This window comes from Cupressus sempervirens, chromosome 9 (genome assembly GCF_028749045.1).
Source record: "Cupressus sempervirens isolate cs-2001-9-10 chromosome 9, ASM2874904v1, whole genome shotgun sequence".
NCBI lineage: Eukaryota > Viridiplantae > Streptophyta > Pinopsida > Cupressales > Cupressaceae > Cupressus > Cupressus sempervirens.
Window position 1 is genome coordinate 557,337,015 of NC_143126.1, and position 144,179 is coordinate 557,481,193.

Sequence of the window (144,179 nt, forward strand, 5' to 3'; positions counted from 1 at the left end):
CACAATCCTAAGTCTCCAAGCATCTAATAAGAATAAGTTAAAAATAAATTGTATCAAAAGTTAGAATTAGATAACATAGTTCCGCTCATCATCTGGAAACAGAGAAATCCAAATTACTCTGTTCTTCACCGATATCTTATGAACAGAAAAGAAAAATTTCTCCGCTTTAAATCATGGAGGACGAAAAATGCCTGTAGGATCAAATGAATCAGTCTAATTTTCACAGATCTTTATCAGACGAGAAAAGAAAAGAAAATATCCTCTGCTGTACATCATGGAGGATGGCAGATACAGGCAGAATCGAAGAAATCGATCAATTTTTCACAGATCTTTCCGTTCAAATTGTTGCTCATGTATGATTTGAAAGAATCTCATTCACACTGCGTATATCCATGCTCTTCCTGTCCACAACTGTTCACTTTCAGCCAAACTCTCATCATCACTCTTCCAAATCAACGGCGTCCTCTCAGCCAGATTCTTTGCCATTGCGTCTGCCTTGTACTGCAAACCCTCACGGGACGCGTGATTTCTTGACAAGGAAATCAGATTTTCTTCCCCAAATTTTTGTTTTTCAGGCCAGTAAATTTTCCACTGTTTTCTTGAGACATCACGCGTCCGGCCCAAGCCTCGCATATAATAGCCTAATGGCTAATAACATTTCATTGAGTGGAAAACTTCATGTTCTATAATTACCATAGAAAGAGAGGTCTTTAATAGGTTTCATCTTTGCACTAAACTAAGTAGCTAAATAGCAATATAAGGATATATTTTGGTGCAAGTCTAAAATTAGGTTTTGTGTGGAATCCACTTATAAATATTATATTTTTATTCAGAATTTTTTAAAGAAAATTATATAATTTTAAAAACATCAATTCATTAAAAATTTATATACAAAAACTATTGTTCCAAGAAGGAAGATTGTCCAAAAAAAGGGTTTATTTGAGTTGGTTATATTTCAGATTCACTAGTTTTGAATTTATTAGAATTTTTTCATAGTCACCACCTAGTATCTCACTATAGATATTTTTAATCTCTCACTCAATTTAACATTAATTTTTCTAATGTGTGTGTTTGATGTAGCATGGCATTACAATATTGAGCTTCATCCTTAGAATCAATCATTTATTGCATTTTAGAGAGTGGTGGAAAAATATTTTACATTGCAACTCATTAGTTTTAATAAGTAGAGGCAAGAAAGTAGTTTGCAAGAGCTTCAAATAGTCATTGAGCTAAGATTATAGGTTTCAGGTAAGATATGATGTCCATAGGTAGGACTGATGTACAAGATCTTCAAAAATTAAGTTTTTTTTTTTTTTTTTAACTTTTGAACATATCATTATGTTCAAGCAATGAAAGCATAATCACTGAAGGTTTTCATTTTTTGTGACAAAAATGTGATTTCTCTTTGCTGAAGTGACTAATTTCATGTAATCATGGCCTTACACTAATATGTAATAGGTTAAAATTTTGACAAGAAAACATCCAATTTTTTGTTATTATTATTAGGAATAAGTTGTAGCATACTAGTTTCAAGAAAGAAAACTAATCTAGATGCCATGATTATGTTTGCACAATTTAAAAAATAATAATTACATGGCAAGAGTAAACTTTGCATGATTGTAATAGAGAAAAGTAAATTTTTTTATGATTCTCTTAACTACATAAAATTTATATCAATACAAAATCATAAATGGAAAGAGAACTTACTGTGCACTTAAGAGAAAAGCAAAGAAAGTTGTCAAGAGCGACTGGACAAAGTGAAGAAGGTTGTCAAAAGTTATTGTGCTTTAACTTTGAATGGGGGAAATGTATCATTGGGGTGTTGAACCACCTGACCATAGATCAACCTAGCGACATTCTAAATTTCAAAAACAAAGTACTTCATTTTATGCAATCATTTCAATGATGGATAGTTTATTTATAATCTCCTCAAGGTCAAATTCTAGATTTTTGAGTGCTAGTTTTCTAGTTGAGAGAAGTTGTAATAAGATTTTACAATTTTATTTGCCTATATTCATTGATTGTCATGCAAGTTACAAAACCATAAAGTTTACTTGGGAATCTCTAGTTGGTTCTTGGAGAGTTGAGCAACTTTTTTGGATATCAATAAAAGTCCTAAAGTGTTACTAAATGCTCCTTATAAGTCATGTTCAACCATTCAATCTATATGTACATTTAGCTAGGAATTTTAACCCACAAAGGGTTTATGCAAGATATCCCAATCATATTCTCAGGTTTTTGAGTTCACTTCTTGTCTTGTATCCTACATTCCATTTGTAAACATTCAATGATTTTTCTCACTTCAAGGCTAACACTATATTTTTAAGAAACTAATTAGAAAATATCATTATAGTTTATGGATCAAGTGGCATCGCGACAACTTGAATCTCTTGGAGGCATGTTGTGAATGTTTTGATGGCTTGTGCCTACAACCAAATTGAGTAAAGAGAAGATACATTTACTAAGAGAAATAGAATCACCCAAGTCTTCAAGCAAAATTCTACAAAATGGAGGATTCCATTGAACCTATATCTCAACCATTGGAGACCATGAAAGGCCGTATGGAAGTTTTCAAAGGTTGACAAAATTCTTCCAAACTAACCTTTACTTAAGTGATGTGCCAATGTTAATATGGTTTACTTTGAAAGGGAGTACAAAATGTTTAAGAATCGAATCACCCAACTTGAGGTGTATTGCAGTAATGCATATTACCTTCAAATCAAAGGATCTTCTTTATGAGTGGAAGGTTGACAACACATGCTACATCTTGATTTGCAAATTTCATATACTTTGTTATGAAAAATACATCTATAAGTTCTTGGGAGCTTTTTAAATAAATAATGAGGAAGAATCTATTATCAGATATATCAATAAGAAGAAGTCTACAAAATGACAATTTTTAAAATAAAAATACAAACATATACTAGTTAATTTGGTATAAGAATAAATATATATCAAAAATAATAATTAATATATAAAAATAAAAATACAAACATATACTAGTTAATTTGGTATAAGAATAAATATATATCAAAAATAATAATTAATATATAAATTTTTGTAATCATCTTTATGAATGTATGTTGTTTTCCAAACTAGTTAGCATAGATAAATTACAATCATATACTCCTTATCCTGAAATAGTTGTTCTTGCTTTTCCACATAAAATGAAGAGAAAAATAATCCGAAAAGAAAAATAATAAAAACTCCAAGAACAAATTTGAAAATTGTGGTCACAAAGAAAACTGACGAGTGTTGCAAGAAGGGTGGGAAGAACCATTTTACCTCCTATCAATAAGACAATGTAGTCAATAGAAGGGTAGTGAAATTGACGACTAATCTAAGGTTTCTTGCACTACTTATAAGATTGGTAATTTGGAAATAGAAGCATTGCTCAATATCTAAAACATATAGGCAGTGTTAAGATTTTCAAGTGGAGTTTCTGTTGATCAAACATTGTTTGATGTTGCTCATCTAGATGTGTGTGATGTCACCATGGGCAATCCATGCTGACAATGGCTGCCGGACAACTTATTATATACACCCCATCCAATGTTAAATAGTCTAAGTTAGTTATATTTTTCATTGTAAAGTGGTGCATTCTGGTGGCACCGTAGACGGCGCCATCCATGCTTGGTGCGAGAGCAAAGTAGACTTCTATAAGAAGTTTAATAAATACGATGTCATCGAAAAAATTTAAAAACCTTCATGTTGTATGCTTATGGAGACAGAGAGCAGCTTAAGGATGTACTAAATCTTCATGGGAGAATGTGTCTTTTGGAGAGAACTAATGTTGATTAAGTTTCACGTAATATAATTTTTCATCGCATGTATAGTTGGAGAAGAAGCTGAACCGAATTTTGGCTTGCCTTAGTATTATGCTACAAAACAAGGTGTCATATGTGTTATCAAGTGAGGAGTAATTGTTTCCTGATCGGTTATGTCTATGTTTTTGCGGTCCAAAGATCTCAAATTGTAGTGTGATTTAGTAAGGATCTTATTATCGCGCGCATTGGTGCTTTCGGGACAATGAACTTATTTCTTGTATGCTGAAGAATGTTTGAGGTGTTGCGAAACATCCATTTACAAGATTTGATGTGCAGGAATAGCTTCGAAAGTTGAGATTGCTCCTAGTTTTGACAAAATTGTCAATTTGTACACATACTAAATGACTGTCAAAACATGTTTATTTTGATCACAATGAACACGCAATCATATCTATGTTGAAGGCAGTAAGTTCATTTCATTAAAATCTTCCATTCTTTCATTGAATCTTCCCAAACCATTTTAAGCATCAGATCTATACTCGCATTGAGCCAGACTTTTTACCCACAAGAAATCTCTCCATTCTATCATAGCATCATTCTTATGATATTGAATTCTCTTATTGTCCTTCACTTAAATCTTTCAATCATTCTCCTCATCCTAACACTCAAAAATCTGTTTTCAAGCAATATCTCTATAGTTTACAAATCATTGAGTTATTGCCATTCCTAGTTGGTCTTCCCCAACACTAATATTTTAGGATACAATTGTTGTCTACAGAACTTTCAATTACAATGTTTGCTTCATTCCCAACAAACAATTTAACACGTCGCATTTAAAATGGTCAATTCTAGTATGAATTCAAATAGAACAAAAAAAATTCAACGAGGCTGATTTCAAAGAATAACTTTATTTTTTAATATTTTAAGTAATATTTTTTCTTAAATACATTCTCTTTGTTTTAATATTGCAAAATTGATTCAACAGAAGCCCAGTTACAAGCCTGACTGCTGAATCAAGAATTCCTGATATGCTCGTCGCTCATATTAGACTACAATTCTTCTTCTTTTTTCAAATCATGACCTATACTTTGTGGGATGGATTATCCAAACAAATAAATGTTAACCTTTTGTGTTAGTAACTACTTAGAGTTTTGATGGTTTAGTAGCGTACATTTGTGAAGTTCATATTTAATTTGATATGTAATTCGGTTCTTGTGATGTCTACCAGAATGGCTTATCATCAAACAAGAAATTCTTCGATCTGTTTTGAACTTTCCATATTTTATGCATTTCATTTTTTATGGGCTTTTGCCAAATAGTTGTATTAAATATCATGCATTTTGCCTTGTTGAGACATTTTTAAGACGCATAGTGTAATATTTCCAAATCTTCTGCACTTCAACTGTAGAAATGACAATCAGGTAATGCTAAATAGTTTGGAAGCATTTTTTAGTAAATTATCAACTGATGGAGTTGTCCATTAATGACAAAGTTGGTTACATATAGAACTGCCAGAGATATACAAATTTCCTGACAAAATGCTTCAAATGGATGGGACAAATGCAAGTCGGGTGATTTTGGCAGAATACTCTTCCCCCTTGTCCTGGCAGTTTTCCTGAACATTGAGTTTGGCTGGAAAATGATGTCAGAATCAACCTTCGAGGGCTGATACCCTTGCAAAAGAAAACTTACGTATTGAAAGATACATAAATGCAAAGAAATGTGATTGAATCAGAAGAAAATACAACAAAAAATAGAAATAAAAAATGACATATCTAGAATACATGTTGCAGCATAGTAGATTGTGGCTGCCATCAACTGATATTTTTCAAGACATACAAAATGACGGAAATACACAAGATCTTGAGCTCTTAAAAATGTACTATTGAATCACTTTATAAAACAAACCACCTCCATTCGTTACATTTGAGTGCAATAACCTACTCGATCAAAAATATTTTCAAATCACCTCCTTGCCTTTTAACTCCATATCATCCACTTTGTTCTTTTTGTGCGTGGTACATCTTACTCTGTTTTACTATCACAGACAATTACAGTTTGCTCCTAGTGAAAAAGCGTCCTTTGAGCATGAGGAACAACTGGGCATGCCTTGGCAATATCTTTGCTGAAATAAATTTGATCATGCTTCCATTACATCAAGAGAATGTGTATCAATATTTTACGACACGGAGGTAAGCCTTTGTCCCACCTAACACTTGCCTGTTAATCTCTCCTACAGCCATCACTATCTTAGAATTCTTATTTCTCTGTACAGTCTGAAGCCACCAGCAACTGTACTAATTTTGCACCAAAATTGTGATCGCACTAAGCAAGTGCACAAGCAGAATGGAGAATCTAAATAGCAACAGTTGCATCCCAGGAGACCACCTTATTGTCTGCCAGAATGACAGCATGAAAAGTAGTGGTTTCTTTCAGTTCGCAGGGAACAAGTAGCAAGCAAATGATTCACACGCACCACAGTTTTACTTGATATTCCCCACACCTAGGATGCTCTCAAGATATTTTAACACGTACCAACTTCGATACAAACTAATATGGCTCATGTTTCTGGAAAGGACGATCTTCTGAAAACAAGCCTTGCTCTTCAGCACACTGATTAAAATCTCCATTTCCATGGCTGAAATGTGCCGAAAGAGAGGGCGACAAAGGTGTATACATGTCTGCAAAGTAAATTGCAATGTCGAACAATGTCACTCGTTAGCATACTGACTGCTTCCAATCATATGACACATCTAGCGAATCAAATTACTAAGAATGCTGTTGTATTTTTTAAGAGAGAAGCCAGTTTGGGCATACTTATTGAGGGGCTCTTGTCATAGTCTTTTGTTATGTGCAACAGAACTGTTCCAGACAGGACAATAATAAAACCACAGATCTCTGATGCAATCTTACTTCCACTCTGACCATCCCAGTCCTGCAAATAAAGAGAGTCTCAAATTGGTATGAGCCAAAGAAAATACATTGTCAGATACAGCCACTTTAATATCGAACATTGACCTGAAATTATGTTTCAAGTTTGAATGTGCAAACTAGATGCATACCTTGAACATTATGATGCTTGCAAGGATGGTTAGTGTTGTGAACATGACATAGTAAATTGGAGAAACCACTGCAGTGTTGAAAGTGTCAAGAGCCTGAATTGAAGAAAGGAAGCCTCCGTTAAAGCACAGCATATGTTCATAAAGATGCACTGGTGTTTCAAAACATGGAAGTGGAAACAATGGATTATATTGTACATAAGAATACACTTTTAAGTACCATGCATATAAAAAGTACCAAAATGTACGATTACATTCCCATAGTTTATCAAGATTCAAGATAGTACATTATGATTAACTATCCATTTAATATAGCCAACAGTGAAATATTGTGATGGTTTAAGTAGTGTTGTTGTTCTCAAGGTTCAAATCAAATGCCATTGGGGATGAGGTTCCTCATTTGTGACGTTACCGGTTCATAGCTCCTGGTCAAAACATTTACCCCTCTTTATTATAAATAAAATTGAACAAGACGGAAAACAAAAAAAACTATCCATTTAATATAACTATAAAATGCTTGATAGTGAGTCAAGAATAAATGTAAAAGAGCCAAAATCAAATTATTATATATTCTAAATAAAAAAAGAAGAAATTGTTGAGGCCATAGCCATCCTAAGAAGCTATATTTACCTACTTAGGCAAAACGAAAATATAGGACCCATAGAAATTGAATAGTCTAAGGTAAATTTGCTGAGGGTGATCAACGATTGCAAAAATCAAAAGTGGTAGTGATATATTAACATATAGTTAAATGAAATGGCAAGTTTGTAAACCTTGATGAAGAACGCACACATATTTCTTTGTGCTGTGTAATGTCCCTTATCAGGACATTAACTTAATAATCCAATTTCTCCTGAGACTATTGTAAATTCATTTAATATATATTTCTTCTATATCTGATCAATGATTTTACAATGTTAGTATCCTATATATATATATATATATATATATATAGTTTTTCACTCTTAGAATCATGTCCTTCATAATAACAATTATATTATATTAAGCATGTATTATATTAATAATAATAGAAATTATATTTCTTATTAATATTAATTAAAAAAATTACACTATTACATAAGATACTTTATATATTATTAATAATATGTTTAATTATCATATTTTAAAAGTAACATACTATGCAATATTTAGAATGATTATAATAAATAATATTTATATTATTATTTATTTAATTATATGGATCTTATTGGATGGGGATATTACAATCCTCCCCTCTCATATTTTGCTTGTCCTCAAGCAAAAACCATTTATATGTGACTTTTTTGAAGAACCATCATATGAAACATATAATTGGATGCAATAAGATTTAGTATACATCATAATGCATGAAGACACAAAGCATACATAAAGTAGACATATGGATGCATGAAAACACAAAGCAAACACATGAATGCATGAAAACATGAAGCAAACATGATGTAGACACATAATACATGCATTCTTCATTAATGCCTTTATTTCTTTGATAGAATCATGCAACCACAAGTGATCATAGTGCACGTGTATATAATTTTAAAAAAATACGAGTAATCATAAATTACTCCAAGTCAATTCTCTAAGAGTCTGTTTGGTTCATAGAATTAAAAAAACCCAGATTTCTACAAACCTTGGTTTAGCCAAATCAAGGTTTTACAAACCTTCTTTCCAATTTTTGGGATTTTACTTGAACCGTTTGTTTCACTCGGAAGATGCATGTGAAGACACATTTTTATGCGTAAGCTTGGAGTTGAAGGAAAATTTCAAAAAGTAGTCCAATCTATTGTTTTTACACTCCTTAAAAAGCATAACCAGGTTTTGATTTTCAATTCCTACTTGCTAGCAGGAAGTTGGAAAACCCGGTTTTGAGGCAAAATTGGAAGTCCGGTATGCTAATTCCATTTTGCCAATTTTGAAACAAACGCAAAAATTTTCAAATCCGGATTTTAAAAAAGCAAATTCCTATCATCTTCCAAGAACCAAACGAACCCTAATAGAATGAATTTGTTCATCATTTAACACTCATATAAACCTCGAAAGATAAAAGTAGTTGATGTTATCCAAGTTGCGTAGATGCCAAAAGTGGAAATGGATTCCCTTGAAGTTTATAGCTCCAAGTCCGCATCGCAAAAGATTACAAATCGCTGACCCCTACCCTATCTTGGGACAAAGATCCAATTGCTTGGACTTAGACAAGCCCCTCCTTGGTAACATCACCGCCTTCTCTTATTAGCCATATGAGAATAGGATAAATGTATATTCAATCATTTTATTATTTTGACTCAATGAAGGATAGAGTAGATGTTATTATCTGAATTTAGGATCGGAAGGTATAGATGTTATCCAAGTTGCCTAGATGCCAAGTGTGCAAATGGATTCCCTCAAATTTTACAGGTCCAAGCCTAAGTCACAAAGGATTACGGGTTGCTAACCCCTACCCTATCTTGGGACAAAAATCCAATTGCTTGGACTTATACAAGCCCCTCCTTGGTAACATTACTACCTTATCTCACTGACCATATATGGAGTAACATTCATTCTTATATATCTAGTCATATTATTATTTTAAATCAGTGAAGGATGGAGTACATGTTATTATCTGAATTTAGGATCCGAAGGTATAGATGTTATCCAAGTTGCCTACATTCCAAATGTGCAAATGGGTTCCCTCAAAGTTTACAGATCCAAGCCCATGTCCCGAAGGATTATGGATTGCTAACCCCTACCCTATACTAGGACAAAAGATCCAATTGCTTGGACATAGACAAGCCCCTCCTTGGTAACATCATACTCTTCCTCTCATAGATCAAATATTAATAAAATTTAAAAAATAATTCTATTTTCAATGATAATTTGGCATGATACTATTAGATCATTGAAATAAATATCCAATTTAAATGTATACTTAGAATATATACATATATTCTACCTATTATGTATAGATATTTTAATCTATATTTTCAACCATATTATCTCTTTATCATTACCAAATACATTTAATAAATTATTAAATCATATATACATAATGGAATAGGCATATAATGCTTATAGCTTCTCTATGCATGTGGTCCACGAGAAGGTTTTGTGATTATTATATCTTTATATATATATATATATATATATATATATATATATATATATATATATATATATATATATATATATATATATATATATATATATATATATACTTATTAACGCTTTCCATTATTACCTTGCATTATATAAACTCAAACTCCATTTTTATATTAAATTCACTCTATTTAAATCCCCCTTGGTGGTGGGTCCCTAAGTACTTGCATGGCGGATGAAATCACTAACAAGACTCTTTGGTCTTCTTCCTTTGACCATCACTCATTTTATGCTTCATATAATTGGGTAGACTCATCATTGCATTCACCAATACTATCCTTATTTCAAAATTTTCTAAGTATAATATTAATTAATACATTATATTTTATGTTATTAGTAACCGCACATAGGGTTATAGACATTGACTCTCTTTATTCGTATCTTGAAATCTGAAGATGACATCACGACTTGATGTTTATGCATACAAATTTTAATTGATAGTTGTGGCCTACAGACGGCTTATGGATCCCATGCATGATTTATCCATTTCTAATATCCTCACCCTTCGTGATGTGACTATTATTTGGGGTGGACTAGTATGATTATGTCTCTTTTCATAACATGTTTCCAACTGCCATTCCATCTTATTAGGTTGCACCAATAGCGTGTCACCTTGTCAAATATAACTTTAATTACATGATATAACCACCATATTATGACCTTACCAATGTCAAAAAGATGACACCATAAACTAAATCCTCCCCATTTGGCACTTAACATTAAATTGGAAGTACTTCCATAATTTATGATTCTTCATTTACGATTTTGTTTTCGGAGGGATGTTATAAAACTATTGTACATAATAAATATAATATATAAATGTGTACCCCCCAATTCTAAAGCCTACTGTTCAGCTAAGCAAATACCTAAAAATTGTATATAATATACAGTATTTACTATTTCCTTTGTAACGTTGATTATAGCTCTCAATAAAGATGGCATATGGTGATGCCTGAAGAGCTATGCCACATGTCGACATGAGTAATCTTGTATATAATTGTATGCCTAAAACTATAGTTGATAGTGTAGTATTTCATTCCAACCTAATATATTATGCTCCATAATGGTTTCAGTAGCAATTATTTTGATTATGCCAAACTATATGAGTTGTGAACTAAAAGTCTGCTCCCCAATTAAGAATGTCCACCCAAAATTTTCTAATCATTCGATTCAGATTATAAACTTAGTTGAATCATTTACATCCATGACACTTAAGAAAAAAATATTGCCAACCATGAGTACTTGCCTACAATGTTTACTTATTATTGTTCAAGATAAATAAACCTCTCTTGATCTCGTTCTTCGATCTATTTGACCGTGTAATGTTCTGTTCCAAATACACACGAGAGAGGCAACAACTTCACATAGGAACTGTGAAGCTTGCCTGTGGTGTACAGAATAAGGGTTACCACATACACAAAGACCATACAGTGAGGAACGATAATACCTTAAGTCCGTACGATAGTGCAGGAAGGTGTCTATAGAGCGTTGTCAAAATCCGTATGGTAATGCCCTAAGTCCATATGGTGTTGGTGGTAAAACTTCGTACAGTATTGCAGAGTCCATACAGTGATGCAGAATTGAGACCGTACGGTGGATGTTGGATGCCCCACGGTGGATGTTGAATATTGGACGTCATATGGTGTTTGCCTAGGATGTTGTATGCTCGATGTTGGAGGTCGTACAGTGGTAGGGTGTCTGTATGGTGGTACGTAAGTAGCAAAGGGGTGTGTAAACCGAATATGTGGTCCATACGATGGAAATAAGAGAGTCGGAGTGGTGGGAGTGGGTTGGATGGTGGCCCCCTGGCGATGGAGATCAGATGGACGAGACCGGAAGGAAGTCCATAATATACTTACCAATCCCAAATCATAGAATTATGCAATTAACACAGAATGAAGAATTACTACTCGCATATACTAGATAGCTGCAGTTCCAATCACAAAATATAATTGCATACAAAGATGGTGCTCTGGATGTGCCAGATTCGAAGCAAAGGAATACACAGACATAATAGGGTGAGGGTTGAATCCCAACAAAATTGGAGAAAGCCGAGTAGGAAAGATCTTTCACTTCCGAAATGGCAAAAAATGCTTAACTCCAACAAGAATTCGCAAAACAAAGAAATAATCTAAATCGCATATTAACTACTACCTACATGTTGTGCTTAAATACCCTTCTAAGGAACTTTCTCGATGGTTTACAAAGATCGCCGACAACCACACCTACGAAAACAATTAAATAAAAAATGGGTCCGAAATATACTAAATCATTCGGCCCATAAACAAAGGCTTGATTAATTATTTATTTTATGATGGGAACATTATAGTCCTCTTGTCCAAAAATTTGCTTGTCCTCAAGCAAATGCAATGTTGGATGCTACAGAATGTGTTCACTTTCCCAAGTCGCGTTGTCCAATGGCAAGTGTTTCCAGCATACGAAGTATTCCTCAAGGCATGGTTTCGCAGAGTCTACTCCCATACATCAATGATCTTGGCAGGTTCTAATACGAGCTTCCCTTCATTGAGCAGTGGAAGATCTGTGGTTACTGCGATGTTCTGTCCCATGACTTTCTTCAGGCAAGAAACATGAAAGACGTTATGGATGTGACTTCAATCTGGAAGTTCCAATTCATAAGAAACTTCACTGATGCGGCGAGCTACACAATAAGGACCATATACATGGCCTTAGTATTTCTTTCCCTTTTGCCTTCAATGAGGACAACCTGTATGGCTGGAGTCTGAGATAGACCAAGTCTCCCACTTCAAAAATTCTCTATCTGATGTCTGTCAGCGTAGATCTTTTGTTGATTCTGCGCCCTTTGTAAGTTCTCCTTCAAGAATCTTTGGATGTCTTGCCCTTCTTGAAGCCAGTCCCTCGCCCTTGGTGCGTAGTTGTCACCTATTACCATGTCAATAAATGAAAAGGGTTCATCTTCGTAAAGTGCTTTGAATGGTGCCTTCCCAACGGACATGTGATAAGTGGTATTGTAACAGTATTCCCCCAAATGCATCCATTTGACCCATGCCTCCAGTTGTGCCAAAATGTAGTTCCGGAGGTAGCATTCTAGCCACTTGTCACAATCTCTATCTGTCCATCTGTCTGAGGGTGGTAGCTAGTACTTGGCGACAATTCTGTTCCTACCAACCGAAGCAATTTTGTCTAGAAAATACTAAGAAACCGACCATCCTTGTCACTAACAATGTTTCGGGGTAGCCCGTGCAGACGAAAAACTTCTCTGAAAAATAAGTCAACTACCTGTGCGGCCTAGAAATCTGAGGAGATGGCGAAGAAGTGTGCATACTTCGTTAGTCTACCAACCACCAAAAAGATACAATCCTTCTCATTTAACTTAGGAAATCCGGTGGTGAAGTCCATAGAGATACTTTTCCACTTTTGTTCTGGTATAGACAAAGGTTGCAATAATCCAATAGGTAAAGTGTGTTCGGATTTGTTTTACTGACAGACTGCACATTTCCGTATGTATTGCAATACATCTCCTTTAAGTCCCTTCCATGAAAACCTCTCTCGGAGCTATCTATAGGTTTTGAGAAAATTCGGGTGCCTGGCCAAGGTTGAGGCATGTACTTCCCTCGGGATTCTCTACTTCAGTTTGGATTCAGGCACTAAGTATATCCAATCCTTGTAGCAAATGACGTCATCCACCACTTTGTATTGGTCATCCTGAGTTTCGCCATCCATTAGTTTACATGCAAATGTGTTTTTGGAATATTCCACCAATGAGTGTAATTTCAAGTTAGATGAAATATGAGGCAGTAAGCAGATGACGTGTTTTCTTGAAAAGGCATCACCGACCACATTCTTCTTTCCCTTCACATATTCAATGTTGAAATCAAAAGCCTGAATCTTACTTACCCATTTTTGTTTCCTCTCGTTCAGATCCCGTTGCTTTAGAAAAATATCTCAAACTATTATGATCGATACAAACGACAAACTTGGCCCCTACCAAATACCGTCGAAACTTGGTCAATGCATGCACAATGGCCAACATTTCTTTGTCATAAATGGAATATAAACACTCTGCTTGTGTAAGCTTTCGAGTTTCATAGGCTATAGGGTGGCTATCTTGCATTAATACCGTGCCAATGCCCTCTCCGAATGCATCACACTCTATAATGAATGTTTGAGTGAAACCAGGTAAGGCGTGAACCAAGCAAGTGCTCATTGCTTCCTTTAACTTATCAAAAGTGTGTTGCACTCTTTCATTCCATTGGAACGAAACTTTCTTGGTCAGATTCGTTAGTGGTGCGCCGAGCTAAGAGAAACCGTTTACAAACCTCCAATAAGAAGTTATAATTGCACAATCCCAAGAACCCTTGCAACTCAGAGAGCAATTTTGGTGGGCGCCAATCCAAGATAGCTTGAATCTTCTCCTGGTGGACCTACACTCCATATTTACTAACAACATGCCCTATGTACAATATTTCTGTCATCCCGAATTCACACTTGGATTGCTTGGTGTACAAGGACTGAACCTTCATGATCCCTAGGACTGCATCCAAATGTCTTAAAGTGTTCTCCACAAGTTTTGCTATAAATAAGGATATCATCAAAAAATACCAATAACTACTTACGCAACTGTTTGTTGAAGACGCGATTCATGCAAGATTGAAAAGTAGTTGGTGCATTCGTTAATCCAAACAACATGACCAAGAACTCATAATGCCCTTAGTGACAACGAAAAGCCGTCTTCTCCACGTCTTCTTCCTACATGCAGATCTAATGGTATCCGGAATGGAGATCTATTTTAGAAAAATAAACCATAGCATGCAATTCAACTAATAATACATCGATCCTAGGAAATTTAGTGCACCGTAGTCCACACACATGCGCATTGTCCCATCCTTCTTTTATACTAATACTACTAATGATGCAAAAGGGCTAAAGCTGGGATGGATCCATCCTTTCTCGAGCAGCTCTTGGATCGTCTTCTTGATCTCATCTTTGAATTTTTTGGGGTGACGATATGGCGTGGTGATAACCGGCTTGACGCCCGCTTCCAACTCGATGGTATGTTCGAACCCTCAATTGCAGGGGGGGGGAATGCCAGGATGAGTGTCTATAAAAATTTTATCATAGGTACTCAAAATATTCTAAAGGAAATCATCCCAGTGGGGTATCTGTTGTCCTTTTATTGGTTCTGTTGAAATGAAACAATGTGTAGCCCATGCAATGTCATCATATCAACAAATGGCCTCCATCCATTGTGCCGAAATTTCCTTCAGTCCCTCACTAGCCATCCCACAGAGAACAACCTTCTTCCCATGGGCAACAAAAGTGAAGCCCATCCACTTGAAACTGTATATTCATCAAGTGTCTCCATCCATTGTATGACCAGAATAACCTCCATATCATCTAGGTCCACTATAATGAAATCCTCAGTCACCGTGTAGTTAGCCATGGTGATACTCAGTTGGGGAACAAGGTGCATACAAGGCAAAAGTGTTCCTCCAATGACCTTGACCTGGAATCCTTTGTGCATCTCAATAGGTAGACCTCTTCTTTTCACTAAAGATGAGTTTATGAAGATTAGAGTGGCTCCACTATCAAGCATCACAATAACTTCTATCCTTGAAGGGTTCTTCGTACACGAAATGCCGCACATATTGGGCTCCCAGCTAGGGCGATGGTTCCCCCACGTCGTACCAATGCGACAATCCTTTTTGTACAGTTCAAATTAACCATTTTGGAGTCCTCATGGGGATGATCTTCTTTGGGTAGATCCTCCTAATCGTCCTCATCATCGAATACAACTTCGATGTAGTGTATTTTCCCTTTATCGAGGCATCTGTGCCCAGGTTCATATGGTCCCTTGCAATTGAAACATAGTTCTTCCTTCCGAGCTCCTATCTAGTAGCTTCATCCAATGAAGGTTACTTCAACAAATATTTGTTATCTTTGTCCCTTGGAAATACTAGCAGTTTGGAGTGAGACTAACCTTGAGAGGATGATGCCGATGATGATGCTATGCTTCACGCCTTTTTTATAGCCTCTGAATCGGTGGTAAGATTGAAACCTTTTACCCAACCCCTCAGTGGTTTTGTCAGTCCATCCATGAAGAGCACTATCCATCTCCTTTCAGAAATGTCTAACCAAAACAGAGTTTCTAAAATTTTGTGATGTACTGGTCGACCGATGCAATTTTCCTCAAATGTGTCAACTCTTTGAAATTAAGTTCCAGATCTTTACCATCAAACCGATCTATCAATCTTTCAGTGAATTCTAAATAAGTATTTACTTGGTCATGCCCCAAAGTGATAATGTCATGATGCCACCATTCATGCGTCATTCCCTCCAAGTGGAGTGCTACAAATTTAATTGCTTCTTCTGGCATTGGATTAAGCTGGAAGTATAAACCTTCATTACCCATGCTTGAGCATATATGGATCTAAATCCGCCAAATGGTGACAGATTTACTTTACTCAACTTTCTTCTGAGATCGTCGTTAAAATATCCTCAGTTTCCACCTCTAGAATATTGCATTCTCAATTATACGTAGTCTTTGTAGGATATATCCTCTTCCAAGTTTGCATTCTTCCAGTCTTCCTTCAACTATTCTTCAATTTCCTCAAAGGTTGGTTGCCTTCCTTTGTGTGGTACCTCCGTCCATGTAGGAAAAGTCAGCATGAAAGGTCGAGAGCGTGTCGGATGAGGATTCGCCTTTCCCTGAATCGAGTCGGAACTGTGACTATTTTGCTCCCCAAATATCTTATTGTCTACCAGTTCTAGGAGAGTTTCTTCCATAAGTCTCTGAGTGTCATTGATCTACGCCTAATTCCTCGAAAGATCCCTCAAAAGCGCCATGACTTCCATAGGAGTGGGTTCTTGATCTGTCATTCTATCAACCGAGTGGGACCTTCTTCTCTTCTGGCTATAAACTTTCATTCACTGTCCATAGGCTAGCAGGATCTTTGGCTTTGATACCACTGCAATGTTTCGTTCCAAATACACGCAAGAGAGAGACAACAACTTCATGCAAGAATTGTGAAGCTCACCTACAATGTACAGACTAAGGGTTACCAAATACACAAAGGCCGTACTATGAGGAACGATAATACCTGAAGTCCGTACAATAGTGCAGGAAGGTGTTTGTACGGCATCGCCAAGATCCGTACGATGATGCCCAAAGTTCGTATGGTGTTGGTGGTAGAACTTCATACATTATTGCCAGAGTCTATACGGTGATGTAGAATTGAGACCATATGGTGGATGTTGGATGCCCCACAATGAATGTTGAATATTGGACAGAGTGGTGTTTGCCTAGGGTATTGTACGCTCGATGTTGGAGGTCGTACGGTAGTTGAGGGTGTTTGTAAGATGGTACGCAAGTAGCGGATGAGTGTGTGAACCGAAATGGTGTGTGGTCCATACGATGGAAATGAGAGCCGGAGTGGTGGGAGTGGGTTAGATGGTGACCCCCTAGCGATGGAGATTGAATGGATAAGAATGGAGATGTGACGGTTAAGCCGAAAGGAAGTCAATAATATACTTGCCAGTCTCAAATCATAGAGTTATGCAATTAACACATAATGAAGAATTAGTACTCACATATACCAAATAGTTGTAGTTCCAATCACGAAATATAATTGCATACCAAGATGGTGCTCCAGATGTGCTAGATCTGAAGCAAAGCAATACACAGACAGAATAGGGTGAGGATTGAATCCCACCAAAACCGGAAAAGGCCAAGTAGGGAACATCTTTCATTTCCGAAATGGCTAACAATACTTAACTCCAACAAGAATTCGCAATACAAAGAAATAATTCAAATCGCATACTAACTACTACCTACATGTCATGCTTAAATACCCTTTGGAGGAACTTTTCCAAGGGTTTACAAAGATAGCTGACAGCCACACCTATGAAAACAATTAAATAAAAAATGGGTTCGAGATATACTAAATCAATCGGCCCATAAACAAAGGTTTGATTAAAAACAATTCATGATGGGAACATTACAAACTGTTTGCTATGCCAATGTGGTGGGGTGAGTTCCATGCAAGATGCAAGTTTGGTACTGGCTTCTTTTCTAATAATTCTTTGTTTCCTTTAACATATGATTTTTACTATTTATTTTTTTGTCGTTGCTCTGCTTGTTTGTCCTTTCCCATTGATACACATTCAAACTAATATAAAAGTTGGTTGATTTAAAGGGTGTCACCCTTATAAATTTTATCTGCCTATTCGCTCCTTCACAAATTGTAGGACTGCTTGATTGTGTAATAATCAATTGTATATTTTAGCAGTCCAAGTATGTTGACCAAACCTGACTCAAAGAGCTTCGATTAGATTTGTAGTATTTTATTTGCATTGCAAGCTTATAGTTCTGGATACACGCTGATTTCACTCATTATACACAGTTGCATAGTAGTTAAACTTGGAGGTGTACATCTATGTCGCTTCAGATGTTGCAATACTCTCTACGTCATCGCACTTATATCGCATGCTTCTTGTTTCCCACATACTTTGTTAAATTGTTGCCTCCTTATATTGGCTGGAAATGTCGATGTCACATTAAATCACAGCTGCCAATGACGGATATTGATTTTTTTCTTTTGTTAAATGATATTCATTTTATTTAGTACACCACCTTCGACCGTATATAATTTCACCTTAGTAGTTTGAGGGCTTGTTGCTTAGTAGTTAATAGCTCCATCTTATCAAACGTGGATGGTAAAAGGCTGATAATATCGCTTCTTGTAAGCACTTATCATATATCATTCATCGTATATCGCACAGAGATAAACAAATATAATGTAGATCAATTTGTGAAACCTTTGTATCGTTTTTCACTTTCGCAATAGATCATACTAGAGCTTTCCATCATCACTGTAAGGAATGATGATATAGCATTAGTTGCATCACAGCTAATGAATGGGAACCATCTTGGATATGAGAAACGAATGTGTCATTTTTTATAATGGTATTGAATCTACAAACAAGAGAGTGGCAATATTGAATATTAGTTCTCTTATATCCTCAAATCTACTTTCCATTTGTATTCTCATAGTTTCTGATTGTGAATGAATCAAAAAATAACTAATCAACTCTAACAATTGACTGTAGAATTTTATTTTATTGTGACTAATTTATGTTCTAGAGATTTCATATGCTTCCAATCTATTCCCCTCTTTGTGTTTGATTGGCTTTCTCTTCTTCTTGGATGACAGGTGACTGTCCACTTTATCATTGACCAAGATATTTTTGATATTGCCAAATAAGCATAGCATAGGTATCTTGTCAAACTCTAATCCAGCTCTTCATTCAACATTAACAACTACTCTAGGTTCCACTAGTACTCACAATTTCTTGGCACGCACTTATCGGACTAATTCATAAGATCTAAGTTGGGGTTCGATAACTATTTGATCTCCATTTTCTTTCAGATAGACTATATGATTCTGCACTATTATAATCTTTATAAAAAATGGATGCTGCATAAATCAAACTTCCTCCAGTTGACTTCAGGATGTTTCCAATGTCTTTGTAGCTCTTTATAGTTTCTACAAATTTGAAGGTGGCCCAATGAAATTAAAACAACACATCCAAAATTTTCAAATATCACCAAGCGCCTTGATTACAATATAATAATATTTTCTTATTTATTTTGAATCCACCCATCCTTGACTTAATTTTTGAAACTTCCAAGTCAAAATTCTAACTTGAAAGCCAAAGTGTTCCGGTAAGAAACATTTCTTAAATCCGTCTCTGGTAAATCTTGCAGGGAAACAAACTCTGATGAAACATGTAACAAACATTTTTGAACAAACTTTACAGCTGGCAAGATTGATGCTCTGATACCAATTGTAATGTCCCTTATCAGGACATTAATTTAATAATTCCAATTTCTCCTGAGACTATTGTAAATTCATTTAATATATATTTATATTAATTAATATCATAACATGTATTATATTAATAATAATAGAAATAATATTTCTTATTAATATAAATTAAAAAATTAATACTATTAAATTAGATACTTCATATATTATTAACAATATATTTAATTCTCATATTTTAAAAGTAATATATTATGCAATATTTAGAATGATTATAATAAATCATATTTATATTATTTATTTAATTATATGGATCTTATTGATGGTGTTATCACATGCTGACCTGTTTACATTTCTATATATTTCGTTAACATTATACACCATTTACAGCATGGTACATTGATGAGTATTCTAAATCTAATAATTTGCTTGTGAACATTACACAGATGTTTGCATAAGTGTGGCCCAGACTACTGTTCAACATATGTCCAATGTAGTGGGCTTGAAGACTCTGAACAAGGTTGTAGATGTTTGTGTTGAATTTCTTGTTAAAATAAATCTAAGCGGTATAGTACAAACAGTGTGGACTTGTATGACAAATTGTTGGGCCTATAATATTTTGGCAACTTTAATTCTTGTACCCTAAGAATATAGTATCCGTGAAGACCCTGAGAAGCATAATATTTGTGTTGAAAATTGGTGTTAAATAAGGCAAATGATTATCTTCTCTTACCGACCTGATTGCAGATAAATCAATCAGAAGACAACAGAATTTCAGTAAGTCTGATCATGAGGATTGCTGAAAGGCATAGTTGCAACTAGCAATTAATAGGAAAATTCAAAGTTAAGTGATGTGTTAGATAGCATGAGTTAGATCAGGGATACTTTATTTTGTGGGATGGAGTGGCATGGATGTACTGGTGTGTGTTGTTGTAGCATGCATTAAAAATAAAGCATCTCTTAACAAGGCTGTAGATGTTTGTGTTGAACACTCATATTAAAATAATTCTGATTAATACAGGCAAACAGGGTTGGCTTGTCCCATGAACTGTTAAACATGCTATGACATAGCAGCTTTGGTTCTCATACCCCAACATCACAGAATTGACACTTGCAAATTAATGTAAAATCAGTCAAAACAAGTTCTTTCATAATGAGCATGTTTGCAAATCAATGAATTGAAAAATGATAAATTTTTAGCATATTTTGATTTTGAAGATTGCAGAGAGGCACGTGGCATAAAAATTTCTGGGGAGAATCTGTATCTAGAAAATAAATTCAACCGCAAGAATTTGATCACGGATTCCTGTAATTCACGAGAACAAATTCCATGGATACACTAGAGTGTATGGTATTGATGCATGCCCTCGTGTATGTGCAATGAAGCATCTCTAAACAATGTTGTCAATTTTGTGTCGAACATCCAGTTGAACTGATCAAAGCAATTTAGTGCCAACAACTTTGGCTTGATTAGTATATTGTTGAGCATGCCATTACATGACAGCTTTGATTCTCATATCCTAGCATAGAATTGGACCCCTGAAAATATAGTGCTTGTATTTACGCTTAAGAATAGGTGATAAATCAGTTAAACAAGTCTCTTCTTACAGTGAGAATGATCGAATCTAAAAATTTAGTATGTTTAGTTGCGAAGCTTGCAGAAAGGCACAATATTGTATAGCATTCAATGTGGAAATTTATTACTAGAGAAATTCGTAAAAATATTTGATGTATTAACAAATGATCAAAACAATCAAATCATAAAAAAATTTATAAAAGTACAAAATAGAAATTTTCTAATAAGAAACTGAAGAAGATCGTAGAAAAAATCTTATCTACGTACTTTACATAATATACAAAAGATGTGTAAGTATTATAAGGTCCAAGATTACTGAGAGGAGGGGTGAATCAGTAATCTACCAGATTCAAACTTTTATTAACTATGCAACCCAAATCAAATCTAATCATAACCATTCAACCACATGCATTAACATATAACTTGTGAAGCAATAAACAAAGACGCGAATGAAACCATCCACACAAGTAACACAAGAACACCAAGAATTTTTACCTAAAAACCCTTGTTCAGAAGGTAAAACCACAGTGGGAATTAATAATTACAAAGATTTGCACTCTTCTGAAGTATGCTCAGTTAAAGGCCTGTCTTCTTAGGAGCTTACAATAATGTCTGGTTAAGAGCAGACCCTATCAAGAGCCACTCAATTAAGGGATTTGCCTCTAGCCTTGTTAAGAGTATTACCCTGTTAGGAGTAACCTTGCGAAAGGATTTAAAACACAAATTAATGAGCCACCCGGTTAAGGGTTTACTTCAGACTTATTAGGATCCTGCTCACCCTGTTAAGAGTGACTTGATTAAGGGATTTTGCTTGGTGAACCTGTTAGGATTTAACAATTGAAATGGTTTGAATAGCACTTATGTTTTGCTTGTACAGATCTAGTTAAGTCCAAATTTTGCTTCTTCTTGCAAACAACCCACACATTGCTCCATCGCACCACAAATGCACGATCTACAACTTAGCAAATACATCAAACTAAACATTAATACATACTTCACTTGCTAGGAAGGTCACCACCTTTAACAAAATGAATCGCATTTGAATTTCAACTCTGGCCTACCAAAATATATTACAAACCCTAATCCATCATGTGTCAAACCCTGTCAACCTCCAAACGCAAACGCACGTTGATCTAACCAACAAGATTACAACCTTGTCACATTTTCCAGCACGCTTCTATGACTCCAAGAAATCCAATCACCACAGTCGATGCAAGGCCATCTCACCATTACACACCATTCTGCCACATCACCAAGACACTTAGGTCATGAAAAGATTCATCAGTACCAACCAAATCATCACCAGTTAAGATCTAATATCAATTGTTCTAAGTATTTTGTCAACACTTCACAGATCAATCTTCAATCCATTGATACTATGTCTTCTGGTATACCAATCATCATGTGATAGCAACAACAATCATAAGCTTAATCTAGACAATGTAGGGTGAACCACAACACCAGAGTCTGCATACACTTGATAAACCAAATAAATCATTCATCATCTGTCACTAACTATTCTCTCGGTTGCATTGGCATCCTTCACTTGATCATAACTCTCTCCAAACTTGTTTCAAGCTTATGCAATCAAACACACAGCACCAAGGGACATCTTTGGGTCTCTCATGTGAGACGAAAACTCCAATTCAATCTCCAACAATGTCACAACAAATGGATTCATATGTTCCTACACTTTATCAGTTCACTCTATAAACTATTAACCAACAGAAACCATGTTGACATCAATGACTACACCATAACTGATCTCTTGGGCACCAAACCTGCACTGCAACACTCCTTACTACAATCTGCATTAGTTATACCAAAAATCTCCCACTTTGGCATTGATTGCAACACCATGAACTAGATGGACTATCTGATAACAAGTGATACCCCTTAGTTGATACTTCAATAACCCTTTGACACCTTGAAGCTCCTCCTAATAATCTGCAGGTCATCTCCATGGTAGTCTTCTCAGTTATTATCATCTCCCCAGTAGTCTTCTCAGGTATTATAATCTCCTTGGTACTCTTCTAAGGTCTTCTCTCCCTTTGACAACAATGCCAAAGATGCCATACAACATGAGTCAGCTTCTACTACAACCAACTTCTTCACCTCCAAATGCTCCCCTTGAGGAGTAGTCACCTTAACGTCAATCCAATGAGAAAGATATGCATAAGTCCACTAGATTGATGTTGCAACAACATCTCAATTCTGTTCTGATAGGGTATAACTCATAACTTATCTCTCAGATACTAAAATGTATCCTTAGGTTGTGGCTCGGTGGAGATATCTGCTACTTGTTCCTTGGTTGGCATGTATTCCATCTTCACTTTTTTTTACCTACACTTTTTCTCTCACAAGGTGATACTTGATAGCAATGTTTGGTCTTGGAATGCATCACCGGGTTCTTGGAAATGTGGATTGCACTAATATTGTCACAGAAGATAGTCACCAATCTAGTAACCTTTCTTGGATTCCTTCTAATACTTGCTTCGTCTATATAGCTTGTAAACAATTATTAGAAGCTACCACATACTCAGACTCTGGACTAGATTAGGAAATGCAACTCTATTTCTTGCTTATCCATGATACAAGCCTTCCACCTAGGAAGAATGCACCACCATTTGTAATTTTCCTATTGTCAATGTTTCCTACCCAACATGCATCAGTGAACACACTTACAGAAGAAATCACCTCCAAGTGGATACTACAGACCATATTTTGTAGTTTCTTTCAAGTACCTAATATCTTTTTCACTACCACCAATGTGGGATTCCTTAGTATTTGACTGAAATCTTGCCACTATCCCAACTGCTTGAGCAAAATTTGGTCTGCTATAAACAACATAATGCAACTTACCAATCATAGACTTGTACAAAATTTCATTCACTACATTTGACTCATCATCCTTTGATGATTTGCATCTAGTCACCATGGGGGTTCCAATCAGTTTGGAGTCTTCCATTCCAGATGTTTCCAGCACTTCTTTCACATACTTAGACTGGCTAATGTAGATGTCATTCTTTAACAGCATAACTTGCAATCTAATGAAGAACTTAATCTCACATATCATTGACATTTCAAATTCTTTCTTCATCTCCTCTGCAAATCTCAGGCTCATTTCATCAACACCAAAGATTATGTCACAGTGAGTTTCAGTGTATCTCAGATTGGGACAGTTTGGTGTTTGGACACACTATCTTTAGTGTCTATCTATTTTTAGCCCTTGGGCTAGCCTAGATTTCCCTAGCAGTGAAATATGTCATTCTAGGATGTTGGGTGAAGTTTAATTGTGTTATAAGAAATATATTTTCATTTTTAGTTAAGCCCGTTATATTGTCACTTTACGACTTAAGTAAATCATGCCCCTTGTTGCACCCCTTGGCCTGCACAACATTGTTTTAAAAGGAGGACCTTTTTATGTCCTTATGTAAGACTCGTCTACAAAGAAATGTTTTAGCCTACATAGATTGGTGAAGAGAGTCTTCAGAACATTATAAAAGCAAACTTGTGGAGTTCATTTGGCATGGTTTTTTTGCTGGAGAATTCAAGACATTATGAGCTCTTTAAAGAGTTCATACAAGGGCTTTTAGATGAAAACCCTCATAGCTAACAATCTTTAAGCTGTTGCAAGATAAGTCCAGCAACTTAGTTTGGTGCCTCCATGATCGGCAAGATCTTTGTGCACATTATAAGCATATACTACAGTCGATTTTATTATCAGCATATGACTGTAAGTTTGAAGCAATGATTTGAGGAATAAGAGCTAGTAATTGAGACATATTCCTAACCGACCGTACTAATACCTTGCTGGGATGCATCACTTTGTTGGGCTGCATCACTGGTTTGGGGCCTTGTCACTTGTTGGGAGGCCATACTTTCTACTGAGCATTCTTTGTGAGCTGGTGTCATTTGTTGTAGCACCGTCCTCTACACTCAGACTAAGATTGAAACTGCAGGGTAATATCATGGTTATTGGAAAAAGTGTTTATCTTCATAACTGTTATTTGCTCATGTTGCCTTGCACTCAATTTGCAGTAGCAGAGTTATACACATCATTTTTTCAGTACCAAAGCTGGGTTTTGTGGATCGTGGATCGCGGATAGTGACACGTCTCAGATATCATGGCAGACCTGTAGCATTCTCGATATGAGCATTCAATAGCGATTTGACCCTTTCAAACACATAACAGCTAAGTCACAAGATTTGAGTTCGGCAACAATAAAACTTAGATGAAATTTCAGAAAAAAATCAAGATTTAATTTGCCCTTGTAGATTTGATTTTTTGAAATAGAAATAATAAATCCACAAAAAACTAAATTAAATTAAATTAAATCTAAATACATTATAATAATTTCAAAAAAATTTATAATATGATACATTAAGAAGTTTAATCAATTATATTTGGAAATTTTATTTATTTATTATTAACATATTAATAATGAATATATTATAATTAAAAGTCTAATTTTAATCTTTTATATTATTTAATCTTAACATACTAAATTTGAATTGCCAAATCTTAGCATAGTAAAAAACAAAATCAACAACTCGAAATGGTTTATAGTATATACTTCATAATATAAAAATAGAAGCAAAATTTCACTTCAAAAAAAAATAAGTAAAATGAAAACAAAATGTAAAAAATTAACATCAAATTATTAAAACACCATAACCGTGTTACCCGTTCACTACCCATTACTGCCAATCCATTCATCTGATTTCATCATGGGAAATCATGTAGGGTTGTTTTGAAAAAAATTGCAGGGCTGCATTACCGTTCTCTGACCTGAAAGAAACCAAGATAAAACATTGTTTATAAAGTGTGGTTTCTGACAAAGACACGCCCTTAACCCGTAAGAATTTTAGGTGAATATAGGCGATTCAAAAAAAAATTAAAAATTGAAACTTAACGAATTTGTGGCCAAAATTCAGCGAATGGTGTAACTAAGCAAAGCAGCAAGCAGATGCACAATTCTTAAACTAAGTTTCTCACTCGTCCAGTTAACGACCAATTGTGGGTACGGTACATACTAGAATCAAGTACCTCTTAATATCGCTACGGAATCTTAACAAATAATTATTAATGTTTTTATTTATTTTTCAGTTCAAATTGGTATAAATTTTAATAGTACTATTATATAATATTAATACATAATTGCTTATATTTGCATTTATTATTTCTTGTTATAATATTAATTTATTAAATTGTATATGAAATAATTAATATTACAAGTATACTATTTTCTTAATTCTGTTTTTAGGCCACGAATATATATATTTATGATTACTTTTTATATTTTTGTACGAACGTACCCAGCCCCTTTAAGTTATTATGTTGTATTCATGTACTTGTACCTGTATCCATACCCAATTCGCCAACTGAGATCTTAAGGTACTCATATTTAGTCTATTTTGCCTAGTGCAATCTTGATCATAATATTCAAGCTGAATGTCAATACCATCCTGATTGTGAACAGCAGTATGTAATGGTTCATGTATTTTATGCAATGTTAAAGACAACATTTGTAACTTTATATTTTCTAGATAATAGAAACAAGTGGATGATTATTTCTCATCTAGATATAGCCCACATTGCATAAACCACATTAATTATTTGTGCTATTGTGTTTTTTATTTTGCCTCTCATATTGTGCAATATATTTAATATTTTGTATTTCTCTCATCTACCTTGAAACCCTAATAGGGTAACACATATATGTAATGTGGAAGGAGAGAGAACCCAAAAGGGAGAGAAAGAGGGAGGGGACTAAGGGAGACGTATGCATATGGGCTTGCTTGAGGAGAGAAAAAGAGAAATCTAAAGGAAAGGGAATAGAGAGGTAGGTAAGGTAGGAGGGGTAAAGTAAAATATTTGTAGAGAGGCGAGAGGAGATATAAATCCAAGTAGAAGAGGAAAGGGGGAGAGAGATAGAGAAAAAATGAGATTGAGAGTAGGATAGTTTGTGTGTGTGTGTGTCTAAGAGAGAGAGAGAGAGAGGTAAAGACATGTAAGGTGGGTGCATATATATGTAATATTCATATACTTATATATGTGTGTGCATTTACATATATTAATATATATGTATCTATGTATTCATATACCTATGTGCGTGCACATGTGCATGTACACACACACAGTCTAATTAAAGCTGAAATTAGGAGCTCGGAGCAGAAATATGTCTGGATGGAGCATGATAATCATGATAGTAATCAGCTGATTGATAATCTCTTATTTGATGTAGATGCTGCTATGACTTTTGATAATCCACTCCTCGAGTTGGATGAAGTTTTTCCTGATTTTAGTGATGAGAGAGGAGTTGATTACAAGATTCGCAATACAAGTGCAATTTCTAGCAGTGAGTTCATTCAAAATTGGAGTTGTGGGCAAAATTTCAATGTTGGTTCCACTACTTTTTGATCAGCACCCACATCACTATGGTTTTTGGCATGCAAATGAGTTTGTAAGTGTTGTGTAAATAATTAATTATTATTACACTTTACTTAAGTTTACTTAGCTTAAATGCATTTTCATATAGACACCTACGAGTATGCGTAGTTATATGAGTTGTCTTGATGACAACATAGGAGTTTGCATATTCATCTGAGTTGTCATGTAGACAACACAGTTGTTTGCACTCTAATTAAGCACATGGTGTCTACAACATCTCTAGACGAGATACACCTTGTCATACTTATCCTCTCATCATCGCACTAACTTCTGTGCTCAATGGAGGATAATCCACCTCTGGTGGACATGTGCTTAGTTGTGAGGCTTATCACTTTGCTAACTTCTAGTCATTCTAGATGCCTTTATATACAGGCACTTCTAGTGTATTGTACAGAGAACATTCTCATTATTATTATTTTGATCATCCATTACTAGTCCATATTGTGCTAGTGTTTGAGCCTCTTGATCTTGGTGTTATTTTGCCCTAAGGCAAATTCTTATATGGTATCAGAGCTGAGGGGGATTCTCTTCACATAGCCAATGGAGACCTTTGTTGCTTCACCTCTCAAAGGACCCTGATTCAAATTTGGAGTATTTGCAGCCATTGGGAGCGTCTAGAGCCAAAGCGGACCTCACCATTGCGTCCAGAGTATCGATTCGGAGAATTTTGACTATAATTTTGCCTACCTTAGGCCATAGTCAAAATTGAGGCAAAAAAATTTTGCAAACCGGCACTCGAAGGCCCGATTTGCAGAATTTGATATGATCATTTCAGATCTATTCATTTGATTTTCGGATCAGTATTTTCTGTGCAATATTTTTCAAATTTTCAGATTTGCATATTTTGTATTTTCGGATCTGCAATTTTTGGATTATTTTTTCGAAAAAAATTTCCTGTAGAGGAATTTTTTTGCAAGAATCAAGTGCTCAAATCCTAGCCCCCGCAAAATATTCTACAGAATATTCCATTTACAAGCGACACTTCACAAATTCCGACAACTCCATATACCGTCCGGCATAGTCAACACAGTGGATCAGCAATATCCACAAACCAGCCTCACATAACTGGCGACAATACACGACAATCGAAACCGGCACAACATCCAACAACTTCCTGTTTCAAAACCAAGCCCTTAAGCCGATTCCAAGCCTGCAGCACTTTACATTTAAACGTAGCAGGCAGCTTGTTTCGGGTGCACATGGGATTAAACCCACACCCACACGCCGACTTCTGCATTTCTGGCCACCGTCGGTGACTGCGGTCGTTCACCAACTCCTGACACCGAACATATACTCCAGCACCGGCAATCAAACACCCACCGCCAGTTGTTAACCAGCTCCCGCCGGCCCCTTCTTCCGACCACTACTGAGAACCTTCGATGACACCTCCACCGACTCCCGGCAGCCATGCAGCTACCAAGTCAGTGGCTGACAGAGCCACCACGTTCGCTCCGACCCTCCGTGTGGCATCTGCTCCAGCAGGCCACACGGCAACACTCAAACAGTCAGTTGCAGACACATGGCACCGCCACTCAAACCCCCTCTATGTCAACAGGCCACGCGGCCCCACACATTAGCTGCCACCTCAGTGGAGCCATACAAGCCACATCAACAGTCATACGCCCAATCAACATCCAGTCATTGTCCGTAACGCCACGTCATCCGAACAGTTTTTCACTAACGTCATCTTTTCCTAAGATTAAATTTGATGGTTGTTTGACAGCCATCCGCAAGTCCAAATACACTGTTGCGACGGCCGTTTGGATGTCAATTTTAACACTGTTTTCCTGCTCAGACCCCTCTCCATATGCAATTTTGATTTGATAGTCCAACTTCAGGAGATCATATCTCAATCATCCGGACTCCAAATCAGGTGCAATTTTGTTTTTTTTTTGGCTAAATTTTCCTAAACTTTTCAGTGGTGCTATTATTTTCTGATTTTGGTGCACGGATTTGTCATAAATTTCAATTTTTGGCGACTGTACCTGTCCAATCTTGCATTTTGCAACTTCAATTGCTCTGTACGAGCTCATCTAGACACATTTTTAGGTTCAATTTTTTTTTAAAGTGCATAATTTTTCGTCTACTTTCCAGATCTACAATTAGATTATAGGCTTGTGTGGACAAAAATAACACTTTCAAAAATAGACTCTTTTTTGCATTGTATTGCTTATATATCTGAGCTACATTGATAAGTACCAGATTTGAACTCCAAGAGGAGGTTGTAAACAACAAAATTAAAAGCCCACTTTTGTCCATTTTGACAAGTGACCTATTGTAAACGCACTACATATAAAGTGCCAAAAGCATTCATTTGGGGGGTTCTTTGATTGAGTGAAAAGGGGGGGTATGTCTTGTGTTCTAGTGTCTCTTTGATATTGCGCTCTTTCTTTTGCATTGTGGGTTCTTTTTCTAAGTTAACACCACATAATTATGCTACTTGGAAAGAAATGATAAAAGAACCATTGGTTTAAAGAGGCTTAATGCGTTATGTAACTGGTGCAGCAAAGAAACGTGATGATGATGCTGATGAGTCTCGTAAAGAAGACTGGGCATCAACACGAGAAATGGCCCTAGGAACCTTGCTAAAGAATATCTCAGATCCTATCAAATATTACATCAAGAACCTTGACAATCCAATAGAATTCTAGGGTAAACTTGAAGCATTGTATGGAACAGTAGGTAAAGATTTGGCCTACACCATTGAGGACAATCTTCTCAAATTGGATCTTAGGAATTTCGACACCATCAAAAATTATCTTACCCAAGTAGACATGTATAGGGCAGAACTTAAGGATTGTGGTGAACCCATCAAGGATGGAAAGTTGATGAAACATGTGATGATTCATCTTCCTCCTGAATATGCAGCTTTTATTTCAAGTTATAATACTCACAAGTTAACAATGGGTAGTGCCTTCACCAAGCCTTCATTTGAGTCATTTTCAGGAATGTTGGTCTTAGAACATGAAAAGTTAGTATGGGAATTCTCCAGTCTTCCAAGACCAAAGCCTTGGTAGCTAATGAAGCGAATCCAAGTGGTAAAAATTCCAACAAGAAGCAAAAGTAGTGGAAGGCTAAGCCACAAGATGGCACACAACAATCTTCCTCGCATCAATCTTCTTCCACATAACAATCTTCCTCACAACAAGGCAAGTCTTTTTCCAAAAATAATCAAAAGGGGAACAACTCCAACAAAAGGGAGAAGAAAACTTGTGCCTATTGTAATAAGAATGGTCATGATGAACATGAGTGTAAGGATAAACAGATTGTTGAGTTGCTAAACATAACGAGGAAACATAAAATTGATGTACCAAAAGCCTATAAGGATAAAGGATCGTCAACCACTTCAAAAGGTAAGGGACAAGCTTTGGTAGCAAGTACAAACAATGTTGAGGAATGGGTTCTTGATTCAGGAGCTACACATCATAGGGGAGCTTCAAGGGAGCATTTTTCCTCTTTGAAACCATCATTACATCTATGTGGGAAATGACACTCAAGTGGAAGTTGAAGGAAAAGGCAATGTTGAGTTGGGTAATGGAGTCTTCAAGGATGCAGTTCATGTTCCCAACCTTAGCACCAACCTTCTTTCCATCTACCAGACAACTCACTATGGATGTGGCAACAAAGTGGAGTTCCTTCCTAATTCAGTTGTGGTGAAAAGTCTCAAAGATGATTCTATAGTGGCAATTGGAAAGGATAATCATGAGACAAGACTTTATTCTTTTTCTCATTTTGTGCCCAAGTCCACTTCCCTTGCCTTGTTGACCCACTCAAATTCACAAAGTAAACTATGGCATGAGAGATTTGGACATCTCAATTACCGCTACCTTCAACAACTTAGCAACAAGGATATGGTCATTGGTCTACCTCAAGTCAAGTATTCAGAGGGTGTATGTTCAGGTTGTGAAGCAGGCAAGCATCCCGAAGAGAAGTTTGACAAGGGGAAGTCTTGGAGAGCTGCTATTGTTCTTGAATTGGTTCATAGTGATGTAGCTGGCCCATTTCCAATACCATCATTTGGAAAGGCTCTCTATGTTCTCACCTTCATTGATGACTTTTCAGTTTTCACGCTACACGTGGGTCTACTTTCTTGCTCATAAGAGTGAAGTGTTTGGTAAGTTTATCACCTTCAAAGCTCAGGTTGAGAAGCTATCAGGGAAAGCCATCAAGATTCTACGAACAAATAATGGAAAGGAATATGTGAACTCAAGGCTTATAGACTTTTGCACTTATGAGGGTATTGATCTTCAACATTCAGTTGCATACACGCCACAACAAAGTGGTGTTGCTGAATGGAAGAATAGAACCCCTAAGGAGATGACCACTTGTATGCTTCAACATAAGTCTCTGGATCAAGTTTTTCGGGCAGAAGCCATGTGTTGTGCCAATTACATCCAAAACAGAAGTCCCCATAAGGCCTTAGATGGAATTACACCTTTTGAGGCTTGGTGTGGCAGAAAACCAAGTGTAAAGCACTTTAAAGTTTTTGGTTGTCCGACATGGGCAAGGATATCTCCACAAAAACGAAAGGCATTGGAACCTCAAAGCAAACCTTGTGTATTTGTTGGATATCCTAACCATCTTAAGGCATACAAACTCATGGATCCAGAGACACATGAAATATTCTTTGAGAGGAGTGTTCACTTTGAAGAAACTTGTCCAAGTTTGGCTCCTTCAACTCCTCCTTCTTCCTCCTTCATGGAAAGTGATGATAGTGATGATAGTGACTTGGAAGATGCTATTCCTTCAACTTTGACTCGCAAGACACCACCTTCGCAAGGTCCACAAACAATTGAAGATATTATTTCTTCTTCTCCCACTAGACCTCGTTGAGCACAACAAACACTTGATTCAACAGGTTCATTGGTGGGGAATCCTTCAAATACTAGGAGGACAAGGTCACAACACAAATCATTTCCACATGCATATATTGCTATTGCTTCTGATTCACAGTCATTTAAGGAAGCATCAAAGATTCAGGCCATGGAGGAAGAATATAACTCTTTAATGAAAAACAATACTTGGGACTTAGTTCCTCTTCCTAAGGGAAGAAAGTTGGTTCGGTGTAAGTGGATCTATCGGACCAAGTTTGCAATGGATGGAAGTGTGGATAAACATAAGGCTAGACTTGTGCCAAAGGTTTCTCACAAGTTCCCTGGTATTGACTATATTGAGACCTTTGCACCGGTAGCCAAGATGGACTCCATTCGTTTGACACTAGTTATTGCTGCAACTCATGGTTGGGTTGTACATCAGATGGATGTGAAGAGTGCATTTTGAATGGTGATCTTCATGAGAAGATTTATATGGAGCAACCACAGGGGTTTGTACAGGATTCTACTTTGGTTTGCAGATTGAAGAAGTCTATCTATGGTCTTAAGCAGGCTCCTTGAGCTTGGTATGTCAAGATGGATTCCTTCCTACTCTCAGCAGGATTCACCAAGTGTCATTCTAATTCGAATGTCTACATTCTTCAGAGGGATGACTCACACTTGATATTCGTGCTTTATGTAGATGACTTGATCATTACAAGAGGTACTTCATCCATCATTGCCAGTGTCAAGACTTCTTTGCAGGATAGATTTATTATGATAGACTTGGGTTTACTTCATTACTTCCTTGGTATTGAGATCACACAGTCTTCAACAAGGATCGCACTTTCTCAACCCAAGTGTGCTCTTGATTTGCTTTCTTGATTTCACACGAGTGACTGCAAGCCTGCACCTACTCCCTTTCTTTCGGGTGTCAAGTTAGAGGCCAAGTGTTCTACTTCACTTGTTGATGATACATTATACAAACGGTTGGGAGTCTCATATACTTGAGACATACACAACCTGACAGCTTCTGCAGTTGGCATGGTTGATGATTGATGGTAGAGGAGATTCGCTCATTGGAAATGGCTTTTTAGCTACTCACATTCTCATGACTCTTATGTATTTAGTGATATTTAGGAATGCTCAACATTGTCTTACTTTCATCACACTATTTATAGCAAGCTCGGTCTTGGGATAGTACAGTTTTGAACACTTGCAATCATCAATACAACCCATTATGGGAGGTTTATTAAGATAATATCTTATACTTTCTATAATAGTCAACTACTTGTCTGTAGTCCGTCTTTCAGTCTAGATAGGAATGTTTCCTATCCCGTCTCTTTTGTCTTCAGTCCAGATAGGAATGTTTCCTATCCTGTCTCTAGTTTTGTTTCTAATTCCGTCTTCAATCTACATTGTTTCTTTTAGAAACAACGTCCTTGTAATTCTTTATAAGGAACACATTTGTTCCTCTGTTAATCAATGAATCATCCGGAAATCCGTTAATCTGCCAACTCTTCTTGAATCTTGTAACATGGTATCAGAGCTATTACTTAAATTTTTTCGAAAAAATTTATAATTTCTTCGTGAAATTATTTGTTTAAATTTTTTCAAAATTATTTATGTCGAATTTCTCTAAAACTCACTTAGGGTTTTCGGCCTAGAGAAATTCCCGAACTTGGGTCTGCCTGTGTTTGTTCAGCACACTCTAGCCCCATTCGTCCATGCACATCGATCCTTGAAGAAAAATCTGCCATTTTTTATCAAGAAATCTGAAGTTTTTTCAAGCTTTTTTCAGCTAGGGCCTTTTTTTCGAAACCCTAATTTTTGGGGTCGAAAAAATATTTTGTTTACATATTCTTGGTGGGTTTTTCGAGAACTCAACTGGGTTGTTATCCATTTTTTCTGGGTGCCTCGATTTTTGTGCCTCGATTTTCAAGCCAGCGGATCCAAAAAACAACAGCAAATTCCTTTTGGGTTTTTCGAGCTCTCTTCTGGGTCATTCTCTGATTCTTCTAGGTCTTTCGTATTTTTGCCTCGAAGAATGTGCCTTCACAGATTTTCACAATTTTTCATTGAAAAACGTGCCATGGCCTCTCTGACAAATATTTTGCTCGAGCATAATTCCAAATTCAATGGTCGCAATTATGGAACCTAGAAGCAGCGCATCATCGCAATCTTCGAATATCGAAACACCGATCAACTTGTTTTGGGTGTTACGCAGCGTTCGACTTCTCCGGGTCCTGATCAAGATACATGGGATCTGAATAATCGAGAGGTAGTAATGCTTCTCAAACTATCCGTAGCTGATGACCAGCTTTCTCAGATTCCATCCAGCAAGACAGCTGCCGAAATCTGGACACATCTAAAAGGTCTTCATGAGAGTTCCGACAAGAGCAGAGCCTTCTGAATTTGTTTCTGTTTTTACGGGTTTGTTGATTTTCTCCTCAAAAATCATTTCATGTTGTTTGTAATACGCAAGGTTGCGTGAGATTCTGGGTTTTACCGTTTTTTCCACAAAAACGAAGTTTTGTAATCTATTTTGAGTCATAGCACTCTTTTGGCAAAGCTTCTTGGTTTCAGCATTTTGTAGATCCAAGGAGGGTCTCAATTATCACAGAATGTTCCAACATTCGTATGTTGACCATTAAGGGAGGGTATTAAGATAATATCTTATACTTTCTATAATAGTCAACTACTTGTTTGTAGTCCGTCTTTCGGTCTAGATAGGAATGTTTCCTATCCCGTCTCTTTTGTCTTCAGTCCAGATAGGAATGTTTCCTATCCTGTCTCTAGTTTTGTTTCTAATTCCGTCTTCAATCTACATTGTTTCTTTTAGAAACAACGTCCTTGTAATTCTTTATAAGGAACACATTTGTTCCTCTGTTAATCAATGAATCATCTGAAAATCCGTTAATCTGCCAACTCTTCTTGAATCTTGTAACAAGGTTCTCCAGGCATAGTTCAGTTATTCACCACTATCAAGCATATTAAGCATCAGGTTTTCATTTGAGTCTTGAGTGTTAAGTAGAGTCTAGAGCCTTGTCATTCTGTGTATGCTTTCTACGTAAGCGCTTCGAGTAATCTTCCCTGCAAATCAAAAATAGAGTAATATAGGTTGTGAGTCTTTTAGCATTGTAAGATTTATTTGATAATAGTAAGAAGCTACAACCATTCGGCCAACAGTCTCTACCGCCGGTTTCTACCCGATATAAGACGTTGGTTTCCACCCGGTATAAGACATTGGTTTCTACACAATATAAGAGGATGGGTTCTGCCTGGTATAAGTGGTATCGAAGCCTACAGATCTAGGTTGTTCCTGAGTATGCAAATCTATCCATCTCTAGTAACAAGATTAATATATGTGCTAAGCGTGAAGAGAATTTCTCTGTAGGGTTACACTTTGGTGTTGGGATTGAGATTCATATTTCTTATGTTATTGTCTTGTCTTTAACCACCAGTTGATTGTTTTCTATAAGTCTCTCCTGTAAAACCCCTGTAAGTATCTTAGCATATCTCGTCTCTCACTTGTAAAAGAAGATGGATGGGTTCCAACGATTTGCAATCCAAGAGGGAATTGAAAGAATTAATGAAGCTAGTATGGAAGGAATGTATGAAGTACCTCCTATCCAGCCTACTACAGAGGATCTAGTTGTGAATGAAGATATACCCAATATCCAGACAAATGAAAGGACTCTAGATCACCAAGTAAGTACTTATGTACCTCCTCGATTGAAGCCTAAAGGTGTATATAAGAAGGATGCATAAAGCCTAATTCATTGAAGAATTTCTTGTCAAAATCTACTTTTAAGCATTTTGTAATCCCTAGGATGAAGGTAGTAGAGCTTACACTAGAATATGCCGCTAGTCAAACATTTTAAACCAAGACGTTGCCTATCTTTCCTCCTGAGGAAATAGAATACATTAGAAGATGGAAGGATGTACATTTTGTTCATTTTGGTGTCATTCAAGTCACTATTGGGTCATTAATTACAGAAAATATCAAACATGTGTGCTATTTAGCCCTTTGTGACATAAGACAGGTAGACTGCAACCATGCTTGTCAATTATCCAGTCTTTCAAGAATGCCAAAAAACTCTGTGTGTTTTACATACTATCTGAACCCTCCTATTACTGCTAGGGATAAATCCAGTGCTAAAGTTAAGTATGGGTTTTTGAATTGTTGGGGTGTCTTCAGTTCTCTTTTGTATGAAAATGTTTGGACCTTTTAAATATGCCTCAATTCAAAATCAGGTCTTGTATAGCATGACAAATACCAACAATCCTGCCATACTTGATAATTTTCCTTATGCTAGAACATTGAATGGAGAAGTACAGTTACAGAGAGGTCATGTCAATACTGTTGATATACTGCACAATGGAGACTCAATTGGATGCAACATGTAGCTCCTGAACTCTTCAAGACCACTAAGTCAATTCACCATGTGTCTCATAATCGTATTGACATTTTGCTTTGATCTCTTTCTTCCAGAACTCATAATCCCTTTACAGAACAATACCAAGATGCTTGCTCTTCTTTCAGCTCTTTTGGTAGTACTGGAAGCTGAAGAAAGGCTCATCTTGTCATCGAAATGAAAGAAGAATCTCCTATTAATACAAGCCCTGGTATACCAGAACCAGTCCAAGCCAAATCCACAAGAAAGGGAAAAGTGAAGTGTACTGACCATCCTTTCTTCCATATGGTTAATCCACTCCCTCAAGCAGAAACATTGGCCTAGTATAAGGAATAAGAGCATACGTACTATCAGCATGGTAGATGGCCACCATTAAAAGCAGAATTTAAAACAGAACATGGTAATGTGTCTATGTTTCAGTATGCATTTCAGCCTAAGATGACTGAAGAAAGAGAACCCTCTAATGACTTTAAGCAAAGAAACTAAAAATATAGATGACTTTTGTAAAGATAGTCTTTCTCTTAAGCAAATTTCTACATCCATTCATAGAAAATGTACAGGAATTAGGAAATATAGTTATAGAAAATCATGACGGAATTATTGAGACTAGGGACTCTCTCAATAAACTTAAGTTACAATCTGAGCTAATACTAAACAATCTGCATAAAAATGGAGATGATATACATAAAGTCATAAGTCATGTACAACATACAAATTAGAATCATAATGCTCTGACTCAGAGATTTGACTCTGTAGATCACTCCTTACACTAGTTATCCACCTCTTTAGACTGGCTTACAAATCAAGAAAAACAGTTAGAGCAGACAACCTTGGTTATTCCCACATCGCTCCAGGCACCTAAGAAGAAAGCAAAAAGAAATGACGGACTCTTAATGATGCAAACTAGTTGTAACATCCAGCCTTGGTACTTAGACATTGATCATGATGATGATCCTAAGCATAAAATCGAAGGATGAATAAATGCTTTTCTTATCATAGGAGCTTTCTCTGGAACCTCTGATGAAAAGACACATAAATTTGTTGTGAATTATTTATGGGGAATACCAAGAGCCTGGTGGAATGGGAAAAGAGAATCAGAAAAGGAAGCCAAGGTTTACCAAAATTTCCAGACTCGGACTATGGTAGACCCAATCATTGGTCAAACTGTACAACAACAAGTCCAGTTGGTTCCAATCAAATGTCTAATGAATAAGCTAGTTAATGAGTTTTGTCCTGAACTCGTAAATAGGCAAGAACGAACAATCAAGAATATACTTCAGATGAAATGCTGATTTAAAAGATTTTTCTGCATATTCTCAGGACTTTAGAAAACTTTTATATCAGCTTACTGAGCAGAAACAGATTGACATGGGAAAAACTAAGTATCTTGAAAGATTGCCATATAATATTGCTGATAAGGTTATGCCATACTTAGATCTAAGGAATTTGGCACTTGAAGAGTGTCCCATTCTGATCTCATCCAGTTTGCCAAGGATCAAATTTTTAAGTTCATTGATGATTGCAAGTACCAGCAGAAATTTACCAAACATGAAGCACAACGCATAGCTCCTTTCCTTGATACTTATGGCTGTAATCCATTCATCAAATCTCAATGTAAAATGCAAAGATGCCATAAGAAGCATAAAAAATTACATTTCCAACCAAGAACTTTTCCTCACTGCCACTCTTATGCACCAAAAAATTGCTATCTTTGCAAGCGCACTCATCCTCGCCCACAATCGCAATAAATCATCTGTTATATCTGTAACAAACCTAGCTATAAAGCTCCTAATTGTTCTTGCCACAACAAAGCTGTCAAAGTTTTATATGTTGATCCTACTACAACAACGTGGTGGGGTGTAGTAGATGAAGAAGAAGATTTATATATGCAAGATAATATTTTTGAACCTATTATTGAAGAAGTCTCTGAAGAAGATGATACTTTTTTAGATGATCTTGCAGCCACTCAACAAGAGACTGAAAGACAACTTGACCAAGAAGATCATGAGCAGTTACCCACGTTGATGATGAATTACACATGCAGAGGAGGAGGAAAAAACCATTGGCAAAATCATAGAGGAAAAGGCACACTCTTTTGGAAGAACATTTGATCATCCACAATCATCAAGGCCACCTACAATGTCCTATCAAGCACCTACAATGTCCTATCAGCCACCATTCCAAAAGGAACCAGAATTTGAAGAGTTCACACAAGATTTTCAAGATTTTAATATGTACCAAACTAGAGTGCCTTTCAAACAGGAGTGCCAAAGACCAATCTCTTTCACACCTCTCACTATTGGGCATAAGGGTAGAAAATCCTTTAAGAAATCCCAGCCTTGATCCTATAGTTCAAGCTTTGTCTAATTACCATATTTCCCCTGAAACTTCTCGAATTGTGAGATCTCAACTTTCTGCGATAATCCAAGAAGCCACTGAACCCTCTACCTCCTAGTCAGGCCTTAGTCATAGTCGGTTTGCAATCAAAATCCAAAAAGAATATAGTGATGATGAAGCAGTCATTTCCCATAGTGTACCAAACCCCAATAATGTCAGAATGATTATGTCTGTCCTACCAGACCCTACTCCCAAGATAGAATCACAATATCTAGTTCATCTACTCACTGGCAAGTTTTCTCAATACACCAGTGTCATCATTAATGGCAAACAATATGATGCCCAGATAGATACTGGAGCATCCCTCTCTTTCCGTAAGAATCAAGTTTTGGACAACTGGGAACAGTTGACTCAGAGAACCATTTATATACTGCTTGTGATGTACAACATAATGAGTTTCATTGTGATAAATATAATCACCAACAGATAGTCCAGTTAGAATTGAGAAACTTCAATGTTTTCCTGTAGTGAGAAACTGCTTGGTGAAAATTTTATAGACAGATACACTCCATATGGGTGTACAAAAAAGAGTATCATGTTCACACTTCAAGGAGAAAGATAAGTACTCTTAGATTAGTATATACTTCTGAGAAATTCTCAGCTATCAGTAGAATACAAACAGTTGAGCCACTTGCAGAGTTAAAAGCTACCATTATCCAAGATATATGTTTAGAAAATCCACAGAAGTTTTGGCAAAAGGAGATGCCAGAGATGGAAATAAAATTGCAACTAGGTGCAAAAATGAAAAGTGGCAAGAAGATTCCAATACCAGCACATGACTATGATGATATGCATGAAGCCATTGAAGAGCTAAAGAAGGTAAGTATATTGTCCATTCTCAGTCTGATTTTAATTGTTATGCATTTATGGCTAACAAAGAATCTAAAAAGAAAAAGAAAAAGAAAAAAGAAAAGAATGGTTATTAATTATAGACCATTAAATGCAATAACAATACCTTTTCCATATCCCATTCCAGATAAATCTCATTGATTAGAAAAGGTAGGCAATGCTAAAATATTCTCACAGTTTGACTGCAAATCAGGATTTTGCCAGATTCAAGGAAAGAAGGAAGATCCACATCAGACTGCATTCAGTTGCCCTTTTGGCCACTATGAATGGACAGTAATGCCTTTTGGATTGATGAATGCTCCATATTACTTCCAAGAACATATGGACAAGATATTTTGTGGTTGTGAAAAATTCTTATGTGTCTATGTAGATGATATTCTTGTTTTTAGTAAAAACATTGATGAGCGTAGATCTCATCTAGAGACATTTTATATGTTATGTTTGAATTCTAGGATTGTTTTGTCCCTATCTAAAATTCAATGGTGTTCAGACTCATGTAAATTTCTAGGTATGATTGCTAATTCTGGTAAACTTGAGGTCCAACCTCACATAGAAACAAAAATCCTTGACTTCCAACCTCCTCTTAATACTAAGTCGCTGCAAGGATTCCTAGGTCTTTTGAACTATGTAAATAATTTCTATCCAGGAGCAGGTTTTGACAAGGAACCATTACAACAATTACTGATAAAGAAAAAGCCACAATGGACCTTTGTACATGATGAAGCTGTGAAGAAGATCCAACAAAAGGTCCAAGACCTCCCTATACTTCATGTTTCCACAACACAAGATTTATCTTGCATACAAATACTTCTAATACTGTTTGGGGTGGACAACGGTGCTTTATCAAAGATGGTAAAGAAGTTTAAAGAAATTTGCTCTAAAATTGATGCACTTGCCAAAGTTTGTCATTCGCACAGATTGCACAAGGTTTTTGACATTCAAACACAAGGATCACGGAAGAAAAGATGGAAGAGCAAAATATGTTCAATGGCAAGATTATTTAAACCACTGCAATTCTGCGGCTCAATATATTCCAGGGAAACATAATGTTGCTGCTGATCATCTGAGTAGACATAACCCTGGTGTTTTCATGCAGAACCCTCATAATCCTCCACCTTATCCAGGATTCCACTTATCCAAAGAATTTGACGTTTACTTCAGAACTCTCCATGAAATTGCACAGAGAAGTTGTCTAATGAGTGGAATCAACACTAAATTCCTACATTATGCAAACTATTCTGCAAACACACTTACGAATCTGGGATGTATAACAGAACTAGTGATTAAAATTTAAAAATGATGCATGTGGAGAATTCACTATCCTTTGGGTCAAAACAGATCATCATTATCTCTTAATGCTTGATCTTACCAAGAAACCTTTTTTCATATGACTAATTACATGCATTGCCCCACGCACTGAGCAATTATTGGATTTCTTTAAATATGCCGGTCATGATAAAATTAATCCTGATCATAGACTTGACCTTGAAGTTTGTGTACAAGTCATCATAAGCATGAAGCTTAAGTGAGAATCTTACTTTTCACCACACTTGACATATGATGACAACCGACAAGATTGGAATATTCAACATCACTTTAATCTTCTAGCTCACTGGAGACCACTCACATGAGAAGATGTTTTTGATCATGGAGAACTGACACCTATTGTCCCATCACTAGCATCTAGCTCATCGTCGGCAAGCACAAGGAGTCATTATTATTATAGTCCTTAAGGGGAATCCTTGTACAAGGCCATCACTGTTACTATTTATTTAGTAGACATATTGCCTTAACTGGTTGACTCGATATCCTCGGTTCCAAGTCACTTTTTTTTACCTGCTAAGTTGTGGAAGATTTTGGGGCATTAGAGTCTTTTCAGGGTGTTCATTGGCAATCTTTCGTATGATGATTGATTTATCACAATGAGATGGATTAGTTAGTGTATTCGAGGTCCTTCCTGTGACACTTGAAGATTAACTGTCAATGGTATGTTGCTGAATACAGTTGAGTCATTCACTGGTTGACAAATCACAAAGCTGTAACAGTGATTGATCTTCATTTGTGTGATGTCATCCGGAGTGATGCTTGGGTTTACATTATATGGTTGAGCACGGTGCTCATTCTTTTTCCCAGGGTCAGAGTTTGTTATGTGGCAATTTTTAAGTTCCCTTTTCTTAGGGTTTTCAGATTTGGTTTTGATTATCTTTTCATTATGGAGTTTCAGGAGAGGAGAACGCAGTTTGAGTATGTTCATTTATTAATGGTTAGCAGCTCAGCAATTGATAGGAATGTGACAGCCTGTGTTAACATCCCAAAATTCACTCCTATGGTTTTTCAATTTGGTCCCTTCGAAGAGCAGTTTCCTAACAAGATGGCTGAGTTTATGCAGTGCTTGATTGCTCTTCTTACTGGAGATTGGCAGGATATCTCTCGTTTCGACACCTTGAAAGATAGTGTCTACAGTAGATGGCACTGCAATTTTCTTAGGTTACCTTGGGACCCTAGGATCATCAGTCAGTTGATTGTGGATTGCATTAACATTGCTTGAGTACCAACAATCTTTGGGAAGGATCAGGCTGCAATGCAATCTCTCAATAGTGCAATTGGTGTTGGCTTTTGGGGGTACAACAATGCACCACTAAGTTCATATGGATTAATGTAGATGAATGACACTTTTTGGAGTGGTTCTGGAAAACTAGTCCAAGACTTTCTATTTTTAGCAGTGATCATTTTTAGCACTTATTATTTGTAGTAAGTTTCAATGTATCTCAAATTGGGCTAGTTTGGTGTTTGATACACTCACTATTTTTAGCAATTATTATTTTTATTGGACCAGCTTCTATACCCTCAGCAAAGAAATAGGTCATTCTTTGAAATCCTGAAAAGTTTATTTGTGTTAAAAGAAATATATTTTGATTTTTAGTTACTTAAGTCCAGTATGTTGTCACTTTACGAGTTAAGTGAATTTTACCCCTTGGCTCAGTTGCACGACGTTGTTATTAATATATTCACATAAGCAAGACTCAGTGAAAGTAAGGACAACAAGTCATGAACGGATGAATCGCAAATAGGATAATCACACAAAAGTAATAGATGACTACATCCAGGAGCTTGGAAGAATAAAATAACAAATTAATGCTCATCCATTAGTAATTTAAAAAAACAATACCAGCCATAATTATAAAAGACTCGATGAATAACTTAAGGCTCAAAGAGGCTAGTCTAAGTGACAGCACTCATACCACGACAAAAGAAAAAGAAAAGATATGTCTCCAAGGAAGAGATTTCACCTGCACTTATGAGGAGGTAACGATTATCATAGAACTGACAACATCATTACATTTACGGTAAGGAGAACTGACGACATCCAACTGTTATGATACACACAAAGTCACTCCATCCCACCAAATATCCAAAGTCTGCTCTGCAACAATCTTGAGTATTCAAAATCATCTAATGGGGTTTCAGCACAATCCACATTGACCACGCTTCAGAGCAGCTTCAGCCCTACTACTCCTGGATTCTCACCCACCAAAAAATGGGCTTTGATTGCAAGATAGAAGCAACTGAATGGACACAAATCCTTTTCAAAACTGGAATATTAATTTGTTTTGCTTTCACCTAGCATCTGTACGGACTGAAGAACTAAAAGGAGTTCTTTAGTGTTGTTATCTGACCTGGCTCTGATACCATGTTGAGTAACATGGATCTTTTCTGCAAATGTAATAATATGGCCAATTTTATTGATATGTTCCAAATGCATATTTGGATCTCATATAAATAAGAGATGAGAAGACATGTCTCTATGGTGTAATCATAATTTAATAATATTATATTAACATAATTAATAATAATAATATATATATAATATAATATATACTATTATATACTATAATATTATTTAACATGGATAAGTGTATATATAGGAAAATGATGATTTACCAATAACAATAATGTATCTCAGATCCAAACAATCCGAATGAAGCTACAACCTTAACAGCTTCTATATCCCCAGCAAAGAAATAGCTCATTCTTCGAAGTTGGGAAAAGTTTATTTGTGTTAAAAGAAATATATTTAGATTTTTAGTTACTTAAGTCCAGTATGTTGTCACTTTACGAGTTAAGTGAATGTATCCCTTGGCCAGTTGCACGACGATGTTATCCAAGTAGTCAAGATTGATCTAAGGATCTGTCTCGGGGGCCTTTCTATGTCCTTATGTGAGACTTATTTATGAAGAAATCTTTAATCCTACATGGATTGGTGAAGAGAGTGCAACCCCTCAAGAATGTTATAAAAGCAAACTTGTAGAGTTCATTTGGTATGTCTTTTTTGTTGGAGAATTTGGTGACATTGTGAAGTCTTTGTAGAGTTTGTTTCAAGGACTTTTGAGAATGAAAATCTCGTAGCTAACAATCTTTACACTTGCAAGATACAGTTTGGAGATTTAGTTTGGTACCTGCATGATCAATATGATCTTTGTGCACATTATAATTATATATACATTCTAGTTTATTATCGACATGTGATTGCAAGTCTGAATGGAAGATTTGAGGAATAAAAGGAGCCAGTGACTCAGATATACTCCTAGATACTAATACCTTGCTAGGAAGAATCACTCTGTTGGGCTGCACCACTCGTTTGGGGCCGTGTCACTTGTTAGCAGGCCATACTTGCTGCTGGCCATTCTTTGTGAGCAGGTGTCATTAGCTGTAGTACTGTCCTCTACACTCATGCCGAGATTGGAACTGCAGGGTAATATCATGGATATTGGACGAAGTGTTTACCTTCATAAATTTTATTTACCCTTGTGTCTCCCTGCATTCAGTTTTCTGTAGCATGCTTATACACTTCATTTTCCAAGTATTGAAGCTGGGTTTTGTGGATCGTGGATGGTGACTTGTCTGAGATATCATGGCAGAACTGTAGGATTCTTTGTATAAGCATTCGTTAATGATCTGAACACCTCTCAGTCCCATAGCAGGAAGCAGACAGACAATTCTTAAGGTACTCATGTTTGGTCTACTTTGCTATGTGCATTCTTGATCATAATATTCAAGTTGAATATCAAAACCATCCTGATTTGTGAACAGCGGTATGTAATGTTTCATGTATTTCAGTATAGAAGATGAATTTGCAGTTTTCCCTTGACATGTAATTGCTATGAGCGAATGAAATAAATCTGATCAGATTATTGCTTGTTCTCAATTGGTATTGCTAAAGCATTGTCAGTCAAAAAGTCTTCTACAGAAAATCAACAAAAAGAAATTTAGGGTGGCCATTACAAGGAAGCATCTAGCTCTATTATATAATTTGTAATGCAAAGGGTATTGTTCTTTTAGGTTCATTGGTAGATTGTTTGGTGGTTGACATCCACCATAGCAATTTGAGGATCAATCGGATATTGAGTTCTTGCACCACATCCCATTTGGAAATTTCTTTCTTCAAGAGATTAGCTTGGTTTTCCTGGTTTATTGCAAATATTTGCTTGTAACAATCAGCCAAGCATATAATAGCATGCAATTAAAAGAGCCTAAAGGAGTTGCAACTAAGACATGTAAGTCAGAATTAGAAATGTGTGAACATACAAGACCTAATACCAATATCAACTTATCAGCTGGTAACAGGATTCAATAGCAATTTTCCTATGTCCCAGACTAAACAGATAAATGGGTAATTAAATAGGAAATGTCTTGGACTTACAGAAATGTGTCAAGAAACCATGAAAGTATCATTGCATGGTAAATCAAACCAGGAGCCAATGAACTTTTCTGAAAGGACTCAAGAACATTTCAATCCCAGGAAAAGTACCTAATATGAGCTTGTGTATCATGAACCCAATGACTGAGAAGGGCCGTGAGAAACAATTTCAACAATTGATTGAGAAAGCAAAAGGAAGTAAGTTATACAACCCACATACAAAGTGCCCACAAAGGGAAAAACATGTCACATCAAATTAAATGGAGTACAAAATATTAGTAAGAATGACTCCAATCTATTATTTCTGATTACTAGTCTCTAGAATAATAATTTTACATACCATTGATATGAGAAACCAAACCCAATAACCGTGCCTAGAATTTAAATCATCCTCAAAGCATTCCAAGAATAACATCCTTTGAGCTTTGTGATCTTTGGAACTCCAAAATATCAACTAGTTTTGCAATGACAAAGGACATCTATTATAGAATGTGTCATCTATTGACAAATTCATCTCACTAAACTAAAAAGATAGGCTTTAATTAAGGAGAAATCTTAACTTGCTAATATTCAGAATACTACTAACAAGATAACAACTACAGAGATACAACTAAAAAGATAGACTTTGATTATGGAGAAATCTTAACGTGCTAACATTCAGAATACTACTAACAAGATAAAATAACAAACCACAACACCCCAAAGGAAAGCCCTTGCAGCATCTTACATTAGTGTGAATGAGGCTATAACCTAGCTAGCTATTTGTGGGAACCTAAGTTTACTTGGACCATAGCTTGCATCTTAAGTTAGGTTCATTATTATAAATTAGTTATCCTTGTATCCTAGGTGACATTCTAGAAGTTTTCTTATAATGGGGCCATGTCTCATCATTTACTTTTAATTATCTAGATTCTAGGCATTTAATATTTTGCGCCATGCATTTAATATTTGTATCAAGGGTAGTTGTCATCCTACCTCATCACCTTGCCTATATAAGCAAGGCCTTTGTAAACTGCATTTTAAATTCAATTCAGTTGATCACTTATTGGTGAAATAACATCTACAAATTGTTTCTCTCTGCATTGTGAAGATCGTTTTGTTTGCAGATTGCATTCTTGGGGTACACCAACAACTTGCAGGTACCAGATAGTTGTAGGAATTAATCTTGCTATGCTGAAACCATTTATGAAAATTAACATCATTCCCACAATAGCAATAATGAAATCGTCATTTGGAAAGAAACACAATCTTTTCAAGTTTCAAACTTATAATGATTAGCAACCTCACAGAAGTAACATTTCTAAAAACTAAATCTCCTAACGCAATTATTAACCTATACCAAACAGCTTCCAAATTATTTGTACAACAGAGATGAGAAACTATTATAACCTTATTCAAGTAGTTCATTTGCATGATAACACAGGAAATCACCACCATCGTGAAAAACCATGTCTCTGGATACATCAACTGATTATTTCCCTCAAAAGTGAGCTTCAAAGCAATGCCTAGTGCTTTCACACTCATGACCTGCATACAAAATACCATATTCTTAACTAATGATAGAAAAAGAATTAAATTCAGGGATGATAACTGACTTTTTATGCACCATCTTTTCTTAGGACAAAGCAAGAGAAAACTGCATTATCAAAGGAAAATAATGTTTCACAAATTTACCGATAAAGAGCCCATTAAAGAGCAAATGCCTGTGAAAACCAATACATTTGTATTTCCACATCGTGGGGCAAAATGGAATATCAATACCATAACTATCACCACAACAGACGCCACGTACAGCAAAAATGCTTTACAATGAACAGTAACTGTTAGATAACTATTTCAAGAATTACCAACTTCTTAACCTTCATCAAATGCAGATGGTTCAGGACAATATAAATCTTGACAATACTCTTGAGAATAAAAGATCGTACAAATACCAGTTTGAGTTGCCAAATGCCAAACTTCTTGAACGGAGCTAATAGAACTTTCAAGAGGTGCATGAATCACAATAACCACCGATCCAATTATGCACATAACGCAGCCCAATATCCCCAATTTATGCAGTTTCTCCTTCAGTATAAAGTTTGCTAGTACAGCACTGTTAAAAAATATCACAATAAATTGAAAATCAAATTATTCTTTAGCTCTTAACATTATCTGGGATTGAAGAAAGAACACAATGAAAAAAAACTATTGAAACTAATATGTTGTACCTGATAATTATGCTCAGTGCACCTAAAGGAGTCACCAAAACTGCAGGAGCAAATGCATAAGCAACAAAATTTGCAACCTCTCCAACAATCACTGTAAGCCAAATACCAAATGTTAGATATCATATGACTTTGACCAACATTCATGCAATTACTATGTTATATTAATTTAGATGGAATGTAGTAGCATACAGCAGAAGCCCAAAAAGTAGAAACTGTTGCTACGTACTCAAATATCTTCTAAAATATTCAAATTAAATCAACTTTTCTTGGCAAACAATACTAAACTTAAAGGTTTATAACCATGCAACAATATTCCCCTAGAAATTAGCAGGTATTATCATTAGGAACAAAGACACTAAACTTCAACGATAAAAGGCAAATGCGGAAAAAGTGAAAAAAACATATAATGATGCCCGAAGGCAATAATATTTCATAAAAATTGAAACTTGATAATGAGACAATGGGTTTAAATGTTTATATAAAAACATCAATACACAATTCCAAAGGAAGTTGACCTATATATGGCATTTAATCTTAATATTTCATAAAAACTGAAACTTGATAATGAGACAATGGGTTTAAATGTTTATATAAAAACATCAATACACAATTCCAAAGGAAGTTGACCTATATATGGCATTTAACCTAAAATTCATTAGAAGGAACTCTGACAAAAATAAGAAACACCAACAATCACAATTAATTTAGCCTAAAATTCATTCAAAGGCTTAGACAAAACTAAAAACAACATCAATCACCCTTAAGCTTGACAAGGGAGCTCAATCACTAAAACTATTGACGATTGTACCCCTTGAAGTAAAAACTTGGTGTATGCAGAAATCAATTACCAAAGTTGAAGAAACCTTATAAAGGACATGCATCTTTGCATAAAGTGCACAATTTAGTAAATAAATTTGAAATTCTTTGTTAAAGAACTCACGCATTTGATCCAAATGAAGACAGTTTGTCAATCATGCTTTGCATTTTTGGAACTGGATAAAATTGTTATCCTTGTGATTGTAAAAAAGATCCATAAAACCCTGAAAAGTCATAAAAAAAAATTGATGTACTATTTAGACCCATCTAAAAGTAGTTTCTTCATGCGTCCACAAATGTCTATGGATGAGCTTTAAAGCTCGTGACATAATGAAAAACTTTTTTCCAAAACTCCTGTCAATAATGTTTCCCAAGCATACAACCTACAGATACATCCCTGACAAATTGTACAGGGGGGAACTGCATAAACTGTTATTTTATATACATTGTGACATGGTTGATGTAACAAACAGTGATGCCAAAGAGAGATAATATAGTCTACCTCATCAACCAAAGAATTAAATCAAGAAGAAGAATAAGCATAAAGAGTAAGATGAGAATTAAAATAAACTGTGGTATGAGAGGAACTAATTCTCCCTATTTCCCAAGAGTGCTTTTTGAAATTGCAATTCTGAGAATCACCAGCTTGTGCTTAGACCAAGTCTTCCACAATAATAACATTTTTCCTTAAAAACAAAAAAGGAGACATAACTTGTTGCTGCTTCTCTTGTGGATTGATATAGTTTGCTTGATGTTTGTGCTTTTTCATTTATGTTTCTTCTTGTAGGCAACCTAGTCCTTGAGCTTCAAAGCTCCTACACATGTAGAATTTTGCAAGAATGCAAACTTAGAAATGAAGAGACTAAGCTTACCAAGAACAATATCAAAAAAAAAAGAGATGAAAACATGTGATGCTACCCATAGGCTATAACAAGTTACAGAACTTAATTAATGTAATGTCTACTTTTTGGGCATTAGGAAATTTATGGACATATTCATGTAATATTAAAACTGAATTAAGAGAGCATAATGTAAATTTATAAAATGGGCAATTTAATATTATAAAATGGGTTAAACAGTGGCAAAGGAAGAATAAGACAAGGACAGGAGAAGGGAGTTGAAGGGTCACAGCTTTGGGCATTATAAGGAAGGAAGCTTCATTCATTTGGGCAGGCTTGGATATTGATTTTGAATGAATGAATGAAAGATTTTAATAACACCCACAATGCTAAAGCAGCCTATGGGACCCCCTATAAAAGCACAATCCTCAAGAAAAGGGGCAAAACATTAGGCCTTTTGAAACTGCTTCTTCAAGTTTGCTCTTCGACAGTGAATGTTGACCACTAAGTTTGCTGACCTGTCCAACTGTGTTTCCTCAACAAGAGTACCTAAGTTATTGATTTCTAGAATATCCGCATAGCTGGAGCGGATGTAATTGTATATTGGGCATCCATGATGAAATGTCACTTCATCTCCACCACTCCTGTGTTAGAAAATAAAAATATTCTCTCTTCCCACTCTTCTTTAGGTATCATCCATCTACCTATTTCACACCTTAGCTAATGTGAACTCGTCTATGATGTGTTATAATCATCTTGGCTTACCATCTGGTATTTGCTCCTATGCATGCTTTCTCCTCATGGTCCCTCATTGGATTAAATTCTTTGATAGAATAGTCTCTTTTGCATCCATTTTGTTTTGACCATATGAGCCTCTTGAATTTTTCTTTAACTTTATATTCCATCAATGTTATCCGAGAATTCATGCATACTAACACTCCAATTTTCCATCTGTTGACATTTTGTTTCATTCACTTGTTCTTTAATCTGTCAAGTCTTTCCTCTATGATCAATTTGGGCCAACAATCTCCATTTCTGATCTGACATGCTGCTGCCACAAATCTCACATCCATAAAGGGTCACCAGGGTGACCAACAAACTGGTTTTCCAGCTGCATTCCTCCATCTATTTTGTAAAGAATATAATGCTTCCCAGTCTCATGAATTCTTTTTGCTCGACATGTTTCCCAGCTGAGCTTGTTATGAAAGTCAATTTTAAGATACTTGTACTCATCAACAATCTCTAAAGGACTACCACCAAAAAAAAAGGTGTTTTGTTGCTTCATGTTTCTTTTCAAAGAAAAAATCATCACTTTTGTTTTGGTAGTGTTCACTCGCATCCTAGCCATATGACAAAAGGCATCAAGTGCCTCCAAGTGGTCTCTCGGGCCATCGGTGGTTTTAGCTATCAAAATGAGACTGTTCGCAAATAGGAGTAGCTTTATCACATAGTTGGCTAGTTGAACCCAATCACCATTATTCTTGCCTAGGAATTCTTCTAACTTATTGATATATAGCCCAAACAAAGTAAGTGAGAGAGGGCATCCCTATTTCACTCCTATATCGCTGCCAAAGCTCTCGAACAACCCCTCCATAGTTCTGATTTTGGCCACAACCTGCTCATAAAGTCTTCTTTGCAGCTCTAAGCTCAATATGAATTTTTAGCTCTTCCATTCTAAGCCAAAGTTTGTCTAGTGGCACTGTGTCAAAGGCTTTTTTTAAGTCAACAAAGCAGCAAAAAGCCTTTGCACCATGTGTGTTCCATATATTTTCAACCAAGAATCTGAGTGTAGTACCATGATCAACCGTGGAGTGTTTTGGTCTAAGCCCCGCCTGCCCCTTAGCTCTTTTACCTTCTAATTCTACCCATTTTCTAATTTTGTGTTCAGCCATGCTGCCAAAGAGCTTCTCCAAGAGGGGGTTAAACATGATGGTCCAATAGTTTGATGAGTTATTTATGTCTCAGCTTTTATGAAGAGGGATCACCATGTTAGTTGTCCAATTTTTAGGAAAACCCTCTTTGTTGACATCATTGAATATGCAACATATATGAGGTGCCAAGATCTCACAACCCCATTTTAAATTTTCCACTTCCAGCCCATCTATATCTTGTGCCTTTCCCCCTGCCAATCTCTTTATGCCTTGGAAGATGTCTTCAATTGTAAATAGTTCTTTCCTGGTCTTAATTACTAGAGGTCTATGGATATCCTTCTAGCGCTCATATAACATCCTTGCACACTCAAGCCATTGAAACCCTGTAATGTTGTTTTTTGTCTGCGTTCTCTTTTGCTAGAACTCTTTCTAGAACTTCTTGGGATTTTGTTTACCTAAGTTAATCAGCTCCATCCTTATCTTTCTCGCATGAGACTTCTTTTTCCCTCTTAGCATTCTCATACTCTTTTTTGTTTTCTTTACTCATTCTCCTTCTCAAATTTCTCTTTGCTAACTTCTTGTCTTCATCAAACAAAGGGTTTGTCGGAAAGGTATTTTTTGTCTCTTTCTTGGGTTTGGTTCTTTTCCACTTCTCTAAAGCCTTGTGGATTAGAGGAACTAAGGTGTCTTTGCTTATAATTTTTTGTTCTGGGGGATCAAAATGTCTTTATGTTCAAAACCTAACGACAGAAACCTTCAAGGTCTACTTGCTGGATCGAACGCCAACCCCATTCAGCATTGGTGGTGAATTCACATCAGAGTTCACATTTGGAGATACAGGTCCTTTCCTATGTATTTCCAATCTGACTATTGTTATTGTTTCTAAGATTGGATTTCTACGCATGTTATTGTATTGCTGGTTTAAAATGCACTAACAAATTTTGAGATATTCTATATGAGTGTTTTACTGGTTATTTGTTGGTTTTAAATTGCATAAAATTATCTGTTCTACTCTGAAATTGTTTGAGAGAAATTTGGGTGAAAATATTCATTCAGGATATTAGAGTGGTATCAAAGCACCGATCTTGCCATCCTGTAAATTTGCTCATAATCAGATTTACACAAGGCTTCATCAAAAATTATTATCAGAGTCAAATCTTTGCAGAAAAACTACTCTGATTTATTATTATCTACAACAAGAAAATATTTTGTAGTCTATATTTCTATATATATTGTAGTGCTCTTTAGGATACAGTTTTATATCTCTGCCGAAGAAACCATTTATGTCAGGCTGACTGTGCTAGAAACTCTAATGCTTGGAAGCCAATATCAATTCACAAATAATATTACTTTCTACTCGATGAACACGGCAAATTGATTTATGTGAAATAAAACTATCAAATCTAATAGTTTGAGTGATTGATATTACCGGTAGAGGTTTGGGAATCTTAAACTTGAGTTACAACCTCGGGCTTTATTATGATGGGAGGAGGTAGTATATTGTCATCCAAATTATAATCTGATGGTGTGATTAAAGTGTGAGGACTATACCCGTGGGCCCAAATATTTTACATTTTTTGGCTAGAGATATGTGTTCGGGAACTTTCATTGAAAAATTATAAGTTTCGGGTGTACTAAGAGTTTAAATTTTGAGTTGGGCCATTGAAATCACACCATAAGTTACAGAGAGAATTCAGTATTCAACGATGTGGGCTTTCTTCGATTTTAGGTCTCTATGCATTCTTCAAAATGATACTAGAATTGAAATGGTAGAAGCTCTGGAATCATCTTGCCATCGATTAAGGACACTTTTTCCAATTGACCATTATTGTGCAAATAGGTAAGTGTGAGGCACTCAGGCATCATTCGTCAAGTGTTCCATTTATTCTCACGAGAGATGGATTCATGTGTGAATCACTTCTCATGATACACGAGTCATCGAGTTTGGCTCAAATACTACACAGTTAAATCCTGATAACAATATCACAAGGTGGGAATAATCTAAATTGAATATTAACGTATTGTTAAAAAAAAATTAAGTATACGTTGTCGATGACAATGTAATATTGAGGATATTAAAAAAGCCTATAATATTTTTGGTTTGACTTTCAAAGTTTCAAAATTAATATTATGAATGTCGAGGGCCAAAAGTTTATCCACATTGAAAAAAAATTGATGTACAAAACATTGGCTTTTTTAAAGTTCGGCGATAAATATAATGGACATCTCTATGATTTTGGCGTTACAAAAGTTGAAATAGTGGCAATTCGAAGACACATACTAGAGATTTTTGCAAGTATGAGCAGAAGCACCATTGTTGTCAATAGTATCAATAGGGTTCTAATATTATGAGAGTAAGGGAAGCACTCAAAGGAATTCTGCAAAAGTTGCAAGCTAATCAATTTGAAAGTTGAATCTCTAACATTACCGAGGGGAATAATTAATGTGTTGCCGAACGTTGTATAGGCGAAAATCTGTTTCAGACTATAGTTTGAAGTAAAAAAAAAAATTGAAAATAATTGATACACTGATCTCAGGTTACTCAATCGGTGCTTATGTTTATGTCTTAATTATTATTCAAGCTATAGCACAAGTTTACCATGGGACCTACGCCTTTATATTGATGCTGAAGACAAAACATTGGCTTTTTTAAAGTTTGGCGATAAATATAATGGACATCTCTATGATTTTGGCATTACAAAAGTTGAAATAGTGGCAATTCGAAGACACATACTGGAGATTTTTGCAAGTATGAGCAGAAGCACCATTGTTGTCAATAGTATCCATAGGGTTCTAATATTGTAGAGAGTAAGGGAAGCACTCAAAGGAATTCTGCAAAAGTTGCAAGCTAATCAATTTGAAAGTTGAATCTCTAACATTACCAAGGGGAATAATTAACGTGTTGCCGAACATTGTATAGGCAAAAATCTGTTTCAGACTATAGTTTGAAGTCAAAAAGAAATTGAAAATAATTGATACACTGATCTCATGTTACTCAATCGGTGCTTATGTTTATGTCTTAATTATTATTCAAGCTATAGCCCAAGTTTACCACGGGACCTACACCTTTATATTGATGCTGAAGTGATTCACACATTGCAAAAGATTGTTACTCTAGACCAAAGCCCCAAGCAGCTGCAACAATGGTAGAAAACGACTCCTAAAAAGGAGTCAAGTTAAAATTCTAAAGGGTTCTTCTTCGCTTCTGCACTTTCTAGCAAAATTCCTACAAACAGTGATACATGGTTGATTGACAGTGGTGCCTCTCATTACATTACTGATTTCAAAGAGCATCTTTTTAACTTAAAAGAAAAGAATTCTCATCTTCAAGTCATAGTTGGTGATGAGTCAAGTTATTCAGTGAAGGGTGCTGGTTCTGCTTCCTTCAATTTAGACTTGGGAATGCCTCTTCATCTTAGTGACGTCTTGTTTGATCCTGGTATAAAGAGAAATCTGATCTCCATTTCTGCCTTAAAGGACAAAAGAAATAATGTTACCTTTTCTGGTGGAAAGGTTCTTGCTTGGAAAAAGAATTCTTGCATTCAGTCGGCTCGTCATGACAATCTCTGCAAGCTTTCAGCCCATCCCATTCATGCTCTTGCACTTAATTCTTCAGACTCAAATGAACTTTGGCACAAGAGGTTTGGTCAGCCAAATTTCAGAACCTTGTATTCTATGGAAAAGGTTGTTATTGGTCTTCCAAAGCTGAACTAAAAACATAAAGGGGTTTGCAAGGGATGCGCTCTAGGTAAGAACATCAAGAGTACTTTTGATAGCAGTGATAGTAGAGCTAAAGATATTATAGATTTAATTCATTCAGATTTATGTGGTCCTATGTCACCTCTCTCAATGCTTTTTGGTATTATGTAACTTTTCTAGATGATTATTCTCCTAAGTGTTGGATTTATTTTCTTAAGTCTAAGGAGACTGATGAGGTGTTGTCCCATTTCAAGGAATTCAAAGCTATTGTTCAAAACTCTTTCAACAAGAAAATTATGATTCTTAGGTTTGATAATGGAAGTGAATATGCCTGATATATTCAATGATGTTTGTGTTGAAGTTGGGATTAAGAGGGAGTTGTGTGTTCCCTATAATCCTCAACAAAATGGTATGGCAGAAAGAAAAAACTGACCAATTATTGAGGCAACAAAAGATATGATTCATGACCAGAATCTTCAGACATTCAGATCTAGTTGATCCTACTATGTATAGACAGCTCATTGTTTCTCTCATGTATTTGGTTAACACAAGACCTGACATATATTATGCAATGAATACTTTGATTTAGGAACCAAGACAAATTCATCTTATGGCAGCAAAACATATATTGAGATATGAGTGTGGTACAAGTGGATATAGATTAAAATATGACTCAAATATTGAGTTAAACTTACAGAGTTTCTCCGATTCAGACTGTGCAGGATGTGTACCTGACAAGAAGAGCACCTCGGGATGTTGTTTCAGCCTGGGATCAGCCATGATTTCTTGGTTCAGTAGGAAAAAATCTTGTGTGGCTCATAGTACTGTTGAAGCAGAATATGTTGCAGCATGTATGGCTGCCAAAGAGGCCACGTAAACTAATTTCAGATCAATTTAAGCAGCCTCTAAAACCTACCACAATCGTGTGTGACAATCAAAGCTGTGTAAAGCCTTATGTTAATCCAGCTTTCATGATCGGACAAAGCACATGGAAAACAAATATCATTATCTTCATGAAATGGTTCAAAGGCAAGCTATTGAACTTAGATATATTCCTACAGAGGACCAAACTGCAAACATCCTAACTAAGCCACTTCCAAGAGTGAAGTTCTATATTTTTATAGAGGAGCTTGGTATAGTTGAAAATGAATCCCTTGTTAAGAGAGAAACTCAGCCTGAGTAATATAATGTTCTGGTTAATGAGTTCTTCTCTAAGAGAGAAAGAAGTTCAAGGTGTGATCCCTTCTTAATGAGTTCTTTTCGAAGAGAGAAGTTTGAGGAGTAATCTCTTGACAATGAGTTCTTCTCTGAGAGAGAAGTTCAAGGTGTAATCCCTTGTTAATGAGTTCTTCTCTAAGCGAGGAGTTCGAGGTGAGATCCCTTGATTTACTCACTGTAGTAAGGCATTGTGAATGTCATGACATTATTTTTTGATTCTCTCTATAGGAGTTGTGATAGTTATTGTTATATTGAGTTAACAAGTTATTTATCTATGATAAAATTTTGTGTTAATAGTTTCTTTGATTGCAAACATTTGTACTTGTCTTGAGAAGACACTCTAAAGGTCTCTCTCTTACTAAGAGGGAGTGTTGTGATAGGGTAGCTGCGAGATAGACTCTTTATCATAAGTTCTTGCCCTGTTACTTCTAACCGATATGTTAAGTCATCCTTCATCCTATCAGCATCGAAATTCTCTCCAAGACTTCAATATTGTTTATCTTTCAGCATCGGGATTTTTCTTATTCCCACTGGCACCGCTTTGACATATCTATTGGCTGTTTGGCATAGTCAGTTTTGACATTTCTATTGTTGTTTGGCATAGTCATATATGTTGTTGATGTTGTCATAACTTTATCTTATTCTCATACTGGTGTCTGACTAGGAGGTACATGTCCTCTCTCTTCGTCCAGCACAAAGCCAAGTCTTTGTTGACCGTTCAGGATGTTTTATCTTCTATTCTCATAACCAACGGCTCCACATATTCAAGCATCAAGTCTCTTGGATGGTTTTTGAACAATCATCATCCGTTATAGGGTTCTCTCCTCGATCGTTATGACAGGGGTGTGACTGGCATTTCAATAGCCGAAGAGAATCATTTTCTGGAATGAGAGGTTCTTTTGGTCTTCTGTTTTTTACAGCATAGAAAAATGATGATTATGATTATTGTTCTATGATATATGATATATACCATCTTCAAAATATTCATTAGGCGTGATCGTGTATTTTCTGTAGCACACAAAAAGGAGTTGTGACTGTTTTCATTCTGAAGCACAAAGACTATTGTTGTTACCTTAAATTTCTAGATTGTAATTGTGAGGCAATCTCTGAAGTCAGTGTTTTATGTTAAGAAGCTTTGCAAGTAATAATATTTGTAATCTGTTTACTCTGTTTAGAGAGATTCAATAAAGATTGATTTTTGTCGGGTTGGAGATTTTTGTCGGGTTGAATTGTTTACCTTCTTGAGGAAGGGTTTTTTCCAGGGTATTTTGTGTATTCCTGTGTTCTATTTATTCTAGTGTTTTTCAGATGCTTTCTGGTTACATTTTTAAGACTACAAATAATTAATTCAAGGACCGATTTGTTGAAGCCATAGTTTGCAAACTCTCCAAGTACTCTCAGATTTGTTGAGTGCTCTCAATTTTTTTTGCCGGCCGAGTACTCTCAAGTTTAACTCTCGCGTATTTATAGATGTAAAAAAATGTGGGTAGAAGAGTTGTAGAGAAAACATTGGATTAGATGCATTTTTCATATGATGTTAGTGCTATTAAACTATGCATTTTCTCTGTTGAGATGTCAATTTCTAATTCAATACATTTTGTAATTGAATTCTACAAAAAAAAATATTTCTTTAAGAGATTTTAAATTGTAGTACTCTCTGAGTTCCGAATTTTTCCCGACTTTTTGTTGAGTATATGCCAAGTTTTTACCAAGTTTAAAATTTTGGATTTGCTGAGTACTCTCCGAGTCCGAGTTTGCAAACTATGGTTGAAGCAATCATAGTCCGAAGAATTTGTTCCAATTTCCTTAAAGTGGAACCTTGAGACTGTGTATTGGTGTTCCAGAATTTTTTTTTTTTAAAGAGCTCTAAATTGTGTGTTTCTGAGAGAGACCCTGAGACTGTTTGCACAGTGCTTCAAAATCCCAGTAAAGAAGTAGTCATTAGGTTATTCAATGTAAGAGATGAATGTTGATATACATTAAAGACTATTGCCAAATTGATGATGTGCATTGCAGAGACTTCCAAGATTCATTGAGTGGGGTGGCATTTTCTCTGGTCTACCCAAATTTGCAAGTACTTGGTGTTGAAGATAATACTTCAGTTCAAAAATTACACAATTCCCTTGTTAATTTTGTGACGGAAGTTGAAAAGAACATTTGTTAGACACTAGTCACAACAATATCAAGGAGGCATTACTTTAGGAAAGTGAAATTCAGTGACTTCACGGTTTCGGCAATTATACACTATTGTCCAATCAGGTCAGATTGGGATACTTACTCTCTATGTGACAAGGTTCGCCGAATTTTCGGCTTCAGGTTTGGAAATTGACGAACTTATAATTTTTTTAAAAAAATCGTATAAATTCGGCCAAAATTCGTACGGCAAAAAAGTAGTATTTGCTTTCCTTAAAAAAAAATTATTGATCATTTTTTCAAGGTCTTCTAATAGTTGTTTTTGTAAATAATGCCCTTCACTGAAAGAAGCAACAATCTTTTAAAGCCGTCTATTTATTCTATAGAGTTGTTTTGTTGTCGTACCACGATGTCTTCACTGCAACCATGGTTTCCTGACTGTGACAATCCCTTGGCTCAATGAAATAACAATGTCTAGAAGGCATTTGTTTGTTCTGCACAGTTGTTTGTCGCCGTTAGTGCGATCATGGTTTCTCCTGTTGCTGCGCCAAGAATGGAATGGAGGCCATTGAAAGTATCTTTATGTTATTTTATTTTCATTTATAGGGTTCGTTAAGCTAAAGTATCACTTTATTATGTTTTATTATTTTATTACCATGGTTTATAAAATAGCATCGAAAGTATTATTATGTTATTTTATTTTTGTTTATAAAGTACCATCACTTTTATTATGTATTGCTTTGCTTTATAAAGTCAAAATAAAAAATGAATATATTTCCATTTTATGTTTTAAAAGATATAGTTTAGTGATTTATTTTTGTATTAAAATTTTAATGTTTATTAAAATGAAAACTAGCATTATTTTTAATATTTTGAGTAAAAAGAAAAAAATAAAAAATAAATTACTAGATATATTATATTTTAAAGAAATTGTATAAAGCAAATTTAATGCCGAATTTTTTTCGAATTTTTCTCACTGTCAAACTTCATCCGAATTTTATAGTTGTCGAACTCGAACTCGAACTCGAGCCTTGTGACCTAGCTTACTCTTGTTGTCTCTTGAATTGCTTTCACTTTCAGAAAATTGTGTTCTCAAGTTTAGTGCATATCTAGTATACATTTTGCAAACTTGACAATACTAGTCAAAGGTGCAAAACCTTAGCAGCATCAGATTAGCGAATTTTCAAAAAATGGCATCGAGAAATAGTTTGGCCAAAGTACTTTATGAGAGGTAGCAAGTTGGATTCGGTATTACAAACAAGGGAAAAAGATCTCATCACCTTGACCCAATTGGGAGGATGCTTGACCATTGTAGAGCAATCACCCTCTGATTTATCACTCTTGTTCCTATAGTGACCGCATTTGACCCTCACAAGTGGCTGAAGCACTTTGAGAGTGAGATAAGTTTGTTAGCTACTTCTTGTTTGATGGAGATTACAAGAATTTGGCACCTCAAGAACCTTACGAAGAAGACACAATGAAGGAGGTACTTAAAATAATCGTTGATAGTGATCGAATCCTAATTTTTGCAAAACATTAAGGTCTCCATTTGTGAAATAATGTTGGAAATTCATAATAGAAAGTTTGATGTCAAGACACTTGTTATGTCTGTCAATTTCTCCTTATAAATATCAATGGTAAAATGAAATTAGTTTTGGAACATGTTCAAAATCTGATATCAATATCTTTTTTTCTCGGTAATAGATTTGATTGTATTGAAAGTAAAACATAAGTACATTCTAAAGAAAATAACCCTTACCAACTCACCATCTACAAAAGTAGTTCTACATTTTCTCCACAAATTAACCTGACCAGCTGACCTCGAGACCTTCCACGACCTTAACAACAACATTTCAAGTATATAAAAAATTTAGAAACAACAAAATTTGGCATTTTTCCATGTCGTCCCCCCAGCCATATCTACATCATTTACAAAACACCATACCCTTCCTACACATTTGCTTTAACAATAACAAAATATACAAACCCACCCTACACCCAAACAGAAGATTTGTCATTGGGCTCTTTGCAATTTGCTTCCTCTGCTGGATGACACCTCCTAATGCTCATTTCTTCCACCACCCCATTCTTGGAGACACTCGTTCAGTTATGCCTCATTGAATTTGGTCATCCAACAACAACATCTTCACCACTTGCTTCTTTGTGCATCTAGAGTTGCTGATTGAACTTCATCTCATCCTCCATAGCCCACCCAACCACCCTCTTCCATCTATGCAATGTCCTTGTCTAACAAATTAATCTTAAGTGCTAGCCATCCCTTAATCACCTACTTTGATTTTTTCTCCTGTATTTCTCATCAAATCTCCACACAATGGGGTGTATTTTGTTCCTGCAATTTTCTCAAGTACACTTTGTTTCTCGCCCAAGTTTATCCCTAACCTTGGAATTGACTTCTCCAGTGTTTCCTCCGTGCCTCCAAGGAATTCTCTTGGAACAATAGTTTTCATTACCATTCTGATAATGGCTTTATCCTTCCCAAATTGTATTCCTCACACCATGATCATTGAAAACACATTTGTTTTCGTTCTGTGTCAATTTTTTGCTTTATTAAACATCTCGCCCAATATGATGATCACACTGTCTATTAGTCTCTTGTCATAAAAAATGAACATCTTGTCAATCCATTTCTTCGTCATCTATCCATGGTAACGCTTATGTTGCTTGAGGAAGATGAAAGTGAAAGTTTTCTCCATCCTTCCACTCTCAAGCCAAAACACTCAACAACTTGCAATACCTAGCATGTTCACAACCAACTTCATATAGATGGAACACGGACAATTGGAGCAATGATATAAATGCTTGATGATACAAATTCACCCTTTTTAGATGAATCATATGTATTACTGCACCAAGATAGGTTCATGAATTGAAACTACTCCTGCTGAACTGAACATCCTTCTTTGGCTTCTTCAATTGTATCTTCATGTTCAAGTACATGTAGAAAATCTAACTTTTTGTTAGCCTCCAACCAAGCTAGATGTCGGATTGGACATCCCCTTGATCGAAGAAATTTTGGAATTTTCTTGCCAACTATAACTCATTTGATGGGTTCATCAATCACTTGTACCTTAGGTTGATTGGGAAAACTATGCTCATGTGTTTCTAGTAATGACGTGACTGCACTACACACTTCAGCATGTTGCTCACAAACTTATGACTTATGAAAGTCTTTACTGTGTGTGAGAAATTCCTTTTTAAGTTGCGAGATATGGCATTCATGCAAAGTACACCCAAGTTCATGACCTTAAGGCACAAATACATCATTTTCAGCTTGATAAGACTTGTTGGAATGTCCACTTTTATGACATGATCATTTTGAATATTGGAAGAAAAACATTCCTTCCTCCACTTTTCATCACCAGCCTTCTGAGAACGCGTGAACCAGATATGAGAGTTGCCAGCTATGTTTTCTACCTTTTCTTGGAAGAGAATAGCAAGATCACTAGATTCAAATAGAGGATGTATTGCCACCTTTGTTGATGATGCCTAAATTGCAAGTTTCATTGATGGTGAAACTAACTTTTGTTGATTCCCAACAATAGAACTACAAGCAACAATTGGAAGAGGCCTCCTTTGTACATCTTCGTGAGGAACGAAAGACATGCCTTGAGCTAGTTGCTTTTTTAGGGCAAGTAACTCATTTGCTAATCTTTGCACTGTGGGATTTGTCCTTGTGATGGAAAAAAATTAATTAAAAGGAAGACGACTTTCCTCAAACCCACTTGCCTCAATGCTTATCTTCCCAACAAAAATGAGGTCATCTTCGATTTCAATTGCCAATTTTTGTGCAGCTGCAAGAGTAGCTAAGGCTGCTCTTTTTAATAGAAAAATCACTTCAAGAATTTGAGCATTCACAAAGAAACACTTCAAATTTGCAATTGTAGGTTGAGCACCAACTGAAATTCTTTGCATAAGCATGTGAGATGACTTCTTTAGCTGAGTGAGTTGAGCCAGCAATGCATGAGCATCTTCAGGAGGCTTAAATCTTTCTTCAAACTTGGCAATGAGAGTAGCCCAACTTGTGATAGTACATGGTGGTAAAGGGTAAAACCAATCAGCAACCACGTCTTGGAGAGTTTCCACAAACAACCTTACCGACACAACCTCATATTGAACACCATCAACACCGCATGTGATGTAGAAATCAGCAATATGTTCGTCAAGGATATTGTTGTCCATCACCAAAGAACTTGGGAAAATTCTTTTGCGAGCAATCAGGAAGAGCATGTAGAGGCGGAGCTAGATTCAGTGGACCAAAAGCATTTCCCCAAGGACCTTGAGTCATTCACATGTCCTTGGTATTACATTAAAACAACTATAAAAAATAAAATTACATTGAATATTTACAATGAAAAAGGGTGTGTATGCTTCAAACGAAAGCGTGACGCTCAAGAATGCGTGTTCAATCCCCAACAAAGTCGCCAAAAACTGTTGGCTAAAAATTTTGTATGTCATTGACTACGACTTTCAAAATTGTGACTTTATGCAACATTTCATGAGATTTCTCTTTCCTCTCAGCAATAGGGGAGGCTCCCTTCTTACTGTATGTGGTTTCAATAGGAACTTAACTAAAATTACAAAAAGGATGGTTCTCTTGATCAATTCCTCTTTTTTCAAGAATGATTTGCGTACAACAATAACTTTCCAACTTAACAAAAAGTGTCTTATTGCTACAATAATACCATTGAACTAGAATTGATGTCAGAAAAACAACATGGGCAGCAGTTTACTTTTAAAAATTTTGTGGAACAACAAGAACCCAAAGTCTCTTGCACTTGTCTCGACTGAAGATTCAAGTAGAATAACTAGTAAGGCACAAAGTCTCTTACTGGATATCCTCAAATTTAATAAGAATACTTACAATTGACGCCCAAAGTCTTCAACTCTAAGTGATTAAGCCACTACTATCTATTACAATTTGTCCTCCTGCAACTTAAAGTCTTCAAAAGTTCAAATTGGCTCTGAATGCAATAGGCAGCTCAAAGTCTGCACGATTAAACTCAAATCCCTTTTGATCAAACCTCTAAAACTCATAATCGATATCCAGGAAATGTCGACACATAACACCTTGAATCAACACAAGTTTGAAAGCAAGTTGCCTCTTTTATTTATAGCAATTTAGATTTACATCCAAACACAAAGTCTTAGAGTGCGCATATAAACTAGCAAAATTATCTTGCCTTTCCAAAACATGATTATTTACAATGAGCTCCCTCCTTTATATAGGAAAATAGGACAGAGAAAGGTGGAAGGAAAAGGGGAGATCCTCAACCACCTTGACTTATTCTCTAACAAACTTCTAACTAATTTGACTTATTCAAAGTTGCATGCCTAATGCAATTGCAACTTGATTGCATGTTACAACCTTACACGTGATACTATTACATGCAATTACATCTTGTTTTTCCATTACATGTGATGAAAATAATCCAAGTGCCTGACAAGACACAACTTTTAATACATCATCCTTTTTATGTCTTCATGTTTCTATAAGATGCTCAATGGTAGACATGCTTGAGTTTTGGTAGAAGCTCTTGAACTAGAACATGAACTTGCCCCTTGTTTGCTCTGTAGTGTAATGGTGATTGTCTCTTGAAAAACACATTGTTTCTTTTCATCTTTGTTTTGAAAATATTTTATGCATTTAATAATTCTCTCATCTCATTGTACACTCTATTATGTGATCACTCTTGCTTCGTATTCCTCTTTCTTCTTTGCATGTTTGCAGTTATGCATGTTGTCGCTATTGAGTTTCCAAAGAAAGCCATTGTATGTTCTTTCAAGCATAGATGGGTCCATTTATCGCTTTTGATGTGTAAAGCATGGATTTGGGCAAAGTATAAACAGGGAGAATGGATGGAATGATTAAGGATGGCGAATTGTTAAGGTATCATGAGTATTGTTGCATTTGTTGTGGCACTATCATTCTTCTTGGCATGTATTTTCACTTACATTTATAGTGAGTAGATGCCATGAATAGACATGTCCCTTCATGGGACATGTCTATTCATTAATCAGATCATTAATATAATAATATATTTAATCATGTATATATATAGATATATCCGACAACTATCTAACATCAACACTCCCTCTTAGCTATGGAGGATAAAAACATATTACCTCAAAGTAATATCAAGCTACCAAGATTAAGGATATCTTTAATTAGAAGATATCCATCATTTTGATATCAAAGGTATTGGTCTCCCAGAATATCAACATATGATATTCACCAAATACTCAATAAGGTTTGATATCTCATATGATATCATGAGTATTGATCTCCCAAAATTCACGATATTCACCATTTACTCAAAAAAATGTTTGATATTGCTCTAATATCAATAGTATTGGCCTCCCAGATTATCAATGATATTCACCAAGTACTCAATATAAGGTTTGATATCACATCTGACATCAAGAGTATTGGCCTCCCAGAATATCAATGATATTCACCAAGTACTCTTTGAGCAATGGCCTCCTAGAATGTTGAGATGCAAGACATTCACCATATACTCAATTTATTTGATCTCATAATACAAGTTATTGTAAGATCGTCACCTTGCAGTAACTTTTGCAAATACAAGTGGCATCATTTGGAAGTCGTCATTTCCTCATGATGTACACAGGGGTTAGGCCCATTAAAAATCACATAGTCAGGAGGTATATTCATGAATCACAATCCTCTTGACTAAAACAATTTATTAATCATTGGAGAATCCATCTCAACATGGTTTACTCCCTCTAAATCAATATGTCCAAGATCACTGAAGGTTGACTAAATCATATTCTCTATCTACTCCTTCAGAAGGATGTGTCGAACTCCCTTTGAACATCAATTTACCTTTAAATAAGTTTCAAACTCCCTTTGAATCTGATATCAATCTCCCTCTTCTTGCAATAACAATCTCAGAGAAAAAAGATCAAGGCACATAACTCTTAGAGTATGTATAAAAATACAACTAAGAGAGACTAATAAAGATAGTCATTATAACGTCTTTCCAAAAATATAAATAAGAATCTATACTTAGAATATATATGCATCTATTCAATTTTCTAATATATATAAAAGATATTATAAACAAATATGTATATGTTAAAATATATATTCCCATAAATACGTATAGGACATTAACCAATATTTAAATAGAAATAAAGAAGGGAATGATCATTAGCAATAAACTATACATTTATACCCACCTACATTTATTGTGTCTGAGGTCTTACCTCCTTAAATATGACCACGTCACATGGTTGGCACCTAGTGTACTTTACTACTAACATATTTACACTTAGGTCGCTTTTGGATTGGTATGCTTTTTCAATTTACATGCCCAAATGCATAAATTCCAATATTATGCAGATGCATATTTAATGTTTTCAGTGACAAGGATCAGTCAAACATGTTGACGTGTGATGAGACATGATGTGAATATAACACCAAACCTTCAGATAGGACAAATCCAAGTGCCTTAACATGCCAAGTTTACCATGTTTAACGTGATCTGGGGAGGCTATTTGCAGTATTGTACTTGGGTGAATGTACTTGGGTGAATCCCCTCCACACTGGCATCGATCAGATCATTGTGATCAAGCTTCATTTTGCATCAAACATGACATCATACAGGTTGAGCAATCTGGTCCATTCACCTTTGTTGATACATCTTCTCGATCTAACATTGTGGGGTAAGAATTTAACTACAAGATTTGCAGTCATATCGAGCAGTCAAATGGTGTTTGCACTAGACATTGGTTGGGCTCTGATCAAGACATTCAAACCATGAAGCCCAATCAACATTTAAAAGGATCGTCCAGTACAATGGGGGCTTCAAGCCATTGAAGACAGAGACCCCGACTTCCCCTCCTTCCACATCAGAAGGCCACACATAGTACAAATTTAGCAGTTCTGATCTAAACTTCTAGATCGATCAATCGAGCTTTGTTAATGTTATAATTTTGTCGGATAAATTATATTTATGAGATATAAATAATGGCACATATTATATATGGAATAATTAACTTATTAAGAGCATATCTATCTATCTATCTATCTATCTATCTATATAAAACCATTATAATATATTGAGGGAATATTACTTGTGTTATAACTATAACTAATGTAAGTTAATATATTAAAGAGATATGTCTCTTCAAGAGACATGCCTATTTATATAACATATATATTCATTAGTATAGTAACTTGGAAAACACATAAAATCTACAAGTGCCATTATAAGTTACATAATATTCAAAACTTGGGATTTTCAACATGGTATTAGAGCAGTTTGATTTTGGGGATCAAAGTCGGGATTCGACTTTGAGAAAGACAACCAGTAAAATTTGCAAAAGCACTGTCAATGTATACATAGTAGCAATGATGCTTATGTGTAGCAATGATATAGAAGCAGCGCTGGTATAATATGTTTGAAACATCACCATGAAGTCCAGAGTTGTACAGAGCAATGCTTCAAAGTGTTATTACCAGATTTATTTGAGCATCGCAAACTTCCATTAGGAAGTGGTTGCAACGATAAAATCAGTTCGTGGCAGGGAAACATACCTCGAGAATTTGGTGTCGAACATTGTCCATTCTTATATTGTCAATGTAAGGAGGGACAAAACAAGGAAAGATAGTAATAACATTCTGTTGTGGACTTCATTACAAGGCTATCATCTCATATTCGATATTTCTTGTCTTCTCTATATAAGCGTGACCTAGATTAAAGGGAGAATGTTGAAAATGGAGGAGATGGATAGGCATAAAATGACGTTTAGAGATTTACAGCTATGATTGAAGCAACAACAAGATTAGAATCCACGATGTAAAACTCATGAAAAATATTGAGACATTCCACATATAGGTAACATGACTTTGGAAGGGTTAACCCCATATCAACATCTTATATCGATGTAGGCCACACGACGACATTTTTTATTGGTGGTGTTACCAACATTCCCTATCGTCAATGAATAAGCTAGGTCAATTTTGAATAGAGGTTATCGTGCTTACTTCCTTCCACATCAATTTCCCACCCACAGGGCCTTGGAAAGAGGAATTATGTGGTTTGTGAGCAATCGAACAGTACCAAATCCCAACGCCAAATGGAAAGCATATTAAAATATGAATCAAGTTGTTATGAAAGATCATCAATAGATATGGAAAATTTTAATAGATATGTGCCATACAATCATAACATGGAGGAAGAGGCCCGAAAGCCATGTGAGAGTGCAAATTACAATCACAACAATCTCATGGCCTAGAGAAGTTTTGATTCCTTCGTGATATGAAAATCCTAGGTTTTGTATATATATATATATATAATCAAGCTACAATCATCCTAAAAGGAGAGATAGAAAACCTTGTATGTTTATCAATGGTATTTCTCTTTGGGATAGTTAGTTTTATGCACTATAAGAAATCTCTCTAAAATGCCTTCAAGATGGATCAAGAAGCATAAAAGATTGCATTAAAGCAAGAACTTGATAATTTATACCATGAGACTTGAGTGGATGACTAACAAAGTTAGAATGTGATATCATTCATTAATGATTGTCTCTCATTGAGCTTGATAGTGACTAGAAACTCTATGAAATGGAGGAAGTGGAAATTTTACATTATAGGGGGGAATATTAACCAATGTACCATTCCCATTGTTTACAAATGCTTATATGAAGGCATTTTCTAATTGGAGAAACTTGCATCAAGGAAATTGGTGTGCAGATAAGTATTTATATCCTTGAGTATTACTTTAGTCTCTATCTTATTTGAAATTCTATATGTATTATAAGAAGCTATTTGCCTTGATCTTCTCTGGGATGTTCTTGCAAGGAAGAAGATTGGAACAATAGGCATGCTACCAAATATTGTGCACACTCGATCTTATGATAGTAGCTCCAAAGAAGCTATGATTTAGGATTTATTAATTATCTAATGATTAGGTTGGATAATATTGAAGTGAATATCCTTGATGATTTAGGATTCATTAATCATCGAACAATTAGGCTGGATAATGTGAAGCTATTGAAGCAAATATCCTTGATGATTGAGATTATGAGAGGGAGTTTGACAGATCATTAGAGGCAACCTTGGACAAAGAGGGAGCAAAAAGAAAATATGTTTCAATTAGAAGACCTTATGCTATCACGATACCTCTTGAACTAGGGAAGCATGACATAGGTGGTTAGAAGGATGATAACATATTCAAAGGGAGGTTGACGCTTCATCAGAGAGAACTTTGTTCTAAGAGGTCAGAAAAGTTGATATCAGAGGTCATAAGGTTAATATTTCTTTGTGAAGAAGAAGTTCCAAGTGCAATCCCTTGTAATGCATTCTTATCTATGAGAGATAAGTTTGAGATAAAAACCTTATTCTCTAATATGTTTCATGGTGGATGTTATGACAATACCACATGACAATATCCATGGTGGCTTCATCTGAACTTTTCTTGTCACGTGTGTATAGGCCTACCCCCTGTATACATCATGAGGAAGTGACAACTTTCAAACAATGTCACTTGTATTTGGAGAAGTTATTGAAAGGTGACGACCTTACAATAACTTGTATCATGACATACATTTTGTGTAAATGTTGAAATAAATCATGAATGGTGTTAGATGTCATTAATTTGACTATCTACAAGTTGTTTGTATAGATATATTTTGGATAATTGGTGAATATCTTGCCTTGATATTCTGATAGGCCATTACCATATACATTTTGTGTAAATGTTGAAATAAATCATGAAAGGCTTTATCTTATAAATCAACAACTAAGTGTTAGATGTCATTAATTTAACTATCTACAAGTTGTTTGTATAGATGTATTTTGGGTACTTGGTGTATATCTTGCCTTGATATTCTAATAGGCCATTACCGCATTGAGTACTTGGTGAATATCATTTAGTTGATGTTCTGATAAGCCATTTCTCAGAGTACTTGGTGAATATCATTTGATTGATATTCTAATAAGCCAATGCTTGTGTTACCTAATATGATATCAAATAGTAATTGGTGAATATCATGTGTTGATATTTTGATAGGGCCAAAATTTATATGATTTCATATACTGGAAATCTTCTAACCAAAGATTTCCTATATGTATTATTCTTGAAATATTACCTATGGTGTAATATCTGTGTTTTATCCTTTATTAAGAGGAAGTGTTAATGTTATAATTCGATAGGATAAATTATATTTATGACATATAAATAATGGCAAATATTATATATGGAATAATTAACTTATGTTAAGAGTGTGTGTGTGTGTGTGTGTGTATCTTGTTATGTAACCATTATAATATATTGAGGGTATATTACTTGTGCTATAACTATAACTAACGTAAGTTAATATATTAAAGAGACATGTCTCTTCAAGAGACATGCCTCTTCAAGAGACATGCCTCTTTATATAACATATATATCCATTTGCATAGTAACTTGGAAAACACATAAAATCTACAAGTGCTATTACAATTTACATAATATCCAAAACCTAGGATTTTCAACAAGCTTCCATTGCATCGGGAGTCCCAAGCATGTGTATTTGGCCAAATTTAACAATGCCAAGCAGGCAATCCAGAGCGAGTGCAAGTTTCAAATGGGCTCAATGTTGAATATATAAAATTCAAAATCCTCATGATCATCATTGTTGCTTAGATATCTCCACTTGGGAAAGACTCAACGAATAACAAATTATAGAACTTAGAACTTTCACGATTATCACAGGTTTTAATTTACTCTGATACCATTTAAGGTATTATGAGGATTGTTGCATTTGTATTGACACTGTCATTCTTCTTGGTATGTATTTTCCAAATCCAACAATTACTTACATTTATATTGAGTAGAAGCCATGAATAGACATGTCTCATGACCCTTCATGGGACATGTCTATTCATTAATACATGTTTTAAAACTCATACAATTGCTTGGAAAATCACCACCATGAGCTTTTAATGAATAATTTAGCATTAAATGCACTTTTGGGAGTCATTTACATGTTTTAGAAGACGTGATTGGGCTAAAAATCGCCATTTTGCCTTAGTGGACTTTAAAGACACAAAAACATGTTTTAAATTGCATGTATTTGAGCCAAAAATTGCCACTTTTGTCTTAGTTAAATGAAAACTCACTTTAGACATGCATTTACATGTTATTAAAACATGTTATTTGATTTTAAAGCCCATTAAGTGGTAAATTAAAAAGATGTATATGCAATGGGTTAGAAAACAACCATTTAAAATGCATTAATATAATCTAAAATAAACTTATACATACAACAACATATGTAAACGAGTTAGATTTTCCCACTTACATTAATTAAATAAGTTTAAAATATGTAAATGCATATTAAAAACCACTTAAACACATTAAAATGTGTTATTGCATATAATAAGTGCATTTAACTTAATGATGGGACTTATAGTTTATTGGAAGTGGGTTTTCACACAGTTATTTGCATGTGGATATATGCTATATGTAATAAAAACCCCATTGAAGTGCATTTAAGCGTCTTATGCAATTAAATTCAACGTATAACTATAGTTTATAATAAAGTAACATGAAAAATAGTTTTGAAATAGGCTATTTTCATAAAACATAAAAAACTATAGTCGAATCAACTTAGAATGAGTTGAAATTTAAAAAAAGACCACAAAATCCACTTTAGATATTGGATATAATTTTATATCATACAATTATCAATAAAAAGCCCACTTTTATGAGGTTTTTTAATCGGGATATGCAATTGTCCTGAAAACCCCCACTTTTTCCTTATAACTTGAGCTAGATAACTCCGATTTGTACCTAAATTAGCTTGAATTGAGCGAAATTCCAAGGGCTATTCACCTAAAGCAAAAACAAAACTAAAAACTATTTACAACATAAAGAAAAGACGCGAAAGTTCATCAAAAATCAAGTGTTTGCAATGCAAGAAGGAAAACTCTTACCAACAAACAATTGGGGATAATCTCGACAAAAAATCTTCAAAAGAACACAGACAAGACTGCACAAAGAACAATTCAGAGATAATGAATTGATTTCATGATGCCTCATCAATGCGTTAAAACAAAGAGGATGCACCTGCAAATCCATGAAAAAATTGTGTAGGGTTGTCTGAATTTTGTGATGTCAAAATTGAGGACAATAGTTGTCTCTAACTAGGGAACGTACCTTTGTTTGCTCTTAGAAACAATGAGGGATGTAGAATCTAGACATCTACGTGTCTTTATCTACTCTATTGGGCTATAGAATCAGGTGACCAAAAATGAGAAGACTCAAACGCAACTAACCCAAAGCAAACCTAGTTTTAAACAAATATCTACAAGTGCACTTATTAAAAACAAAGAAAAACCTACCTAATTAAAACTAGTCAACAATGCAACTTTTTAGATGAAACCATTTACTAGCTCAACAAAATGGCTACCTTTTTTTAGCAGCTTACAGTACATGGCATGCTCATAGCCAACTTCATATAGATGGAACACGAACAACTAGAGCAATGATTTCAATGCTAGATGTTGAACAAATTCACCCTTTTTGAGATAAATCATATCTATTGCTACTCCAAGATAGGTTCAATTAAATCTACTCCTGCTAAACTGAACATGCTTCTTTGGCTTCTTCAATTGTATCTTCATGTTCAAGTATATGTGGAAAATCTAGCTTTCCATTAGCCTACAGCCAAGCTAGATGTTGGATTGGGTATCCCCTTGATCAAAGAAATTTTGGACTCTTCTTGCCAACTATAACTTGTTTGACTATAACTTGTTTGACTAGTTCATCAATCACTTGTACATTAAATTGATTGGGAAAACCATGCTCATGTATTTCTAGTGATGACATGACTGCACTGCACACTTCAGCATGTTGCTCACAAACATCTTCTTGGGAAAGTCTTTATTGTGTGTGAGAAATTCCTTTTCAAGCTGGAGGGTAGGGCATTCATGCAAAGTACACCCAAGTTCATGACCTTGAGGCACAAATACATCATTTTCAGCTTGATAAAGACTTGCTGGAATGTCCTCTTTTATGACATGATCATTTTGAATATTGTAAGAAAAACTTTCCTTACTCAACTTTTCATCACCAGCCTTCTAAGACTATGTGAACCAAATAAATAAGTCGCCAGCTATATCTTCTTCCTTTTCTTGAAAGGGAATAGCAAGATCACTAGCTTCAGATACAGGATGTGTTGCCACCTTTACTAATGGTGCCTCAATTGCAAGCTTCATTGATGGTGAAACTAACTTTTGTTGATTCCCAACAATAGAACTACTAGCAACAATTGGAAGAGGCCTCCTTTGCACATCTTCTTAAGGAACGAAAAAGATGCCTTGAGCTATTTGCTTTTTCAAGGCAAGTAACTCATTTGCTAATCTTTGCATTGTGGGATCTATGCTTGTGATGGAAAAAAATGAATGAAAAGGAAGATAGCTTTCCTCAAACCCACTTGCCTCAATGCTTATCTTCCCACCAAAGATAAGATCATCTTCGATTTCAATCGCCAATATTTGTGCAGCTGCAAGAGTAGTCGAGGCTGCTCTTCTTAATAGAAAATTGACTTCAGGAATTAGAGCACTCACAAAGAAACACTACAACTATAGGTTGAGCACCAACTCGAATTCTTCATGTCAATTTGTTGAAATAAGCAACATATTCACGCATAGGCACGTGAGATGACTTATTTACCTGAGCAAGTTGAGCCAACAATGCATGAGCATCTTCAGGAGGTTTAAATCTTTCTTCAAACTTGGTAATGAGAGTAGCCCAACTTGTGATAGTACGTGGTGGTATATGGTAAAACCAATCAGCAGCAATGTCTTGGAGAGTTTCCACGGAAAACCTTACAGACACGTCCTCATATTGAACACCATGAACACCGCATGCGATGTAGAAAGCAGCAATATGTTCGTCAAGATATTGTTGTCCATCACCAAAGAACTTGGGAAAATTCTTCTGCGAGCCATCAGGAAGAGCATGTAGAGACGGAGCTAGATTCAATGGACCAAAAGCATTTGAATCAACACAAATTTTGCAAGCAAGTTGCCTCTTTTATTGATAGCAATTTAGATTTACATCCAAGCACAAAGTCTTAGAGTACGCATATAAACTAGCAGAATTTTCTTGCCTTGCCAAAAGATGATTATTTACAATGAGCTCCCTCTTTTATATAGGAAAATAGGAGAAAGGTGGAGGGGAAAGGGGAAATCCTCAACCACCTTGACATATTCTCTAACAAACTTCTAACTAATTTGACTTATTCAAAGTTACATGCCTAACGCAATTGCAACTTGATTGCCTGTTACAACTTTGGACGTGATACTATCACATTCTATTACATCTTGTTTTCCCATTACATGTGATGAAAATAATCCAAGTGCCTGACAAGACACAACTTTTATTACATCATCTTTTTCTATCTTCATGTTTCTATAGGATGCTCAATGATAGACGTGCTTGAGTTTTGGTAGAAGCTCTTGAACTAGAACATGAACTTGCTCCTTGCTTGCTCTACAGTGTAATGGTGATTGTCTCTTGAAAAACACACTTGTTTCTTTTCATCTCAGTTTTAAACACATTTTACGCATTCAATCACTCTCTCATCTTGTTGTGCACTCCATTATCTGATCATTGTTGCTTCGTGTTTCTCTTTCTTCTTTGTGTGTTTGGGATTATGCATGTCGTCGTTATTAAGTTTCTAGAAAAAGTCATTGTATGTTCTTTCAAGCATAGATGGGTCCATTTATCGCTTTTGATGTGTAAAAACATAGATTTGAGCGAAGTATAAATAGGGAGAATGGATGGAATGATTAAGGACAGCGAATGAACAAATGAGTCAAGCTCAAAATGGTTCAAATATGAGTAAAATAGCCAAAAACAAGTATTTTAGAGTGAATTGCATATATGACCAACACGCTTGGAATTAAGTGAATAAGGGGAAAAATGAGTAAACATTGAGCATAGAACATTTTGATAAGTGCAAAAAGTGATACTCTATCTGGCAAACATATGGGAGAAACGTTAACCATAGGGCAGCCATATGGAGGTACATAAAATGCGGTGGAGTTTTAACTTGCATTCGCATGTGGGGGGAAAATGAACTTGCCTTTCCTTTAAGAACAAGATTTTACGCTTTTACGCCCGACCAAATATGCAAATAAATAAAACCTTGCCCATGCAACCAAGAGAAGAAGATGGAAGATGGGAGGAGCAATTTCATGTACACAAAAAGAAATGCAAATCTGAAAAATGGAAATGACAAAGATTTGCCAGAACAAGCAAAAATAACATCAATGCCATGAGGAAAATAACAAAGAAATTCTACCTCAACTCCACCAAAAATGAGAACACTAGTCTTTCTCCAAATCTTGAGCAAATCTGAAATAAATCCAAGAGATTTAGGATTCTAGATTTGTCCAATAGTCAAAGATTTATATAGATTTCAAAATCCAAACACCAAGGTTCGAATTTGGACATGTGGAGGTAGTTGGAGAGATACAATGCCCAAAAAAATGGAACAAACTTTGACCAAATCAAAGCCATGTGCAAATGCATTCAAAAACAACGTCAGAGGGCATAATTTTAAGCTTGGAAATGATGAAGAACACACTGGAAATAAAATGCATACCCTAGGAAGCTCTTTGGAATGATTCGAAACCAAAATCCACCAAGAAATGCAACATTTTTGATAGAAAACGTGCCCTAGACGAGCTGTTTTTGACCAAAAACATGTAACATGTGACATACAATCACTCAAAAAATCACCACTTCTAAAAAATGCCTAAAAAATACCTTATATTTGTGTTCAGAAGGTGACTTTTTTGAGTGAAAACATGTGCCAAAGGGTTGCCAATACTTAGACACACATTTAGATAGTGTTTGTTATAGTTACACCGCCTTGGGGGACAGGGGGACGGTAGAACGGGGGGACAAGTTTCCGTGACGAGGGGACATTGGGATCTTAATTTGGGGACGGTGGGGCAGCGATTAGGGGACGGCGACTAGGGATGGGAGGGGTTGTATATAGTATACATATGTTACTTAAAATACTAGTTATGAAAAGATGTATTCCAATATAAGATATAAAGATGTAAAACAGTAAATACTTGAAAATTGCCTTGAATTGGAACATCAAACATTGAACATAAATAGTCAAATCAGCAAATAGTCAACACAAGGATGTCCCCCCATTCTCGATGGAGGTGGCAGAATCTAGTGGTGCCGCTAGGGATGGGAAAACAAAGTCCCCAAGTGCCTAGTCCGTCCCCGTCTCTAGGACGTGGAGCAAAAAGTGGGGGGGCGCGTCCCTATGTTACTATGTTGTTTGCATATGAAAATGATGCACAATGACCCTCCAAATCCATGCTGAAAGTGAAAAACAGGATTTCTTGCATGAAACTCACATAAAAAACAATGTGTTCTTCCTCAAAAAATCACCACTTCGCCCTTAATGAAGAAAAATTCACTTTTGGAGAGAAAATTTAAAACTCATGCAATTGCTTGAAAAATCACCACCGTGAGCTTGTAGTGAATAACTTAGTGCAAAACGCACTTTTGGGAGTCATTTACACGTTTTAAAAGACATGTAATTGGGCTAAAAATCGCCACTTTGCCTTAGTGGACTTTAAAGACACAAAAACATGTTTTAAATTGTATGTATTTGAGCCAAAAATTGTCACTTTTGTCTAAGTTTAATGAATACTCACTTTAGACATACTAGAGATTGTTCATACTAACTTGTGTGGACCAACTGAAGTGCAAAGCTACAAAGGAGACAAGTACATAATGTTATTTGTAAATGATTATTCTAGAATGATGACTGTCATGTTTCTGAAATAGAAATCTGATGCTTTTCAAATGTTCAAGTGGTACTTAGCAAGAGTTGAAAAAGAAACAGGTAAAATTCTGAAATGTTTGAGATCAGACAGAGGAGGAGAATTCACATCAAATGAGTTTGAAATGTTTTGTAATGATAGAGGAATAAAAAGATAGACATCTGCACCTAGAACTCCTCCACAAAATGGAATTGCTGAAAGAAGAAATAGGTTAATAATGGACTGTGCCAGAACACTCATGATGAAAAAGAATGTTGCTTTGAAATACTGGAGAGAAGCTATAAGTACAGTTGTCTATACCCTGAACTGTGTACAAGTCAAGAAAGGTACTCATTTTACACTTTTTGAACTATTGTATGGATATCCACCTAATGTAAAATACTTTAAGGTACTTTGAAGCAAATGTTACATTCTCAAATATGTTAGGAATGGTAAGCTTGATGCAAAAAGTGAAGAAGGTATATTCCTTGGCTATTCCACAAGAAATAAAGCTTATAAGTGTTCAAATACTAACATTAACAAAATTGTGGAAAGTGCAAATGTGAACTTTGATGAATATACAGAAGTACATGAGGATGAATCCATGAAGAAGCCAGAAGAATACAAATCATTTGTATACTTTTATAAAGGGATGCCTACTGAAGAAGATGTTGCAAACAAGTTGCTAACCAACAGCAAGTTTCAGTAACTGTCGAGTCATATCCTATGAATGTCAAGTTGCATTTGGGAACCGAGTTGCATTCAGGAAACGAGTTGCATTCAGATGTTGGGTTACAGAATGAAGGAGTTGCACATTCTGATTCTGAAATCAGTGTACATGAAAGAGACACTAAGATACCTGACAGAGATGCACATAGTGATTCTGAAGCTGAAAGACAAAATGAAGAAACAAGACTTGAGCCAAGACTGTCCAAATATGTCAAAAGACATCATCCTGCCACTAAAAGAGCCCAAGATACTAAAAGATGCATTAGAAGATGCTGACTAGTGCAAAGCCATGAAAGAAGAGATTGAACAGATAGAGAAGAACAAAACATGGAGTCTAGTTCCTAGACCAGAAGAAAAAAATGTGATTGGAACCAAGTCGGTATTTAGAAACAAGCTAGATGAAAATGGTGAAATAACAAGAAACTAAGCAAAATTAGTTTGCAAAGGATATGCACAAGAAGAAGGAATTCACTATGGTGAGACATTTTCCCCTGTTGCAAGATTGGAAGGAGTAAGAACTCTACTTTCTTATGCTGCATACAAAGGTTTCAAAGACTATCAGATGGATGTTAAATCTGCATTTCTGAATGGCATATTAGAAGAAGAGGTTTACATAGAACAGCCAAAAGGATTTGTTGATGTTAACAATAAGAACATAGTATGTAGACTACACAAAGCTCTAATATGGTTTGAAACAAGCATCGCGAAATGGTATGAAAGACTTCATAAGTATCTTGTGAAGATTGGATTTGAAAGAACTGATGATAACAAAAATCTGTACATAAAGACAGAAAAAGGTAAAGGTATTCTGTTATCTGAAATTTTCGTTCATGATATAATATTTGGAGGTCAAGATGCTTTATGTAAAGATTTTGCAAATCAGATGAAGCATGAATTTGAAATGTCAATGTTTGGGGAGATCAATTTTTTTGTGGGTTTACAAGTATATCAGATGAAAAATGGTATACCTATCACTCAGTCAAAGCACATCAAGGAAATATGAAAACTTTTGGACTAGAGGATTCAAAACTAGTAAGTACACCTGTGCTGACAGGACACAAACTATCAAAGAATGATGATTCAGCTGAAGTGAACCAAACAATATACAGGTCTATGATTAGTAAGTTACAATATGTTGTACATAGCAGACTTTGATATTGCATTATCTATAGGGATAATTGCAAGATTCTCTACAAACCCCAGGGAAAATCATTTAATGGTTGTGAAGAGAATAATGAGATACTTAAAAACAGAAGAGTTTGGCCTATACTACAAGAAGAATGAAAAGTTTGACTTGAGAGCCTACACTAATGCTGACTGAGCTAGAAACATAGATGATAGAAAGAGCACCAGTGGAGGAGCACTTTTCTTAGGCAAGAGACTAGTTACACGGACTGGTAAGAAACAAAGTTGTACTTCACAATCACTGCTGAAACTGAATATGTTGTTGTTGTTGTAAACTACACAAACATTGTATGGATCAAGCAGCTACTCAAAGGAATGAAAACATCACAGAACCAGTGATACTTTATTTTGATAATACAAGTGCTATCAATATATCAAAGAATCCAGTAATGCACACAAAAACAAAGCACATTGCAATCAAGTATCATTACTTGAAAGAGCTAATTCATGATAAAGAGGTGAAGATGGAATATGTTAACACAAAGGAGCAAATTGTTGATATCTTCACAAAACCATTACCTAAGAATGCTCATGAATATCTAAGAGGTGAATTAGGGGTGATACCCCTATCAAAGGCTACATAAGTAACAAGAGGACTGTCCTACATCAAACAAGCTGATTGTCAAATGTTACAAATTGATGCAGAGGATATTTCTTAAGGAGCTGCCTGAAGTAATCAAAATGTTAAAACTCCAAAACAGTCACAAGCAAAGTTACAGAGAGAGAAACTAGAGAAACCAAAGAAACTGCAAGAGTCTATATTTGCATGTTAAGATGAAAAGATAATATGTCTTTGGCATTGTTGTCAAAGAGGGAGAAATATCAAACACTGATCATCATCAGAGGAAGATATTTGGGAGAAATATCAGGGATAGAGAGCATTAAATTGACCATCACTAGAGGAAGTGATCATCAACAAAAAGGAGAAAGTATATCAGAGATTGTTATCTTAGAGGGAGTTAATTGCTAGTGTTGTTGATCAGAGGAAACCACCCGTATGATGAAAGAAATAGAGACAAATGAAGATGGAGTTACAAATCTACCTAGAAAGAGGAAACAACAAGAAGAAACTCAGAGGGAGTTATAAGAGAGTTTTGTATTTGTAACCTAATCAAAAGATTGAAGTTGTTGATAGAGGGAGAAATTTTGAGACAAGTTTTCTTTTTGGTGTTGTCTTATTGTTTTAACCTAGTCAGTTTGGTTGAACAAAGTGTTTTACCATTTAGGTAACTTGGTTGATCAGTTTGGTTTGCCATCAATGCCAAAGAGGGAGATTGTTGAGATCTGATTGAAAAGATCATTACTGAAAGAGATTATTGAAAGAGGGAGATTGTTGAAGCAGAACATGTGTTTCAATCATTGTTTTGTCACTGATGTCAAACTTGTTCTTTGCTGGTAAGACAATTGCTTATAAGATTCAAGTGCTATCACTTAGTTGATTGATGAAGAGGATTTGATCAATAAGAGGTAACAATAGCACCTAGAGGAGAGGTTGAGTTATGATTATGTAATGAAGCACAAGGATCAGTTAAGACAGTGATGACATGATGTATTGATAATCTACTTAAAGTTACAAAGGCTGGTTACACTTATAAACTTTAGAAGAACAAGTTACACAAAAATTGTTTGCCAAGCTTGACCAAGTTGTTAGTAGGTGCCAAGCAAAGTTAGTGCAAGCCAAGCAGAAAATTAGTTGGAGCCGAGTAAGAGCAAATTCTAGTGTATGTCGAGCAAACCAATAGATGTCGAGTAAAGTTTAATGGATGCCGAGCGCCAGTAAACTTTAGTTGATGCCGAGTGATTACAGAATTGATGTCGAGCAATGCAGTATGTGTCAAGCATCAAAAGATTGGTAATGTCGAGATGTTGCATTATTTAAAAGATCAAAGATTCGTCGAATCTGAGCCGACAAGTTTGTTTTCTTGAAACTTGTGAACTAGGTGGAAGATAAGGTTGATGAGCTGGTGGCACAAAATTTGAGGTAAACTGTTTCTAGGTGAATTCAAATGGATTCTAGGAGAAGTTTCTAGAAAAGATACAAGATATGGGGTAGATACATTGTATCCTACCTAATCCGTCCAAACCCTAAAATAGATGATGGAAAACAAAGCGGAAAAGTATTCTAATTTCCTATAAAAGGAACGTATGGTCATGAAGAAAAGTGTAGAGTGGAAGAGAAGGTCAGAGAAGACCAGGAAAGAACAAAGCAAGAAGGAAGACAGAAAGTCAAGGACTCTACTTCATCAAGTGACTTAAAAGGTTGACTGCATTGGCGTGCTAAGCAAGAAGGCTTAAGGAGATATATGCTTGAAGGGTGAACAAACTATCATAACTGCAAAGAATGAAAGCCAAGCAGAATTGAGGACTGAATAGTGATCTGTAATCTGCAAGAAAAGTTGTAAGTTGTATCAGATCAAAGCTCTATTGTTACTAACAATTGTATCAATTTAGGGTAAAATCCTTTGGATTAAGGTTGACCTAACAGTCATTTGAAAATCCTTTAACCGGGCGGCATTCCAAGTGAATAGCCTAAAGTCCTCTAACAAGGCTCACTTCTAATAGAGTGATTGAAATCCCTTAACCAGGTCACATTTAACTGTGTGTGTTGTAACCTTTAACAGGGTTGGCCTTTCCAGGGCATCATTTCAGAAGAGTGAAAAGAAGTAGCATGTTACTGGTGGGTTTCTCCAAATTGAGTTTCCACGTTAAATCATTGTGTCAAATGTGTTGATGAATCTTTTATGTTTCATGTTTACATTTATGCATATTAATTAAACAGTAAGCTACAAGTTTTAGTGATTGCATGCATATATGCACAGATATGAATGTTTTATGGGTTCACTAAGCTGAGGAGAAAAGTTTTATTAGTACATCCGGACCTTGAATAACTGATTCACCCCCCCCCGGCAAATATTCTAAAGAATTCCAACAAATAAGATCTATTAATAGAACCATAGCTTTGCTCGTTTTTACTTTATTTGAATGTTCTTCTCTTACTCCTCTTAGTCCTTTTTTGTTTTGTTTCTTGTCCTACTACTACTTCATATTTTTGTCTTTTTTCTTCTCCTTCTTCATCCACTTCATTGTCATTTTGCTCTTCCTTGATATCCTACTCCTCTATCACCTTCTGCTCCTCCTCTTACTTATTTCTCGTCCCTTTTCTTGTACTTCTCTTTTTGCTTGTTATTCTTCCCCTCCTTTTTTTCCCATTCCCCTTCTTCTTCTCCTCCTCTTTTTTCTCTCTTTTTTTTTTCTTTTTCTTCTTCTTTTTGTGCACTATTCAGCCTATGACTTTAAGGTAAACCTCACCCCAACCTTAGTATAAGACATCACAGGTACTAATTTTGCTAAATATCATTTGTTATAATTCAATTTATATCAACAAATTACAATAGAGTTTCTTAATAGTTTTAATAATTATTTATTGATGAATAGTTATTATTTATTTTAATTATTAAAATATTTAAATATTATTACTAAATATAAGGTGTAAATATAAGTTTTTTTAAATGAAAAAAATATATCTTACAAATCTCACAAATTTATTTCTTATAAAAATAAACTGATTTCTATTTAATACTATTAGATTAAAATATGAATTTAATTAAAAATTAAGATTATTTTTGTTGAACAATATTATACATACAATGTTGAAAACTTTTTAATATTATTAAAATTTTATTTTTAACCATATTTTTTATATTTTTAAAAATTGTGTCTAAATAGGTAATTTTATTAAAATTGTTAGAAAAAAATAAAATAATATTTTTATTTTTTAAATATCTTCTATTAGTGAAACAACAAAGTCTTTGTTGTTAGTCGGCAGAACGACTGTGAATGCCTCTGCACAGCCATGGAAAATCAATAAAGTTCCTGGATCCGGCAGTTTAGTCATTGATAGACGCCCAGGAACTGTTGGCCTTTCACTTACACATAATGGAAATTATGTTGGTCAAGTCCTGGAACTCTATTTTTTCCTACTATTAATTTTTTTTAAATAAAAAACCTGAACATGGCTCCTCGCCTGATGCCAATGAAAGACCAGGCAATCCACTATGGACTTTAACAAGAGACTCCAATCTTCTCCACAAATGAAGACTGCAAATGAACATCCCTGTAGCCGGTCAAAAAAAAAACCCCAATGTTGGCTTTCAATGAATTTTGTTGGTTTTCTTTTCTCTTTTGCTTTGAAAATGTGTGCCACTGTTTCACCCCCGGTAATGAAAAAGTGTTCCTAGACCGAAAAAAAAAAGGCCAATGTATTTGAGGGTCTTTCAGAACTGTTAGTTTACAACATACGAACTGTCAAGGCAATTTTCTATTTGATATGTCTTGTCTTTTGCCAAATTATATTTTAATGTGTATTACATAGTTTCTGATTTTCTTTATTCTTGTGCCCCTTTTGAGATAAGGAAAAAATTGAATCCAAGTCAAAACCTAGAAATTAAAATATACAAATTTTAGATTTCTGTCAATTCTTACTAAGATCAAAACTACACCTCCTTTTGTTGATTGTGGACATTAATATAACTTCGTTAGATTGCACGAGTGGCCCGCTGAGATCTGGTAATATGGTCATTCATCAACAAAGAAATGCAGAGAAGTGAGCACGCTAAGGCGGATTTACACATGGCATGGACAGGCAGTATACTGTCAGATGGGGCTACGTGAAATCGAAGAAACGCAAAGAAGAAAAGAATGTTAAAATGATCTAATCGGAGAAGCTCAAACTCAACTGCCAAAGACAGTAGCTGAAGTCTCCAATAAAATTCCTGATGTGTTACCTCCCTCAAAGGGGAAGCATCGGGATGCAGGTTTTTCATTGACTCTTCTTTCTACCTTTGTCCCTTCCCCCAAATGCCATTCAGATTCCCAACCCCAATCGTGAACCCTCAGCAACCAAAAACTCACAACAACAGCCGGTTAAAATTTCTTTTAGTTTTTCTGAAACCACCCCAAAATTGTCACACTTAGCCAACTTTCACTGTGTTCGTACAAAGATGAGGAAGGTAGTTAAAACATTAATTGCATATTTGTCAAAAAAATTCAGCGCCAGTTTTAACTTTCAGACAACTTGTGTTGCATTGATTTTTAGTTTATGCAGTGATGGATCCCAAATTTTGACAAATTGGTGCTTCCATTCAGGCTCTCTCCTCCTGCTTTTATACAAGTGGTGATACAGTTATTCAGCTATATCACAATTTTATTACAGAATCTAAAACAAAGGAAAATCCTGCTTAATATGGAAATGGTCAAACCAAGGTCCACAACCGAAGCTGAATCAAGTTTGGGATGATGAATAAATATAGTAAGATGCTCAAGTTTGATTTAATATATTTGAATTTGCCAGTTGTCATTTGTTTTCATGCCATTGGTTTTGAAATCTGGACAATGGACCATAACCATATGTACTAGCCTTCTTGTTGGTTGTGTGGCATATGATTCGTACTTTTGCAATCACACAGACATTGGTATGTATTCTGCAATCACAGAAACAAGCGGCATATGTTTGTCCATACCTCTGCAATAATAGAGAGCGACTCATAGACATTCATAAGAGGTAGCATATGAGGAATTGCTACATTTATATGTGATTGTCTACACCTGGAGAGCAACAGTGGTGGATATCAAAATCGCAACAGCGGTATATACATTTCAAGGCATAATTCCATCATGAATAAAATCATTCTACTTCACTGGGATCTCATATTTGTGTGGAGCCATGCAAACATTAGGAAGATGCCTCTGTGAATGATCTTACAATACCATCAGTTATTCAGTAAAATTCTCAAACGATACCCTGCCTCACTATGGTGAACAATTCTGATAAGGATATATGGATATCGACAATATTAAGAAGACGGGCGTGTAATTTATTTTTATGTCATGTGGAAATAAAGTCAGCTGGTCGTGTGCATTATTTATCCAAAGGATGTCAAAGAGAAATACATATACAGAAACTAAAAGGTCCAAGTCCATTTATTCTAGCGGTGAACAAATTGTCTGTGTGCATTTGGAAGACACTGTCAGGGCTCAGATCATGTGCTAGATATTTCTCCTGATTCATGATCAGAGACTAGGTGGCGTGAAGATGATGTTGTTCTCAACAGAGTAAGATACTGTTATCTGTGTATGCAAATGCATATGAGGAACAAAGCCATGTTGGATATTTGTCAGACGCTGAAGAATTTGACACGGAATGTATCTGCAGAACCATGGTCAAAGATTAATTTGAAGAAATATACAACATCGTGCGGCAAAATAAATTTATTCCTCGCAAAGCAAAGATCTATGTCATCCAACGAATTGAGAACATATAAAAATCTCAAGGCATATTACAGGCATATATTAAATCGCAGATAGATAAGAGTGTTGGATGACAACATAAAGGTGTCTTAAAATTAATAATATTTGCTGGCAAAATATTGTACTGCCTGATGAAATACAAGCTATTGGTGTTATGAGTAATAAAATTATTATTTGAAACTAATAAGTCGTTAAATAATAAATGTAATGAAGCGGTGCTATTAAAATAAGAGATATGTCTTGAAAAGACATACCCATATACGAGTATAATATAAAAGATAAATCATTTGAAGCAACAAGAAATATTCGACAAGCATATTATAAGAAGTATTATATATTTTCTACGGAGGGATAAGGAGCTTTAATATGACTTCGTAATGTAAATTCAATTATTTTATTTTAATAATAAAATAAAATGTCCTTTGTTTATTTTTATTAAAGGCATGGAGACTTAAACTGCAGTTGATTCGTCCTTTATAATCATTTTTAAAGTCTGTAGTGGACACGGTCATTGAGCATCTTAAGTGTAATCATCATAGACATAGTGAAATATCGAATTGTTCCTATATCTGTGTCCAGTCTGTCTCCCTATCAAAGGAGTTAATGTTCAATCTAGACTAATTTAAAATTGTATATATATTTGATATGTTGCATCTTGATTATTTAATTGTTAACAGTATAAGTGCGTAGAATTTTATAAAGTTGTCCGTGAGAATCTTCACTAAAGTTGACTCTATTGCCCGAATGAGCAGAGGCACTAGTCTTTTTATAACTGAATTCAGAAAATGTAGAACTTCCTTCTTACAAGCATCAAATTCATTATTAAAACCTTATACAATTCATTCAATTCAAACACTCAACATTCAGTTTCATTTTAATCGAGTTCAAGGATCTTGCCAGCCAAAAACTCCAAAGCTTAAATTCGATTTAGTGAAGCTCTGAACTAAGTAATCAGGTTCAGGGAGAAGGTCTACCCGCCTAGGTGTAGCGGAGCCTAAAGTGCAGAGAAATCAAGGTGATTCTCGTTCATTGGCCACAATTGAATGTGGAATCCTATCAGAGAAGTGGGCATGCTCTTGGATTTCCAATCTAAAGTTTTGGGAACCAACACGAGGTAAGACATCTTACTTCTAGATCAAACATTTGCACTATAATAGCCTATCGGCTGATTATGAAAATGGAGTTACACTACACATGCAATTACACAACGATATTTTTAAAAGAAACAAACAAAGTCTTAAATAGAAAATAACTAAACTAAGACAACTAAGATGACCATTAAAGAGACATTACAATATTTTAATACCCTCACTTAATGGTCATCATTATAAGTATAAACTCAACAACAACTATCAACAAAGTTGGCATGATATCATATGTGAAGTGATATATACAAATGTAAATATCAAAACAACTTTATATATGTTGAAGACTGAATTGCATGAATTATTTGATCTAGTGCTTATTTTGTATGCATAAGTGTAATAATTCAATAGTTAAGAGTCAAGACACCCTTCTTGATTCATTTAATTTTGCATTTTTGCTTCAAAAAGATTCTTATTGGAGCAATATTTTTTCTTAATGTATACAAGTTGTTCATTTAGCCCAACACCATTGCGGATCTGTTGCTATATAGCTTCTAGCTTGGTTTTGAGTACTGATGGAATACAACCTCGATCCATTGTGGGATTTAGCATACAATAAGTTTGAGTAATACACAAACTAATAGATTTAAAAATCATTTGCTTAAAGTTGTCATGCTTGCATTAGTCAACATAGTCAGCAAGTTTTACACCTCAAAAATGCTTTACTAATATTTAATTTTGTCAAGGTGTCATTGATGAATTAACCTTCCACATTTGGGATTCAAATGGGCTGGTCTAGCTATTCTTGTTTAGAGATATGTTATGGGTCCTTGTTCCACACCTGCCTTCCTTGTAGTGCTCCTTTTACCTTCATGTAGTGTAATGGTAATTGTATATGCAATAATGAAAAAGGAGTTACACTACACGTGATTACGCTACGATATTTCTTAATGAAACAAACATAATTGAAGTCTTAAATAGAAAATAACTAAGCTAAGACAACTAAAATGACCATTAAAGAAACGTTACAATATTTTAATACCCTCCCTTAACGGTCATCGTTATAAGTATATACTCAACAACAACGATCCACAAAGTTGGCAAGATCATGTGTGAAGTGATATATACAAATGTAAATACGAAAACAACTTTATTACTGTGAAGTTAAAGATTGAATTGCATGAATTACTTAATCTAATTTTGAGTAGAGTTTTCTAGTAACCACTACGGTTGTTGCACCAAAAGATTGACCTATTAATGCCTAATACAACCACAAAGTTATAGAAGACACAAGAGGTTGGTAAACCATGTCAAGAACCAAGCAAGGGGCATTGGTACAACTGCCAATAATCCCCCTCCAAATGTTACTTGCTATGACTAGAAAGGATTCAAACCTGTGACCAAGATATAATAACTCTTATTAACTGCTAGGGTTGTCGTTGCACCAAAAGATCGACCTACCAATGTCCGATATAACCACTAGAGTTGTGGAAGACACAAGAGGTTGTTAAACCATGTCGTGAATGTCAACATTTTCACTAGCAAGCAATTTGATTAATCATAAGAACTTATGTCATAATTGACAAGCCTAAAATGATTGTAATGATTATTGTAAGGTTCTTTGTTTTCTTCAAAACAAATAAGGCAAAACTTTGTTCCCCGCTCATTTAGATCATATTGTAACAAATAAATAATGCAACTTTGTTATGGTCTTCCTTTGTTTCATATTGCAACAACTTAGATATTTGAAATTTATACAAACAAAATCAATTTAAGAAAAGAAATACTATTAATTAAGCTATACAATATATTCAATGTAGAAGCGCACGCTATTTCCAAGCTTTATAGCACCTCAAGACTTTGCAACATTTTTGATCCAATTTTCCAAATCGTGTCTTCAGTGTCGCGTTTCTATTTCATATATAATCAAGTCACTTTTTTGTGGGTTTTCTTGTTAGTGTCGCTTTTAGGGTTTTTGCTAGTTTCTTGCAATTTTGTTGCTGATTAACCATCACTTATTGTCAATTAATCATCTGATAAATCGAGTAAAAAAACAGTAAAATTCCTTGACCAAAAAATTCCTTTTTTTTTGGAAATAAATAACTCCACATGTCATCTCTTGATTAATCTTGTGTAATTGTGATTTTTTGCCATTTTTTATTTCTATGCTATTAACATATATTAATAGTCAAGGATAATTTAAATTTTGAAACTACTTAACATTAATTATAAACTATAGGGGTTCACTGCTTTCCCATTAAAGGGCGGTCTACAATAGTGCATAATAGTTTTATTTTTAAAATTAGTATGTATAATATTAATTATATATATTTGAGCTCCTCAAATTCCATGAGGTGAGACATGTAGAGAGCTTGGGTCATATTGAAACCGCGAATTAGAACAAAGTCATTAGCTGCTTTGACACTATCTCACATGCCCCTCACAATCCACAATTTAGGATGATTGAGGCCTTTTCAAATTTTGTTGATGACAGCCCTTGCTCCTTCTGCTTCTTTGTTAAGGATTTTCTAGAGGTTGAAAGAAAAACAAATGGCCAAAATTAACTTTTTTCCCATGCCACTTCTGCATTGACTTCACTTCCATCTTGGAATCAACCCTACATCTAAGCGATTTGTCAATTTTGCGAGTTTTCCGTACGGTTTCATAGATTTTTGCAATGACTTTTTTACTTTTTTTCCCCAAGTTTAACAAATTTGTACAATGTTAATACACTTCAAGTGCAGAAAGGTTATTAAAACTTGGATCAATGAATGGTCCTGATTTATTCACAAATCAGGATTTTTTCAGTTAAAAACTCAGTTGGCTCTAGGATTTAGGATTAATCTGGTATAATCAGGGTTTTTTTGCAGATTTCTGCTTGTATGAGTTATTTAAAAGAATGAAAGACCAACTTAAATTTGTAATTATCATGTATGCTTCTACATTTAAAGTTTTTAATTATTATATGATTGGTTTAGTGTTTTTTACCTTAAAAAACTAGTCTCAGAGGTTGAAATTTATTTCATATACTTGGAACATATCTTGTATGGTATAGTTTGCATATAGGCTAACACACATTTTTTAGTTTATCAAGAGACATAGAAGCATTAAAAGTTAACTGGACTGCTTTACTTCTTTTCTATAATTTAGCTTGATTAAGTTAAAACTAAAACCCAGAAACTAACGATGAAATACAGCAATAAAGAAATCATTAGAGAGAAAATCAACACCAGAAGATATCCTGGAAAACCCTTCTAGAATGAAGGAAAAAAACCCAGCCACACAATGAAAGATCATTTTATTGATAATAAAAGTTCCAAGTGTACAATATCCTTTACTTGATGCAAATATATAACAATAGGAGAGACTCTTCACATTATAACCGAAGGTCTTTTGAAATTCTCATAACTCCTATAATTAATTATGACTCTTCAAATATTCATGCCTCAATGCATGTGAATGACACATGTCATTTACATTAATATTACAAATTAAGCTTAAGTGTCCTTTTCAGCTGAAGATGACAATAATAGTAAATAACGTCGAAATTTTGAGAGATAAAGATCTCTATCGCAGCTACAAACTTTAACACTCCCTCTTAGCAAGAGAAAGATCTTTAGCTTACTAGTCACACAAAGCTGCAACCAAAAATGTCAATGATAAATTCAAAACATAGTTCATACAGTTACTCAACATGAAAACCTGTAACAATGAGTCATACTCATGGAATCACTCAGCATGAAAACCTATAACAATGAGTCATATTCATGGAATCCCTCAACATGAAAACCTGTAACAATGAGTCATATTCATGGAATCACTCAACATGAAGAGATTTGTAAGACTCATAGCTAAGTCTTTATTCACAGACTCTCTCAACGTGAACTGTCATGGAATCTCTCATCATGACATCCAACTCCCATCATGGAATCTCTCAACGTGATGACATCATGGACTCTCTCAACATGATGTTCACTATCACATAGTGGAAGAGCTATCATAGCTGATCTTACCATCTCATTCACACAATAATAAAATAGACAATAACAAACTAAGACTTGATTCCATTTAAGTCTCAAATTTTAAAAATACCACACGCATCACAAGCATATATGAGAATGAAGGGGATTACTTAAACACTCCCTCTTAATTATGAAGCCTCCCTCTGAAGCTAAATAGTCTCTCCCTCTATAAATTTGATTTTCCCTTGTAATGAAGATAATGTGCCACCAAGACTGCAAACAATGTTTACAAAATCTATCACTATCCCATTGCACCCAAAGATCCTTTTATGCTAATGCTAGTCCATTATTTGAAAAACTATACATATATAGTGTAGTTTATGAATCCTTCCCCTAAGGATCATTGTCATTGCATCCTACAATCACTAAATTAACATCACTTTATAAATGTTAAAAAAAATATTCTATATCAATTCAGAACTTATCTTCATGCTAATGATATTCAACAGTTGTAGGCATCTCTGCTACAATTGTTGGCATTTCAAGGTTTCAACGTTCATATAGATATATATACACAAAAGAGATTCTTCTATGAGCTTCTAACAAGAAAACAATAATACATATCTTCAAGTTGAAGTTACGAGCCAAAATCAAAACCATATGATGATGCAAAATTGTGATCACATCCTTACACATTTCAATGTCATTCGGTGACAAAATGCTTTGCTCCCAGCACAGACTAGACTTCCTCTTTTAGCAATACGTGAACTCACCCGACACTTAAGATTAAGAAATTATTGCAAAGAACAATAACTCTTGAATCAATATTGAATGCCAGCACAGAATGAATACTAATGCTTGAACATCAAAATTTCGAACAAGAGAAAGCAATAACGTTGCCCCATATACGGTAAGGTAACTCAGCACGATCTTTTATTCTTTACTATCATGTTCTATTGCATCATTTTGCTTCAAATAACACCTTGACAAATATTGGCACATTGAAAATAAACCGACACCTAGTATCCTTTAACCACGGAACTCAAATATACACGTACTTATGAAATGATAAGATAGAACCAAATTCCAATCATCACTTGTGAACGCAAGAGAACCTTTTTATTGTCCTTCAACTACGTAGGATAACTAATGAAGTATATTAGTCGGTCAACTTCCTGATGCCGTTTCATGGTAACCGATAAAAAATTCTTGATTATAACCTCAATTAAGCTCCCACGATAGAGAATCTTCTGGTCGCTATGGTGGCTTCTCCACCAATGGACATCTCTAACTGAATAGATGATAAAGATTAATAGAAAATAATCAATCACCACTTCAAGGATAGAACAAAGATATCTTTTAAAACATCAAAAGAATAATCGTACAAAAGAAACTCCCGCTCTGAATAATGGCCACAAACATGTCCTGCATACGTCGCCTTTTTATCAACTGTATATGATAGGCGCTGAAGAATAAAATCAGAAACACTCGACTAATACGAATAAACATTTCCAACCCTGCAATATACTAAGATACCCTGGCATAACATCAACGCCATTGGTTATAGATTCTACGATGGCTTCCTTTGCAATTGTAAGATATGAAGCTCTACAAGATATAAGACATGGTCTACTCCTGGGAGACAAAAGACATGCAGATATTTGAAAACTTAGCGGTTTTGAAAAAGCACGATAACCAAACAATTTCTTCATACTCACTTCTTCTCCAAACATCAAATAAAAGTGATTGAAGTATGAGAAGGTAAACAAATCGAAAGATAAGGAAAGAAAAAACACATATCTTTAATATTCTTGATTCGAAAGAAGATAGCCATGAATGGTCAAAATGAAGGCATCAAATGACATAGACATTGAGCACTACTCTCCCAAAAATGTTCTCACCAAAATTCTTTTTGCAATTGAAGAATTCAAGATGAGTTTGTGTTACATCCCAATTTTTGACCTAGCTTGAAATATAGCCGTTGAACCAAAAATAAGATTTTCATGATCAAGTAGTTTATAACCGTTGTGTTCATGTGAAATGGATTTAGTTGTTAGTCGTTATATTCATGTGAAATGGATTTAGTTGTTAGTCGTTATATTCATGTAAAACGGATTTAGAATTTAGCCGTTATGTTTTAAGCAAAATGAATACAGTTTTATAATCATTATGTTCATATGAAACGAAAATAGTTTTAACCATAGATCAACCAGTTATTATTTATGGTGAAATTCTTAATGATATTACTAAGTAAATAATGAATTATGAAATTGATGTTTTGGTGAGAATGATTGTTTTGAAGGTTACAGGATAAAGACTCAAGAAAGAGGGGGAAGCATTACGAAATGAGGTTATTCGGCATCAGGACTATCATGTGACCTAGTTATCAGGAAGGTCAGGTTGATCAAAAGACGCCATGGCAGGGTTGTTAAGCTTGACAATTAAGGTTTAAAGTGGAAAAGTTACATGAGCTATAAATAATATAAAATTGTAAAATTAAATAATAAAGGAAAAAAAACTTACCTTTAAATTTCTAAACAACGATATCATTTAATATTATATTATTACTTTGATTAACTTACAATCAAATATTGCATAGTGCCACTATGTATATACTTAATTATAAATTAACCAAAATAATAATAAAACATTAACGTATATCTTCTTATCATTGTTCCAACGTATCTTACTTTCTAACCGATGGGGAGTTTCATGCGTAATACAATCTTGTAACGGCAGGAGACGAATAGCCGATTGATATCTTTATTTATACTGCCTTATCGTTTTGGGAGAAAACCTGTCACTTCTTACTTCCGTTTCAGTCTCTCAGTTTATGTCTTTTGTACCCGTGCGGGAAAGAACAAAAAGTCTTGTCTGCAGAACCGGATACGCACGAACTCATTCACCCGACATTGCATGAAGCCATCCTTGCATGCTTCTGAGCCACGGATTCCAGAACCAGTTGAAGTTTACCCCACGCAGAAGCATACAATACACTGAAGATAAGTAAGGATGATCTGCATTTGTCCATATCTTCTTGCACGCGAATTTCATCTCTATTCTGTTCTTTATTTTCTGAGTCGGGTTGGATGAATGTGAAGAGTAGAAGTATACAAATTGAGTCATAGTATCTCACATGTGCTTACCACCTTAGTAGAATATCACTGAGCATAGTAACTTGTTAGCAATAAAGCATGAAACGTCCTTGACAGTGGTGATAAGGAAATAATAAAAACCATTAGATTTTTCTTTCTTTTCCACGTATATGTTTGAAATTTATCTTAATGTTTCCTTGTGATAGAACTGTATCAGAACCACCCAGGTCATAATCTGTGGAGATATGTTAACAACTGATCCGTATCCATCCATCAAAACAGTAATAAAAATCAAGTCCAGTACCCATAAAATTTGAGAAAGCCGAACCAAAAACTTATGATTAAGTGTAAGACTGAAATGGATTCAAGCATCAAGAATCACTGATCTGAAGATCTGTTGATGGAGAAAAGATGTAGATGAATCTGATACAAGAAAAATAAGGTAGATATCAGTAATTGTTAATAGATGAATAATTGTTAATGATCTAATAATCTATATAGCTCATGCAAGTTTCCTGTTATGGTGATCTCCTGCTGCCAAGTTCCATGGCATGTTATATATATCATGATGCCCAATGGATGGTAAAATGATCCCTGTCAATTCCGGGTAGGGAGGGCCTTTCTCATTAGAGATCATGTGGGGATATTGTGGTCCGAGGTTGGGTGGTAAAGCCCCTAGCAATGTTTCACCTCTCTCAAGATATGTGTCAAACAGAGATAAGCCATGAAATCAATTGTTTATCGGAAACAGGTATTATCATTTTTGTTTATGAGAAGGTAAGATTAAATTGAGGTATTTCATTGTTATCATCATTTTACTTCATATAAATGAATATTGAATATAAGTAATTATCTAATCTTGAGAAATTGTCATAGATAAGCAATCGGAAGGAAAAGAAATCCGAAGCCCTAATTGATTGCGTGACAGCTGGAACCTTAATTGATATGGTGGTACTGGAAGCCCTAATTGAATCTGTGGTATCGAAAACCCCAGTTGAATCCGTGGTTGCGGAAGCCCTAAATTGAATCCGTCGTCACGAAAACCCTAGATAAAATCCGTTGTCGCGGAAGCCCTAAATTGAATCCGTGGTTGCGGAAGCCCTAAGTGGTAAAGCATTACCAGAAGCCCTAAATAAACCGATGGTAATTGATGCCCTAATTGGTAAGATGATATGTGATGCCCTAATTTAAGTTATATTGGTATTTAGTGGTATTCATCAATTGATTTTTGAGATAGCAGTCGATTTGAGAAATTGTTAGAGTATTGGTGGACTAACTCAGGTGGTTGCAGAAGCATACTTAGATGATTTTTCAGTCTCAGTTTTCTAAGGTATGTGATTTCAATTCCTAAAGTTATTTCATTTAATGGTATTTCAAGTAGTTGGATAAGAAATTTTTGTTTTACTGATTTTAACGGTAAATCTTCTTCACATGAACATGAATGATGTAACTGCCTTCCTATGAAATCGAAGTTATAACTGTATTCTTTGAGTATGTTGAATGTTAAATTAGACTCTGAAAAAAACTGGATGTTATAGTTTGTGCTACCATCAGGCTCTAGAATAATAGCAAACAACTTTTCACAACTCCAAACCTTTCACTCATCTTTTAAGGACTAGGCCCTCATACTGCATGATGCAAAGACAGCCATGTTGAGCTAGGTCAACACCCTCACAATCAAAACCAATGACCAATTCATTTAGAGGTGACGGTTCAAGAAATGAACATGGAACTTGTGATGTCTCAGTGACAATATATATAGGCACAAGTGCCAAATGACCTTTTGATTCTCCCATATTAAGCTCTGGCACTAGTGCCCTCCAGCTAATCTCCTTATCATTGGAAACAAAACTACTGTCATGAAACTTGAAACTTGTACTCTTATAATTCTCTCCAAATCTCATCATTCTGGCTCTAATACCATGTTAAAACTAAAACCCAGAAACTAATGATGAAATACAGCAATAAAGAAATCATTAGAGAGAAAATCAACACCAGAAGATATCCTAGGAAAACCCTTCTAGAATGAAGGGAAAAAACTCAGCCACACAATGAAAGATCATTTTATTGATAATAAAAGTTCAAGTGTACAATATCCTTTACTTGATGCGAATATATAACAATAGGAGAGAACCTTCACATTATAACCGAAGGTCTTTTGAGATTCTCATAACTCCTATAATTAATTATGACTCTTCAAATATTCATGCCTCAATGCATGTGAATGACACATGTCATTTACATTAATATTACAAATTAAACTTAAGTGTCCTTTTCAGCTGAAGATGACAATAACGATAATAACGTCTAAATTTTGAGAGATGAAGATCTCTATCGCAGCTACAAACTTTAACAGATTAAAGCTCAAAAAACTTGTAGGCAGATGTGACCTTTTTGGTAGATTTGCCTATAGATTACATCATATGATTTCATGATATCTACTTTGTCCCATTCTCTTCATTCCTAAGGGTGTATAACTAGTCATTTTTAAATGGTGTTTTAGTAGGTGGTGCTTTCTTCCGAAGCATCTCAGACTTAAGGAATTTAGAGAAATTCCTAATTTTCAAGAACCATGCATAACTTCCAAACCATTGCAAATTTTCTTGTGATTTGTCCAGGATGTTGGGGTTCTCCATATGAAATGTAGAATTCAAACTTCACCTTGCATGATTTTGTTTTGCTTTTTATTGTAATATCCTATATGGACATTTTCACCAAAATTTCTCTCAAACAATTATAGAATATAGCAAATAATTTTATGAAATTTAAAACCAATAAATAACCAGTAAAACACTCATATAGAATACCTCATAATTCGTTATTGCATTATAGACCAGCAATACAATAACATGCATAGAAATCCAATCTTAGAAATAACAATGATAGTTAGAAACACATAGGAAAGAACCTGTATCTCCAAATGTGAACATTGATGTGAATTCACCACCAATGCTTAACCAAGTTGGCATTCAATTTGGCAAGCAAACCATGAAGATTTCTATCCTCATGTTTTAAACATGAAGTTGAACACTTCACAGATTTTTCCAGGAGAAACTCAAGACCAAAATCCATATCCAAGCATGTCCAAATGAATGAAGCTTTCTTCCTTTTAATGCTCAAAGTTGCGATCCTTCAACTCCCTTCTCCCGTCCTTTTGTCTTATTCCTCCTTTGTCATTGCTTAGCCCACTTTATAATATTAAATTGACCTTTTTATGAATTTACATTATACTCTCATAAGACAATTTGAATATTACATGAATATGTCCTTAAATTTCCTAAAGTCCCAAAAAGGGGACATTACAGTCCTCCCTCCTTGAGATTGTTTGCCCTCAAGCAATCATGAGTCCATAAACCAATATCAAGATCCTATATCCATCTGCTAGCATCTCTATAACCCATATTAGTAACTTCGAAGCCAGGGCATGCCATGTTGTGGTACCAAAAATAAGAATGTGACTCTTCTATTAATGTGATCCCTGGATCCCATGTCATCCTGAGAGAATCTATTGCTTCTTCCTGCTGCACTACTTTGAACACAACTGTTACCTACCTTAAACACTTAAGTAACCTAACGCAACTCACAAAACACAAGGCACTCATTATGTCAACTCCAAGATCCCATACCATCTTGTCAACACAATCTTGGGAGTCGTAATGGTAGTCCATCCATCCACTATCGTCCGATGTCATCCAACTACACAAGTATAGCACTCTACCTATGCCAACAATACCCCTAATATGCATAAGTACCAACTCATCAGGTCTCCAAATACTGCTGCCATTACCTAGATCAGCAACAAGAATATCAACAATGTCCTCGCTGTGCCACTGAATTGGAATGGTAACCATCGCATATGGAATATATCGCAGCATGTTATTTCCCCATGCATCTGCCTACAACTTACCCCTTTAGACCAAGCCAAGTCTGAAAAATTTACTAATTGACCAAGAAGGCCAGCCACTAATAATTGTAGCATGAATAAAGAAAAAGTCAACAACCAATAGATTAACAATTGCATTACCATACCAACTCGATGTCAAAACTCTAGTTGAACTGTAGAAGCCTTCGGTATGCATTGGAGACTACTCCATTTCTGATTCACCATAGGTATTATCAATCAAATCTTCATCTCCACTATCGCTCGGTTCATGATAATGGGAAGTTATAACTGTTGATATAAAATTCTGAATTCTTGTAGTTAACTTCTTGCTGGTCCCTATGCTCTTCATTAGCATAATGTGCCTCATCGGGATGGAGAATGGTGGAAACATTGTGCTTACTTTCATGATCACAGATAGTATCAATTCCTTCAATAGTTTGTACCATCTCCATACTTCTATATTTAATTTTATCTTCCTTGTGAATGGGTGTAATAGAAGACTGACTTTCAGCCTCATATAAAGACTAATTTGTCATACTTAGTTGAAAGACAAAGTTCATCTGCCTCTTTTTCCTTGTCTTCTCCAAACTTGATAGCAAGTTTCCTATCCACTAAGAGCTACAAGTAATCTGATTTCATCCTTTCAAATGCGTCTTTGACTATTTGTAGTTACATACAAGTAACTCCACATGAAAAACCCTATTGCCCTTCATCACTTTGAGTTTTCCACATAAGTTATTCAATGAATTTGTGAGAGTCATCTGCCCTTGTTAACACTTGTACTAGTTTTTTTTATAAACTAGCAACTTATCCATCAAATGTTGCAACGATAAAGGTTTGTGTTCAAATTCACCTAGGGAGTAAGGGCTCTCACGTAACACATTTTCTGATTTATCCTCAACCATTGGAGCAATATAATCATCATACTTAGTTGTTTCTACAACTGATGTCAGGCACCCTTCTTGAGGTGATAATCAATGTTCCATAGGGACACATCCCCTACGATTTAGGGGTCATACTTGTCTTGGGGACGTGGGGATGGATTTTTGCCATCCCCAGAGTCGTCCCTTTTTTGCCATATCTGGAAACGTTCCCAAAACAGCCAATTTGTTTTGCAAGAAACTTACAAATGACCAGCAGTACCGGGGACGGGTTTTTCGTCCCTCGTTCATCATCAATATTGCTAGATGTCCCCTTCTTTATAGCCAATTGGGTAATGTCAAAACAACCCCTAAGAAAATCATTTTTTTAAAAATCGCTGCATGCACGGGGCCCTAGTGGTCTTATAGACATAATAAAAATATGCAAACCCTATTTGGTCCACTAAAACACTAAAACAATAACCCTTCTAATCATTTTCAGATTTGCCATACTTCCTAAGAGGAAGGAAAAAAAAAAGAGCAGCAGCAGCAGTGAGGAAAGATTGCATTTGGTATTTAGTATTTACTATTGGAGTTCTCTTTTTTCATTTTGGTTTCATGCATGATACTTGGAGCCTTTAGGCATTTTGATTTTTTCTATATGTATGCGATATTGTTACAATGGAAGTACTCAGCATTTGTCATTTGATAATTTTCCATGTGTTGATCTTCTAAAATGTCTATGGTGAATGGTTTATCAATCTTTTGATATGCATATTTGAATTTTGTCTCTATATATAAAATATCCCCTCTGTTTTTAATTGCGGTCCCATGAGGTCCTATCCCCTAAATTTTCACTTTGATCCATACGCATACAAGCACGTCCCCGTCCCCTAAAATGTCCCTATCACGAAAGCTTTGTGGAGCACATATGTGATAATGGAATAGCATTATATTCATCTATGAATTCATCAAAGGAGTTTTCCTCTTCTCTAATTTTGTCAATAGTAATCAGCAATTCACCAATTTGGAGTTTATTATATCTCTTATTAGTAGCAATGAGCTCTTCCATAATTTCATCCTCGGTTGGAAGTCAACCTCCAGTTCGTTTTTAGGTTACTTATTTCATCTTGTGCCCCAAGAATCAAGTCTTCGCTTATCTATGCTTCTATGTCCCTACCAATGTTTGGCTGCATTAATTATTCTTCCTGATTGACTTCACAATGATGGTCGCATGTCCAAGACTCGTGACATATAAAGTGAATCCTCTATCTTCTCATTTGGTTAAACTCATTGTTGGAGATCTTGAAACCTGTTATCCCGATAAATTTATTTCTTTTTTAGCCCATCGTTGATTGTACTTCTTAATTTTTGGCTCACAATGTTTGAGCACCTTGTTGACCAACTTATAAGCAATTTTAGAAACATTTTGTTCTCTATTTGAAATTGCTAACACCATTTGTAGAAGTGGCTCACAATGAGCATGACTCTCATATATTGTCATAACCATAATGTTTTGCATGACTGCAAATAACATCTACATTGTGTTCTTTCCCGATTGTGCCTAATAAATGTTGAAACATGGTATGTATCAATTCATGCAAATCCCAAGTCAAGTAGTAGATTACACAAACTGATTTCTACAAATGATTTTATTATAACAACCCTTCTAGAGAAGTGACTACTGTTCATATCCTTGAGATTTTGAAAAATATTTGTTGGTTCCCAAAACCACAGATTGGAAATCCAAAAGCTTTGCCAATTCTCCAATAAGACTACGCAATAAGTTTTGGCCAACGAACGGGAATAAACTCCTCACTCAATTCCCCTGCACTTTATGCTTCGCTAAATCTAGGCGTGTAAACCTTCCTTCAACCTTATTTACTTGGTTAAAAGCTTTTATATAGCGAATTTAAACTTTATGAATTCTTAGGTTGGCAAAATCTTCAAACTTGATAAAAATAAAGTTATATGAAGGCTTGAATGATTGAATGTTTGTATAATAATTGAATTGATTTTGTAAGGAGATACATGAAAGAATTGCTAACTTCAACAGTGAATTTGATGATTGCTTTTCAATGATTCTAAAGACCAATGCCTTGCCTATTCGGGCAACAGAGTCAACCACAAGGAAGATTATTATGTACAACTTTATGAGACAGCGTACATTAAAATATCATCAATTACTCCTATACTCCAAATGCGGAAGATAAATCGCCTATGCAATTCAATGCTAGTCCAAAAGAATTCCAACTTCTTTGGTGGGAAGCCCAATTGGACAGAGATGAGGAAACACATGTATACTTGAAACTATCCCTGATTATCAAACAAAGAATGCAATACAAATATAAACACGAGTATTATCAGGAATAATTCAATAATCATCTAATTGATCACAAAGGACAAATCCAAAATATGGTTTATTTCTTGGCCTTAAATAAACACAAAGAAAGATATTTTAGTGACAATTAAAATATAATATATTAATTCATGTTACAAGCTTCACCTTAATAATCTATTGTCCTTCTTACAAAAATCTAAGTAAGTCTCTTATTATGCTCTTGCTTCATTTTCTTGTTATGCATCTCCTTTATTTAGGCATCTACTATTTATATAGGCGAGAAGGTATGAGAATGAACAGGCACAAGATGACAATAACATCTCTAAACTAGATACTAATTCATAGAATATATATATATATATATATATATATATAATTAAGGATGAAGAGCCAGCATATGGTCATACATATATATAAACATGTTGATAATGCTATTATGCATGTATGTATATTATATTTCAAAATACATAATAAGATATATGTGTATGTGTGTGTGTGTGCAAATGCTTAAGACTTATTACTATTTAGCTTGAGCAAGGAAGGTTGTGATGTTTCCAAGGAAGGGCTTGTATAAATCCAAGCAAAGAATATTGGTCCCAAGATAAGGTAGGGGTCAGTGTTCCAGAAGTCTTGAGGACAAGACCCAAGATAGGATATGGACTTGACCTTGTAAACTTTGAGGCAATCCATTATAGTTGGTCTCTACGCAACTTGGATAACACCTACTCCGTCCATCATCGAGTTGGAATAGTATTAAGGAAGGTGTGGATGATAATAATTTGTATGGGTAACCTAAATCTAATACGATGAATAACTAGTCCTATCAATCCAAACTTTAATTGAGAAATTTAGGATAAATTAAGCAAAGTCCTAACGGGGGACATTACATTTTACCATCAAATAACATTGAGAGTCTTAGTCAAATTCAATCTGTCCAAAAAATTCATAGGTGCATCTAGATATTTCTAGTTAAAAGACTCTAAAATATTTTGGATCCATTATTTAAATAAAGAAACTGGTTTCAGTCTAAAATTGTATAGCCAATTTTTGCTATTATCATTAATAGCACAATCAAGGCCCAATTCATGTTTTCCAAGACTATATTGACCCAAAAAATCCATTCCACGGTGTGAGGTAAAATGTAAAATCACCACCCAGCCTAAACGGAGCTAAACCCAATAATCAGCCCTATAGTTTATCTGTAATGCTGGAAGGAACTAAACACCAATTGTGATTTTGCAAATGACCTTATGTTCTCTCAATAATCCCACTGCAGATGATTCACTCTTATTAAATTTATTAATAACTCCCATATTGCTCTAAGTCAACAAGTCAACTTGCATATATCATAAGTTTTCCTCTTTCACATTTGTGAAACTCAAAGAAGAGAGATTTTGAGTTTTTTGTGCATCCTAAAATTCAATGACGACCTACTCCCACCACATATTAATCACACAATTGAGGGTCAATTGAATAATCGTTGACCAGAAAGTTGGGTTAGAGTGCCCCAACACAAGAACGAAGCTGGAATTCACACCAAAAAAATTGTTTATTCTTCCTGCAGAAATATACACAGTAAACCAGTTGAAAGCAAACAAACCAAAATTTCTACAAGCTATTTTCAAAAATATTTTACATCATACTAACTGGTATGTTTCGTCTACTCAGCTTCAACATACTTCATTTACTTTATTCTTCAATATTGCCAACCCCTTCATCTTCTTCAATTTCCGTACTTATTCTCTATAATGCCTCACGAGAAGAAGTTATTATGGTAGGAAGCGAATACAGTCCATCGTATAAGAGTGATGGACTTGTTTGTCCTTAAGCTGAGCTCGGCAGTTTTTGATACATTTCAGAATCTTCAATTTGGCACTTGTCTGAAATTGACTCTAACGTAAGCAATTAACTTCATAAAGGAGTCGTAGTGCCACATAACTCATTTACTGATTCATTTTTGGGTTAGAACTACCCATCTGCAGTCATCAAATGATGTCTCAACTTGAAAAACTAAAAGATTAATAGAGATATCCACACAAATATTTGTAAGGCTTATCTAAAGGTAACTTGTGCAAATTTGAAAAAGGATTTGACAGCCATCATCCTCCAGTATTTTTAATTTTATTTGAGCCTCCAATATGGTTAAATCTATATTTCCAAGTAATCTAATAAATGACTTCCTTGCTTTCTACAAATCCCTTCATAGCACAACGCCATTATCAACTTTGAATAGAATCAGATTGCTACCATCCACGAGGTGTGAAAGTCTGGGCTTTGTCTCCTGGAACCTGAATTTAGTGACCATTTCATTTTAAATTATTTATCTGCCATGAGATTTGCAGAAGTTATCATTGATAGTTTTGAGATACTGCAAGTGCAGATCCATGAGGTCCTTTTTCAATATGCTAAAAGATGCAAGAAATTGATTATCAACAAGATGTTTGAATTTCGCCAATGGATAGTCAGTCCAAGATCATCTTGCATTCTAGCTCTGAAACTATCATTGCTCCATTCAAATTGTGGTTGGTCCAAGCTACTGCTAAACAATGTATACGAGATTAAACAGATGACGTACATCTGAACGATACCAAAAACATATCACTATTTAATATAACTCGGAGGTTTTTTAGCATTGAATTTGTTGTTTCATATTTTCTTTTATTTTAAGCTTTTTTTCGTTTTAGATTCCTCTAATCAAGCCGCTAGGCCATCCTTGACCAAATAGGCTCTAACAGCTGAAATAGAATAAACTATTACAATCTTAAATGTTAAGAATGTGAGGTTATAATATCTCAAAAAAAAAAATCTCGGGTCGATTTCCCTCCCATCTGTTCCCATTCACTTGACCTCTTGGTCTTGGACGGTGATTGAGTGATGAATAAGAAGTTATCCGCTTACAATTCAGGAAATTATGCAGTTGATCTATCCTTGTTTCAGCAAACTATAACATCAAAAGACCTAGGCCAAAATAAAGGTGTGAAATACGTTCTACTCATTTGGATGTTTCAGAATAAGAAATAACGCGCCGGTTTCATATAGGGGTTATCGATGCCTTAAATAACACACAACTTCGCCAATTATGTTGTACACAGTTCCGTAACATCCCAAATTGAATTTCGGCAAATTACCCAATAGCATTGCAAGAAAACATAAACTCTGTGAAAAGCAAAAGAGAAACAGTAAAATGGAGGACGAGGAGCGTACTAGTGAGCATGCCCGCCCACCACAACGGCTCTAGCAGATACGAATACCCTCCCACGCCTGGCAATCACAATCATTAACAATCACATTAGAAGATTACACGTATGATTTCTCGTAATTATTGAATTTGGATTTCACCTGCGCGAACACCAGAGGCTGCTGCTGCCCTCCTGAGGCCCTTTTTCTTGATTATAAAACTGGCTCCAATGAATGCACTGGAAACCAGCGCCAGCACCACCCCTTTCATGTTATCCGATGACCAGGCCCCCATTTCCGTTTCCACCGGATCTCACCAGCGACTTTGGTTCTGCTTAACGGGGAATACCTCAAACAGGCGAGCCAGTGCCTCCGTCCAATACATGCGTTTCCCCCGTGCCCGGCTGGAAAAATGATTGTTACCGTGTGCCCATTAAAAAACAAAATAATATTTGGGTTATTATAATTTTATAAGTTGGTTTGTGTTACGCCAGTTCTGTTTTCTCTCGTTCGTTCTCCTTTTCAATTGGCCGATAGTGTTAAGGCATGGGTTCTATGGGAGGGCTACAGCTTTATCTTCTATTTTTTACTAGCACTTGTACTTGTACGAGGTTCAAAGGATAAGTCGATAGAATAATTTAAGAAAATTATCATTGTATGAAATTGCATCCAATAGTAAAAGTTAAACATAATTTTATGATGATATATAGCATTATTTGTCAAGAAAGTATGATGTTTAGGGTGGTCCAAAAGTGCATAACAACAATGGTATTTTAGAAGCAGAAGAGTAGTTTATAATAAAATTGAAAATTGCCATTAAAAGCATGCATAATCTTTGATAAAAGTGTTTAACAAGAAAGGTATTTGTGGAGCTAAATAGTAGTTAATTGTAGTGCCTCTCTCATTTGACTTCTATAAGTCATCTTAATGGATGCAACCTTGTTGATCTATTGTTGTGTGGGATCATGATTGTGACCATGAGTGGTTTACACCGTTGAGGTGATTAGATTTATGTTTCTGTATCTATTGCTTTGATTTTGCTTTTGGTTGATTTATGAGATTATGTTGTGATTTATGGTTCACTGAGGTTGTGCCAGTGGTTACCAAAATCGATGTGGTATCATGAGGTTGTTCCATGATTATCTTGAGATGTGTGCAAAGATTTGCATTGTGTACTATTACCATGCTACACTGGACTAGGCTCCTATTAGCAGTGGTTAGTCATGTTTATGATGGTGTTCACTCATGTGTTTTAAGTGTCTTTTTGTTGTTCTTTAATCAACCTTTATTAAATGCTTAAATGATTAGAAATGGTTTGTCCATGTTGGATTATTTGGTTATGTGTTGTGGACATTTATCTTGTTATATTTTGATTTGAGAGATATTTGTTACTTATGTTTTACTTTTAAGATGACTTGAGGATCGGATGTTATACCTTGATTTCAGTATCATAGATGTTAGATTACTATATTGTTCAGTTAATCATATTGCATGATGATGTCATTTTGAGATGACAGTGTATTTTATAATGATATCTGTTTATCCAGTATTTGGACATACCTCTGATTATGTTATGTGATGGATTTAATGCTATGGTTATTTACTTCATTCCTTCGTTGTTATGCTTTATGCAAACGTGAGTGATCTAAATAGATTATTTTAATATAATTAAATAAATAGTTAAATTAGGTGATTTAATGCATTTATTACTTTGGCTATGTTATTATATGCACTTGATCGTGTTGTTTAGTGTATAGGATCTATATCCTTGGTAGTGGCACATGGAGTTAATGATTCAGCCATTTAAATTTTACCAATGTCGTTCTTGTTTGGTCAACATATCCTTATTTTAATTGTTTGTTTAAACATTTCGATGATTATTAAATCCAAACTCATTTACATTATGTGATTAGACCAGTGAGTGTGTCTGTGCATTTAGATGTTCGCATTGTCGCGAAAGTTGTTAAGGCAATTTATGTGTTTTTGGGTCTTTTAATTGATTTAATTTATTTTCTGGCAGCTTTGCCATAGATGAATTCCTATATCTAGGAATAGCCTGTTTTCGTTTGGGTTGATTTGGGTTTTAACTAAGTTGGCTAGTTATTTGCCCTAGTCGATTATTCACTTGAAAAGTGAATAAATATCCAAAAAGGAATTTAATTCCTCACTTCTCACTTTTGAATTAGAAAGTTGGAGAGTAAAACCCAAAATCCTCTTCATGAGGATTTACTGTTTTGTTTGTTGTGGGAGCTATGGGCATGGGATCATCGTGAGGTTGAGCTTGTTGGATCCAGCTCAGGGAAATCTTGGATTGCCACAATTTTCAGCTACTTCTGCTAGCTATTTTATGGTTCAAATTCTCGTTTTGCCCTTTTGGCTATGAGGTAGGGCTTTCCTGTTTTATTGTTTCAGCTCCATTTCTACTTTTATTTTTGGTAGCCGTTTGTTTGGAGGCTAAGAACTAGTGTTTCCCTCCATTTCTATATGCTAGTTCTACCCGGTTGGGCCGGTATGAACATTTCTCTATTTTTCGACATGAGGGTTTGGGGTTTTGCACCATTATGCTAGTCATTTTGGCATACGGTGTCTGAACTTGTTTACTTTTGAATTTTTGAGGTTTTTGTACCCAAAGGCCAAATGGGTTTTTATTTTGAAGTTTTTCCAAATTTGAGAGTTTTTACCTCATTTTGCGTGCCACCTTGTTTTCTTGAGTTTTCTTGGCACAAGTTGGGTCATGGACCTGGATTATCCATTTGGATATCAGTCAGACCTTTGTTGCACTTTTGTGTTTGCATTGGGATGTGTGTCGCATTTGTACTCTCGATGTTGTATTCGGTTGAGTGATTTTTATACCTGTTGTTATGGTTTCTCTTGGACCTTTGTTTTTGTTTCGTGGAGACTAGGATTCTTGTAGAATCCATACTCTCAAATTGAGGCTGATTGAGTGAGTTCATGATGTTTGGTCTTGTTGCATCATTGGGATTCATGTAGAATTCGTACTCCCGAATTGAGGCCGGTTGAGTGATTTCATGATGTGTGATTTTATTGGCTTTAGAATTCGTGTAGAATCCATCCTCTCGTGTTTCTTTTAGTTGGGTGTTATCTTTTGCATTGTGTTCTTATCCAGTCCTTGTTTTATGATCTTAGTGATAGTGGTGTGCCACACACGGGTACGTGTGCGTACATTTGTCAGGTGACTTGCGAGGCACGATCTTCTATGGTACTTCCAAAAGTTATGATCATTGGGGTTGGGATGGGAGTATGCATGCCCATGAGCACTTGTCATAGGATGAGAATGGATAGGGTAGGGTAGCATATGGAGGGGGCTTCTATCTCGTAGCCTAGTATCATGACACCATAGGGTTGGCAGAGGAAGTTTTAAGTAAGTGATAACTAAATAAAATGTGTGAGTGTTAATAAAACTAAAGATAATAAAACAATGCTTCAGTGTATGAGCTTTCCGTTGAGGGAGTTGAATCTGCACAGATCCAAGCTTGGGCTTGTCGATGCCAAGCAACTCTCCATGATGTCAGCCGCTACTTAGTAGCCTATTGAGTGTTTGACCGGAACCTGTACTCCTTGCATTGTCTTAAGTTCTTGGTTATAGCCATCATACTATCTGGTGTGAGTGTTAGCCATGGATGTTGTGCTTTATGTGTGTTTGTGGTTGGATCATTATCTCTATCAGCACGGCGAGTGTGGACCTACAGGTGCCACGTGGTTAGAGGCATAGCTACCTTCACCACTGCCAGGGACTGGTGTATAGAGACAATCTTTTATCCTAGTGCAACTGTTGCTGGATGTTTTCACTTGATACTTCGGGTTCCAGAGTATGCTTTCTTGTAATTTATGCTTTTATTGGAATGCTTGGATATCATGTTTAGATGATGTTAGTTTATTTGATGCATTCTCATATTATGATGTTAGTTTATTTGATGCATTCTCATATTATGATGTTTAGCACATGACTAGATGATGTGAATTGTTGTATTGGATTATCTATTGCTTATTGGTTTAGCATGTTAGATTTCCTTATATTGATGATTAGCATGTGATAGGTGATGTTATCTACTAGTAGGATTATCTTATGCTTTACTACTAGCATGTTAAAAAAATTTATGCTTATATTGCAGCATGTTTTAGTAGTGACGTCCCTATTATGATAGTACCCACGATCTAGTCGGTGGCTTGGGATGTTACGCAGGGGGGATGGCTAGGACCCATGATGGTCTTATGATGCTATTGATGGTTGGGAGGAACCACGTACTTAGTTTAGTTGTTTAGTTATTGTGATGTTATTTTTGTGATTTGCGATGTTGTTTATGTTCACTGCGATGTTATTTTCAGTACGTCCTTTACTGCTTTGGTTTAGATGGATAGATGTTCCTCTTTTCTGGTTCATGGCATCTTCTTGTTTATGCACTCGAGTGTTCGCTCCTCAATCTTTGTGGATCCAGTACTCCCCGGTGTGGAGGTTTATTTTCCCATTTCATTCCTTGTTTAACCCTTAGAGTGGTTTTCTTGAGTTTCCTGGGTGACCATTTATCAGCATGGTGCGATACAATATTGTATCGCATGCCCATTGAAACTATATCGTGCATCCCCTGATTCTATCGCACGCCTCTTAGAGAAATATCGTGTGATACTTTTCAATATCGCACCTCCCTGTAACAACTGTCGTACGATACCCTTAAAGTATCACACGCCTTCGAGAGATGTATCGCCCAGTCCCTAAAAGTGTCGCCCTCCTTCTTTAGGAATGTCGCGTGATACTTTCCATTGCTGTATTAAAGTATCGTCTGGTTTTTACAAAAACCTATGCGAGCAGGTAGGGTGCACTTTTCGGTTTGATCCAAACTTTTTGGGAGTTGTTTGGGGTACCCTCTTAGGCATTCTTTAGTCCTTTAGTGATGCATTTTGAATTCAGAATGTGTTTGATTCGAATTCAGTTATGCATTCTTCGTCTCAATTATTTTGGTCAGTAGTGGCATTTGGAGATTCATTGGTTGCCAGGATGGTGGTTAAGTCTTCTGTTGCGATCTTTATGATCTGTGTATGTTGTTCTCATGTGCACTTACACTTAAACAAAAAAAAAAAATTATGGCTTGTATTTCATCCTTATTTCCAAGGATCTCCGGGCGAGGCATTACATTAATAATATAATTGTAAATTGTCATTTGAAACATGCATGATATTTGATAGAAGCATTATTTGTAAGTAAAAGTAAGTGTGCCAAATTTGACGGTACAATGTATTTGTATGGGTATAACTTGTAGAATATCCCATAAAATTTGAGCAGTGAATATATTTGGATTTCATTAATAAATCATCTATATTACAAGTCAAGATGAGTTTTTTTGTCTCTTTGTTGCAATTAGTGAACTTGTAAAAGAGAAGTAGATAAAATTGTCAACAAACAAATGACATCCTTAGTTTAGGTAATTGAAAAAAAGGAAAAATGTATAGAAGGGAGGGAGTGAATACAAAAAAGTATTGTATCAAAGTGAGAGCAAGAACAATCGAGCTTCTTCTTTCTTTCTAATAATATTGTAACGACTTTTTTAATTTTACAAAAGCGCTCAAAAGAGAAGGCAAGTTCAATTCGAAGGCCTTATAGGGATTTGACCCTTGAGATGGCTGTAAAGGGAGGCCTTGTCTTTCAGTTTTACCTATATCAATTGTGGCCCACTCTAGGGTTAGGCCTTGTGATTTGTGTATAGTGATAGTGCAGGCAGTGGTTAGTGGTAGTTGGGTACAGTTGCCTCGGGTAATTGGATGGATTGGTATAGTTTTTGGGTTGTTGATATCCCATGGTGGCCCATTGTAAGTATCGAATGTGATAGTAACATATGTTGGCAACTGAGGAGGCTTAGAGGATGGGGCATATACAATGTCCTTAACTTCACCAAGGGATCCATTGACAAGACCACCTTGTATCCATAGGTTTGTGGTAAGCATGACATGTTGGAATTTACATATGAGAACTTCTTGTGAGAGTTGGTCATCTATATATGTTTCAACATTATTATGTTGAGTATTTGCAACTACACACAGTGCAATAGGTGCATTTAGTTGTTTGAGTTTTTGTTCATTATGCATAGCAACTAGTTCATTTGTAGAAAACAAATGTATTGCTTGGTTGAAGTCCACTTGCTCAATTGGTGGAAGGTGTTTGTTTGTGCGCGTCATTAGCAATTTTCGGTCATCCTCAGATGGTTCAGCATTGTGCATGTTTTGTAATGCATGACAAAACTTTATTTGTGTTGGGTCACCACTATCTTGTCTAAATATTGTTTGTAATGTTACAATGATATTAAACTTGAGCCAAAAAATTTGAGCTATTGTATGTGCTACATTAATAGGTTTGTCCATAACAGAAGGAAGTTGTGGGAAATCTCCAATTAGAATTATAGATAGACCCCCAAAAAAAATATGATGTCAGTGGAGAAATGCCTCACATAACCTAGAATCAATTTAAAGTAACAATTTCGGGCCTATGAAACTCATCTCATTGATCAAAATATATTTGATATTTTTAATTTCTTTTTAGAAAGTTGTTAACATTTGTCCTTGTAGTGGTTTCATTTCTCTAATTGGTATCTTAAGGACTGCATGTATAGTTGTTGCATGTATATTAAATGCAACAATTCCAGTTGGTGCAAGAACAAGGACAGGAGTTAAGCCATATGGGGAATTATTTTGAAGAGACGTATGTATGCAATTAATTAGATATGACTTGCCCGTTCCTATTGTTCCTTGCAAGAGCATGCATAAAGGTTCAATATAACTATTGGCAATGGAATGGTCTAAAATTAGTTGAAGGGCCAATTGTTATTTAGGTTACAACTCGTAGTGGTGATTGAACTCATGTGTTGTGGGGTGAATAGCTCATTGAGATATCTCAGCTCTATGAACAAATTGGTTTCCATCTTCGTACAATTGTGAAGGAACATCATGACCTTCCCAATTGTGGTTTTTGTCAAAATCACATTTTCCCAACAAGTCAAGTTCATTAAAGTTAAAATTATTGGAATGAGACATATTTGAAATAAGTTCCCACTCGTGCAATTGGGGTGGGTCTTGTAGAGATGGCTCATCCTCACTTTCATTATCTTCTCCCATGTCATTTTCAGTTTGGTCTTTGTGATCAATATGCCAGACATTGTATTTTTGCAATAACATGACATTCTAGTGAGAAATGATTTCTTCTTTGGAAAGACCACTATCTGTTGTGAGTGATCGAAAATTTTTTTACAAAAGGATCTCACTCCAACAAAATAGTTCAAAATTGTCAGAGTCTTCAGGTGGAACCATATAAAATTTTGGGAAAACTTGAAAAATTGCTTTGTCATCTCTAGGATGTCATTTGCACCCTTTATGATTGGCTGAATATGTCGATGATCTAGCAGAATCAATAAGTTAAATTTTCTCTAACTGTGTTGGGTGCTTTATGTAGGCTTGTATGTAGGTATATTGTATCTCATGTCCATCTGCAATTGGTTTAATGCCATGAAATATGGTTTTTCCAACATTGAGCGATATGAAATGTCAATTGCACATAACAAGAGGAAGTTTTTGTAGCATGTGGTATGTTTCTTGTGCAATGATATTATGCTTGGAAACAATTTCGGCCATGATTTTTTGGTATGCTTTGATGACATTATCTTGTTCATTAGCATCTAAACATATCCTTGATAGCATATTAACATAACTCTCGGATTTCTTCTCTGCTTTAGAAGTGCATTTGGCGATGTATTTGAGAACAAGTAGTCGTGAGGTGATAGGTTGGCAATCAATGTTTGCTCTCTGAATAAAGAACATTTGTGGATTATGTATGTTAACCCTATCATCGTTTGTGTGTGGGCACCTATGACTGTGAACTAAATCGCCATTAATCAGTTGTGACTCATCATATTCTTTCCAAGGCGCTTTATACCTAAATTCTAGTTAGTGGCCTTTTTTTGTAGGCAAGTCCACTTGATGCATTTGGTGTGTCATTGAACACAATTAATCAATTATTCATAATCAACATGTCTATTAGTAGCATATATTGCACGTGTTGTGCAAGCATGGATCATCAGTTGGGGCCCTATGAATAACGTTTTCAATATCACATTTGGCTTGAGGGTTCCAAGCAGTGACATATTGGTCGAAAAATTCTTTGGCCTTTTTTACTTCATTTGGATTACCCCAATCCAATGTATTCATATTGGGTGCATTTTTTTATCCAAATGAACCCATGAATGTGAGAAGACCCATGATTTTGCCACTCGTAACAGTACCAATATTTGACTGCCCCATTAGTTTATCAATGACCTCTTCACGAAAGATTGTGAAATGTTGATGTAGGTATAATGTTGTTGAATGGGGGTTTCTAATGACATTATGTATGCGATGTTTGTTGTTTAGGTTGGTAAATGATACTTCTAGAGATAGGATAGCATGTAGGTCAGGCCATTTTGTGTCAGTGAGCTTAAAGTGAAGAACAATGTGGGAGAACCTATTTGGGTAATCAAATATGTTAGATTTGTATGATGTTTATTCTAGTATGAGTATGTACCTCACAAGGTGGATCCAAATGCATTAGTTCTTTAGCTAAATGACAATCAGGTAGGTTTGTTAAGTGGAAGCGGAGATTTTCTATAGTGGAAGGTAGATTATCATCAATTTTGCATTTAATAAACACCGATGCTAGAGCTTGGCTAAGATGACGCATCATAAGGTTAAGAAGGAAGTATGTAAACCATGGGTTTTGACCAAACCTATCATCGTGATAGTGCATAAGGTGTAGAGCATATTCATGAAGTTGCACATATCTTGCTTCTGGTTGCATGGGTTGTGCTGTTCCATTTGGGAATAGAGTTGGAAATGCCATGTCAAACAATCCCTCAATGTTGTACTCATTAATTGGTGTTCAACTGATGTGGGGCCAATCAAGTTGGGTGTTTGGTTCATGGTCAAGGTGCAATGATTCCTTAATTATTTGCAACTTATGTTGTTTGTTTCGTAGACTGACCATAAATGAGGTAGATTTTTGTGTGAACTGTGTGTGGTCAATTGGTACTTTTTCAAGGTCATTGTTGGTTGAATGTGGCTCTTCATGTTTGCTATGAAATGAGTGAAGCATTTCGAAGAGGTCAGTAGTATCTGGAAGTAGCGATAATGTGGTCTCATTGATTATCACATCATTGTAGTAAGGGTCATATTTGATTTTGGATTGGAGTGCATTGTGGAACATGACTTTTATTGACATAACAATCATAAGCCTTCCCATGTGAATTCAACTTACGTACTATTAAAACATCCAATTCTTGAAGCCTATGTGGCAATGTTTTTGCAATGAGTTTTATATCTTAGGGGAAGCTTATTATATGACCACTATATTTGTATTGTCCCGCCATGGGCATGTGTTACTTATAAGATTGGATTAACACGTGCAATGAGCATCTCTTCTACTTGTGTGAGAACTTTAAGAACATTTGGTTGTTCAAGTGGGTCCATATTGTTTGCAAGTGAGAGGTGATGAACACCTTTCTTAGCAATGCATCTTCTACAAGCTATGGCTTTGTTTGAGGAGTGCACAAGCATACCCAAGTAGCGCTCATTACATGACATGTGTGTAAGTTGGACAATGCATCTAGCCTAGTTCTAAATGACTTAGTTGCATCTAACAAGGAAGAGGACACATTGTAATCCATATGGGTAAGTGGAAGTGGATGGGGATCCCTATGTTGTGGAAGGTGTGTTTGAAAGGGGGTACATGAAGAGCTGGCATGGTTGGTTGGAAGAGCTTTTGTAGACAAACTGTGTGGTTGATTTGATGTATGGTGGAGTGGTTGCATGCACTAGAGTTTCTGGTGAGCACTTATTTCCTCTCTATGACAAGCATAATACAAGTAGATTCTCTTACGTGTATGTAGTGAATGGGGCTATTGAACTGTGAAAGGCTTTTAGAAGTTTGCACATTTGAAAGTGGAGGTGGAAGGGTTTGTGTTGGAATGGGCGGAATGGCTAATTGATGTGGGGTGGTAGTGGAAGGATAGGAGTAAGATTGGAGTGTATGAACAAGAGAGGTGTGGGAGGAAGATGCGTGATGGATCCTACGTCACGCACTAATCTCAGCTATATGGCTAGCATAATACAACCGACTTCTTTCACGTGATTGAAGATCAATAGGGCTAGTTAAGTTTGGTTGTCCATTGGAATTATGTAGATTTGAGTCCATTTTCTGTAGTCCAAAAAAGATACAATAGAAGTGATTAATAACTCAAATACTTGATATGATATACAATTGTAGGAGCATGTATGGTAGCAACAAAACTAGTTGCTAATTTCATAGCGAGGTATAATGTGTTACAATTAATCATATGTAATAAATTGATTAAAATGACAAAAAATCTACTTAGAATTGTAGGATAAAGGTTATAATAGTAATCTATGTGAATGTAGAATGAATTGGTTTATATACAACATTATATAATTGTAAGCCAACAAAAAAGCAAAATCATAAAGTTAAACATAACAAGCATGAATATTATGTATTCCAAAGTGTGTAGACGTAAAAGTGTAAATATTTTTTTATAAAGGATTCTCATAAATTTATACAAGAGAAGTAGTAGCTACATTTGATGCTTTAATATAACCATAAATAAAGTGTTATCTCTATGTCTAGTGTATGTAAGAATTTTTGAAGGGGCCTTGAAACCCTATACATAGATAGTAGACAAAGAAGTTAAAAAAATAAAGAGAGTATGGAAGAAGAAATAAGTAAAGAGGTACATATAATGGTATGTAGGATAGAGATGTTAGGCAGCACTTGGAAGACAAAATGAAGAAATACCTTGTAACAAAAATTTGATTTCATCAGTAAAACCAAATTCTGTCACATCATCAATAGTTGATTTCAAACGTGTTTCATTGTTGTATGTTTTTCATGTGGTTTGAAAGGGTAAAATGGAACTGATGCTACTATAGATTTTTAATAACAAACTCAATAGAATATTCATTGTTGTGGTTAATTGTAGCATATATAGTTCCTTTGCAGGCATCCGAACATGTTTAGTTGTAGCCTCATCAAAAGGTGTTACCCAAAGACCACCTGTGGGGTCTTCAATCTTTACTTGAAGAACATATCTATAGTTACATTCTGGAAAAGTAAGTAGACACTTTGAACAAGACCAATGTCTGTCAACATTTTTTTCTACTCTTTTTTTGCATTATTTCCCCCCAATCTCATTGGGAAAAACTGGATAGCAAGTAGTTTTGGTCTTAATAAAAACCAAGGTTGCTCTAACAATGCAATGTAGTGGTTGTAATGTGCATGAAGGATCTTCAATGATAGATGAGATGGTATTTTGTTTTAAGATGGTGGATTGCCCTACAAAGTCTCTTTAGGGAAGGAGCATATATGGCCCATTTGATGTGAACCAAGATAGTAGTTGCTTTGACTCATCAATATCAGGATTGATAAACAATTGTGATGCTGCCAATATATTCACCACCATACTGTTGTATTCAGCGACGTGGTCATTTTTTATGCCAAGAATAGTAACCTTTTATAGATGGTACATTTCTTCCAGTTGACTAACTTCATTTTGGGTTGTTTTATCCCACAAAGTTACAGTTATTGAGGATGAAGACATATCTATAAGTTTAAGACTCTGCCTAAGGACCTTAGTTGCATCATTTTTTTCTTTTATTGTAGAGGAGGGATCAACACATATAACAATTCCAATAATATCTAGAGAAGTATTAACATTCTGAGACAAGATATCTAGAATGTGTATAAATGAGAAATGTAGTGTTGGAATTAAGAAATCATCTTCACAATGGTTGACCCTAGAATCATCATTCGGTGTGATTTCTATATCACTATTAAGCTTATTATAAGATTTGTTCGCAAACTTGATAGTACCACGAGACAATGTATAAACACTTCCAGGTTGAATCTGTTGGAAATGGAGGTCTACTAGTTCATTGTATCATCCACTATGGTTGGAATGGATTCAAGCTTCAAATAGAAGAAATAGTAGTGGGGGGAGGTTTTTTCATTAGGGATGCATGCAATCAAAACATCAACTTTGGAGGTGTACATGGAATGGATGTTGGAAATTCTTTTGCATTTGTGAATATATCTAAAGAAGGTTGTTCCTTTTCTACAAGTTTCTTAGGTTCTTTGAAGTAGAAGGTGGGGTCACCAATTAATGCATGTGTCATTGAGGAGACCAATAATTTGGAAACTATAATCCACCTACAGAAAAGAGAAGATATGTATATTAAGTATAGATTATACTTGGATGAAACAACATACATGGTTTATTGTAAGAAAGTTTAGAAAATAGGTGGCTTACCATGATGAACAAATGGTAGGAATAGTATATGCAGTAAGTTGGATAATAGTGCCCTTTTGAATTTGTCCTGTTGTGACAAGGCTAGTATGCTTGCTTGGTAAGATAGATTTTTATAAGTGGATCCCATCAGAGAGCTCTAACTTGTATCTAATTGTTGATTGAGCTGAATGATCAATTGGTGCAAGCAAAAACACTTGAAGAAATGGATACACATCTAAATTGTCATTATTGAGAAGTGTAATAGCATCTTCTGTGAGAGATGAAGCCATAACTAAATGGTTTCATAAAGAACATATTATTAGTTGAGAGGTGTTAAGAATTGTTTAGAATAGAAAGAAAAACGAAAAAAATTTACTACTAAAGAGCATGGAAACAAAGAATGTAATGCAAGGAAAAGATGTTTGTTTGAACATAGAACCACAAGCAATAGTATAATTGTGTAAGTAGAAGACTATGAAAGGAAAGGCAATAGAAAAATTGTAGGTTGTCATATATTAAATAACATGTTTGAAAATTCTTGGAAAATTATTCCTTGTGCAGACAAGTATAAAAAATAAGTAATAAGTTGGGCTAGCATAAGTTGTAAGGAAAAACATAGCAAAAGATAAAAAGATGCACCTTCAAGCAACAAGTAGATAAGAGTATGGTGTAGAACTTGTAAATGATAGGTATAGTAAATCCTACAATACAAAAAGAGGGAAAACAAAGTTAGATAATAGAAATAAATGGATGGACATTTGTGGAACTTGGGCTGTGGTAATTTAGCTTATTAGTAATTGTTAGTAAAGAAATAATTCAAAAGCAAAGAAATTATCATAGCATCAATCAAAATGATTGATAAATATCCAAATTTTGTGTGGAATAAATGTACTTTAACTTATCAGTAATATAATGGTGTAATTATTATTTTTTAAATGAAGACTTTAATGAAACAAATTATAAAACAACCACAAAGAACATAGAATTATGACAAAATAAAAGGAAAAACTATTTATTTGAATGGTCCAAAAAAATTAGGTGTAAAGAGTATTATTTTGAATGATCTAATAAGTAATAGTAATGCTTGTATTTTTTTTGAGTGGACCAATTTTATTATGGAGGATTTACAATGAGGGAAAAATAAAAATGTAACTTCTTGCAAATATGACAATTCTGTTAAAAAAAAATGAAAATTTGAATATAGTGTATTGTAATAGAAAAAAAATATAGTATTATATGAAGAGTAACATTTAGTTTATTATTTTCAAAACTTAGAAATGCAATATAATATAATATATTATTACAATTTAATTTAAAAAAAAATGTAACAACAACCTGCCAATATTCATCTATATTGATAGGACCTAGTCATTTAGGTTGTTTAGGTAATGAAATTTTATTCCAAAATGTCGTACTGGTCAGAGAGACAATGTATAAAAATAAAGAGAGCTTTTGACAGAGGATAAATTTTTTCAATATATTTGGAAATAAATTATTTATGGCACTCTTGACAAAGAGTATCTAATAATCCTAATACATTATTTATGAACTGAGTACACCTAGATTTTATATAAGATGTAAGAAGAGAAATAGGGCCATCAAGTAGATCAAAAAAATTACTACATTTAAAAGTAAATAACCAAACTATCTCATGAGTTCTACAATGTCCAACATCTATTTGAAGTCTGCATAAGGTAAAGCACATTATATTAAATCCATACACATTTCTATGTGCGATTGAGGTAGTCCTCGAACAAGCGACAAATAAGTGGAGCATTGCCTTGATCATAAAATTCATTAGCATGCATTTCCCTCAAGAAAGTATAGAATCCAATAAATATATCTTAATTAGCATGAATTTTGTCAAGCATATTGTGTATAGCCAAAAATTCACTTTTTTTGAAGTCACATTTATGCCCACATATTACTTTCAGTTATTGAACATTAATTTCAGAAGCAAGATTAATTAAACATGTGTAATGCTCAATCTCTATTTTTGGAAACCCTTCGTAGTTCATGGATGAGTTTGAGGCAGATGATGAAAGTGGAATACTTATATCAAACATGCTACTCGATATATCTATAATCCGGTCTTGAAGTGAATTATGTGCCATGGCCTATAAAATAGTTATAATGTTAAATATATGATGGAATACAAACTGTACATTATTTTGGGTTGATGGAGTGCAATATATACATAATAATAATAATAATAAATTAAATTGTATACATATGGATATGAAAAAAGAAAAAAGATAAATGTTAAAATAGCATTTTTGAGATAGCTTCTTCTAATCCACATGATCAAATGTTCATATTAAAAAAAATTATTGAACATAGAATATGAAGATCAACATGCCTAACCAACATTTCTTCCCATCAAGACATCATCAACCCATATCTAAATAATCTCTACTTCTAATCACACCCCAACAATGCCAATAATATATTTATTAATTGTCTAGTAAGTAATTTTTTTCATAGCAAATATAAGTATTGAATTATAATGTGTACTTTTAGATAACTATTGTGTCATATTAATAAGGTACAAAATTATCACATATGATTATTGTAATGTCCATAAACATATGAAAAAAAAAGATGACCTACCTTCCTAACCTTTGGTTTTATGATGACAAGCCTACAAGGACACCCAATCTACATGTATTCATCTTTAGAACCTAATTGTAAATGATAACTATAACTCTGATGCTACACATAATGAAAATATAAATGTTAAACATAACCCAAATTAAATTAATTAATAAAACATATATGAATAAATAGTAACCCTAATCATAAGAGTAAACCCTAATCCTAACCATATTTTTAAATGCAAACCAAAGCCTATTTGTAATGCTAATCAAAACCTTGACCCCAACTTGACCCTTATCCATAACTATCGGCCTAAGTTTTCCATCTTTAATCTTAATCTAATATAGACATCTAAAAGAGATCTAACTTAACCTATCAATTATAAAATATTTAAAATTAATTTTACTATGCATTTCATTATTCATCCAATTGCTTAGAAAGGTGTTTTTAAAAGTATATTATATTTTAAATACAATATTAATATTTTGGCATGTAGAAGGTGGTAAAATTTAAGCTAAATGGAATTTTTTTTTTAAACTAATAGAGTGACGCTATCACAATCCAACCTTTGTTGGAATCGAAGAATGTCTCGTGGCATTACTTATAATTCCAACCCCAGCCTTAATACTAATTCCAATGCTACTACCAAAACTCTATTGTAACTACATCTATTATAATTATAATCCAAACACTACCCTTAACATTAAAACTAAATTCTAAACCAAACATAACCATGATGTAAACTCTAACACAATTTTGTATTCATTTATTCAATATGTAAATAAGTCAAATAAAAACAAAAATATAAATGTTGTAATATAAATTCTTCATTGTTCTATTTTAAAAATAAAATATGATTGAAAAAAAATAACATACATATAGATTTTATACAATATACATTTACTATAATTATTGACATAAATATTTTGGTCCCTTGTCATAATAGGTTGTGTACAACCAGTTTCCTATTTAAAAAAATTATTTGTTGTTGTCTAAATAATTATAAAGCACCGTAATTACAAATATCTATTAGTTTGGGCATTGCATAATAATAGTATTTGTTGCATTTGTATTATTGATGAGCCACTGGTATAAATTGATAGACATGTTCAAAGATTTTTTGTGAATATTTTTTTTTGCTTACTTATTTACCCATGTTTTGTAGTATTTTGTAAAAGAATTTTCTTTTGTTTTTAGTAGTGTTTCCAAAGATGTATTCGCAGTGAGATAATTTAGCTTATGTAGTGGTTGATGCAAATTAACATGAGTTTTAATTTCTAAAATGCATTGACAAATCTAATAATTAAACACCATCGTAAGATTGAAGCTATTTTTTTTGTTTCAAACTTGTAAAAGGCATAGAAAACTATCTCAACATGCCAAAAATCCATTTATCTTCATAAATATTTGAGATCATATTGATGATCTATGATATATTAGTGAGGAAGTAAAAGCTAACTTATAAATTTTAAAACATAGCTGCAAATTTAATAAAAAGCTTGTATTTTCTTTGAGATTAGATCAGAGAGCCTGAGAAGTCACAACTGAGAAATCAACATATAATAGCAAGAACAAAATGTTCCACAGTAAGGTGATATACTGTTGGTTGGGTACAACAACACACGGAGCTAAAGAACAACTAAGCATAGAAATAGTTACATAGCTACAACAAGAAAGTTGGTTTTCATCAATAACTTTGTATTAAAGAAAAACATTGTACTACAAGTACACCTATCAATGTAGACGAATTCAATAGGCAATGAAGAGCTTGTGATCCAATGCTAATTCTATATCCATACAAGGGGGGTTATTTATACATTTTCTCTGTACAATACTATTGTCCACATGTCAACAAGGCCTTCATATGTGAATGCAAAATACAATTCCCATGACACATGTTACATTCTCTGATAGCAGTCATTTCATTAAAAATATCTTATTTAATCTTTTGTCCACATTTATTTGATTCTGTTATGTAATAGATTCCTAAACAAATTTGGATATGTATATGTTGTTCCAATTAAAATGGTCCACTCCACACCAAATCTAGTACATTAAATAGTAAAGACCCAAAATAGTTTCAATTACACATTGTGAAAGCACGTTGCAAAAGCTATTTAACTGGATTTGGGTTTGTGGTTCTCAAAGCGTAACCTTGGATGCGACAATCTCTCGTATTCGCAAAAGTCATTGATGGAAAAATAGATAATCTGAGTGCATTTCATAAAAAAAATTGGCAAGATGGAATTTTTTTTGGTAAAATAGTGAAATAATTAAAAAATGCAATTGGTTTTTAAGTTACCTTTCCTTTCGAAAAAAACTTAGAAGAAAAAATGTATCGTAATACTAAGATGGGGTCCATGTATACTTTGGCAACACATTAAAAATAAAATGTATACTTTGGCAATGCATGTGAATCAGTGATTAAATTTGTTTTAATGCAAAAGCACTGTTAAATCGGTGACAAGCTTGACTTGGTGATTGTTTTTAAATGCATAATCACTGTTAAAGTGTGACAAGCTTGAGTTGATGATTATTTTTTTTACAATGCAAAATAACTTATCTCTATCAAGCAATTTGAAATTGCCAGCAGGTTGGCACAATAAAGAAGTAACAACCCAAATTCATAGTTGTCACAATTGTGTAAGTAAATTTTTTTAAAATGAATATCACTATTCAACTGTGTATGTAAATTTAATTTAATTTTATAAATCTTTAATAGCTCGGATGCATAGCTGTCAAGACCGGGTACATAGCTATCACAAATGTCTACTTAGAGCATTTCTATCTTGTTGCCCCTGATTTTCTAAGCATCCCCCTCCCAAATACTAACTATCCAATCAATGCATTAAGGCTAGAAAGATGGTAAGTACGTGGATGCAGGTGTAGGTATTCATGTTCCTTCCAAATGCATGCAATTATGGGTGGAGAAGAACCGCGGGGAGTAGTATTCCCAACTGAAATTTTGCATTTATTATAAATAACTGGCATAAATGGCACACGTTAGACCTGTGATATTGTTTATTAGTGCATTGGACAATGTTGACTTCTATCATTGTGGAAATTGTGTAAGCCATGAGACAGGTGACTGGGTGTGAGACAAGGAATAAATCAATTTTAGAGCCTTTGCTCCATAGGAGAAGCCTATCGGCTTAATTAAGTACAAGAGGTCTCTTGAAATTGTTTTTAAGGGGTTGCACAATCATTTAGAATCTCAGCTTAAGAAAAAAATTTGCCACATTTCAAAATTTTATAAAATTTATTCCCAACAAAACTAAAAATTTAGAAATAAAATAAGGTTCTTCTTTAAAAAAAAAAAAACATTTCATCAGTTACACACTCCTTGAATCTAAAAGGTGAAACTTTTAAGAAGAAATACAAAGTAAAAGTAAAATTCATGGGACCACTGCATTTAAAATATTACTATAGCCACACCTCTATTTTAATAGAAGCCCCCCTCCATAGGACCCCAACCTAATTGTCTTTACAAATCAAATCTATAATCGAGAATGAGGTTAATTGTGTTATTAAATTGTGAGAGGTTATATGAAAAGGATAAGATTTCTTAATTCTTATTTGAAATTAAATTTTATTTTGAATTTTAAAGGGTTTAAATCTAAAGTTCAGTATGAGAACTTTGTTTTTTATATATTTTTTTATTTAACTTAATTATTTATATTAAGGAGAATTTTTGTAACATTGCAAATGTAAGAATCAATTTAAAAGTTATTATTATGAAATTAAGACTCATTCTTTCATTACCTCTTTTCTTAACAATTTTGAACATAGTCCAAGTTGAATGGAAGTTTGACACTTAGCTAATGTTTGGAAATTAGAAGAGTTTGCATCTCTATAATATACCTTGAGAACTCTAGTAGCATTACTCTATTGCTACATTATCTTGGTGGTAGGAATAGGGGTTCATGAAACCCACACAATCTTGTATATTTGAATCTAGGGGTTACGGATAAACTTGTTTTTAGAAAGTAAAGTCCACCAAGATAATTAAGGTGGGGGGGAGGGGGGTTGTGAATCAGTTGTCTCATCAAAATAACTTTTCTTAACCTTATCAATTCTCAAACATATGATCAATATGAACAACAACCATAAGAAGATAATCATACACGATAACACCATATATGTTAACTAGGGAAACCCTTAATTAGAGGGAGAACCCCTATGGGGATGGTAGCCACAAAATGACATACGATGTAATGAGCACCCTGGAAATGCCCAATAACTAAACTGATTGCTAATAAATATTTTAATGCTTTTGCATATATTATGAAACCACATAACATGAACAAGAAGTAATTTATGTAAATTGAAAATTGAACTACTACTGAAATAATATTAGTTTTCAAACTAATAAAATTAAATTCATAGCAAACTTACTAATTACACTAGCATCATAAAAACAAATAAATAACAAACTCTTCAACTCATTAATTACACTCAATCTGCATGTAGTTGCAAATGTGCCCAAGCTGCCTATTATTGAAGTTGATAGCAATGAATTCCAAATGCCAAACCCCAAGGGAACGATGTCTAGAATGTCACAAGAGAAGATAGAGAGGATAGACGTCCTCTAATGCCAAGAACATATCCATAACTCACACATCCATGTTCTTCTCATATTCCACCTTGCCTAACAATAGCTATGAACTCTCCTTTTATTCCTACTTCATAGGGTCGACCTCTTTTCACAAGAAATGTGGGATAAATAAAAGAAAAGAAAAGAAAAGAAAAGGCTAACGGTCACACAACTAGACAATTGCTAAAGTGGGGACATTACAGTCTACCCTCCTTGAAATTGCTTGCCCTCAAGCAATCTCAGTCATGTTTTCTATAACAAATGTTCACTCTCCCAAGTAGCATCTTCCTCTGGCAGGTCTCTCCATCTGACTAAATATTCTTTAATCACCCTATTCCATAGAGTCCTTTCCCTAGTATCCAAAATAGCCTCAAGAATCAATATGAGCTTCCCCTCCTCATCTAATGGTGGAAAATATGTAGAAGGCACAACTCATTGACTGATGGCTTTCTTAAGCCTTGACACATGAAACATGTTATACACTCGACTGCCTTTTAGAAGCTCAATCTCGTAGGCAACCTCGCCCACCCTACAAATCACTCTACAGGGACCATAAAACCTAAGTTTCAATCTCTACTCCTCTCTTCTTGAGTGATGACTATCTTTATGGTTGTAGCCTCAAGTAAACCACATCCCTAACCTTGAAGTTGTGCTCTAGTTGGTGCTGGTCAGCATACTGATTTTGGGCTTGCTGTATATTCTCCTTAAGAACCCTCAAAATATCCTCACTATCCTATAAGAAGTCTTTGGCTTTGGGCACTCTACTATCCCCCAAGACCAAATCCATGAAGCTAGGTGCTTCATAACCATACAGTTCCATGAATGGAGTCATCTTGATGGACATATGATAAGTGGTGTTATAACAATATTCTCCCATATGTAGCCATTTAACCCAAGCTCTTTGTTGTGCAGTCACATAGTTCCTTAGATATCCTTCCACCTGTTTGTTCACAATCATCATCTGCCCATTTGTCTGTGGATGACAACTAGTGCTAGGTGTAAGATTTATGCCACACAATCCAAACAATTCCTACCAAAAAAACTAATAAATTTACTATCCTGATCACTAACAATGAAACTAGGTAGCCCATGTAACCTGAATATCTCTTTGAAGAAAAGATTGACCACCTATGCTACTTTGTAAGTGGATGGAATAGCAAAGAAGTGAGAAAACTTTGTCAGCCAGTCAACTATCACATAGATGCAATCTCTCCCTTGTACTCATGGTAACCCAGTGGTGAAGTCCATAGAAATAATTTCCCATTTCCTATAAAAAATGGGTAAAGGTTGTAATAACCTTGTAGGATATGTGTGCTCTCCCTTATTCTACTGACAAACTGCACACTCCTTGACATGCTTCTGAACATCATCCTTGAGCCTTTTCCATGTGAACCACTCATGGATCTATGTGTAGGTCTTAAAGACCCCTGGATCTCCAACTGTAGGTGCATCATGAAATTTTTTCAATATTATCTCCCTAAACTATGATGAAGGAATCAAATATATCCTATCTTGGAACTTGATCAATCTACCCATCACCACATAATGATCATCCTGTATGGTGCTTGCAATCACTCCAGAAGCCCAAGTGTCCCTTGCATACTCTATTGTAATCTTATTTTTCCAATCTCTTGTAATCTCAGCTTGAGCACAAATATGAGGTCTTCTAGATAAAGCATTTTCCACCACATTCTTCTTACCTTTGACAACTTCAATCTCAAAGTCATAGGCCTGTAACTTCGTAATCCACTTATGTTGTCTATCATTCAAATCATGCTGGCTCATGAAGTATTTGATGCTATTGTGATCAGTCTTGATAAAAAACTTCCCCCCAACTAGGTAGGACTGAAACTTGGCCAATGCATGCATAATAGCCAACATCTCCCAATCATAGATGGAATAGCTCATCTCCACTCCATAAAGCTTCCTGCACTCAAAAACAATAGGATGCTTTTTCTGCATCAAGACTGCCCCAATCCCATCTCTTGACACATCACAATGAAGTTCAAATGGCTTTATGAAGTCTGGTAGAGCTAGTACTAGACATGACGACATCACTTTCTTGAAATGATTGAAGCTTCTTTGAGCTGCCCCTGTCCATGTGAAGGCCCCTTTCTTGGCAAGGTCTATCAAGGGTGCATCAATTTGTGAAAATCCCTTTAAAAATCTCCTATAAAACCTGTAGAGACCAAAGAACCCCTTAAGATGCATAAGGTTCATAGGAGTAGGCCAATCAATAATAGCTCTAATCTTTTTGGGATCTACTTGAACTCCATCTGCATTGATGATATGCCCAAGGTATAGTAACTTAGTCCACCCAAACTCACACTTAGATTCCTTGGCATATAGTGACTCTTTCTTCAAAATGGACAACACCATCTCAAGATGTTGTAAATGTTCCTCCCAAGTCTTACAAAAGACCAAAATGTCATCAAAGAAAATTAGGACAAATATCCTAATTCGCCCCTTGAATACCTGATTCGTGCAACTTTGGAATGTAGTAGGGGCATTGGTTAGCCCAAATGACATGACCAAAAACTTGAAGTGGCCATAGTGACATTGAAAAGTTGTCTTCTCAATGTCATCCTCCCTCATCCTGATCTGATGATACCCTGACCATAAATCAATCTTTGTATAAAAGCATGCACCATAGAACTCATCAATCGACTCATCTATCTGTGGGATGGGATATCTATTCTTAATGGTCTTCTTATTTAATGCCCTATAATTTATGCACATGTGCATCATCCCATCCTTCTTCTTTACCAACACTACTGTTGAAGCAAAGGGGCTCTTACTAGGCCTGATATGCCCCATCTCCAACAACTCCTTAATTTTCTTCTCTATCTCATCCTTGTGTTTCTTAAAATTATGATAGGGAGTAATCATAACTTGTTTGGCTCCCTCCTTGAGCTCAATAATATTCTTTATCCCCCTGTCAAGAGGAACCCCATGTAGAATCTTGCCAAATACCTTAGTGTGCCTGTCAAGTATCTCCTGGATATCTGGTGGATGACTATTCACCTATGGCTCTCGTGAAGTTTTCATAGTGAAACGTTCTACTGCCCACTCTATGTCATTATTCCAAAAAAAGTCTTTGCATTATCCTCAAGGAGGCTACTTTGCAACTCCCATGCAAAAGTCCTCTAAGTACAATAGTTTTTCCCTCATGTTCAAACCTCATCTCTAATTTTTCTAGGTTGAAAGTGAATTCGATTAGCGAAGCCATCCATGTCATGCTAAGGATGACATTATAGTCTCCCATGTCTACTACATATAATTCATCCTCCAACTCATAGCCATCTCCAAACCTAATGTGAAGATTAGATATCTTCTGAGTGCATAATAATTTGTCACCATTATCTACCATGACTATAAACCTGGCATGCTCCTAGTTATGTAAACCTCTCTTGGCTACCAATTGTGCATCTATGAAATTATGTGTAGCCCCAGTGTCAATGAGTGAGATCACTTTCTGTCCCTGGATAGTACTGCTAACCTTAAATGTGATTGCCTTCTAAGCCCCCATTAATCGTTCCAATGACTTCTCATCCTCAGGAATGTTGCTCTCCTCTATAGTGTTATCTTCATCTGAATCAGGGTGTTGATCCTCCCTCTCTAACTGTGACTCCTCTGCTAAGAAATACTCCATTTGATTTTCCTTAACCTTGAAAGGACACTTATGAGATAAGTCCCAAGGCTCTCTGCAATAAAAAACATAACTTCTTCCTCCTCAACTCATTTAGGGTGTCATTATCCAACTTATTATCCCTTTTTGGTTGAACATCCTTGTGAAAAGATTTTTCATCCTTCTCCTTGTCCTTCTTCATATATGAATCCTTGTGCTGAAATTTGTTCCTCAAAGAAGAAGGTGCTAAGTCATGAGCCTTCTTACTAGCCTCTTATAATGTAGTTGGATTATGCCCCTTAACACAACCTTGCAAGGGATCTAAGAGTCCATCCATAAACAACACTACTAACCTCCTCTCTGAAATATCTAAGACCAACACAACTAATCTTTTGAAATTCATTGATATATGTCTCAATTGATCCCTACTGCTTGAGTTGTGCCAACTCCTTAAACTGTAACTTGAGATCCCTAGTATCAAATCTCTCTATGAGCTTCTCAGTGAACTCCTCATAAGATGTGATCTGATTATGGTCCAAGGATACCATGCCATGGTGCCACCACTCATATGCTGGTCCATCCAAATGAATAGTCACATACTTTATAGCCTCCTCCTCAAGCATAGGATTCAACTGCAAGTATGTATTTACCTTCTGCACCCAATCTCGTGCAGTCATCTTCCTTGAAGTATCATAATAAGGTAAAGAAAGTTTTCCAACTTTCTTTCTTAACTCAAAGTTTTGATTCCTCCCTCCTACTCTAGGCATGTGTCTCATCCTTAAGTCCATATAATCTCTAAGGGAAATGTCATCCTAAAACTCTAGTCCACTAGCCTCCTAGTCCCTCCTGAAGTGATCCTATAACTTGGTAATCCATGGTTCATTTACTGGTTGAATCAGATCTCTGGGTGGGAAGGTGGGTAGAAGAGGTCTTGAGCTCGCTATTCAAGCTAGGTGTGCAACATGTCTAAAGTTATCAATGTCATTCCCATTGTTGCCATATCCATTATTACGATTAATGTTATTCTTAGGACCATTGTTATTGCCTCGGCCTCCATTATTATCATTTCTCCTATTTTTATTGTCTCCATTGTTGACATCAACTGGATTAATATTGACACCCAATTGTCTAGCCATAAGTTGCAACATCAGATATATTTTCCTATTCTGCTCCTATTGCATATGTTGCCTCTCCTCTAACATACCCAATAACTGTCTGAGCATTTCTTCCTCCTGATCTGGACTGGTATTCCTCTCATCTCAGTCACACATACTATTGTCTTGTTCAAAGAATATCTCCTCTATGTCTTTATGACTAGATTGTATGTCCCTCTGCACGAATGAACTAGATTGTTCGCTTTGCAAGTATGAACTCCTACTTTGTCTTGCTCTGGTATTGTGGAAATTATAAAGCCCTTGTCACATGCTCAAACATAAATGCCTAGCCTTTTTAATTTTTAATATTAGTGTTCTGACATTTTGTCTAACACTTTTCCCTCTATTTGGCTATTCCAATTTCCCTATAAGACCTCCACAGGATGGCAAGACTTATAGCTCTGATACCACTGTAATGAGCACCCTAGAAATGCCCAATAATTGAACCAACTACTAATAAAGATTTTAATGCTTTTGCATAGATTATGAAACCACATAACGTGAAGAAGAAGGGATTTATGTAAACTGAAGATTGAACTACTGCTGAAATAATATTAGTTTTCAAACTAAAAAAATTAAATACATAGCAAACTTGCTAATTACTCCAGCATCATAAAATCAAATACATAACAAACTTTTGAACTCACTAATTACACCCAATCTACTTGTAGCTGCAAATGTGCCCATGCTGACTGTTAATGAAGTTGATAGCAATGAATTCAAAAGGCCAAACCCCAAGGGAATGACGTCTAGAATGTCACAAGAGAGGATAGATGTCCTCTAATTCCAACAATAGATTTATAACTCATACATCCATGTTCTTCTCATAATCCACCTTGCCTAACAATAGCCACAAGCTCTCCTTTTATTCCTACTTCACAGGGTTGACCACTTTACACAAGCAATGTGGGATAAATAAAATAAAACAAAACAAAAGAAAAGGCTAACGGTTACACAACTAGAATACTGGTAAAGTGGGGACATTACATACAAATATATAAATTCCTTGTAAGATGATGGATTATTTAGGAACCAATGAAATGCATTCAATACATATTAGTCCCTGTTAGGAGACTTTGAATCCTTTTGAGGAGATTCCAACCCTTTTAGGATTTGTGGAAGGCAAAAGGACCTGCTGTCCAAGCAACGTTAACGATAGATCATTGAACTCACTGTCCAATTGGCTTTTGTATTATCTTCTGTAGAATAATACCAAATACAATTGATCTCAACAACTCATACTCTTTCTCTGTCTTCTTATTATACCTCTTCTGCACCAAATACTTCTTAGATCTCAATACCATGGCCGCTAAATCGCATCATAATAATCCCTTAGATCGCTTACTCACATGTAACTTGCACTTACAATTTGCTTTCTATTTCAAAAGCATATCATACTTCATTTCACACTTCATCGCAAGGAAAACTTTGCTTTATACCAAGTCCTCAAAATAATTTATTGAGTTGGTCTTGAGACTTTCCCAATTTACAATCACAATAGGACCTCATTAAGATAAAATAATACATGTTACATTACATCTTTTTATAATTACATAACACTGGAAACTCATAATCTTTACAACTCTTCACATGCACAACCTCGGTCTTCACGCACTCACTGACATTATCACCAAGATGTATTCTACCTTTTTCTAACTTCACTCAACCAAACTCTATCCCTATCAGGAGATATAACCTGATTACCAGAAACCATTTCTTAGGAGCTCTATCTTGTAAATTGTCTTCTGTAAATCTTGAGCAACGACTGCCAGTCTTCGACTTTCTACATGCACACTTAACCACAAAATCATAACACTCTATAGAGCATGTCCTCAAATATTCTTGACCTCATCTTTAATGCTCGAATAGTACAACCTCAAACATTATCTACTACTCTATCAGTCTTCACAAAATAACTAGTATGTTGACATCAATGACAAACAATGTCATAACTGCAACATGTGATCATACTATCACTCTCTCATATGCTCCAGTAATGCTAGGATACTTCTCCATAGGAATATCGTCAACATTCATGCTAACACTTCTCCATGTAGCAATAAGTTTTATAGTATGAGGTAATAATATGTAGTATATACCTTAAGTTAGCTAATTGATCACTACATAAATAAATGCATCTTCATCATTTAAAATAATGTCCATCTTCTTCCAATGATAGTTGGGTGATGAATCCCACACTTGATTCATGGTTGGGCCTTCTACTTCTCTTCTTTTAGTTTCAAAACATGAGAAACTACTAAACCTTGCTACCGGCCATACTACTAGAAGTCAGGAAAAGCCTATTTTTTTTGTTACCTTGATCAATTGATCAATAATTCAATATTCAACTAATTGAACCAAATTAAAATGCTTCTAGTCTTTAGGGATTGTTTAGATATAATAATACATCAAAGGTTGGAATTTCCTAGACTCTTCTTTTTCAAAATCCCTATTTAACATGTTAATCAAACTTATAATTTTAAAGCTTAATTTCTAACCTATGTATCCATTTAGAGAACTTGGCTATTTATTTCCTTTCTTCTATTGGTCAAAGTTTGTCAAAGTGTTTTTTTTTTTCTCTACATCTTTTTCAAATTTACCTTGAGTGTATTCCTTTAAGACTTGTAGTGTTGTAACATATCAAGGCACAACAAAGATATGTGCCATCATATAAGAGGTGTGATCCACTATTAGTGCATCCTTGGAATCCACACATTGTGTGGTGGTTTTATTGTAGTATTATACAATGATTAGGTTTCCTCTAAAAAATATTAACCCTAACATAGTTATCCTCTTGTATCTCCTATTAGTGTTCTCATGGAACATATAAATTTCATTGCATCTAGAATTATATATTTCTAATGAAATAACCTGCACAATAGAAAATATCATATGAAATATGCTTCAATTACTTAATAATAATAGGCTACTTTAAGGGGGTATTCTCCTTATCCAATTCAAGGTGGATACCTACAATAATCTTCAATAAGAATTCAATGCTCAATAAGTTAAAAGAAGGCATGCTACCTCCTATATATACCATCTTCTAACTAATATAGCACTATGACCAACCTAAATATAAATATATGTGTAATTCTAATCCAATTCACTAAATGAAATTGTAATGATGATAATATGAATCAATCAGGAGTTAAGGTAACATTAAGTTGACTACTCACAACCATATGTATAATCTAAGATTAAGGGTTGAGTATGTCCCACTTCTTTAGAGAAGCACTGTGCTTAATACTAACTTAGTGAGGATTCTTCTAAATAATCTCTTCACCTTCACATTTGGCATCTTCAATTGGTATATTATTCCATCGAATGAGATATTATTTGAGTGTTCTAGACCTTATCTTCTTTGTAAATGTTTGGAGAATGAATTCTAGTTGTAATATGATCCTTCCTTCTTTGTTGAGTTCTAGCAATATTGTTTATGTAGGTATGTGATTTCCTATCACTTTCTTCAAATAAGGAGTATGGAAAGCTAGATGTATCTTCATTGTTAGTGGCAATTTCAACTTGTAGGTAACCCTACCAATTGTTTATATGGTCTAGTATGGACCATAGTATTATGTCACAACTTATCATCTATTGTGTGTCACTTTAATGATATTTGCTTATATTGTTGTAACCTCAAGAATATCCAATCTCCTATTTCATATCCTCTTTCACTAAAATATTGATTGTCTTGCTACTTTAAAAAGAAATGTGATGTGATCAAGTTCTCCTTGAGTTCTCAAACACCCTTTGTAGATGAAGCAAGTGGTCACCCACATGGTAGAACCTAAAATGATGATATGATGGAAGGAGGATGATATCCATATAGTGTTATAAAAGGAAATTATTTGTTATGAGTTATGGAAGTTCCATACCACCATTCTACTAGAAGTAATCATTCTACCCATCGTAATTTCTTATTTGAAGTGAAACAATGTAGATATGCTTCTAAATATTTATTAATGAAATTAGTTCTTCTGTCAAATCAAGAATGATATGATAACTGTGAGCTGATTGAGCTCCCAAAATGAGAATAAATTTATCCAATTACTTGTAAAGATAGAATGGTCTCTAGTAATAAACTTAGGTGTATCATCTAGTTTTTTTTATTCACCAACAAAATCATTATCATTGTACTTGTTGTAAAAGAACATGATAATGTAATAAAATAAGCATATTTAGTAAGTTGACCATCCACCACCATAATGACATCTTTACACTTATATCTTGAGAAAACCAAGAATCTTCCTAATGGTGGCTAGGAATTACTAAGGCCTTCAAGAGACTTGGTTTCTTCATTTTCTTCCCTTTATTTCTTTGGAAAACCAAACATTCAACCAAAAAAAAATGAACATCCTTGTGTAGTCCTCACCAAAAGAAGTCTTTTTTGACTTGATCATATGTCTTCAAAAATCTTTTAAATGACCATGTGATGAAGACTCGTGAATTTCTATGAGAAAATTTTGTTTGAGATTTGAGTTTTCCCACAAGTACAATTGTTCTTTGTATAAAAAAAGCTCTCCCTTCCATCAAAATGTATTTGAACTACTTTAACCACATTAAACATCAGGGTGTTGGCATAACTGATGCATTGATGCTACATGATGTGTTTATGAAGATTGGTATAGATTGGTATAGATTTGATGATAGGTGAATCATTTACTTAGTTGTCATTGATGTCAACTAATTGAATTAGTGTGTTCAAATTGTCAACAAATATTGACTAAACAAGGTACAAGTTACAGTATGCTTCTAAAATTTCTATTCTATAGGAAGGTTATATTATGTTTGTGATCACAACTTCTGGTATGAAGAATTGAGTAAGTTGTGTTTTATGAGATCAAACAAAGTAATTATTGCTAAAAAAAACAATGAATCACAATAAAGTGATTTAAATATTATCTCAAATTGATAATATATTTGTTGGAGAGATCATAGGATATGATTGGTGGCAATGCTTAGATGTTGCATTCACAATCACAACTTATAATATGGATAGGTAAAGATATTTTGTTGAACTGGAAGGAGTATCAATAGGATAAACATGTAAACACGGACAAATTCTTGAGCAAGTGATTAAGATTGTAGATCAGTAAAGATATTTGAAGTGTTATTAGGATCAATGATGTTTTTAAAGATGTAGGAAGGTATTTATGTGATTTGTGAAAAGGATTCGACATCACATTGCTCGAAGTATGCACTTGAGGTGTGAAGTTTCTTTTTTTGTCAAAGTAACTTATTAGATGGTTTAATTTCCAAGGAAAATTTCAAATTTAAGTTGACACACTCAGGTGGTGGAAGGAATTATATACAATAGAAAGATCATGAAGGAGTTGATTGCTGATTGTGAATTGTAAAAGGATTTGGTGACAGAGAAAATGAAGGAATCAAGTGTGATCAAGCTAGATAAGAGTATATGGTATGAAGAAAAGTTTTTCTTAAGAGGATATGATCATGTAGAGGTAGTGAAACTACACAAATCATTTTATTTGTTGCTTTCTAACCATTGTAATAATGAAATCCCTTAGTAGAGTGAATCCTAACAAACTCTTATGTGTAATTCCTATCACAAGGTGGCATTTAAATATAATCTTTAAAGTCCGCTAAGTAGGATTATCCTGACAAGCAAAGATCCTAACAAATCTAAAGGTAACTCCTTTAATAGAGTAGCACTTAACAATGCTTTTTTAATCCTTAACCAGGAAAACTCCTCATAGGGTGTACTCTAGAAGAGTACAAATTTTGTGAGCATCATCTCAAAATAGGATTTTCAACCAAATTGGGTTTTGATGATATTAGTTTGATGTTTAATTTGTGTCATTGATTTATTTGTGGTTGTGTGTTGTGAAAGTTTATTTACATTAGATATTGATTGAATGTTTTGGTGGTTAAAGCTTGGAAAAGTTTAAATTGGTGAATTTGTTGGTTAATGATTCACCCATCCCCTCTCAACAATTAGACTTGTACTAAAAATTGGTATCAAAGCTTTGGTACCCTGACTAAGAAAGGCTAAAATCTTGGGAAAGGATATGAAGATATATAGAAAGGAAACACTTAAGTTTACAAAGGATAATTTCATTACATGGGTAAGAAGGATAAAGTTGCATCTATTAGGTATTAGAGAGAAAGCATTGGATCATATTACAACCAAGTACACTAGACCTACTAGACTCCTAACTATAGAATAGAGGAAGAGAGTGTTGGAACATAACTCTATAATGATAGAGATAGCAAGTGCCTTATGTAATCTTGAGTTTGTGGATATCAAAGATATGGACAATGCAAAAATATTTGGGATAAGTTAATAATAGTTTATGGTGACAATGTTCATGTTTAGAAAGATAAGGTAGAGAGTTTGAGAGGAAAGTATGATGAAATGAATGAAAGAAGGTGAGAAGATTGCTCAATAGAAATCTAGGATAAACGAGGTTGTTATTGCAATCAAAGGAGTTGGCGGTCAACTTAGAGAATATGAAATGGTAAATAAAATATTGAGAACCCTTCTACTATAGTACACTATTAGAGTATCATCTATATAAGAGTTAAGGTATATTAATCTTGCAAATGTAACTTTGGATTCCTTGGTTGGAAAGCTTTCAAGTGATTTTGATAGTAATATACCTAGAATAGAATATGCATTCAAAGCTTCCTTAACCGTTGGTTCATCAAAGAAAAGAAAAGAAATTTCTTATAGTTCTGAAAGAGGTCGTGATTATGAATCCATCTTGGTTGAGGAAAATTAAATAAAAGATTTTGAATCAATACTAGCATAGAGATTACCAAGAGGAAAATGAAAGTACAAAGATAAAAATTCCTTGAACATGCTAGACATGTAGACAAATTGTTCATCTTTAGTACAAATGTCCTACCAATGATAACAAAGACAAGAGTAAGAAAGCATGTTACCTAGAAAAAGAAGGAACGAGTGATGAAGAATTAGATGGAAAAGATGATGAACAAGAGAGTATTTTTTATTGTCAAAGAAGAACCCTCTTTCATCAAAGAAGGAGATAGAAAGGAAAAATCATTAATTTCAAGCACAAGTAGTAATGATGATTGGATAATAGACAATGGATGTATACACTATATGATAGGTGACAACAAAAAAACAATTTCAATGGAAGAATGTAATGGTGGTGCACTCACACCACGTAATTGATCTCAATGTGTAATGAGAGGTAAAGTTTCAATAACACTCAATGATAATATTACTTGTGATGATGTTTATTGGGATAACAGATTAAAGTGTAATTTTGTTTCTTAGTTGAATAAAAAAGGTTTTATATTTGAGTTCAGTAATGGTGTTTTCAAGATCTCATGAAAGTGTCAAGAATTGGTTGCTAATGGAAAATAGACTAAAGATAACCTATTCCAATTGAAATCTACTAATGGATATTGCTTGATAGCTAAAATTGAGGAATTTTGGTTGTGGCATAACATATTTTATCATGTCAAATTTGATAATTTGATAAAGGCCAATTTAAATAGACGTGTCAGAGGTTTACCTACTTTAGTTGAGCTTAAAAAAATTATGTGTAAGGAGTGCCAATTGGGAAAGATCACTAGTTCTAGTTTTACTAGTTTAAGTATATTCATCACAAAATATTCTTGATCTTTGTGCACATTGACTTATGTGGATTGATTGGAATTGAGAGCTACTAAAAAGATAAGTAATTTATCTTGTTTGTTGATGAGTACTCAAGGATGATGCATTTTTTTGTTTTTGAAGGTTAAGTATGATTCATTTTACATGTTTAAGTTGTACAAAACAATATTTGAAAAAGAAATAGGTAAATCATTTGAGTGGCTATGATCTGATAGAGGAGGTGAATTCACTTCACAAGAATTCACAATATTATGTGAAGAACATGGAATCAAGAGACAAATTACAACACCAAGACACCAAAACAAAATGGAGTTGCAAGGAGAAAAAACAAATCCATAGTTTAATGTGTGAAAATGCTTGTGAAACAAAAATGAGTGGCTCAAATGTTTTAAAGAGACATGATAAATATTTGTTGGTCCCAATATTTTTTAGAGTCACCTAGAGTTTAAACCCAATCTCAATGTTAAATTTTCATTTGTGAACGTCTCATTTGATGTCCACATATTCAAGCTTTAGGTGTCTTTTCTTCTTTAGGATCGAATATTATCCAATCTATGTACATTGCTAAATCCAAGTCTTAAACCAAGCTTAAATTAGTTAAAGTCCTTTTTGAGTCAAATAGTTGAACTTTTGAACCTATTTGAACCTTTTTGGATGCTTGAACCATTTCAAACCTTTTGAACCACTTTGAACCTTGGTTCAAATCAGTTCAATGTCATCTGTACTTCAAAGACAAGCAATTGGCGGGTCTTAATAGTTGACTCATTGTGGCATACCCTCGTCATTGGTTAAGTTGAAGTTATGATGATTAATTATGACATGATCTTCAATATGGGATGCAAAGGGGCTAAGGTGGCATTAAAGTAGACGAAAATTTCATTGTATACATCATGCATGGCAATCATTAAATGGTAATCTTAAATAAGAGGATACATAATTGACGATATTATTTTTAAGGAAAGAGTGTCACGTGTAAAAGTTATCATGATGCAATAAGGTTTGTAAAATAGAAAAGATTGTTATTAATTATACTTAGCATAAACTGTCCAATCGAGTGGTACTTGGTGCATGTAATTTTTTTCTAAAACTATACTTCAAGATTTGTCTAAAGCACCATCATTATTTAAAAGTTATTTTCTAAAAAGGTAATTTTAATGTTACTAATGTGAGAAGGAAGTTTTCTGATCAACAAGGATAATGTGCATTCAACAAACTATATTGTTGATTATTAGAGTTTCTTAGCTCCTTCAGAGGCGGCAGAGTTAAACAATGTATGTAATGTGCTACAAGGAATCAATATAACTAGTTAGGAGGAGGTTACTACTGATGTGAATTAGAACCCTAATGAAGTTCTAAGGGCTCAACCAGATCTTGACAGCCATAATGATGGCTAGATTTAGCTTGTTACTTCAGTGTGATTTTGGTTTTGATATATATATATATATATATATATATATATATATATATATATATATATATATATATATATATATATAAAAGATGTAATCACTATATGTAATGGTAAAAACTGATAGTACTTCAATCTTTTAAGTTTTGTTTTTCACTCCCCAAAATTTTGTAATTATATATTTACTTGGGGGTGAGATTTGATCTGTGCTTTTTCTCAGACCTTCAGTTATAGTTGTAAATGTTTAAACTATCTTAATAGAAAAAAGAAGGTAATTTTAAAAACCTTCCAAGTGCTTGCAAAAGAGGTGGAGTTCAAGAGATTCAAGAAGTATTTTGTTGGTGTTTTTACTGCTAAAGTAAGCTAATCTTTATCACTTTTCTTAGTCCCTCTTCCTTTGTAAATTTCTATTTGTGTGGAATATGGGCTTTCATACTCATTGTTTTTCCATTTATAGTATGAAGTCTTCTTTATAAATTTTTGGTGATCATAGTAGTATGAATTTTAAGGGCCCCATACTCACAGATACATATTTAAGAGATGTAGATGTGGTTTATATTGCCAATAGGTTGTCTGATATATTAGATAAACCTAACATGCCTGAAATCATAAACAATGTTTTGATAGAGGTTGTTGCATTCCCTTATGCTATAATTAGCCCCAAGATTGTACAAGAATGTGTGAATCATTATGATGTCACAGCCAATTGCATAAAGAAAAATGATGGGGAAGTATTGCTTGAAGTTACTTGAGAAAATGTGATGTTTATTCTAAAGATGCACAATGAAACCTTTTCTGGATTTTTCCCTAACATAGTCTCTAGCCAAGTTCAAGGAGGAACCTGAAAAACATCATACTGTAATATCTAGAAATTAGGCTAAGAAGAACTACAAAGGTGGTCCAAGGTTATGTGCAATCCTAAACAAGACCATTTGAAACCCCACATACACAACTTGGTCATCCTTCTACATAGGGTTAGAGGTGCACCATATACCTATCTATGAAAATTTTGGATGTTTTATTACATAGAAATCATACTGGAAGGTAAGCAACATCTTGATTGGGCCAAAAAAATTATTGGTTCAATGAGATCATAGTTGAAATGGACTCAGACTATCAAGAAGGATTTCTTCAAGCCTTCCTATCTTATATATTGTTTGGCCAATACCAAGAATCTATTGCCCATACCTCATGAACTCTTTGATGATCAAATTACCATCTATGAGTATTTCCCTCTATTATATAAAAATAATGCCCTAGAACACTACATGAAGGTTGATGATGTCTTTATAGGAAAGTTGAATTTTGAATTAGCAAGAATGTCCAAACAAGTATGTTAGTAGAACCCTAACAATTAAATCATACCTACAACAGTATTTTCATTAAGTTTCCCAAATTTACTTACATTAGAATTGGGGGTTTTGATGAAGAACTTGTGAAACTACCAAGGTACACTCTAGATTGTTTTTCATTGGCTAAACTTTGTAGGCACCTAAGTGTTGAGGTGAAGAAATTCCTTTCTAAAGAAAAATGGGATAATCTTTTCCCCATTAAGATAGGCAAAATTTCATGTGAAAATATGCAACGTGTTGTTAATATAGGTTGTGATCTTTTCACTTTTGATTTCAAGTTCTACAAGGAGAGGAAAGAATTTGATAACAAAGGATTCACAAAAGGTGCTTTGGAATTAGAAGATAATATTGTACCAATGCCCCATATCGAGGATTATTGGGAAGATTGTGCCAATAAAAGGGAAGTTGTGAAAAGAGATCACTCCGAGATACTAGTGTCACAAATTGATTCTTTTCAGTTAAAGTTAAATATAAAAGGGATTCAAGAGGATGGTTCATAATTAATTGAGCTTGAGTTCATGCCTCAATTTTTTTTTCTATAACCACCCTTGATTGGTCAAAGGCTGAAGAAGATGATATAGTTAAAAGGACAATTGCAATCATTGAATGAACTAAGGCATGATTGGAATCAAAGAAAAAACAAGGGATTGTTCAAGTTTAATAAGAAGAATTGAACCAAGATATTCAATCTGCCCTAGTTGCTGACACCTTTTTCGGGTAATACAAGGGGTTTGGATCAACAAATCTCTAAGGGAGTGAATATTCTAATTTTCTCTATCACAATTGCTTCCACTCAAAGCTTTGAATCCAATTGCTTCTTCTATTCATTTTTCTCCCAAATTTGTACTATACAATCAAAGTTATGCTTGCAAAAGTTTGGCAGATCTTGCTTGCAAACAACAAAAGATGATTTTTACAATAAGGGGACACTCCTTTATATAGAAAAAGGAGTTGAGAAAAAAAGATAAAAATGTGGGAGCAACTCAATCAACTTTGACCTAGTCTAACTAACAAGAGAAATTATTGGATTAGATGTCATAAGGACATGCAAATCATATTACATGTAATTACAAAAATTCATGAAATATACCATCTTTATCTACAAACTTGTAAACTAAAGAAGGAAGAAGATGAAAGAGAATTGAAACAATCCTAGGGATTATTTTGAAAGGGCTTGTATTTGATAATGCAATCTTGGATGATCAAAAAATTGAGAGTTCTATATTTTGTACTATCACATTCACCTTGATAACCATGGTGTTGAATCTTTTGATAGTCTCTAACTCTCTTTGATGAATTGTCTGTTGTCATTTAAAAACTTATGTGATCAAGCTTTCTCTCGTTCGAGTTGTCATGAATTTTCCTTTGTAGATTGGCATATTTTGGAGTCTTTGACACTTTGAAAACCTTCTTGATGGGGTCCAAATGTAAACTCAAAACATTAACTTTCCACCAACACCTTTAACTTTTTTTTCTTTTTCTTTTTAAAAAAAAGTGCTTGGCACATTCCCACGTGAACCCAGGTTCTCAAACAACCATTGGGAAAATGGAGAGCAAAAGAACTACCACTTCTTTGATTCAAAGCACACCTTCTTTATTGGATGTCTTCACTCTTTATATAAATTCTAGCATATCTTGACTTACTGCAGTATGAAAGTTTCAATGGGATTGAATCCATCATTGGAAGATATGGATTACGACTCCATGAGAATATTGGCAAGATAGATATCTGATGAATAGTATATTCATAGTATTGATTAGATACTCATGGAACATATCCAGTGAATTGGATGTGATATGGAAAGTACATGTAGAGGGCTAAAATGAGACTTAGAAAGATGAATGGTATGTAAATGTGTATGGGAAAATGATGAGTTTTTATAAAGATGCCTTGAGGAATAAAGGTTTCATGCATGGGAATGCGTGTAAATGATAACTTTTGACTTTAAAAGTATGAACTTTAGTAAAAAATGGGTTCTTTGGATGTCATTACACGTAAAGTGAATTACATGTAAAAATGAATATGCATTTAGGTATAGAAGGTGGAAATGTGTTTAAATGGGAATGAAAGATGAGATTGCATGTAAATGCAGATGAAGGGTTAGATTACATGTAATCACATGTGGAGAATGAGATTCAATGTGCTATGGCATGTAATAATTGAGATGGAATGAAATGATGCACTTGAATTAAAAGGGTGAAGAGATGGAATGGAGGGAAAAGATTGCTCAAATTCTTGGGGAAGAACTTGCAACTTCTTCTAAAAGAAGAAAAATGAGAAAACAAGCAAACAAACAACGAAAACAAGCACAAAGAAAACATGTACCTTTGGTTTTAGACTCAAACATGTCAACAAATAAGTTGTTTTCATGTGAAAATTCGAATTTGGAGTTTGACAAAAATCCAAAAGTGTGAAAATGAGAGTTTTCATCATATTTAAAGACAAAATGCATTTTTCATGGCATACATATGCACAAGTGTGCAACATCGAGCTAAAATATGCATCAAAATAGAAAGATAAGCATGAATTACTAAGGAATATTGAAAATTTCCACTTACTTAGAGATCAAAGAGCTAAAATAGAAAATTTTATAGACTTGAAGGCTAATTCTCACTCAAATCCAGATTTACAAACAACTATTTGACTTCCTCCACAGTTGCAAATAATAAATGATTAATGAGCATTCAATGGTCTAATATAACATGAAAATACCCAAAAAGTGGTCTCCAAATACAATAGCATGCATTAAAACTCAAAAAAAGCCTCTATTAATCCAAACGTATGGGTTGGAAATACCATTTTTTGGGTGTTTTAAACAAAATTGTGCCCTTTTCATGCAAATGGGTCATTTTTGCAAAAACATGGCTCACAAATGTATATATATATTAGACATTTTTTACTTTTGAATGCAAATCTAACTTCCCAATATGATAAACATGGATCCAACAACAAAAATGTGACTCCAAAATGCAAAAAGTGGATAAAAAATCCAAACTTGTGGTCATTTTTAACAAAAACATGATTCATAGAAGGCATGAAATGAAACATTTTTGACATCCAAAGGAAAAAATTGTTGGATACAATTGATTAATTATGTATTGTCTTTGATGTTACACAAATGTCATATCAATGTCAATCAATATATGTCGAGCTCATTCGGGAATTGAAGACAGTTCTGTGGCTACCAAGCAATCCAGAGTTTGCCTAGTTTAGAAGGCAATATCTACTAAATTCACTCGAGCACCAAAAGGAAGTCAGCGAATGATGAATGTTAACTGAGCTCACTTAGTTAATGAAGAAAATGTTGGATGGAACCTGTGCTAATGGAGCTCACTTAGTTACCAAAGGAATTTGCAAGTATGCAGTGTTGACCGAGCTTCACTTGGTTAACACAGGAAAATTGCTTTTGAGTTAGTGTCTATCGATTTGGGTTGGTTATCAAAGGATTTTCTTAGTTTGGCATATCAAGTTTAATTAATTTTATCTAATGGTTCTAGCTGACTCAAAAAATGAATATTAGTTACTCTAAGTTATATTCTAGCCGACTTGACAATGTGAATGATATAAGTAAAAGGTCAAGTTGTGGATAGAATGTGTGAAGTGTAATGTGAATTCATTGAAGATTTGATAAATGCTAAGAGGAAGCAAATCAGAAAATAAGGAGAATGTTCTTGTAGAGCTAAAAGGATACATTCAATCAGGAAGGATCAAGTACAAGCCAGAATAAAGATCTATAATCAACAATTCAATTGCATCAAAATCAGGTCATTTAATTATTACTCTCTAACCATTATAGCTATGATGTACATCTCTTAATAGAGTTGGTTTAACAACCATTTGTAAATCCTCTAACAAGGTGGCAGTTCTATTGAATTGTCTAAAGACCTCTAACAAGGCTACTCCTAACAGGGCGATTAAATCCTCTAACAGGGTCACACCTAATAGTGTGTTTTGTAACCTTTAACAAGGCTGGCTCCTAACAGGTCTCACTTTAGAAGAGTAAAAACAATGACTAGTTGTAATTGGTGATTTTTCCAAATTGGGTTTCCACGTTAAATCTTGGTGTCAAATGTGTTCATGCTATTTCTTTTCTATGTTTGCAACTAAGTTAAAGTAATGATAATCACAAATAACATCTTAAGATCTGCATGTTAATTAATTACCGAGTATTCTCAGTGCTTACTGAGTTACAACATTTCTTTGTTTACCAAGTATCATCAGAGTTGAGCTTTATTTTTTACTAACATCTAAGGGATCTGAGAAATAGTTTTTGTAGCAACTGATTCACCCCTCCCCTCTTAGTTACTCTTATATTTTCAACAAAAATATGTTCTTCAATAGCAAATATAGGGATCAAAACTTCAGAATGACTTCTATTTGGGTCTAAAGGTGATCACAATTGTCCCAAATCTGGGTGTTTTTAACCAAAAGATGGCTAAAAAATGCAAAGATCTAAGTCATTTTGTCTTGGATATGCAAAATCATGACTCCCAAATGCATGTGTATGCATTTAAACTCAAGAATTCCCCTTTTTTGATGGCTTTCAAGCTATTATATGGGCAAATCTAAGCATTTTTTTTTAATAGAAAACGTGTTCTTGGGGGAAGAAAACATGAAAATTTTCCCCTTGAATCTTCAAAAATGGGTTCTATATTTGCTAATTCATGAAAGACATGCAAAACACATTATCTAGGAGAGATTGCATGTTTTAAAATATACATCTATTTTCATTTTCATGCCAAACGCACGCTTGAAGAGTGTTTACATATTTTAAAATATGCATTTGGTAAAAAATGCACTCTTAGAGTGTCATTACACTTTTTAAAAGTATGTCCTATGCCCTCAAGGTGCAAAATTCACTCTTGGAGGAGCATTTAAGAAATATTAAATTGATACATCATTTAGTGCAAAACACACTCTAGAAGGGTGATTGCACATTTTCAAAACTTGAATATGCATTGCTCACTCTAGAAGGCTCATTGCATTTTTTAAGTTTAAAGGCATTCTCATGCCTTTGGTGTTAGAGTAATTAGATATTTCCTAATTAACTCTAGTTTCTTAAGCTAAACTTTAGGCATCTAATAATTAATTCTTTTATTAATTATTTTGATGCAACTTAGGTCAGACCTTTTTAGGGTTTTGATCTCCTTTATAAGGACGATGTCTCATTGTAAAAATTCAAGAATGTATCATCTATGGATTTGGCTAATCAAGGCTCCATAGCTTTTTACTTCTCTCTTTCTATGATAAGTGTTTGCACGCAGGTGATTCTTGGGAGCTGTGGGGTTGATCTTTCATCAACTTCAACATGGTATCAGAGCTCTAGATCTTCATGCCTTGTTCTGTTCTTGAGAGATTTGACATCCATTTTCATATTTGTGCCTTTCAAAGGATTTTTTTATTGGATTTGGGGGGAACCTACTTTTTGGAGCACTTTGAGCCTAAACAAACATCACCGTTGAGCTTAGAGGACTCGAAAACCCCCATTTCCATATAAAATACATCTAGTATTGACGCTATTGAAATCAGAGGCAATTTTATTTTGCAACTAGGCCATTTTATCTTGGGCACATAAAATGAGGTGATTATTGGTGGGAACAGTGAATGTATTGTTGTAGGCCTTTTTTCATGATTTACACTTCACCTTTTTTCACATAGATCTCCCATACTCATGACTGCGAGTGAGCCCCACCTACCTCCATGCCTAGTCAAACAATGATCTTTTTTTTTTTAAATCAATTTTTTCCTTGACTAAAAATAATCTGCACAAGTTTATCTATGCATGGCCCTTTGCTATTTTGAGGGGAGTGTGTTTCTTGGGCCTTCTTCTATTTTCTACAAGATCCCTCACCTATAATTTGGAAAGATGAACACATGGTTTCTTTGTTGCGTGTATCACTGTGAGAAATGAACATACAAGGATGAGGGTGGCCACAATGATGAGATGTTGTGGATATCTATACTTCCAAGCATCTTGATCTTTTGGCTCAAAGTCCTTTGATTTAGCTTTCTTTTCCTTATTTCTTTGTTCATGTATCTAGTGTTTGGTCTTTACCTCGATGAAATCATCCTCATCATTTGGAGTCTCAATACTAGGTTTTCACACATGCACATGATTGAGTTATAGGAGAAACCAGCTGGAATCCTACTGCATTCTACCTATGATCATTACTTTTGGATTTATAACTTTTCTCATGCAACTCCCAAGCGCATTCCACCTATGCACACAACCGCTAGGAAAACCTCTACCCCTTGTTTAGTGCTGAAGGCTTTTTTGGATGATTGACGATGTTTTTGGTTGGAGGT

At 34.8% G+C, this 144,179-nt stretch overlaps 1 protein-coding gene across 1 annotated transcript; it reads right to left on the bottom strand.

The window, feature by feature from the left end:
- Window positions 1-5,506: 5,506 nt before the first annotated feature.
- LOC149539866 (putative magnesium transporter NIPA6) lies at window positions 5,507-103,645 on the bottom strand. The gene is made up of 9 exons (XM_089801066.1): window positions 103,366-103,645; window positions 103,231-103,287; window positions 48,172-48,262; window positions 47,896-48,056; window positions 47,636-47,763; window positions 47,351-47,488; window positions 6,830-6,922; window positions 6,585-6,702; window positions 5,507-6,448 (listed from the first exon to the last, which is right to left on the bottom strand). The coding sequence occupies exons 1-9, from the start codon at window positions 103,496-103,498 to the stop codon at window positions 6,318-6,320; spliced, it is 1,050 nt and encodes a 349-aa protein (XP_089657192.1). The 5' UTR covers window positions 103,499-103,645; the 3' UTR covers window positions 5,507-6,317.
- Window positions 103,646-144,179: the final 40,534 nt, after the last annotated feature.

What these genes read in the sequence shown, in the direction of transcription:
- LOC149539866 (XM_089801066.1), bottom strand. Translation starts at nt 103,498, where the DNA reads ATGGGGGCCTGGTCATCGGATAACATGAAAGGGGTGGTGCTGGCGCTG. An exon ending in AGCCTCTGGTGTTCGCGCAG is followed by an intron (nt 103,288 to 103,365) that starts GTGAAATCCAAA and finishes TGTGATTGCCAG; the next exon opens with GCGTGGGAGGGTATTCGTAT. An exon ending in GTGGGCGGGCATGCTCACTA is followed by an intron (nt 48,263 to 103,230) that starts GTACGCTCCTCG and finishes TTTGGCTTACAG; the next exon opens with TGATTGTTGGAGAGGTTGCA.